The following is a 144,179-nucleotide window of genomic DNA, read 5'->3' as shown; positions in this document are numbered from 1 at the left end:
GACTGGGGAATTCTGGGGAATTAAGTCCACACATCTTAAAATTGCTGAGGTTGAGAAACACTAGGTTAAAGGCTGCAAAACAATAAAATGGAGAAATGTATCTTCTAGTGAGAGATTATGAATACTAATACTTTTTTTTAATATTTTGGAGTGAATATGCTTGATAATTCCCCTTCCAGGCATATTTTATTCTTCTTCTTTTTATTATTTAAGAGAAGATTGGAGGGAACATCTTGAAGTAACCTGCATGCTCCTCGGGTACTATTATCGGTATTTTACAGTCATGCGAAATTACTTCTGTCTTCTTTCATTTTAAAGAAAGAAAGAATACAAAAATGCTACCTCTTGGCATTTCTCACATATAAAGTGTGTTTTGCTTTTTGGGAGATGACAAGATTCTGCCAGGTCTTATTTTCAGTGTTATTTATCAACAGATGCTCTTAGAGTAACCAATCAAACAAACAAACAAACAATTCAGCAAAACCAGATCCTGAGCTAAACAATATTTCTTCGGTGTTTAGAATGATGCAGAATATAAATGTTAGATGTCAACACAACTCAGATACTGTGTGACAAATAGACCTATTTGAAATAATAGGTGCTTTAGTCATAATTTTAGCCACTTTCTTCTCCTTCCTGTAACCACCAATTTCTTGGAGTATTGTTATGCACTGTACAAGGTGGGCATATGTGTGCATGGTTTGTGTATTCCTTATCAACAATGCAGCAAGGCTTAAAGTCATTTTATACGGGTGTAATGTATTTCTAAGTCAAATTGACTTTTCTTCAATTTATTTTCAATTGTTTGTTTATTTAAAAGCCTATAAATTATCAGCAGTAATTTCTGTGCTATCAGGGCAACAAGAACAGTTCAATGGACAGACTGAATTCTTAATATCACTCTTGGAATTCTTAATAGCAGTTGCAGGTAATTAGGATTCCTAAACCAGCACAGCATGTAGATGAATTGCTGAAACCACCTACCCAAACTCTGGATGAGAAATGAGGGATTCCTGGTGCTATTCTTTGTCTGTGCTATTTGTTTTTATAACATTTGGAATTATTTAAAGCCAATAGGCGGTATCTATTATTGTGTAAAGCGACTGAGCCGTGAGAACAGTCCAAAAACCTTCTCCTTGGCAGAGGCACTGTGTCTTGAATGAGTGCCAGATGCCAGGAAATGTTCAAGCATCAGTTCAAGAAAAAGCTGGAAACTTTTTACTGTATGGGAAATGGGAAACCCTCAATCTAGTTTCCAAAGAATTATGCCACCAAGGTAGGAGCAGTCTATGTCATCGCTGGCAAAAGATTGTACAAAAAGGCAGAAGAGAAAAAGAAAGGGATGTCAAAAGAATGAAACAAGAAATAAGAAAGAATGGATACCCTACCCATTGCTTTCTTCAGACCCATTAAGCTATTGCTCCCAAAAATGCAGCTCATTCAAGGGAAAAGATTGGCCTAGCCTTGCAACAGAGAGAACATGACAGGTCAATAATGGACATGACATTTCAAGTGAAAGGTTCTAAGGAAGTTTTCCCAAGCTGAGATGGGAAAGCAATTGCTAGGTTTCATAAAATCTGGTCTAAAAGAAGAGCTGGGTTTTTGAAAACAGCAACAAGCACAACAATATTGCTGTCATCGCTTGATTAAAACTGCTCATGTGCTCTTTAGATACCATGCAATGCTTTGGCATCAGTAAGATTCATTTAGCCATCAGTTAAACCAATTTGCTGTGCTGTACTTATCAGGTTCACACTTGAATTTGTGTTTCTAAATACAGGTTCACACTTATCAGGTTCATACTTGAGTTGGTGTTTCTAAATACACACACACACACACACACACACGCACACGTATGTATGTATGTATTGTTTAAATCAGGGGTGTCAAATTTGATTTCATTGAGGGTGGCATCAGGGTTGTGTTTGACCTCGGGGTGTGTGGCCAAGGTGAGCATGGCCAGCTCAAGATCACTTGTATTAAAGGGGGTTGTGGTGGCCCAAGTGCTCGCAGCCCTCCTGAGCACCGTTTTCACTGGCAGAGGATTGCGGGAGGCCGTCGCAGCTGAAAACGGCGCTCAGGAGGACTGCACGTGGCCTTTCCGAGCTTCGTTTTTGCTGGCAGAGGCACTGTGGCCCGATCCTTCATTGTTTCCAGGGCAACCCTGTTGAGGTAATTCCCCGTTAGGAGAATGAGCGCATACAGGGAGATTTAGTGAGAGTGGTGAAGAATAACACACAAACAGCACACAGCTACACTGTATAGCAGAATGTTTAATGGCCGGATGCCCTTCCTGTCTCCAGTGCGAAGTTTTGTTCAGCAGATATATTCTCATTACTGTATAGTAAAATGTAGGTTTTACTTCCAGTAAACAGTTAAGCAAAGTCCAGACACAGTCCAAGTCATTCACGGTTAAAGCAGTCAGTTTTCAGTCCAGGGATAATCCAGTAACAAAGTCCAGTATCACAAACAGTTCAGTAACAGACTTACATCAAATCCAAGAATAACAATGATCAGTAACAGTCAATAGGGAAATACACTCTCAGCAACAAAAGAACAGGACAGAACAACCCAGGTTTCTGGCTCCATCTTATGGCCATATGAGGAACCACACCCAATTACAATTTTAGCATTCCCTTAAAGAGACAGTATTAAAATGTCTATCCTGGTTTATATATTTTCCAACCCAACTGTTAGGTGACTTACATTCCTAACAAACCCCGTGAGCCACATCTAAGCACCCCGTGGGCCAGATCCAGTCCCCAGGCCTTGAGGTTGACACCTTTGGTTTAAATCATTCTATGATTTTTAAGTGTTCTCTGGTTAGGATTGATTTTTCAGTATGAAAAATGGGGCAAATATTTCGCAAATAACTAAAATACATGAATCCATCCCGAAAAGATTGATGTTGATTTCTATTAACATCAATCTTATTAGATGGAAGATGATGTCTTCCATCTAATAAGGGCTTTATCCGCAAAGGATCTTGGGAATTGACATCCATAGTTTTGGCCCGATTTACATACTGGGTGAAACAATGTGGTTTTTGTTGGTAAGGAATGCTCTCTTCTCCTATTTTTTATGGCTTAATTCATCATAAAACCCAGTTCCTTGTCATTTGTCTAATAAATCACAGTTAAAGTTATGGCTTAGCATCATGAATTGCAACCCCCTTTTTTGCCAGACCTATATGGTACCCTAGAAACTGCTACAAAGGCACACCACAAATCTTTCAGAAACATTACTAACCATAGCTGAAATATTTGGAGCATTCTCAAAGTATCAATCCATTATTTAGCTCCAGATAGTTTTCACTATCAGAAAAATATGTTTGCTGAGGTATTATTCTGTTAGCTACCATGTTTGTAACTATTTCAGACAATGACTCATGATTTCCACAGGTTCCCTAGAAGCAGATGGAAAACAGAAAGTGAATTGGATATTATAATGATACAGGTGAGGGCACAGACCAAGTCTGGCAACTTTTCTGCAATGTATTGAATCGATTTTGATTACAGGTAAGGGAAGGACAGAACCCTCCAGAATGCAAAGGCCATAGGAATATACGGTTGACAGATGCTATTGAAGTCAATCAATTAACATTATGAAGATTAAGGCACAACTCAATGGCAAGTATTAATTGATGGCTCTTAATGGAATGCTCCCTTGGCTTAATGGTAGTGAAACAAAATCTAAATGAAATATCTCAAGCAGCTGGATCTCTTTGAATGGAAAGTTCTTGAACATGTAATCCCTGCACTGACTTAATCCTTTTGACATTTGCAATTTTGATCCATCTTTCTTTTATTCTAATCCTCAGCCCCAAATACAGACATGAATAACATTGATTTATAGCTATTGCAAAATAAAATTAACTATAAGAAAAATTTAAGGATTACAAACCTAAGTCTTTATTGATTCTGTCCCAACCTCCCAGCTTTTCAATCCTTTTTCCTGAGTACCTAATACTATTCATAAGTACAACTTAATTAGAAATTACATTCAACACTTGCACAAGATATTTTTTTCAAAAGGCTATGCATATTTAATTTGATTATAAAGATATTGATTTAATTTCAATATTGTTATAAATAGACTGATTTGCAAGAGTGCAAAGAAAAATATATGTTCTAATCCAGATACAAATGACTTTTTAATTAATCATTAACCCACAGATCAATTCATTCAACAAAGCATTTTTTGAAACCTTGGCTATTATTTCTTTATTCTCTTACATAGATGAATTCAAAAATGTTTTTGAGTTAGTTATTTTGGCAGATATAGTTCCAAATCCTCTTATTTCCCCCCCATGACATCTAGGGTGATTTTCTGTTAATCCTGCCTCCATTCAAATTCATTGGCTGCTGATTGTGAAAATAGAAAAATTCACATTCATTGTGACATCTAAACAAATCCTTAATATGGGATATTATGAGAACAATTTGCTTGCCTGCTTTTCTGATAGGAAAACCAGTTTCTATGTAAAGTAGAATTCCTACATATTTTGGAAGTCAAACTAATATATGAGCATCCTGATTTATTTAGATCCAAGAGATCCAGTTTCAAATCTTTACATAGCTATTTACTATTCTCTGGAGCAGTGGTTGCCAACCAGTGGGCTGGGACCACTGGTGGTCCACGAGAAAATGTTGGTGGTCCACAGAGAAATGTCACCCCCAAAGCACCCCTTAAAGTAATTAATCCAGGCTGCACAGGAACACAAGGCTGTTCTGCCCACATGGCCCATGGGAACACAAGGCTTGCATCCCTTGCATTGTGAACAACATGAGGTAGTGAGAGGATGGGCAAAGGGCACTTGCCCTACGTGCCTTGCCTGGCCACTGGGCTGCTTTTTTCTGCTTCTTTCTTCTTCTGCTTTTGGTTGCACACAAGGAAAACAGCAAAAGTCTTTCTTTCTCTCCCCCAAACTCCACCAGAAATGAATCTTTGGGACCCTGCAAGGCATCTGCTCCAAGAGGCTGTGCCGACATGACAAGTCTCACAAAGAGAGTTTGGCAGAGTTTGAGGGAGAGAAAGAAAGATTTCTGCTGCTTCTGCTGCTTTCCTTGCATGAAGCCAAAAGCCAGCCAGCCTCTCTCTCTCTCTCTCTCTCTCTCTCTCTCTCAGTGCTGGAGACAGTATCCTGCGATCTCAAATAAATAATGATTGATCGGTAAGAAAACGTGGTGGGGAATTTTCCTGCAGACTTTTTGGGGGATTTTCACAGGGTCTCTGGTCTGTGGGATTTAACATTTTGGGTTTGGTGGTCCCTGAGGTCCAAAAGGTTGGTGACCCCTGATCTGGAGCATCTATTCCTTTAAATCACTTGGTTTCTTGACTAACTATCTATAATCCTGTTGGTGCAGACCAGTAAAAGTTGCCCTTATTAAGCTGAATAGTTAAACTACAGAATGTAGAAGAGTCCTGGATTCTCCTTCTTTTAAGGTCTGGCTTGAGCTCCATCCCATCCTCTTAAATATATGGTAGTAGGTTGCAGGACAAAATATACATCAAAGAAGTTAGTTTTATGAATAGTACAGAATAAACTCTAAAACTGTTTTATCTCCAGATCTGAAGATTTCAAAGAAACAAAGGGAGAGAGGGAAAGGAGAAAGAATGAGCATTGAGATCCAATATGACAGAAGAGTCCCCTCTTGCTGTAAGACTACTCACAAGCAAGAGGTAGAGGGAAAAAGACCCAGAATGTAAAAATAAAATCTGGGGCAGCTTGGCTGGTATGAATCAAAAGGAACTGGAAGTTTCATCCACTGTGTTTGTGTGGGATGAATCATGTCGTAGAAGGCCAAGAGAAGAAGACACTGAAAAGATCAGCTTGGAAGTCTTGTTCAGAAGGAGGGAACCTTGAAGAGAGTACTACAGGAAGGGGTGTTCCAAATGAATTTCATGGAGATTCTCAATCACCCAGGTCATAGCTGTCCCAAAGGTGCTTTTTCAAGAGGCAACTGGACTGTCTTGTTTTTCTTTGAAGATGTTTCGCTTCTCATCCAAGAAGCTTCTTCAGCCCTTAAGAAGAAACTTCTTAGATGAGACGTGAAATGTCTTCAGAGAAAAAAACAAGAAAGTCCAGTTGCCTCTTGAAAAAGCACCTTTGGGACAAACAAATTCCAGTTTTGAAAATATAGTTTCCAAGAGATATGAGGGAGAATTGGATTGCCTAAGCATTTGTGTTTTAGCATGCTGTTCAGTTTGTTGTATCAGGGGGGGAAAAAGACTTCAGAGCAAACCCTTCTGGAAAGACCCCACAAATCTTCATATCCAATGAAATCAAGAGCTTCATTTCATTTAATGCTACCACTGTACCTGGATTAATGGTGTTTGATTTCGTTGTATGAGGTGCAATGACAATAAAGTAAACTAAACTAAATTTTTCTTTACTGGATGTCCCAGGAGGAATGGAAATTGCTCTTAGTGCTAGTGCTGGTAGAAGGTTTCATACCTGCACTAAGAATGAATTCTTTTATGAGCTAAGAAAAAGACCCTGTTGGGAGAATCTTTGGCAGAATATAAACTCTTGTATATTATTTAGAGCAATGTCTATCTATTCTGTTCTGGGCATCGAGGTATTTCTTCTTGATACTTCTTTGGACCTTTATTTAGGGTAGACTTACTTTCCCAAAGGTAAACATACTTTTTCATTTCTTTCTCAGACCATTTTTATGATGTCTTTCATCTTTTCTCAAGATCCTGTTGTTCTATGGTGTCCAGCATTCATCCTCAGAAGGAAAATACTCAGTCTCTAATCTATGTATTAATGGTATTAATGCTAGCCAAACTAATGATTTATTCTTCCCTTATCTAAAGAGCTTTGCCAGCCTCCCAACAATCTTGCTCCCCATCTGTGCTCAAATCTTCAATATCTGCCATCCCACCATACTGGGATGTCCTCTGTGGGGAAAAACTCCATGACTCTAGTTGGATCCAGCTGCTTCAGCCCCATAAATACAACACAGGCAAGAGTGATTTACTTGGGAGACAAAATAGAGATTGCCCTTCAAGAGCTGCACACTCAATATTATATTGATCCAATCTTCTGTCTTTCATCCTACATATAAAAAACATATTGAGAAGAGTTATTGAATTCCAATTCTGAGATGCTTCTGATATTTAGAATTGGGAACCTCACCATGATTAGGAATAACTCTGAAATGTGAAGAATTGGAATGAGAAAAAGAACTTGCTATTCCCAGGATAATTAAAGAGGAAGAGAAATATCTTGATCATACATGTATGTTTTTTCAGCTTCACTAAAGATTTCAAAATGATATATAACATGACTATATTCCCGGTAACACAATGTTGAAACACTGAAGGACAAAAATTGGAATAAAGAACTGTTCTTTTTCAAAACAGTTCTTTTGGGGGGAGGAATGAAACTAGACTGATAGATAAGCTATAAGGTGACATGATCTGAATCAGGCTTTTTCAAATAAAAACTAAAAGAATATCAAAGGTGCTTCATGATTGTTTCTGTTATCATTTAAGTAGTAAGAGTCAAAAAGATGTGAAATGTGTTATATCTTTGGAATTAAGCTGAATAGACCATATTCCAATGCAACATTAAACATGGTTTGTTGGATTTTATTGACCATAAGAACTGAGGTTAATCCTAAAATTACTTGTATAATGCCTGATTTGCTTCACAGATTGGCTTGGTAGTACCATAGCTTACCATACATTAGTTTGTGGGAAAGCCATACTTACTTTTTCCCAATTTGGGAGTGTGATTTGGAGAAAACAAAAGTCTGCTAATACTTTGGAAGATATATTCAAGGTTCAGAATGATCTTGACAGACTCAAGCAGTGAGTCCTATCCAACAAGATGCAATTTGGTGGCAAAAAAAGTTAGGCCCTGAATTTTGGCGGAAAAGCTCAATGCACAGGGACACAATAAGCAGTGCCTGGGCTCAACAGTAGTGCCTGTGAGAGGATCTAGGCATCCTGGTGGACCACTGCTTAAGTATGAGCCAGCAGTACGCTGCAGCTGCCAAAAAAGCAAATGTAGTCCGAGGCTCCATCAACGGTATATTACAATTATGTGAACTGGTGGTACTACACTATACTGCACTAGTAAGACCAAACTTGGAATGCTGCATTCAGTTCTGGTCACCATGATACCATGCTGAGGTCCTAGAAAGTGTAGAATAAGAGCAACAAAGAAGATAAGGGGTCTGGGGGCTAAACTGTATGAGGAATGGCTAAGAGAACTAGGTTAGTTTAGGCAGTGTCATGTGACGTATTGGAACTTTTTTCCCTTCACTAAATCGGGTGAGGCAAGGCCAGCACGTGATGCATCCAGCCCACAGGCCATGAGGTTGACAGCCCTGGTTTCGCTTAATAAAGAGAAGGCTTAGGAGTAACATGATAGCCATCTTCCAATACTTCAAAGGCTGTCACAGAGAAAAGTGGATTGATTCATTCTCCAAAGCACCTGAAACCAGGACCAAGAAGCAATGGGTGGAAGCTTGATAAAGAGAGACATTAATTAATTGTTCCTGACAGCAAGAACAATTAACTAATGGAACAGTTTCCCTCCTGGAACTGTTGGTGCTCCATTACTGGAGGCTTTCAAAAGAAGACTGGACAGTGATTTGCCTGAGATGGAACAAGGACTCCTTCCTTGGGCAAGGGTTTGGACTAGAAGAGATCCAAAATCCCTTCAAACGCTATGATTCTTTTTCTATTCTTTTTCTGATATTTATTGTCTTGTCTAAATATTTCCTCCTGGGTAGTATTTTCCCCCTTATTCTTTAATTAAGGCAGTGGTTGGGCTGCTGGTAACTGCCACATAACACTCACTCTAGGATAGCAAATAGTCCTGAATTTATCTGGGAAAATTTTGTGCAGACAGGCTCAGTCTGAGACTACAAATGTCATTCCCATCACTTTACCAGGTAGGTTTACAAGTCTAGATGATTCATGATTGTTGCACTGCATGGCTCACTTTGATTAGAGGGTAGGTCTACCTATATTCTGCCTCAGGTTGCAGACACGCAGGAGCAGTTGCTGAGGAGTTGATTTATTTACTACAACTAAGCAGATAACAATAGACAAGAACATAAATCAAGGTCTTTGCAAAGAGTGCTTGACCGAATAATTCCATTTAAAGTTCAAGCAGGAATAGAATGGTCCAAATTTATTCCAGGAGTCAAAGAGTCAAACTTGCTGGTCATCCAGTCCAATAGTCAAGGGTTGAAGGCATAAGCTGGGATTCTGAAGAGTTGATTCTAATAAAGGCTGAACTGCAAAGCATATACATAAATCTATCAGTGGTTAGCTTGCTGCAGTTTCTCAGGCCTTGCCTTATGGCATATCATTTTTCTCATTGCTGTTGCATGCATCAAGACCTGGGCTGTGCCTCACTACCAATTGCTCCATCTGATCAAGAGATGCCTATGGTTAATCAATCTCCTCAGATGAATCATGGCTTAAAGATTCTTGGGGATGAGAATCCACAGGCGCAGCTGGAGCAACACCATTGGAATCAGAGTCTAAACTGTGGCCCATGACAACCAATACCTGACAGATGGGTCTTTTAACAGAGGTGGACTGCTGCTGGTTCAGACTAGTTCACCTGTACCGGTAGTTCCAACCACCAGCTGGGCCTGCCTACCTGCCCCGGTGGTATCCCGTCCTACATATCTCACTCTTTGGCTTGCTTACCCCACCCATGCTGCCCAGCTGATTTCTGCACCTCGCCCATTCTACTCACCGTGGCTGCCCAAGAAGGTGTGCTAGAAGCCGTGTGCATGAAATCACTGTGTGTTTGAAGCCACCCTCAAGCATTCTTTCAAACATTTTCTGTTTGAAAGAAACAGGTTGTTAAATTATGTGAAGCCTACCTCTGGTTTATAAATACCTTAAACGAGGGGTGTCAAACTCGATTTCATTGTGGGCCACATCAGGGTTGTGTTTGATATTGGGGGGGGGGCATGGTGGGAGTCACCAGGGCAGGCGTATTGGGTCACTCATGTTGGGGGCACCTGTGGTGGCCCGAGCACTCTGCCAATAAAAATGGACTCCCGAGCATTTCCGGTTGCGATGCCCTCTTGCAACTCTCTGCTAGCAAAAACGGAGCTCAGGAAGGCCATATGCAGCCCTCCCAAGGTTGGTTTTCAGCTGAGTTGGCCTCCTGCAACCCTATGCCAGAGAAAACAGAGCTCAGGAGGGCTGCACACAGCCCTCACGAGCTCTCTTTTTGGCTGGGACGGCAATCTTCTGCCAGCGAAAACGGAGCTTGGGAGGGCCGTGTGCATTTTTGCTGGCAAAAGCAACACAGGCCAGTCCTTCACTGATTCCAAGGTGGCCCCATGGGACAGATCTAAGTACCCTCCAGGACAGATCTGGTCCATGGGCCTTGAGTTTGACACCCCTGTATTAAGACATCCCATCCCCAGTGAAAAATCACCTTCAATTTATATCAGTGGAGACTATTTGAAAATATCCTTGTTGTGAGAAGGAGGGTTTTCAAGGAACATTGTGGACAATATTGGTTGGTGATGAGGCATTTTTATCCCCTGCCATCAGTGGCTACTTATGAGTGTTGTATTCTACCATTTAAATCTGAGGCAATGGACTTTAAATGCCAGCTACCAAGGAGCAGCAATGGAACTGAGATATAACCATCTTGGCCTTCCAATTAATTTTCAAGATTCAGCTGATTGGCCCCTGGGATTTTGCACCTGATCCGTAGTCTAATCCAGTCAGGAGATCCTTATCTTCTTCTCTGTTAAAGGCAAAGCTCCCTTAGACTTAGAATGTCAAAAATAGAACTGGCTGAATCTGAGCTCTCAGAAACCTTTATCGGTGTCTTTTAAAGAGAACACTGTAAAGTTCACAATTTAGCAAGAAATTCAGCTCCAAATCATCCTGACCACATGGAAAGACTGAAATGATAGCTTCGCACATTTTGAGAAGCATTAGGATTCTTGCCACAACATTGATAGCTTTTCAAATTTGGCATCCTGGAGAGAGTTGGTACGCTTCCTTGTTCTGTACATCTTCCTCAGTTTGCCCAGTGATGTCCACAATTCATGTCACATATACCCGTTTTCCTGAAAATAAGAATATCCCCAAAATAAGACTTAGCATGCTTTACCCGTGCCCCTAATATAAGCCCTACCCTCCAAAATAAGCCCTACTTAAGCACGTGTATAGCCAGCCATAGGCCCATTCCATCTGGTTGCTTGTGGTGCCGCCAATGCAAGGCAAGGGCTGATGGAGCCGCCACATATGCCCCTCATCAGCGTACCTCAGGGATCCCACAGCCAGGCCATCCATGCCCTGACACCTGCCTCGCAGCAGCAGCACCAGTGGCCATGTGCAGCAGGAACCCATATGGCCACCAGCTCACTTCTTCTGCTTTCTCACGGCTGCAGGTGTTGCAGTGTGGATGGCCTGGCTGTGGGGGCCCTGAGGTAAGCCAGTGCAGGGTGCATGGGGCAGGTCCAGCATCCTCTGCCTTGCGCTGATGGTACTGGAGCACCGTGCTGTCTCCTGCCCACCACAACCAAGCAGAAGAAATGGGCCTCCCATATATGGAAAACAAATAAGACCACCCCCCCAAAAAAAATAAGCCCTACTGTTTATTTTGGGGCCCAAAAGAAAATAAGACCCAGTCTTATTTTCAGGGTAGATTCCACATGATCTTTCACACACAAAAAAAAAAACATATGGGACATTTGTCTAAATTTTATACTAGTTCTTTTTGTTTAATTTTTTTCCTAGGATTTAAGTCTTTGTTCCCATACCTGTCTGTAGAGGAAGAGTCTAACCAAACCGTAAACCCCAATATTGCTGTGGAGGTGCAGTGGTTAGAATGCCATATTGCAGGCTGACTCTGTTCGGTACCAGGAATTCGATCCTGACCGGCTCAAGATTGACTCAGCCTTCCATCCTTCCAAGGTCGGTAAAATGAGGACCCAGATTGTTTGGGGCAGTATGCTGACTCTGTAAACCACGGAGAGAAGGCGTAAAGCACTATGAAACTGTATATAAGTCTAAGTGCTATTGCTATATGGCCAGGCTCCTAGGATTTTGGCTAGCATTTTTCTTGTAGACTAGTAATTTATGTGGACTTCTTTTTAAAATTCAGTATTTAAATGCATTAATATATTGCATAGAGAAATTCTTTGTGGGCAATTTCTGGTGAGTAAGCTGCTAAACTGACAATAGAATAAAAAGACACTTGATAACAAAATCACAGATCAGAAAATTTCCTTGAAAGGTTAAAAGCAATAAATTTATGCGGCAGCGGGGTGGGGAGCATGTGAAGGAGCAACAAAGTGTAAAAGAGAAGGACTGAGTTTACCTGATTTGAAATTATACTTTTAATATACTTTTATACTTTAGTTGCAGTGGTGGGATTCAATTTTTTTTACCACCAGTTCTGTGGGTATGGCTTGGTGGGCGTGGCAGGGGAAGGATACTGTAAAATCTCCAGTCAGAGGTGGTATTTGCCGGTTCTCCAAACTACTCAAAATTTCTGCTACCGGTTCTTCAGAACTGGTCAGTACCTGCTGTACAACTTCTGCTTTGTTGGTTTGGATAACAGAATGGATATTGCTGAGAAATAGAAAGCTTTGGGGACTAGAAGATATGACTTGAGATTTGAGTAGCATGGATATTTTTGGTACGACAAAGCTAAGATTAATGTAGATTTTAAAAATCATTTTGTTAGACATGCCATATTGAGAATATGGAATAGATCTAAAGCCAGGTTGTGCTTGCAAAATACCTTTGTGGCTCTAAGCACAATAAGTATTTTATAGAAGAGATAATATAACAATAAGGTTATATTATAATATAATCTTACAATAAAGTTATAGCTAGCATTCAGGTTGTATTTCTTGTTTGGACTAGCTCAAGTGCTAACAGTTCAGCTATGAAATCTAGATTACAAAAATCCAGACAGCTATTAGATGAAGCAAAGAGGTTTGGAAACTTTTGGCTATTATCTAGTAGGATAGTTGCAATATAGAAATGATAGTCCTGCCTCTAGTTGCAATGGACATATTGCTGAAAACAAAACACCAGGCAATGATTCCTTCCCTCCCCAAATGATAAATAAAGATGCATATTTGCAGCTGAACTGCATATATTTCATAAATGAATGGATGCAAACTTAGAAATAATTGTAATTATAATAGTATAATTATTTATTGATTAAATGCATTAAGATACTGATTGAAGTGTGTGTTGACTCTTATCAACTCTGTTGATAGACCAGAAATAGCGCTCTACAACATGGCCTTTCAGTCCATCCATTACCTCTATAATCAAGTCCATCCATCTTGCCACCAGTTGTCCACCTTTCCCAACATTATAGACTTCTTAATAGAAATTGTTTATTATAGTTTAAGTAGAAGAGAGATGCCTTCTCATGGAATCATAAATTGGGCTCATGTTCGGCTTCCTGAGAGCTGAAAGTTGCCTAGCCCTTGTTTAATCACATCCAGTGAACAATAGTTAATCGCTTCTCTGAATAATTGCCTCTAATGTCAAACTGCTCTTACTGCTTTAAAATTTCTCCTAATGCTTAATTACATTCTGCTCTCCTATAATGTAAATGCTCTCACCATAATGGGAAAAGTGTATTAACACAATGCTGATTGTTCCAAAGCCTTAAATGGGCAATGCCTTCAGATAGCACCTCGCTCACCTTGGCTGATCTTGAAAAGCTGAACAAGGCCGAATGTGGTTAATGCTCGTAGAGGACACCACATTGCAGACAGGAGATAAATATCTCAAATAACCAAGGGCAATCTGCCTCTATATTATTGCCCAGAACTATAGTATATATCAGGGATGTCAAACTTGATTTCATTGAGGGCCGCATCAGGGTTGTGTTTGACCTCGGGGGACCAAAGTCAGTGTGGCTGGGGTAGGTGTGGCCAGTTCGACGTCACTCATGTTGGGGTGCCTGTGGTGGCCCGAGAGCTCTGCCAAAGAAAACAGATTCCTGAGCTCCATTTTCAGCAGCAACGGCCTCCTACAACCCTCTTCCAGTGAAAATGGAGTGCAGGAGCACTTCCCATGGTCTTCCCAAGGTCCATTTCTACTGGCAGAGGCACTGCGGCCCTTTGCTATTTCCAGGGCAGACCCGCAGGCCAGATCTAAGCACCCCGTGGGCCAGATCTGGCCCTCAGGCCTTGAGTTTGACATCCTTGGTATATATCAAATAATGGTCTTCAAGGAGAAATATTGGAATATTCTAATTGCTTGCTACCTGATTTTTTTTTTAAAGAAATGGAATGTGGTTGCAGTATGCGAAACTGTATATTGGAGCCAGTAGCAAGATTGTAGGTAATCCACTGGAAGTTTCAATGAATTTTACTGATTAAACAGAAGCTTCTAAAAATTAAGCAGTCATTTTTATACTCTGAGCTGAATAAAACAATATTTGGGGGAAGCCGTTGCTTGATTTGCAACACATCCAAGCAAGTTTGTATTCTAATGCAGTCAACTGCAGTGTTCAATAATGTTTCAGTTTATGCTTCAGTCTTGGTGGAAATAACAATAAATTATGTTTAATACTATTTTATTACCTCAGCCTTCAGATAATAGGCATTATAGCCCAAGAGAAGGAAGTCATTTTGTTTTCAGAGGCAAGGACAGCTCTGTGAGTTTATGATGAAATGTCTTCCATCTCTGCTAATGGATGTTATGGTTTGCTGTATATGAACCAATTGTATGCTTGACTCTTCCTGCTCAGTGAGTTTTGATGTATTATTAATGCTTCTCAGAGTTTTTGTAATGTGAGCATCTGAATAACCCTTTGTGGGAAAACTGCTGAAAGTTACCAATAAAATATGAAGACAATATGAAGGGTATATATGTATACACTCACTGGCTTTTAATTACAATTCATTTTGTTTTCAGATTCCAATCTCTGCCCTTTGGGGAGTAAGTCAACTTCCTCAGTTGAGCTTTCCCCCCCCCATTTTTCTTTTTCTTGGGGCTGGAAGATTCTAATATTCTTTTATTTTAGGCAAAACAACCATATCTTCACTGCATGTACATACTCAGTCAGAAGAGTTGGGCTTCACTGAATAGTGTTTCTCAGACTTGCAGACTGGGGAATTCTGGGAGTTGAAGTTCACATATCTTAAAGTTGCTAAAGTTGACAAACTGTGGTCTAGATCTAACTAAAAAAATTAAAAGGGGAAGGATGCTCAGTGTTATGGCTTAGCAATATCTGAATAGCTAAAGATCGCCCACTCCAGACAATGCATGCTCATTTCATTCCATGTACAATTGAAGCATGCTCAGATCACTTATGTGCCACTTTGACTACTCAAACCTGTTATGTACCATACAGATGGAAGCTTCAAATGCATGCATAGGATGCAAGCAATGGGAGCTACTTGTGAATAACGAAAGTCAGAAACTTGTCCATCATCTATGTTACAAAACTATCACCAGACTACTTCTATCACCACCAGATGGATTCATAACTGGCTGACCAACCATTCAATGTAGATCCATTCTACATATTCAGTTCAGTATATAATTTGAGGCCATACACCATACATGCCCTAATATGAGGAAACACCTGGCTTGGCTGATCACCTAAAAATTAAGGAGGATTGGGTATCTGGCTCATATTTTAATGAAATTGCCAAGAAATCCAATTTTTGTAAGCTAGATGGGGAAGTAAAATCTATTTCTCTGTCTGTCCTCCACATGTCTGTCCATCCCAGAAGACAGGAATGTGACAGGATTGTGTGAATTTCTATCCAATGCAACAATTGTCCAGTTCAGTAAACCTTGCTGTGAACATACTTGAAGGTTTGTTAAAGGTTTCCTCGATGACACATGAAACAACCAATTGGGCACTGCTGAATAGAATAGCCACTTTTCCTTCCTGTATAAATGTGGATTCACTTGTCCATTTTCAGCCCAGACGTGCTAAAAGGTAATTGAGCTCTGACTATGCTCTCCTCAGCTTCAATTATAGGTTATGAAAGCCCAGGGCAGCGATAAGCCACAATATATAATAGAAATAGTAGTACCCCAGAGTACTATCGTTTATCGTACATTTCTCTTAGCTGTCCAATTTCTATCTGCTTTGTATGCTACAAAACTTTATTTCAGCTGGGGGAGGATTTTTTTTCCTTCCCTCTTTTCTGCGAAATGAACATGTACTTTAATATGTTTGCTCTGGATATTATATATACAACAATAAAATAAAAACACTAGGTCCTTGGGATCATTCCCAAAGAAGCAAACCTTCAACATTTATTAGATCAAAGGATGAAAGTTGGCATACCAGACTCTTGCCTGGCTGGAATGACAACTAACCCAGACTCAAATTGTTCATAGAATTTACTATTTAAATTCTGATCTCTGCACAATCAGTTCATTGCTTATGACCTGTCTTCTGATGGAATTGACAATTAATTAAGACAAGTAACAGCAATCCCTAAAAGAATAATGGAAATATGGACCAAAGAGTTAACTCCACTACCCCAAGATACCAGTGTTATTCCCATGGTGATTATGGTACTCTTTTCATCTAAATACAAGAAATCAGCTAGCCTACTGAATAGCCATAGGATAGTACATGAAGGAGAACAGAAAATGGCAGACTATTGAAGATAGCAAAATAATAAAGCGTGCAATAGGTAAAGAAGATTCTCCAAGATGTGTGAAAGGGAAAAAGAGTTAGACTGGTTAGTGAAGGATTGAAACAGGGTATCTATAACCATTAATCAAAGACTAGTTTCAAATCCTGGAAGCTTGGTTAGAATTAATACAAGCAGAAGTGAAAACAATGAATTTGAAATTTCTAACTAGTGGGTTAATATTTAGCCATCAACCTGATCAATATATAGAACACTTGGACACATCTGCTAGGATGAACTACTACATGATATTTCCATGCAAATTACAACACTTCTACATTTGTTATAAATCTTCATTTATTAGTATATGCAAATTCAAGACCACTTATTGTAAAGTGTTAACTGTCCATCTAGGTTTTAACAGTGAAACTTAGTTTAAACATTGTGAATAAAACAATGTCACACTTCCTAAGAAATATGAGTTTGGAAAAGCAGAGCTATATTGCTGTAACCATTTTATATATGTGTATATGTGTGTATATATACACATATATACATACATACATACATACATACATACATACATAAAACAGAGGATGTTTTGTGCAATGAAGTAATATGCTACTACAGAGAACCAGTCACTCTTGCTAAAAGGATAAACATTTAGAAGAAATAAACTCCACAACTTGTCTTTTGTGAAAGAAATAAATTGTGCATACATTACAGTTTAATTTCTCTATTTGCAAATTCTAATGAAGTTAGGCAGATGTTTCTTGTTTTCTGTTATTCAGAAATTTGGAATCTTGGTGGAGTTCAAGGCCTTTTTCTCCCCCAGGCATCATCTTCACAGAATAACATCTTTATTTCTGGATGTTCCCTGGAAATTACTGCGGTTCTTTTTCCCAGTCTCTGCCTAAGAGACTGTCAGTCCAAGATCACATGTGAAAACACTTCCCCATATGTGTTTTTGTAACGAATGTATTTTGTTGGGTCCAAAAGAATTGAGAACTTTGGACATTCCATGGTGGAATGGGGTTTCTGAAGAAAATGCTTTTGAGGTCTCATTTCATTGTCCAGATGCAGTGATTGGGACCAGGCAGAAATACCTCAAGATTGTTCAATCATCCTCTCTGCATATTAACATTCCAGTGGCATCCATAGCTCAGTTCAAGATTTTATCTCTGGAATTCATATTGATCTAGCCATTCTCCCTAATCAATCGGTCCTCAGAAACTACTAAAGCTGAAGATTTAAAGAGTTGGCTATGATGTAAAGAGGGACGTGGTGGCTCAGTGGCTAAGCTGATGAGCTTGTCAATCAGAAAGGTTGACAGTTCGGTGGTTCAAACCCCTAGCACCATGAAATGGTGTGAGCTCCCATTACTTGTCACAGCTTCTGCCAACCTAGCAGTTCAAAAGCATGCAAAAATGCAAGTAGAAAAATAGGGACCACTTTGGTGGGAAGGTAACAGTGTCCTGTGCACCTTCGGTGTTTAGTCATGCTGGCCACATGACCACGGAGATGTCTTTGGACAGCGCTGGCTCTTCGGCTTTGTAATGGAGCACTGTCCCCTAGAGCCAGAAATGACTAGCACGTATGTGTGAGGGGAATCTTTACCTTTACCTTATGATGTAAAAAGGAACAGGATAAATTCAGGAATGATAGTGTCTTATGTAGGGTGAATCAAATGAGTAAATGAGGAAAAATTGTGGCAGGAGAAAAGGAAAGAGACAATGTGAACAGTTGAGTAGATTGATCATTCTGAACAGACCACTTACGTCTTGAGCCCATCATCTATAGCTAGGACAGTGACTTCCAGAGTCCAATTTTGGAATGAAAATAAATACAGTATTTTTATCTCTGTCTCTACTAGAGGAACAAGGAATGAAGATGTGATGATATGTTAGCATTATTTCTCTCCCTCTAGCCCCATTCAAATTAGAATTCTGGCATTAGAAATGTTCTTTATTGGATTTTAATCATAGATTTGTTTCTAATTATGATTTTTAAATTCAAAAATGTAACATAGTGGCTAGAATGTCTGGAGTTAGACTTGTTAAAGTTTCCATCTGATGATGGAATTCTTCCAGACTAATCTACCTTGAAAGATTGTTATTGTGGGGATAAAATAAAAAGTGAACCTCCATAGGCTGCCTTGAGAAAAGGTATGATGCAACTATAGGAAATATAAAATACAATTCATGATGCTCTTTGGACCAATTCAAAGATAATCCAATTAGGATTAAATCCAAAATGAAATTTGAAGACCTGAAATTAGCACAAATGAACTGAAACAATCCAAAACTATACAACATCTTCCAATAAAATGGGTACCCCATTTCACTTTATCAAAAAGTGTCTAATTGCCCAACCCATAGTAGCCTAACTCACATAAGCTATGACAAGGACAAGATTATCATACTTCTAAAGCATCTCAGAAGCTAAAATATTATGTTAATTTACCCTAGTAGCAATAAAAATCTTTCTACAAATTCAAATTATTCTTGTTTGGGTTTTTTATTTTGATAATCTTTATTGATTTGATTATTTTTATGAATTTATCAAGGCAGAAAACATGCAGTACAAAAACTCTGTCCACCTCCTATTTTCCCCACAACAACCTTGTACAGTGAATTGGACTGAGAGAAAGTTGACTGGCCCAATGCTACCCAGCTGGCTTTTATGCCTAAGGTGAGTCTAGAACTCGTGCAAACCTGGTTTCTAGGCCAACATCTTAACTACTATGGTTTTGTTGTTTCCTAAGTTGGTCAGCATGGTGGGGTTTGATCCTAAAGGAAATGGATTGCCCTTCTTAGTCAATATTTGGAGCTATTTGTGGGACAGATATGATATTAGTTGTTCTGGAAGATGATATGTGATGGGCCTTGGAACTCTCAGTCTCCTGATTTGTAGCATGGTGCAGAGGTGGTATTCAGCAGAACTGGTAGCAGAAATTTTGAGTAGTTCAGAGAATTGGCAAATACCACCTCCCCCATCTATTATCTGCTTCCCGAATCTCAGCTGATTGTCTGGGTCTTCTTTTGTTGCCCTGCAAAGGAGAACAGAGCTGGAAAGCAGGTTAGTGAGGTGGAGAGGGAATGTGATTTGCAGTAACCTTCCCACTAGAGTGTGGTGGGAATGGAGATTTTACAGTATCTTTCCCCTGCCATGCCCACCAAGCCACGCCCACCAAGCCACACCCACAGAGCCGGTAGTAAAAAAAAATTGAATCCCACCACTGGTAAGATGCCGTAAAATTAGACCAAATTGGTTATTGGTAGAAGTGGAGACAGTTAATGGAGTCACAGAAGGGAGAGAAGGAATTAAAGAACAGGTAGGTTGGGAGCACTGCACTGAACTGGGATAGCAGTGATAGCTACATAAGAAAAAATGAGGGAAGGGAAGACCCTAGAGCAGGGGTGTCCAACCTTGGCAACTTTAAGGCTTGTGGACTTCAGCTCCCAGAATTCCTCAGCCAGCTTTGCTGGCTGAGGAATTCTGGGAGCTGAAGTCCACAAGCCTTAAAGTTGCCAAGGTTGGACACCCCTGCCCTAGAGCAATGGAGCAGAAAATTTACAGGCCATGTAGGCAAAGCAAGGAAAAACAGGCCTTTACCCCATAAAATCATTCAAGGATCTCTCTGATCTCTTTATAGCAGAGGTGGTATTCAGCAGGTTCTGACCAGTTCTGGAGAACCGGTAGTGGAAATTTTGAGTAGTTCGGAGAACCGGTGGTAACCTTCTCCCAGAAGTGAGGAGGGAATGTAGATTTTACAGTATCGTTCCCCTGCCATGCCCATCAAGCCACACCCACCAAGCCATGCCATGCCCACCAAGCCACGCCCACGGAACCGATAGAAATTTTTTTTGAATCTCACCACTGCTTTATAGGATAGCAGAGTTGGAAGGGACCCTGGAGGTCTTCAACTCTCTGCTTCGGCAGGAAACCCTATACCATTTCAGACAAATGGTTATCTAATATCTTCTTTAAAACTTCCAGTGTTGGAGCATTTACAACTTCTGGAGGCAAGTCGTTCCACTGATTAATTGTTCTAACTGTAGGAAATTTCTCCTTAGTTCTAGGTTGCTTCTCTCCTTGATTAGTTTCCACCCATTGCTTCTTGTCCTGCCCTCAGGTGCTTTGGAGAATAGCGTGACTCCCTCTTATTTTGGTTCAAAGTAGAACAACCAACATTTCTGGGTTTTGTTTTTGCTAAGCTGCCATTGACCAGTTTAGCAAAATGTGGTAATTTGCTTGGGTTTTGAAACAAAGCATTCTTCTCATTTCATGCACAACCCCAGTAGATCTAAATGATGCCATACTTTCTTCTTCTTTTTTAAAAAAATAGATCTTGTGGGTGACCTTTGGCATCAATCCTGCAGCTGTATTCACTGAAGTGATTCAGATGAAAAGCACAGAGTCATATATTCCAGCAGGAATGGCTTCGGCATCTCAGGTTCTGGCACACAGGATTTGAACTAATCCAATTCATGCTATTTATACCATTCAGGGATAGGTTTAGCATTCTTGTTTTGGTGATCACGGGAAGGGAAGCTTTTATTTTGAAACTGGAATTACATATCTTAGTTTAACCAGTTAACATTTGCAAGGGAAACCAACCCTCTTCCCCCACTCTTTCTCATATTTTCCCATCATGTACTGATCCCACGCTCTCACATTCTATAATCTCCCATCCCACTTACTTGTCTCGCAGCCAAGAGACTGTCTGAAAGAGTTGGGCCCCTCTCCCTGGCTATTTTCCAGAGTAAACCAAATAGCACCTTCTGAAGATTGTGATGGATTCGTTCTTTCTCTAGAGACAACACATTATTTCAAAACCACTTCATTTTCTGTCAGTAATTCCCCCCTCAACACCCTCTACAAGAATCTCAAGGTCAACTAAGCACAGCTATCCCTGGTGTACAGCGGCTTCTTTGTACTAGCTGAATACATGGGAAATATTCTTGATTGGAAGCGCTGAGCCAAGCTATTCTCTCTAGATCTAAAACCTGCCTTTGATAGCTGCCAGATCCTGAATTATATAGGGCTACAGACCAGTGGTGGGATTCAAAAATGTTTACTACCGGTTCTCTGAGCGTGGCTTTGTGGGCATGGTGTGGCTTTGTGGGCATAGCTTTGTGGGCATGGCAGTGGAAGGATACTCTCCATTCCCTCCCCACTCCTGGAGGAAGGTTACTACAAAATCCCATTCCCTCCCCACCCCACTAACCTGCTTTCCATCTCTGTTCTCCTGTGCAGGGCAACCAAAGAAGACTCAGCCAATCAGCTGGGACTCAGGAGGCAGAGAATAGATGGGGGAAGGGCCAGTCAGAGGTGGTATTTGCCGGTTCTCCGAACAACTCAAAATTTTTGCTACTGGTTCTCCAGAACTGGTCAGAACCTGCTGAATACCACCTCTGCTACAGACCTATTATTTTATATTCCCTAATGATGCAAGGTAGTAGAATTTATAGTAAGCTGAGTGACTCGCCATATTACTTAGAATCTTCCACTCATATTGGCAAGAGATTATCCAAAGTTTACTCTTTCTAAGACTGATTCCAGGAACATAAGGTAGCTCTCAGGATAGAATTTCTCCTGCATTTTTCCTACCATTCTATTACAGTTTGATGAAATTACTTTGCAATTCTTTGGAAAGAAGAGAACTTAAGTTAAATTCTTATGGATATGTTTTCTTAGTTATGAGGTGGCCATGAAGGATTTGGGTATGGTTTATCAATGAATGATCTTCTATATGCAGTGGCCTCATGAAAATGAAAAACTCTATAGCACCTTGGACTCAACCATTCTTCCTTTCCCCACACCAAACTGGAACTGGCCATAAAGGTAGAAGGAGAACCACTGTACCACCATGCTCCAAAATGGAAATTCCACGTAGCAAGTCACACAAGGTTATTGGGATCAATGGTAATGAAATCTGCTGAGAATAGAGACACTTCCCTATTGTGGTTCCTCCAGGCAAGGGCAACCCAGTTCTCAATTAGTATTATTAGTACTCTGAAACCCGGCTAGAGAGGATCCAGACATATCTCTAGGGCAGGGGTGTCAAATACAAGGCCCACAGGCTGGATCTGGCCTGTGATGTAGTTGGATCCATCTCATGGGGCCGTCCTGGAAAATATAAGGTGCTGGCCCAAGTCACTTTGGCCTGGTCAACCCAATGCAATGAGGAAACATCAGGCCAGTGTGGCTTCTGCCTGGTCTACCCAATGCAAAGAGGAAACATCAGGCCAGCGTGGCTTCAGCCCAGTGCAAAGAAGAAACATGCCAGCAGTTTGGGGAGTGGCGTCAAGCTGGCCACGTCCACCCAGTCAGCCATGTCCAATGAGTGGCATCAAGCTTGCCATGCCCACCAGTTGGCCACACCCACCCAGTTGCCCCCCTTGATGTAAACCACAGCCCTGAGGTGGCCCTCAATGAAGTTGAGCTTTATACCCTTGCTCTAGGTTATTCTCCAGCTGAGGTCCAACCACCATATCCACAACACTCCTTGAAAAGGAGATGTGGGAGATGAAATCATTGTCCAGGATGATTGGGTCCAGCAATCACTTCTTAAGGAAGCAGCACACAGCACTGACTCTTTCAAAGGTTGTAGAAGTACTCCTTTCTCAAAGACACCATGACGGACCTGACCAGATATCATCTTCCAAGCAACCTGTACTGGCTACTGTAGGAAAGATAAGGATCTAACAAACAGGCAACTGGGTTAGCAGTCCACTTCAATGGGAGCTGCAGGATGAGCTAACCAAGCTGGTCTGTGCCACTTTCCTAAGTGGACAATATGAAAATATTGCTTAATTTCTGAGATGGAAGGCAAGCAATTATTGCCTTCTGGGAGGAAGGTATCCAAAGCAGAATATCTAGACATCAGTCACAGTTTTGTTCCATATAGCATCAACCTTGTGTACTCTCAAGTTTCCTCTTTCCGTTACATATTCAAAATGGATGGTGATTAATGAGTGTATGTGTGTATAGCATGTGTATATGTGTATTGTGTATGTGTTTGGGTAGATGCACACTTTCTCTTGAGAGCAGGCAACATAATTTCAGTTTTAACATGGGCCAGTGTGCTCACAGTAAAAAAAAAGACAATAAAAGTTATCTTATCTTAATTAACTACTCCCAAAGGGATCTATAACTTGATATGGGAGATCTGTATTTAGACAATCTGGTAATGCAATTAAATAAACCATATTTATCCTTTTTTGAGGATAAATATCTATGTGTGGACTCACGAGTTGGCTAGTAATTTAATCCTGACAATGTAATGCTATGATGCCTTCACAATGTATTGAAAGGGCCTCACTGTATATTTCATGTTAAATGCACATGGGTATGTACTTACTCTTAACACATACTCTCCTTCCAGAGCAGTTTTCAGCTAGTTTTCAACTAGGATAAGTTCATGCCATTTAGAATAATAAAAGTGAGCTTTCTAACCCTTTTGTCGCAACTCTTTTGTCTTTTTATAATCACCGACTTAACAGGGTTATTTTTCTACAATTTATTAAAGAGATTTATCTAGTGGCTTTTGTTAGTTTTGATAAAGCATGCACTTGTTTGCTGAGTTCATTCAAACAGTGACTGCATTAATTTCTTTTGCAAAACATCTGTTTAATGAAATTCATCTGGCTATTGGAGCTGTAGAGTGCTACAGTACAAGAGCTCTTCTGCCCCCATTAGTATCTAACATTACCTAATGAATTTGACAGGCAGAGTTGTTACAAATAATCTTCTAAGCCATTAAAAAAAAATGCATCACTATCCATTGCATCCCCAGCTGGTCAAAAAATGATTGAGGGGATGTTGACTACAGATAAGACAAGTAATCCTGCCAATATGCAAGCAATGCAGACAACGTTGCTAGCCATCCAAGAAACAATGCTTAAAAGGCAAGAGACAATGTTGAAGAATCACATCGAGTTGAAGACAGAGATGGGAGAGATGAAGGGCAAGTTGACGGTACCTTCTACCACATGTGGTGATTATGCCCCGAGACCAGGATTTATTGGACCCAAATTAAAGATTGGATACAGGAAATTATAGGATATAAAATTGAACTCAAACCAGAACTCTTCTTATTGGGAATAATTGGAGATCATTACCCAAAAAAGATAAAATACATTATTTTACATATACTGACTGCAGCCAGGATAGCATATGCACAAATGTGGAAAAGACCTACTATCCCAACAGAAGACCTAGTCCTACAAAAAATTATAGAATGTGCAGAAATGGACATGCTTACCCTAAAAATGACAGAAAAGGAGGATTCTGATTATTACTCGATTTGGCATAAGTGGTACGAATGGTTAGAAAATAGAGATAAAAAACAGGAAGCGAAGATTAACTAGAAAAGACCTTAAAAGAATGGTGCGTAGATATGTATGTAAATATACAAATAGATACATTAATATAGATAGAGATAACAGTTATTGGTTGATATGTGTAAAATACTGTAGAAACAATAAAATAAGAGTGTGTGTAGATGTCAAACTGCTGTGGAAACTGTGAATATGGTCTGTATTGGTGGAAAATGCAATAAAAATCAAATTTTAAAAAACTGCAATGGGCTTTGCTGCATGGAGCCAGAGTAGCTGTGAAACCCAATTCAGGAAATAACAAAAAAGAATATCCCTCTGAGTTTCGGAACAGAAAGGATCTGAACCAGTATCATCAGAGAAAGCAAAAGGATATACAAGAGAAATGATACTTTGAAGAGAAAATTGGCTTCAAAGCAGACTTTATATAGATTAGTCATGGTCCTTAAATACCCTTCGAGTTAAAATTAAAAACTGTCCTTCCAGACATGGCTTGAATTCCATCAAAGCTGGGTCAACCCTCCTGCTCACAAAGCAGTCTGTTCCATTGAGCAGCTATTATTGTTAATATTCTCTTAATGTTTCGTGAAACGCTCATCCCTGCCATTTCTAAGCAGCACTTCCATTCCTGCATTCCAGATGATAAACCTCCCCTATCTGTGCAACAGCACTTCAGATATTTGAAGACATATGTCTTCTCTCCTCCAGGCTAAGCGTATCCAGTCCTTTCAATGGTTCCTGGTAGGGTATGGTTTAATCTATTTTTATCCCTCCTTTTGGAATAACGATCTTCAAGGTGACCCACACAATATTAAACTATACACTTAATATTTTAACTTTAAAAACAGAAGTTTCAGGGCTTGTAGGTATCATCTGAAATGCTAGGAGCAAGCTGTGGGCAAATAGCTTTGTTCTCAGGAGATGTTAACCTACCTAAACATCATATAAATCCTGTTTTATGGGAGTCAAGCCTAAATTAAATACACAGGCTAGGTTTGTACAATGTGCAAAGCTATAGTGCGATTGGCTTTTTGGGTTGTGTGGACATAAGTTGGCTTCTGCGTATAATGTACACACAATCAGAATGGGGTTCAAGAGTATATATAGTATATTCCAGGAGGATAAGTTGTTCCCTGTTACCCACCAGCATACACCAGTATCAAGGGATGTTTTATGTTACCACCTTGGTGTATTTCCAAGTGCATATTATATAGCTCAAAAAAATGGGTACAATTCTCACCATGTTTATGTGCTAAGAATGTTCATGGTGATTAATTTCTTTTTGATTAATAAAGATGACACTAATGCATGTGGACCTTCCAGATAAATTCATTTAAATTTGCATCATTTATATCATGCCCACTTTAACACATAGACTTCCGTTTCAAAGACTCTTAAAACAATATGATCAAATTGTTAGAATCCTTGGTGTGTGTGTGTGTTCACTTAAGGTAGATCTGAGACTTTCTAGTTTCGATGATGATGATGATGATGATGATGATGATGATGATGATGTATGAGGATACAACATCATATAAAATCTTGCCATGGCTCACCAACTACCCTACTCCAAAACCTGAGAGAGTAGCTTTTCACTGTCTTCTGGAACATCATCACAGTGGGAATCAGAGATTCTGGATTCTCACTGGATTCTTTTATAAGCTTCTGATCTTATTATCTTTTTCTGAATTTGTTTTTTCCATCATGCAGAAGTCTCCCTGCCTTTTCTCACTTCCTAAAAATGAATGCCGAATCCAAAGATTTCTGTCCTAACGTCTTCTCCTGGTTGTAATGTAAACATGGGAAGTCAAGGAGACTACAAATTGTTGGGTAGGGTTGGATAAATGTAGAATGAAAGGGCAGTTTCACAGAGACCTTGGCTACTTCATCAACAAACAAGTTCAGAAACACCACAATCCATACCCAATCTTCCTACAAAAGAATTTCTAAAGTAAATTCTCTTTCCAGCAAGAACTAGTTTAAGAAAAAAAAATCAGAATGAATCCTCTGCCTGGCACTAATTTCCATTCACTTCATTCGCAGAAATCATATGCTGCAAAATTTATTTGAAAATGAAATACCCATGAAATCTAAATGAGCTGAATGCATTTTACAAAGCAGAATACATTTCAGGGAGCTTCCAGATGGAAAGCTCTAACAATCAAAAGACATGCTACAGCTATTCCATCTTTTCCTCCTTAACATATTTTTTCAGTAGCAAAAAATGACAGGAGAAATGGTGAGAAAAAGGGGATGTTGGGATGATCTATCTTTAGAAGCACCAAGAGATATAAGTTGCCTAGTCATTCTGGCAGCAAAAGGAAAGAAAGAAAGAAAGAAAGAAAGAAAGAAAGAAAGAAAGAAAGAAAGAAAGAAAGAAAGAAAGAAAGAAAGAAAGAAAGAAAGAAAGAAAGAAAGAAAGAAAGAAAGAAAGAAGGGAGGGAAGGAAGGAAGGAAGGAAGGAAAGGAGGAAGGAGGAAGGAGGAAGGAAGAAAGGAAGGAAGGAAGGAAGGAAGGAAGGAAGGAAGGAAGGAAGGAAGGAAGGAAGGAAGAAGACAAAGCAAGGCAATGCTTAATTTTTAAATTAATCTAGAAACTGTATCTACATGTACATCTACATCTACAGTACAGCTACATCTATCATTATCAGTTTAGTATACAAAGCCAATTTGATATAGTGGTTAAAGGTGCTGGACTAGAAGCTGAGTAAGCATCAATTCTGGTCCTTACTTCGTCATAGAAGCTGGCTAGATGGCATTGGGCCATTTACTTTCTCCCAGCCATAGATTGGGATGTCAATGATATCTCTCCATGAGCCAACACTAGACCAGAGTAGTAAATTACAACCTATAGTCTTTATTAAATAGCCTTCATAATGTAATGGATTGGTTTAGGTTACCAATATATGAAATTGCCTCCTGGAGACTTTAATTTGAGTGGTATTGGGAGATGGTAAGGAGAAAGGAGGTGCTTGACAAAAAGGCAAGATGGCAGTGCATGGTATTCATATAAAAGGAAGCTATAATACTTGCCTTTTCATTCCCCTACATGGATGCTATTGTTTAATATCTTTGTAAATTTTTCACTCCAGTTCCATCTCAGCTTCATTTAATTTTTTTCTTTTTCTCTGGTAATATTACACTACTACTAGAGCATACAAAACATTTGCTATACCAATACTCAAATACAGCTCATCAGTCTGGAACCCACATTACATATCTGATATTAACTCAGTTGAGAAAGTCCAGAAATATTTCACAAGAAGAGTTCTCCACTCCTCTACTCGTTGCAGAATACCTTATGCCACCAGACTTGAAATTCTAGACCTAGAAAACCTAGAACTACGCCGCCTTCGGTCCAATCTAAGTATAGTATATAAAATCATACCATTGCAATGTCCTACCTGTCAATGAATACTTCAGCTTCAACCATAACAATACAAGAGCAAACAATAGATACAAACTCAAGGTTAATCTCACCTTGATTGCAGGAAATATGACTTCAGCAACAGAGTGGTCAACGTCTGGAATACTCTACTTGACTCTGTGGTTTCTTCCCCAAGCCCCAAAAAATGTAACCTTAGACTGTCTACTATTGACCTCACCCCTTTCCTAAGAGGTCTGTAGGGGGCGTGCATAAGCGCACCAACATGCCTACCGTCCCTGTCCTATTGTTTCTTTTATTTTTCTTATATGTATCTATGTATTCACAACTATGTTTTTACTTATACCTATTACCTTGTAAGCAATTGACAAACCAAATAAAATAAATAAAATAAATTTAGGGGAATGAAAATGTATCATTAACATGATGTTCTCATTGAAAACTTCACCTGCGCTATATTCCAGCATAAGAATGGGTAAGAACAGCAAGACGTTTAATTCAAATGTTTTGTTTTATTAATGAAGCACTGCATGCTTTATAAACTAAATTATTGGAATTGAATTGGCTGCATTGGCTTGCAAACTTTTTATATCTCAGGTGAAACTACATATCATTATTGTATAGCAGGCTCTCTTCATACAGTATCTAAATTGTTGACTGTCACTGCATTTGATGGCACTGATTCCAAAGATTAAGTGTTGAGTAAAAATAAATAAATTTTAGTGTTGAGTAAAATAAATACATTCTTTTTTCAATCCTCCCTTTATTTAAATTTTACAGGTGCCATCAAGAAAACTCTCTTGTTCTACTTTTTCCCCCACATCAAATATGATTTTAGATAACTCCACCTTGACTTTTCTTCCCTGGTTTTGTTCCAGAATTAGAATGCTCTAAATGCCAATTTTACTCATAAAGGAGCTGCTAAGTGCTTTAGTTATTCCTTTTTGACCTTTTACCAGAGTGACACCCGGGCTATGAAGATAATCTAAGTTGTGTTGGCCTTACTTAAACAACCCATATAGATTTATTCGCTGAAAAGAATGAGACAAAATAAAATCTAAATGTTTTCTTTCTTTGATAACTAGGAATGTAGTCTCATGTATCTGACATTCTGTAGATTCAGAAACTGCAAAAGGGCAATTCCTTCCCAATATAATGAAATAGAGGATTTACACTTAATGAAGAGCAGTTTTCTTGTTTTAAAAAAGTTTTATTCTGCTCCAACTTGGCCTGAAACACTTATCCATTCGTCTTTTCCCAGAAATAGGAAAAATTGTTAGAGTAAGGCCAAGAGAATACAGGTAGTCCTCAACTTATGACTACAATTGAGCCCAAGATTTCTGTTGTTAAGTGAGACATTTGTTGAGTGACTTTTGCCCCATTTTATGACTTTTCTTGCCTCAGCTGTAAGTGAATCACTACAGTTGATAAGTTAGTAACCCAGTTGTTAAGTGAATCTGGCTTCCCCAATGATTTTGCTTGTCAGAAGGTCGCAAAAGGGGATCACATGACTTTTGGGACACAGCAACAGTCATAAGTATGAACCAATTGCCAAGCCTTCAGATTTTGACCATGGGGATGCTGGAAAGGTCCTAACTGTGGAAAAACGGTCATAAGTCATTTTTTTCATTGCCATTGTAACTTTGAACGGTCCCTAAATGAACTGTTGTAAGTTAAAGACTACCTGTACGAATATCAGCAAGAAAACCCACCATAGCTGAGCTATTGAGTAACTAACGGGGGGATAGGCAGAAGTGTTGTAATGACAAGGCAGTCGAGTTGTTTGATCATGGTCAACTGAATCATGATGAACTTTATTGGAATCTAGTCTTGCATTTATACACATTTTTAGTTATCCTCAATCATTGGTTAACTTTGGTTACTGCTTAACTTTCGTTACTGTTTAGCATAGTAATTAACACAATTAATTATCTCTAGTTAAAGTCTAACATATGTTTACTTCCTCTCTCTAATCCTCCTTTAGATTAGTGACTTTGTTTGCCTGAGTTGTATTTGCTTGGAAACATTCTTTATCTGAGGTTTGCCATCCAAGATTAGAACATTCCTGCAATTACAACTCTACACAGAAGGGCCCCTAGTGGGTAAGTAGTTTGCTGTACTTTCTGGGTCTCAAGTAAAAGAATGAAGATAAACCAGGTGCAAATAATTTAGCATAATTGAAATAACTTAGCGTATAATATATCAATATATGAGCCACAGGTGCACATAAGATGCTTGCACGATCTCACTAAGAACATACTCATGTAGAAAATGAGACACATATACACTTGTATTAATATAGTGTACACGGGTTTTTTCCTCATCTTATGACCTTCAAACATACCACTACATCTGGTTTTCCTTTCTTATCCCTACTTGGTCTATTTTTAAAATCTAGTTATTTTTTAATCTTTGCAATAATAATAATAACAACAACAATATAATTTAAGACTTGACCATTGTTTCTTACAAAACTGATGATACTAGAAATCCAGGAAGGGTTTTAACCTCACAGGTTTTTCCCCCCTCTATATTGGATTATGCAAATCCTGTTTACAAGTCAGCAAATTCAATTTGGCTGGGTAAATTAGGCATTACTTTTAATCACATTCTACAATTTGTTTTCAGCTGCCCTTTTCACACCCATCATTGCATTAACTTCCTTTTAGTATCCTGTTTGATTGGAAAGCAAACTTATCTCAAGACAATGTTGCTGACTGCCATCCATCTTTGTGAGATGATTAGTTAATATGGTTTCTCTAGGAAGGATAAATTGTCTGCTGCAAAACTGTGGATTACCATATTGAGAATGTAAATTCTGTTGCTTCTCTGGAGGGCCTCAAAAATGCTTGTCTGAATGAATGAATGGAAATCAGGTGGTACCAGTTGATGTCACATTATCTCATTGGAAGCCAGTTGAAATCACCTAGCAAGTTCTCTTTAAACTGGTGAATGATTTAACCAAATAGTAACCTTTATCAACCCTTTATCATCTTTGTTGCTCTTTTTGGCACACTTTCTTGGGCCCTGGCGTCTTTTTTGTATCTTGCTGACCCAGAACCATACACAGTATTCCAAGCATGGCATTACTAGCGCAATAATTATCACTTCTGTTGATAAAGAAAGTTAATCATAAAAAAAGTAAAGCATTCAATTTTGTGAAATTATTTACATTAAAAAAAATCAACTTGGAAATTGGCAGTAAAGTGAGGGGCAAAACCAGACATTATATTCTTCCCTGTAAGACTGTAAAACCTTGGGGTGGGGGAACCATACTATATTCTAATGCACTTAGGATTCTGATTGCAGGACTATAGGATTGATCTTGAAAAATGTAAGGATTTGATAACGAGAATTGCTTTCAGTGTTTTAGAGAAATACAGTTTAGGGTAGTTTGAAAAGCCCAGTACTTCACGGTAAAAGAAAATCCTTACAAGCCAAGTATTTCTTTTATAGCAAACCAATAATAAATTATTTGCCACATGTCATATATTAGACACCCACACTGAAGTTTCAGGCTAAAGTTTCATGAAGTAATAATCTCCATGACAACCTCTTATGGTCTTTTTCTCAAAAACAAATTGCCAACATTAACTGATTATTGCTGTATAGAAAAGCTTACCATGAAAATTGCTGTTTCCTCTTTTCTTCAAGGAACAGTGTGTTTTCAATCAACTGTGTTGTTTTTCTCTCTCCTTGAGAATAGTATACAATATACAATGTTCTATGGTCTCTGTTTTTTTTAATAAGATAACAAAATTATTTGCTCCATTGCTAAAGATAACAGATTGCTTTGTTCCGTTGCTAAAGTTCACCACCATCTATATCTATATCCACACGAACTAGACAGTTTTGCAGTCTAGTGGAAGAGCGGTTGGACACACAGTTCTCTCAAAATCTATTCATAAATGTTTGCATTGTCCTGGAATAAAGTATTGAATGAAAACTTTCAAGGGTATGTCCTTGATCTAGTACTATCAATAACTTTGAACCAGTGGAACGGCTTGCTTCCATTAGTTGTGGATGCTCCAACACTGGAGGTTTTTAAGAAGAGATTGGACAGCCATTTGTCTAAAATGGCATACAGTCTCCTGCTTGAGTAGTGGGGTAGATTAGAAGATCTTCAGAATCTCTGCCGACTCTGTTATTCTATATTCCATATCTTTATAAACTCAGTAGAGAATGGAGTGCTGGGAATGCTACCAAAATGATCCTGGTAGACTTGAAAATTGGGTCAAATCCAATGTGATGATGGCCAGTTGTGACAAATATAAGATCCTGCACTGAGTCCAGAGATAAAGGCAGCAGAGCTTTAGCTTGATAACTTATGTAAGACTTAGAGCCTAGGGACCATGATCTGAACACATCCAAGCAGTGTTTTGATTATATGCCATCAAGTCATTGTGATCTCTAGTGACCACATAGATGTTTTTTTCTATTTGTTCCTAATCTGGTCTTTCTTCCAATGTCACCACTGTCATTGAGTCCATCCATGTTGCTGCTTATCATCCTCTTTTTCTCTTTCTGACTCTCTTTCCTTCCACCTTTCCCAGCATGAAAGCCTTCCCTAGAGAGCTCGGTCTTCACATAATGTGCCCAAAGTATGTTAATTTGAGTTATTTGTTTCTTCAGTGATGACTCCAGGTTGATTGTTTGCATTTGTTTGTTTTCTTGGCTGTGTTATGCAGCATATGAAAAGGAGCATTTCCAGTTCATAGGATGCAAAAAAATCCACTGGATACACACTGTACGTTGTTTATCCTGCATTTAGAGTACTGTGTTCAGTTCCAGGCACCATGTGTTAAAAGGAACATAAAGAGATTGGAGTAGGTTCATTAGAAATCTACCAGATGATACTAGGTCTGAAAATTAAGCCTATAATGAAAGTTAAAGATGGTAGACATTTTAGCTTGTAAAGGGGAGATTTAAGGAGTGGAAGAATTATCCAGGAATACCTAAAAGGCTATGAGAAACACAAATTGAATCTGGGCACTATTGAAATGAGATTTGGATCAATGTCTAGGAATCTAAAAACCAGGAGATTCAGGCTGAATTAGGAAGCATTTCCTGACCATAGACTACCGTGTTTCTCCAAAATCACGACCCACCCCAATAATAAGCCCAACCGAAATTTTTTGGAGGGTGGGCCTAATATTACCCCTACCTCAAAAATAAGGCTGGGGGGGATGGGCCTGGCCAGCACGAGTGGGTGTGTGGGTGTGGAGGGAACTAGATGGTTATTTGCTAGATATAGCCTACACTTAACAGATTAGACAACTTGACCTATAAAATACCTTCTAATTAATACACTCTGTGATTGATCACACCCACCTGTAGCACTCACTGGCACATCTGCCTGCATTCATCCATATTGCCCGTCTACCTGCCCACACTTTCATCTCCATGTGCCACCACTTGCCCACCCTCTGTTCTTCTGCCCACCTGCAGCACCCACTTACACACCCAGCCATAACATCCAACTGCCTACCCACACTTCCACCCACTTGTAACATCCACCCATTAACACTTGCCTATAGGGCCTACTCCCCTTCCCACCTGAACTCACATCTGCCTGTAGCACAGCACGTTCACACACACACACACACACACACACACACACACACAAAATGTACCCTTGCTCGCTTTTGCCAAGAAATAAGAATTACCTCCAGGATAACAAAATAAAAAATTTCAAGACAGATAAACTTTACAGGCAATCTAAGATAACATGACCGAACATTATTGCATATCCTCTGCCTCCAAGACATTAGCAGGCATGCATGAAGCTAGAAAGGCATGCAAAGAGCCAGAAGTGATTTGAAAATGTTCAGGGCAGTCAATCAGTATTCAGTGGCTCTACTTGTTCACCATCTGATGTCTTCAAAACAAGCTTTTAACACAACTCCTATCTCCTTAGAATTGCAGTCATTACATTTCTCATAACTAGCTGGAACATACAACTATCATCACATACACCAAACATAAAACTCTTCGAACTACATAAAAGTAAAATTTTATGTAATATGACTCGATAACTGTTGCCTGAGTTAACCCTATAGAAATGATACTTGGTTGTGGCCAAGGATAGTTTGTACAGAAATGACAGTATATCTGTCAGCCAGTTAATCACGCATAAAAATAAACAGTTCATTTCAGGTAAAGAGAAATGGATTTTATTATCAGTATTCATTTAATAATCTTGAGAATTGTCTAAACAGAATCCATAATGTTTATTTCAGAGCTAATGGGAACAGGGGCATAGTACACTACAGGTTGAGAGGCAAATTTACACAAATATATTCAATTTCTCTGCACAGTTTGCTATCACATTGGTTTTTAACTGTATTTTCAGATGATTCATAATCTATGTCTCTGGTAGATACCCATTTTTATTTTGGGGGTGGGTGGGATATAAATGGGGTCAACTCTATATTTTCTGCAATGCATATATTTCTGCAATGCATACAATGCATTTCTCTGGAGAAAAAGATTCTTTGTAGAGAATTCACTTTATATTAAACCACACAGAAAAGTTTCAGAAAGTATTATCCAATTCACTGACTTGGTTTGCCAAACACACTAAAACATGCATTGTTTAAGCATGGTTTATTGAGTAGATTATACAGGTAGTTCATTTAGTGATGATTCAAAGCTACAATGGCAGTGAAAAAAGTGTCTTGCAACCATTTTTCACACTTACAACTGTTGCATCATCCCCATGGTTGTGTGATCAAAATTCAGAGGCTTGGCAACTGGTTCATATTTATGACGTTTGTGGTGTCCCAGGGTCATGTGTCCTTCTGACAAGCAAAGTCAGTGGGGAAGCCAGATTCACTTAACAACTTTGTTACTAAATTAACAACTGCAGTGATTCACTTAACAACTGTGGCAAGAAAGGTTGTAAAATGGGGCAAAATGCACTTAACAAATGTCTAGGTTAGCAACAGAAATTTTGGGCTCAGTTGTGGACATAAGTTGAGGACAACCTGTAATGAGAATGGAAATGGAAAGATTTCTGTTCCCATATCCACATTTAGTCTTTCAACCCCAAAAGCCCTCTAAAGTCCCCAAGCTCCCTTTTTGGGGAAAGGATCAGATCTGCCTTTTTATAAGGTTTGGGATGATTTAAGGATAGAAATGGGAATGAAAATGAGGGGATACCATCCAGAAACAAACCACTTCCATTCCCATCTTTTATACATTGAAATATTCACTCACTAAAAATTCAAAGACTAGCAAATTTCAACCTCATTTTAGGTGACAGGATGAAACTAGAAATCCTGGAAACTGAGTTAAGACCCTTGATCCTTTCAATATTGCCTATTCTGATCTCTGACCTACATCATGAGGTAGAACATTTGTCACTGTCACATGCCTCTATAACAAGACTTTTGTCCATATGTTCATTTACATATCTCTCCACAAGTAGCAAAAATTTGCTCCATTATGTAGAAGTTTCCCTCACCAATGGTTGCTAGTTGTCAGTGATATTAACTTTGCTTTGTTAACTTTGGGGTTAACTTTGCTTTGTTTCTTTTACGGAGTGTATTTTTATTGGTCAATGACCAAAATAGGGTTTCTGCCTGTCTACATATTGGTGTAATGAACCATTTAAGTCAGGGTAGATTGTATGCTGTCTTGATTTCTCATTCACAGACATTTGGGATCAATCGATTTATGTCATCGGTCATTCGTCTGCTTAACTCACAACCCAACGAGCCACAATTTTATATAAAGTTCTCTTAGGTTTGATTGGAACAAATAAGAAATAAATGAGGCAGAAGGATAAGTGGCCTTTGCAGGGAATTTTTTTAAAACCTCAGTAAAAGCAGCCACTCTTTTCTGCAGCCTGCTTATCTCAGAAAAAAAAGAGGCTTGCAAGGACCTAAGCTACCATCAGTTTTGTCTCCACAATCATCTGCCAGGAGTCCTAATTTACTTGAGCAAAACTGGTTCAATGGAAGAAAAAGCATATGTCCACCCATGCATGACCAAAGACACAAATCAATATAGGCACAAAGAGCATGACCATGTTAATATTTTTGTAATTATTGAAGATTAAATGGAAGCTGAGCTCTTTTTGAATTATGTTTCTTGATATGAACTTATTTAGAAATGGGACTTCTGCTCCAAGTCTTTGGTGTGCAGTTGTGCGTATGTGCATGTGTGAGAAAGGGGAGTTTTTAAGAGTGTAGGCAACAGAAATACATCTGGGATTCAAACTAAATCTTTTATGCTGTTCAATTAGAAAAAAAACATCAACATTGGTTTTTTTTAAAGGTAAGTTTATTCCAAGTGTTCATCTCTCATTCAGTGACAGTTTTAGTATTTTTACACATTTACATTGAGCGATCTAGAGTGCATGATTAACAATACTGGCAATTAGCAACCTAGTCTGAAAGGTAATTTTCTGAAAAACAAGATGACGAGGCTGAATTGTAAATCAAGACATTTCACAGCATAGTTAAGATCCACATCCAAAATCCAGACAAATTATTAAGAATCGTACCGTACACTGCAGGAAAAAAGGATTTAATATGATGTCAGTGTACCAGCACATGTTGTTTAGCATTGCGTTTCTGAGAAGATTTGCAACATCTTACACAGAAACCTTTTTGCTTCCTGCTGCCGCCAAATATGTTAATGGACATCAAGAAAAGATGTATATATGGCCAGAACTAGAGAAAAAGCATTAGGAAATTTAAGGCTCAGGATGTAATTTTAGCCCACAGAAGCAGTTTCCAAATGATGGGAAGCAAAGTGCAACTCTATTTTGCTTTGGTCATACTTCATCCTAAGTACTGTGTGCTATTCTGGGTACCCCACTTTAAGGATTCAAATATAATGGATAAGATAAAGACTAGAAACAAAGTTGTACGAATGATGCTTTTTCAAGAGGCAACTGGACTTTCTTTGTTTTTTCCTTGAAGACGCTTTGCTTCTTTTTGACTAAAGCCAAAACACAAGAAGCTACTTGAATGAGAAGCGAAATGTCTTCAAGGAAAAAAAAATCAAAGAAAGTCCAGTTGCCTCTTAGAAAAAAAAAACTTTTGGGACAACTATGAACTGGATGATTGAGAATTTCCATAGACATTTAAAAACAAAGTTATATGAAGAGAGATTGAAAGAGATGGGCAGAGAGGGAAGAGTTTGCATTTTCAGAAGCCCATGTAAAGAAAAGGTCAAGATTTCTTTCTTATCCCACAGGCCAGGTTACAGAATAATGGGTTTAGATTACAAGAAGGATGTTTCTAATTAAATGTGAGGAGAAAATCTCCTACATTAAGAGTAACAAAATAATTGGCTCAGGGGTGGTGGACTCCATTTTGCTAGAGATGTCTAAGTAGTACTTGGAGAAAGAACTCTTAGGAATACATACATTTAAAACCCTGCACTGGACAAGGGATTCAATTTAATGGCTTAAATGACTTTTCAACCCTAAAATTGTATCAGTGAGCCTTGGATTTATGTATTTAAAAAACCTGATTTATTGCAAACCAGTAAGTCCCCTGACAATCTGATTATAATCTGAAAACAGATATAAAACCAGTATGGAAATACACTTATCATTTTGTCTAATGCACCAAATTCACAGGTATAGAATAGGTGTATATGGCTCATGAGCAATAACTGTGAGAGGGATCTAGGAGTCCTAGTGAACAACCATTTTAATATGAGCCAACTGTGTGCCGCAGCTGCCAAAAAAGCCAATACAGTTCTAAGTTGCATCAACAGGGGGATAGTATAAAGGTCATGTCTCATTACACTGTATTAATCTGTATTCTCTAAGGAAGAAAATCCAAGAGTTACAATACACTAAAATACTAGCCAGTAAATAAAAAGATGGCAGAACCCGGTGAAAGATACAATAGTATCAGGATAAATACAATATCCTGCAGACATCCCACTCCTGATGGGTTACAATCTTTACTGGCACCCAATCCCTCCCCAACTCAATTTTTGCTAAACAATTGGAAATTTATGACATTTAGGCTTTTGAAGGTGATGGCATTTGATGGTAGAAAAGTTCAATTCCTATCTAGGGCCTGAGAATGTCATCTACTCTCCAGGATCTCTCCATGGTACTGAAGAACACTGAAACTTCCTTGCTGTCTTCTATTGGTCTATCTAGAGTCATATCTTTTTTTGGGTCTTTGAGTACATTTAGAATTTTGAGATTATGAAACCTTTAAAAATTTCATAGTGAGTGGAATGAATAACAAAATTTCCATTTAACAGAAGGCAAACTGGTGAGGCCATTCCCTCACCTCCAATTTAGGTTTTGCCTAAATGTTTCTGGTTTTACATAAGGCTGAGGGACATCTTTGAAAATAGAAATTATGGTTGAGAATGGTACTGTTCATCTATTTTGAACTAGAAGAACCTTTAAAAAATGATGGATTATTAAGTCTGATACAAACCTAAAGAAGTTTCATGGAATATAATGACGTTCAGAGATGTCACATTGTACGGCTTAAGATCTACACTCATAATGCCTACTCGGACTGACAATAGCTAATTCTCAATAACATATTTTTCATATCCCTTGTCCTTTGAATCTTTTTTGGAGACTGGACATGGAACCCAGGTACAGACACTCTATGTACTTAAGACTTGAAAGCAACTCAAGATTCTCTTCCTGGTTGAACTTCCACCCAATATTGGCATGTCTAGGGCTCCACTGCAATCCAAGGGACAGGGTCATTTCCTAGACTTGGAACATATACATGCAGTTTCAGTACTGAAAAAGAGATAGTCCAGGAATAGAAGGTGTAAAACTCAAGACAACTCAAGAGACATTAAGCTACATGTTATACAGGAGTTTGTTTTCATTACTTCTTGTCATTACCTGGAAATACATAACTCAAAAGCAGCTGCATTTATTTCCTTTCTCACATCCACATTTATTAGACATGCTAACCTTGGCAACATTTTAAGTTATACAGACAGGCCTGCATGAGGTCCAAGTGTTTCCCTTAATATTATAGGACACAATCATTAGCCCTTCTTTGTCATGATGGGTAACCAGAGATCACTTACCAATTATCCTGGAATGGAAATAGTTAACAGGGCCTTGCACTTTTCTTCTTCCAGCAGTTTCCATTATGTGATAGGGTAGTACATTTGAATATATAAGAATTACGGTAGAAAAAAATGAGATTATTGGGGAAACTGAAGTCCATCACATAATACCTTATCAGCATATTTCTTTTATGAAAAAGTAGACATGCAACCCTTGTCCTGTATATCTCCTGCAATTACACAGGCCATTCAACAACAAAAAATTAGTGCATGCCCTGATTCATGTGTAGGAGTCAATAGAAATATATCAATTCTTTCATTACAGAGAAAGAAGAAGGAGCCACTTATACGAGTTAAGCCAAAGAACAGTTAAATCAAATCTGAGAGATATGGGAAAATATTTACAAATGTGTACATAGTAAGAAAAACAATTTTAAAAAGTCCCCCCCTCAAATGCTCCCCCTCTCGCCCCATACATTTCCACACCAATTAGCTGTTGGTAAAATAACAATTTGCAGCCTCTGAAAGCTTTCAGTTTCTTTTTCAGTAAACCCAGCTTCTCTCATCTTGGAGTGCAACTCTGCCTTGTTGGCATTTCCTGTCTAGAACAAAAGCTTTCCCAGCAAGCAGGGTCTTCTGATGCAAGAGGAATAGCAGAGGTGACTAAATCATTGAAAGTCAGTATTGTAAATGCAGGCTTATTGCTGGGAATCATCTAAAAGAAGGGAGAAATGGATTAAGATTTTTCTGGTTGAGAAACAAGGCTGGGATTAATTCAACTTAAAAAAAAATATGTTTTTTTTTTACATACATGAAATGAAAGACAAAGAAAATAAATAGTTTTCAGGTATGTTCAAGTTTGACACAGATCCTAAAAAATCCTAGATGTAAATGCTCATCTCACTAGAAATGGTGATTATAGTGCTACCAAGTTTAATTTATAAGTAGATTGGAAATTGCTCAACAATTCCAAAGAAGTCGCATCTGACTTCAATGCTGTAAAAAAAAAACTGTTAAAAAAAGAAGATAAATGGAAAATCAAGAAGTCAAATGTCTCTACATTACTTGGGGATTAGTCATAAACACAATGATAGTAATTGAGTTAGAATGTGCATCATAGATCAAGAAAGGTACTATCCAAGTCCAAAAATTTATTATGATTAATGAGCACTGTCAAGAAAACAATTATAAAAATAGTGCTCCTTTAAGGAAATGGAAATATTCTCCAGATGAGACAAATGGATCACAAGCATTCAGAAAATAAATGCCAAGAGGCAAATAAATAGAGCTGGGAACTTTTTTTCCTTAAATCGGGGGCTGCGAATTATTTTATTGTGGTGGTTAGAAACTTGGAGATGATGTTATTTGAAGCTGACAGTAACAGCCAGTTGATTGTGTTCCATCAAGATGGTATTGATTCTTAAGGGATTTCTTCCAGGTGGATCTGTTCCCCCATCTGGTCCTTCAGGTTTTCCAATAACTGCTGTAATTGAGTCAATACACTCTGCTGCTGGTCATCTTCTCTTTCCTTTCACTTTTTTCAACTGTATGAAGTTCCACTGAGAACTAGATTTTCCCCTTATGTGTCTGAATTCTGATCATTTGAGCCTGGTAATGTGTACCTTGAGTGAGAACTCGGAGTTGATGAGTTCAACGATCCATTTGTTTGTTTGGCTATCCATGTTATTTTTAAAGTCTTTTCAGATCCCAAGGTTCAAAAGTGTCAATGCTCTTACTATCCTGGTTCTTCAACTTTTGCTTCTGTAAAGTGCCACGGGGAATAGCATGGTTTGCACAATTCTTATCTCTGATTAGCAATTTTCATGGCTGCTCTACTGCATAGTGTCCTGTGGCATATATAATACTCTTTTACCGTTGGTTGGTGATCCTAAAAGGTAGCAGCTACCTACCTCTTCAATATCTTCATTGTCAGTTCTAAAGCTGGTTATATCTGTTATTATATCTTCGTCATTTTAGTCCCAGTTGCTCATTATGGACCTTGAGCTTGCACATGCTTTGCATTTGGACTGTTATTATACCATATCATTGATATTTCTTCTTGCTGCTTTTAAATTACATCAATCTTCTTCCAGTTCAGTTCCATCAATGTATATGCTGCATATAATTTGAATAAATAATAGTTAGGAGTATACGATCCTGTCTCTTTCTTTTGCCAACCTAGAGACAGTCTTCTCCAATAGTCCATCATGTGGGGTCCATAATGTAAATTGCTGCCTGCAATATAGGTTTTGTATAAGAATAAAGAAATGTTCTGAGCTTCTCATTTTCTAAGTGCATTCTAAGTGCTCATAATCCACACAATCAAAGTACTGTATTTTCTATAGTCAAGAAAGCACATACTGTTTTTGTTATTTTTGGCTTTCCCAATCATCCAAAGAAAATGCCTTGTGTTCTTTGGCCTTTTCTAAAGGGTTATTTTGCTAGCATGTAAAATCAAGGATACTGTATGATAGTTTGCCTATCCTGTTATCTTTTCTTTAGTACTGGAACGTAGACTGACCACTTCTAATCAACTGGCCACTGTGTCATTATCCAAGTTTGCAGTTAAAACCTTTACTGATTTCTCTACTATTGCTTGCCATAGTTCTGTAGATATTGTATCAATTTTTGTAGCTTCCAATTTGGTAATGACTGGAGGACTTATCTAACTTAATCATCTAGTTTTTGTAAGAAGGGAGTATCTTCTATGGTATCGTGGATGTTGATTCTGTATATTTACTGTATGGAATTTCAACACATTCCTTTCATTTTTCTTTGAATCAGTTATTATCTATCGATTGGCATCCTTCAGCACACCAATTTGAGACTGGAACCTCCTTCCTAGCTTAAAGACCTTTTGAAAAACTGCCCTTGTTTTTCTGTGTTACCAACTTTGATGTCTTTGCAGATTTGTTGTAATACTGCTTCTTTTCAGCTCTCTGAAATAAATTGTCAAGTTTGTTCCTGAGACCTTTCCTCTTTCTGGCTTATATTCTTGGCAATTCCCACTGTCTATTCTGTCATTTGACATTTGATTCCCTTTTATTTCTTGGTTTGGCTGTTTCTTTGTATATTCATCTTTAATAATTTCTTTAATTTCCCTCCATAATTCTCTGGTTCCCTGTCAGGAACTCAAAACCGAGAAAGACATATTGAGACTCTTCTAGGCAGTTTCCTTTATTGCACCTTTCCTATAGACATAAATCTTGCCATTAAAATAGACCAATTTGCACCATTAAACATATATTCTCTAGCATGCATCCCTCCTTTCTGGGAATCTGGACAACATTCTTTCATAATATCAAAGCAATTCAGGACTTAAAAGTAAGTTAGTTAGTTAGTTAGTTAGTTAGTTAGTTATTATTTATTTATTTATTTATTTATTTATTTATTTAAAGATTTATATAGTCATCCAGAGTGGTGCAGTGGCCTAGAGAAGGAGCTCTCACCTCACAAACAGGAGACTATGAGTTCAATCCTAGGTAGAGGCAGATATTTCTCTCTCTGGGCACAAGGAGAATATATCTGCTGAACAAAACTCTGCACTGGCAACAGGAAGGGCTTCCAGCCAGTAGACACTCTGCTCCATTCAGTTGCCCAAGACTCCACCCTGATTTATATAGCCATCCACCTTAAGCTACTCTGGGTAGTTGACCCCAACCAAATCCCAATGTACTGTTCAAATTGTTGTGCTTAAGTGCAGGATCGTATTTTGGAAATTGGTTGGCTTTCTTTTTCTCCTTAGCTTAACTTGGAACTTGCACATAAGTAGACCATGATCTGGTCCACAGTTCCCTTCTGGGAGTTCTTCCACCTCTTTCTAACCAATAATGTATTTGTTTTGATTTCTGTATAACTCTACCTGGTGATGCCCATGTGCATAATGTCACTATGGTTGTTTAAAGCAATGTCATAGCAACAGAATGGGATAACAATTCAGCTTTTCTTCCCCTTGTTTTTTCTCTTTTTGTAAAGGAAAATAATGGTAGTGGGAGCCCTTTATAAGTTCCCATTTCCCTCAAAGCCTCCAAATCAGCTGAAAGTTGTGCCATCAAACTGGCAGATTTTCCATCTGGTTTGGGGAGTTTGGGGGTTTTAAAGGATGTAATGGAATTGGTTTTCCTCAAAGAGGCTGTTTCCATTTCCACTTTCATGTGAAAAACAAGAAAAAATCTGCAGTGCTGAAAGTAATTTGTTTCTGAGCTTCAACTGAAGAAACTCCATGTACTGGAGGGGGTTGCAAATAAGGAGCTGTAGGAAGCAGAAGGCCTATAGTTGTCTGCTTCTGTATTAAAAAATGCAAGTTTTTAAAATAACAAGAGCATAAATCCGTACACACACACATGTACTCATCATGTTATTCCCTTTCAAGATAAGCACTGTTACTCAGCGCACAGAAAAGATGTTTAAAAAAAAGAAATTCATGAGATTAATAATAGAAAAGGAAACATAGCCAGAACTAATTTATTCTTGGTTTTAAAAATCCAACATATGAAATTGCTGACAAAATACTTAATTTGTATGTTAAATCTAAAGGTTGGATTCTTTCCAGAGTCACTTTTTGTGAAATGGGCAGCCATAAATAAATTTGAGAAATGGATAGAGAAATAAATAAATAAAATTCAGCTCTGTATCAGTTGATAAAAGCTGCCAATGTAACACTTTTTTAAACTAAGGCTTTAGCAAAGATTCAGGGAAATATAAATGATGGACATGAGCTCAAAGAATATTTGTGGGAAAACATTATTCAAGATAGAATCCTCAAGTTAATATTTGTATGGACAAATATTGCTGAAGAATTTGGCATGACTTTTAAATAGTAATATATTTATATATTATAGATATTTTTGAGACAAATAAACTGGCTGGAATTAGTCGGTGTCTCTTTAGGGGCTTGTTTAGGCTCTGTCACCTCCAACACCAGTTGACACAAATCCTTTAGAGAATATATTTAGCTCAACTCACCTTATTAAATAGCTTTGGGTTTTCCCAAGAAGAAAATATCTATTTCAATCAGATTGAATTGTTGGGAATTGCCATTTGTTACAAATCTTAATTGCATCTCTGAGCAGGTTATTTTTCTCCAAGTGATCAAATTTCATTTTTCCCCAGTAAGGTTGATGAATTGCTAATGATCGCCATGCCTTACAGAATTATCTGGTACCTTCCTTATGCTATTGTTTTAGGCATTTCTGTATATTTTTTTAAATATTTGATATATTTTAGAACTCTTTTTGTTCAAATATTGGTCTGTGTATGTATGTATGTATGTATGTATGTATGTATGCAGAAAGAAAGAAAGAAAGAAAGAAAGAAAGAAAGAAAGAAAGAAAGAAAGAAAGAAAGAAAGAAAGAAAGAAAGAAAGAAAGAAAGAAAGAAAGAAAGAAAGAAAGAAAGAAAGAAAGAAAAATATTTGTTAGTTGTTTTGTAATCTGGAAACTTCTTTGTGGGATAAAGCATCCTCAAGCACAACACGATCAACAGATATTTAACTGGAGCAAAATTTTAAAATTTTAACTGATAATGAAAATCGAAACCCCACCAACACAGACACACATATTCCCACATATAGCAGAAAATATCAAATATCAGCCAGTATTAATTTCAAATATATGATGAAAAATTAAGGATAATTTGCAGAATAATTTACCCCAGAATGGTATTTTCCAAATTCTCCTGATTTTCCGAGAGCAACTGCAATATGGTGGCAATCATCTAACCGGGTCTCCTGAGTAACAAATAAAGCAGAAGTAAGATTTGGCATCACTTGCATGCTTCAGGAAGGGGTCTAAGGACAGCTCACTATGGTCAACTCACCATGGCCAACTCACCAGGGCCAACTCACCCCGGGATAACTTGTCATGGCCAACTCACCGCAGGATAACTCAATGCTGTGTTAATTGTTTCATTAAGTTACTTTTATTACTGGGGACCAGGTTTTCATTAAAATTATTCTAACTCTTATATTTCTGGATTAGCTCTCTTTATTTTATTACTATTGACCATGGTTCCAACAAAATTGAACTTTTGTATTTGTTGAATTGCCCCACAGTGAATTGTCTTGCGAGGTGTTGACCATAGTGTGTTGTGCCGTTCCACTAGGAAGGTTGGTGACAATACAGCCAAAGCTAGCCTCTCAACTAAAAGCTTGTTTGCACTTTCCCTCTTTTTTCATTTAACAAGTAAAACAACAAAACTTTGTGATTCTGATGACATGGTCCACCAGCCAAAGGACAGTATGGATGGTAAAGATGCAGCCCAATTTCTTTCTTGATCATTATTTAAAATACAAAACAACATTTGTTTCATCTTTAAATTTCATGTTTCAAAACAGGAACTGAATCCCTTAACCTAGGAGTTAAAAGGGCATTTTTCAATGATTTCCACATTACTTCATTTTTAAAAATCTAATGAATCTGAAGGTATTGTCTTAACCTCATGTAAATTACAGATGTTAGAAGTTTAAAAGACACTTCAATTGGAGATGAGGAATAGGAATTGCGGCAGTTATTTTTATTTGTCTTGCGAAAATGCTACATTTCATTTGGAAAGCCTGTTCTTCAACCCAATCATTACATCAGCATGACAAAAGTTATTGGACAAAAGTCAGATGGTAACTTCATACTCAGTCATTTATAGCTGATGCTAAAAACATGTTGCTGTTAAAGTTATAGCAGAAAGTGAGAGAGGAGGAAAGATTTTAGCTTATGAGAAAGTAGATGCTACTAATGATAGAGACAGTATCATTTATATCAATGCAAACCTATTATGTTTCAGTTCAATATGTATAATGGATCTAGGGAATAGCTTGTAAATTAAAATCATACCTCAAATGTCCACTCCTTTTCTTCTTCACCATCCAAGAGTACAATAGTTTCATTGTATGTTTTTCCTACTTCCAGCTCCACTGGGGACACATTAAACTCTATCCTTTGAAGGTCAAATCCTATTCCAACACCAATGGCTTTTACAAAGCTCTCTTTTAATGCCTAAAGTTTGACATTCAAACACAAGAGGTTATTGGATGTATACTATAGGTTTTTAATTCATTCTGAATCATTTCTAGGCATTAATTACCCCTCTAAACCAGTCATGCAAGACATGATTCCTTCTCTTTACATGTTTATTTAGTAATTATATGTACACAATTTTGAAATTAGTTGAAGGACAGCTTTAATTATTAAATCGGAACTACTACTACTATTACTCCTGACACTTTCCACTTGTGAATCCATCAAGGCTGTCTTAAACTTGACAGTCTTTGAATGTGTTGGACTAAAATTTCATGTTTTTTTTTTCAAGTCTTGAACTAGATTTCATTTTTTAGCATTCATGTTCTTTATTGCTACCCACCCCCTTTCATGTTTTTTCTATTCCTTCTCTTCCTCCATTCTTTCTATTCTTTCGGTATGCTGTTAGTCTCTGTTATAAATTAGGCCAATGGAAGCTTTGAAAGAGCTTAATTCGTGCGAGCATACGCAACGTTCTAAGGATGGGCAGCGGTAGGAATGAAAGGGCTGTGCCACTGCTCAACTGTCCTTCCCAGTCACAATATAACTTTTAAAAAACTTCAATAGCATCAAAGTAATGATTTTTTAAAAAAATTGCAGGCAGAAATGCCTAATATGTTCTAAGCATTGTGCAGGTACTGAAAGGTAAGGTAATTCCTGTGAAGAGATTCAGTGTCTAATAGAAAGAAGATAAAAGAAAAAAAAATTAGGATGGAAAAGGAAAGGAAGATCTGAACAGCTATTAATTTTTTCAATGGAGGGATTCATTTACGCTTTTGCAAATATATTTTTCTTAAGAGGTAGAGGATAGTCTGATTTATCTTCATTTGAGCTGGCCAAATTAGTTCTCAAATAGTTGCCAAAGGATTACCAAGACATCCTGGAAATTCAGGTCCATTAGCATAATGAAGCAACTAATAACAAAATATAATATACTACATATTCCTAGGTAGAGGGTGTTAAAATATTGTTGGGTTTCATGGGTCAAACATTTGGAAATTAAATTTGTAAGACCTGGATTAAATCTGAGGTCATTGGGTTAATCACTCTTCCACAACCTAAACTGTCAAACAAGATTGTTACAATAATCAAATAGAAAACAAACTTTTAGTATACCTATCCTTAAACCTTTAGTATACCTATCTTTGAAGAAAGGCCAAGATACAACGAGGACAGCCAGAATTACCTTTTCTGAAAAAATGATTAATTCCAGTTTTCTGGATTGTTGTAGAATTGTTCCAGGAAGTTTTCAAAATAGACGTTCCACATTCAAAAAAGTGTTCTCAAAATAATGAATGCTTACGTGTTTGAACAGGACCTATATTCATTGACTATAAACAATAAATTTTATTACCCAGTGCCTATGAAACATATCCAACTGAAGCCATTCGTTCTTCCTGGACTTGATAACTCGCCATTCTTCTTCTGTGAACTGCCGTTTCATAAGCTGAAAAAAATCAGGAATTGAACCACTTCCTGAAATTTAAAAAACAACAACAGTAAAACGGAACTGATAACAGACCATTGAAATTTAACACTAGCTGGAATAATTCATTGCATTGTCAGGCCTTTATGAAGCCTATTAGTATAATGTATGAACTTTTGATGTTGAGATTTTTAATTCTTATTTAATGGCATAACTTGCTGTGTTAACCGAGATAGTTGTAGTTTATTCAATAATAAAGGCAAAAAAACAATAAGTTGAAATGTTTTGTGATCCAAGCTGTTTACCTTCAACAATACAAATAGAGAGTGAGTCTTTAGGGTTTCAGACAATTTCAGTCATGGGCTTGTGTACTTTCTCAGGTACACAAGCCTGTGACAATTATATTGATGGAAACTGGGATATTTAACATTTAGAATACACATTCACCTACTGATAAGTCTTTTTTGTACTTCAAGTCAATAGTTAAGCTTACAATGGGATAATTGTATGTTCTAATAAAAAGGAATGGAAAATAACACCATGCGAGTTTTGTATTAATGGCTTAACAATTATTTTCTTCTCACTCTCATTAATTTGCCAACTTAAACAGGATCACCTTCAATGAAAACCTTTCTTTTTGAGGGTTGGTTTTGAATAATTTCTGGTTAGTGCTAGGATCAATGAATTCTTAATTATATTCACCAGGGAGACAATGCATAATTGCACAATACATAATTCCTGAAAATAATTTATATAAGATCTCACCAAAGCTAGTACTGGATTTAAATGAGAATTAGAAAAATTCTAGTAAAATAAACTATACACACTTTTGAGTCAGACTTGACAACTGACAATATATATGTGCCTATGACAGAAATATACTGTATGTTTTGTTTTGTCACAGATGAGTTTCTTGAAGACACTGGAGCTGCTCAATAGATAAGTGGAGTGCAAAACTAGATGGATTGATGTTCTGATCCAAGAAGATCAAAAGAACTTCTTTCTTTTTATAATTAAGGGACAGAAAACAGAGCAAGGAAAATGTGGAATTTTCTTTAGGGAACAGAGGCAGCTTACATTTTTAAGGAGTCAGTGTTTATCAGAATTAGCCCTGGCTAGAAGTCTGAAATCTTTATTAGGAATGATAATCTACAGCCCATAGGTCCTGTGAGCCATATAATAAGGCCGGCCTTTTTTTTTGAGCCAAAATGGCTAGTGTCCCCCCCTCGGGTGATCAATTTCCCCTTGCATTCGTGCGGGTGGGCAGCGACAGCTTGAATGTTGACCTCGGCATTGGTGGGGCACTTCAGACAGGTCACCCAGGCAGCACCATATCTGAATGTGCAAATAAAGTACTTCCTAATGGCAGCCCTCCCCCACCATTCCCCCCATTGCATGTTTTAACATAGGCCTTAATTTGGGGAGGGGCTTAATTTCATATTCATGCCTATAAAACATGCTGGGACTTCCTATTGGGGAGGCCGTATTGTTGGAGAAACAGGGTAGCTTTCCCAAAACTTTTTTATGGGTACCATTCACATCTGTTGCCAAAATCAGAGTTTCAATAGATATTCTATTTTGTTTGTGTTTTTTACAAGATTGAAAGATATTTTTTTTTTACAAATCATTACATTTAAGATACATTTAGGAATTTTTGGAGGGTGAAGGGTTGTTGTTTTTTGGAGAAAAAAGTGTTCCAGACTCATCAATATTTTGGAATTTTCTCATCAACGTGCCACATAATGGGGAAATGAAGATCTTCAGAAGTAAGGAATGTCTAAAGGAGAGATCATCATTGCTTAGAAAAATAAAGAAAATGAAGGTTTATTTTTTTAAAAAGAACTAAACAAATCACGAAATGGGCCCATATAAATTGTTTTTATGAATTAAAAATAAAGGTATATTTTTATGAATTAAAAATAAAGGTATATAACTGATTGTTATAACTGGTGACAATACCCATAGAAAACAGAATTAGTTTATATATATATATATTTCCAGCTTTAGATTGCTTGTGGCCAGGCAGGGAGAAAGGATTTTGAAGACAAAGGTTTAAAATAAAGTTAATAGAAAAGCCAATAGTAATACAACTCCATAGAAATACATCAGAGAATTCTCAGTATAATAGCAGAATCAATTTAAAGAAACATAAAGTTTATCACAGTTGAGGTAAATGGCAAAAGGTGACGGTTGTTAGGGCAGCAAAGAATTAAATGAAACAGATAATCAGTTCACTGGATAAATCACCAAATTGCATCAGATTAATCCTGATGGATTACAAGCTGGAATTTATAAGGATGAAAATATAGTGAAATTAACAGCAGACTTGTCTAAATAACTATCTGGAAACCTCCTGGTTATATTTTTTTTTGTTATTCTGATACCATATAATTATAGTTAAAATGACGGAGAACATGGCAATTTCTAACGAAACATTTTTATTTTTTTGCTTTCAGAAAGTCAATGTTTCAGTCATTTGGTGAGTTGAAACTACTATTATTACTATGTTGTCTACCACTTCTCTATTTTCTCTTTTTTTGTTGGCAAATAATTAACATCTTAAGAATTTCCTGGCATGGTTTCCCCTAATTCTGCATGTCCAAGATTTCTTAGAATTATTAGTGTCAATCCAACTGCAGAGAACCAAATTAGCATTTGTGGATTAACGGGACAAAAACTTGCATTCATTCTTCTCAGGGAATTATGTACCGGTGATACTTTCCCAAAATTATTTCTTTCTTCTATCGCTAGCTAGCCTTTCTGCCCACAGGACAATCAAGGCAGGTATTTTTTTAATATATTTAAACTATTTTAAACTGTATTTATATTAAAATACTTAAAAAAGAGATTTAAAAGGAGAAAATTACCTCTTTGACTCTAGATTAATTGGAGAAGTAAATGTAGAGAAAGACAAAGTTGCTGATTACTGCAATTAATTGCTGGGTAGAGTTTAGAGAATGTCATGATTCTTTCTCTATTTATACCACTTCTATCTGCCCCCTGCCCTGAGCTTGCTATAAACAGAGTGGCAAAATCAGTGATTTCCAGAAATAAGATTTAGAATGAAGGATATTCAGTCCTGAAACATCTGGAGAACTGAATGTTAGTGAGGACTGCACAAAGTTAAGTCAAGAACAAATAACATATTACTAAAGGGAACATAACATTCATTTTAATTCTTAAGTTTTAAAACCTAAGAAATATCTTTGGATTAAGAAAATAGAGTTGGATGCTCCTATTAATACAACAGCATTTGGAAATATGATCTTTTATTTTTTTCAGTGTTCATGTTGTGAAACTTATTAGCAACTTAAAACTCATTAATCATATTTCCCCATTAGAAATAGATTTTTAATTATTATTTTTTTAAACTAAACTTGTTCTTGAACATGACAATTTGTAATTCTTCAAGGAAAACTGGAAATCTTGAGATAACTATCTAGAAATAAATCTAAGAAACCAAACTTTTGATATTGTTTCTTTTTTTTAAGCGCCTAGAAAGCATTTAAGTTTGCATCTGCTTACCTTTTAAAATACCAATATAAAGCCATGCCTCCCTACAGCACAGGATTTCCAATTAATACATATTCTGATGGTGCTTTCGTGATTTATTATCACTGGAGTTCAGGATTAGCTGTTTTCTCCTCTGCAATATTATTGTTTGCAAATCAAGTCACAACTCAAGACTTCCTTTCTTGAACTTCATTTCCATCCTAAATAAAACTATCTCGGTTAATCTTTGATCCATGCTTCTGAAAATGTATTATTCCATGGACAAGAAAGCTCATAACTACTTCACATGTGGAAACATTGCCCAACAATCTTGTTTATGACTAATAAGGTTCTTATTCATCCAATGAAATAATGGTTAGAGGGCTACAGATTTACAAATTAGAGCTCTAATCCCACAGCAATAATTTAAGTAAAAACAATCAACATCACATCCAGTATGATTTTCTCTGCATTCTCCAAGAGCCAAAAGCACAGTATCTCAAAACCATTACTTTGACTTTGTTGTGATAAGAGTTCATCACTTTTAAGTTACAATGCCAGACTTAAAATATGGAGCACAATCCAATGCTATCAGAAAATTGAGCACCAGTTCAAAGCCTTCAATCATGTTATACTTCATAGTTCCAAAAATATAATTTTGTACACACTCCCACTCATGTAAAATAATTCAAATGCAATAATTTCCATAAACCAATATAAAGAAGCCTCCCACCCACCCCCCTTCACCAGACACAAGGGTACACCATTCTGGACTGTATTTCTGTGAAACGTGTGGCTACGCAAATATTGCAAAATGACATTTTAGAAAAGGATGGAAAAAAAACCTTGAAATAGAACTATTTACTTTTAGTAATGTATTTTAATTCTACCAATGTGGGACAAAGCAAAGTCATCAGGCAATAAGTTGAGAGACCAGTATGAAAATAATAAAGCTATACCTATTCATCCTCTTTGATACAGAAAGATTTTCCATGTTATCAGTTTTTCACAGACATCACTTTATAGCTTATTAATCAGGGCAGCAATATACATTATGTAGATTCTGATGCAAATTAGTCTTTTTGAATAATTATTATTTCAGCATGGGAAGTTTTGGAAAACATAAAGCTTTAGGTCAGGGGTGTCCAACCTTGGCAACTTTAAGACTTGTGGACTTCAACTCCCAGAATTCCTCAGCCAGCCTTGCTGGCTGAGGAATTCTGGGAGTTGAAGTCCACAAGTCTTAAAGTTGCCAAGGTTGGACACCCCTGCTTTAGGTGATACTGAATATCAGATATCCACCCTCATCCCCACCACACCCCATACTTTAAATTCTGAAAGTGCAAAACAGTTTACCCTCTTCCAGGTATTTGATTCCATTCCAAGATCACATCACTTCCAAAATGGGCCCATTCTGAGTTCCGACCATTTCTGGATCACTCAGAATGGTCCAAATTCAAAAGACGCCATTTTTCACATTCCTATTTTAAATCTCACGGATATCTTCAGACACAAAGGGGAAAGGCATGAACGTAATTTTCATGAAATTATGGAGACTTTAAACAGTGCTTAATGATTGCTCAGACAGCTTAGGCAAACAGGGTCCAATGGCATGCATGGTATTGAAGGAACCATAGCCAAGATCTGGGGGACATTGGATTATCTGCTTCCACTTGGGACTGGTTGACACATGATTCTGAGAAATGGATTATTTAACTGTAACTGGAAAGGACACTTTTGGTGTGCTTTCCAGAGTCGTCTTATGGACCACAGTAGAAAAAAACTGAAAAGGAGTCTGCTGTTATTGAACATGACTGTTCCACCATAAGAACAGTCTCAGATCAGTTAGTCCAAGTCTTCCCATACAAAACTGTTTGTTTAGATGAGAAAGGGCCATTGCACCATTGCACCTTAAATTAAGAAGACATTTTCCCCTTTCTTTTTTAATAATTTCTTTGTATGCTGCATCTTTTAAATTTTAAGCCTTAGGACAAGATCTTTCTCACTATGGAAAGCCATTGATTTCTCTTGGATTCTTATTGGGATAAAATAGAAAGATGTTTAAGCACTAAAACTGATCTGTTTCCAGATATAATCATTATGAAAAGAAGCATATGCATTGCAGCATCCAGATCAGAGGTGGTATTCAGCAGGTTCTGATCAGTTCTGGAGAACCGCTAGTGGAAATTTTGAGTAGTTCAGAGAACCGGCAAATACCACTTCTGACTGGCCCCGCCCCCATCTATTCTCTGCCTCCCAAGTCCCAGCTGATTGGCTGGGTCTTCTTTTGTTGCCCTGCACAGGAGAAAGGAGCTGGAAAGCAGGTTAGTGGGGTTGGGAGGGAATGAGATTTTGCACTAACCTTCCCCTAGGAGTGGGGAGGGAATGGGGATTTACAGTATCCTTTCCCTGCAACTCCAAGCCACGCCCACCAAGCCACGCCCACCAAGCCATGCCCACAGAACCAGTAGTAAAAAAAATTGAATCCCACCATTGATCCAGATTCTAAAACCAGGTAGAATTGGGACTCCATTGGTTAATGAAAATATTCCATTTAGAAAGGAGCTAATGTGGACTTAAGCAATGCTTCTTCCTGCATTAATCTGCAGCCACAAACAGCTGACTGAATAATGTTTTGTTTGTCTTTAAAATTAATGCTATTTGGGTTTACATTGCTACTGATTTCTTATACATAAAATAGCTTTTAATTAATGGAAGCTTTGCAATATGGAAAACATTTTGGCAGAATTCATAACTCATTTTGAAGATTTCACCATACTTATGCAGCCCTTCTGTTCTACCCAACAGAGTGCATTTAGTGGGAATCTACAATATATTATACTAAATATTGTTGACAATAAGCAGGATTTTGCAAAAAAAAAAAAAGTAGGTAAATAGAAACTGTTGATACCAGGATTAGATAGAATTACTAAAAAAACTAATTTAAAAAGACAAGTAATCAAGTGGCTTAATTTCTAAAGAAAAACCTTCACAATGGACATATCAAACCATATTATTCCAGAACAGACTATATTCTATAGAGAGAGACAGAGTCTCTTAAGAATCTGGGAACTCCAGTTTTCTCATCTGAATCTCTGAAGCTTTAAAGATTGCTACTCATTCCTCCCAACAAAAGAAAAATGAAACTGAACACATTTTCTTGAGTCTACACCGTAAGTAATAAGGAGTCTAGTACTAAAATCACGATCCATGCATATATGCACTACTACATTTTGAAATCTTCTTCTCTTCACCACATCAGGAATGTCTGGTAGAACAACTACACCACCACGTGGTTTTCTTTGTGATGACACCTGCTACCCCAGATACTATTATTATAAGTCAGGCTTTCATTCTCTAGATGTGTCAGCTATGATTTTCAACACCTGACATGATGACTGAAACAACGGAAGCTATAGTCCCAAGTTATTTGGAAACAATGTTGTAAAACTTCTGTCTTGCCACATGCAAATTCATCTCTTATTTTTCTTCAAAAAGTAGCCAGAGCAATTCTTCCTTTCAGCATAACAACAATCCGGCAAGCAACTCAGTAGGTTTCAAGGCTGTGGAAGAATTTTAATGCAGGTAACCTTGTACTTTTGAATTATATACTGGGTTTGGTTTATATATTTTCAGAAACCATTTGCCTGCCCTAACCCTAAGATTTAACAGTTCTAATAATGCGCAATCAAGTGAAAAGAAAATCAATAACTAAGATCATTTTAAAAATTGGAATGTTGTAATTTAAGTCATATTGAGCAGGCAAAAGACCCATCCTAGATTAGGACATAGAGGTATCATGTCCCATTACCTGGCATCGTGGTCTTCATAATATCAATGCCAACCTGACAATCAGGTTCAGCTGCCAGTACAGTGTAATTTCCTTGATGAGAAACATTAAAGCTGAAATTGGACTGGCTGCTGCTTAATGCATTTACAAGGACAGGTTTGCCTTGTGAAGTCCTTTGTAACTGTATTTTGTTCCAAGGAATCTTCAACCTTTCAGCAATCAGTTTTCTTATCATCAGGCGGCCAGCCTGCGGAATAAAATCAACAAAACAACTCAAAACATGTAAATTGTTCCATGTGAGTAAAAAAAAACGTATTACAATATTATTTGTTTGAAGAACATTTGGACACCTTATGGAGTAACTGACAATTCAATTACCTTTAAAAAAAAGCAAAATGAACGGATTCGGTATTGCAATTGCAATATTTTATTAAAACTTCTGTGCTTGATTCTAATGATTAGAAAATTAGAAACTGATTCTAATTTTGCCTGATTCCTGATTCCGAAAATGTCATTTTCCCCAATAACGCAATACTTCATGACCTTACATATAAACAATCTAAATTTTCCAGCCAAATTTTCAAAAACATGACTATAGTTTGACAAGTTGTATTCATAAAATCATCTGCCAATAGTTTTTGTTTTAATGTCTCATTTGATGAAACAAAAATATTTTGTGGTGCTAACCACTGAGTTCTAATTTCAGAACAGTAAATTGACTTATTTCTTTGTTTTATGATGTAAGTGAAAATGAATCCGAATTCCCTCCAATAATCTAAAGCAGGTCTTCAAACTTGACAGCTTTAAGACTTGTGGACTTCAACTCCCAGAATTCCTCCTCCAGTCATGTTAGCTCAGGAATTCTGGGAGTTGAAGTCCACAAGTCTTAAACTTGCCAAGTTTGAAGACCCTTGCTCTAAAGAGACTGTTTTACTAATATGGGACAATTTGATTAGAATACTATAGTATTTAGAATGATTTCCCTTTATACTTCTTTGATTTGTGATGAAGTGAATTTATAAAGAATTTGTAACCATAGTTTGCATCCTGTTCCATTCTTAAATATATTCCTAAATCTGTTTTTTTTTTTTTCATATTTCTTGTTGGTATTCAAGCTCATTTCAATACTGAGTAATATTTTATAAATTATTGAAACTAAACCCATTTTGGATTCTTATATGTAGCAATAGTCTATCTATTTCAATATTTAATTTCTTTTGTAAGAAGGGTTCAGGGATGAGTGAGATACATATAATCTTCTTTTAGAAACTGACTTATTTAATAATTATTCACAGTTGTGACAGCGATGAAAAAATAACTTTATAATCAATCCTTATATTTATGATTTTTGCAGGCTTGTAAAGGACAGGAAAGCTGAAGTAAGATCATAAGCATAGCTGTGGTTTCACTTAGTGAGCACTTCACTTAATGATTGAGTTGCCAGTCTAAGAGAACAACCTAAAATTATAAATAACAAACAGATGAGTACTATATTTAAAAAAAATAAGTCTTTTAAAGGAAATTAATAATGTGTATACAGATACTGTAATTTAGTTATAAGATGCAATGTACAATGTAAAATTCTATTTTTCTTTCTGTATTTTGAATTCAATGTGAAGATAGATTGTGAGTCATAGAAAGCAGGTTTAATTCTCTTGAAGATTGTTTTCAGAGATAAAAACCCTAACAGAGTTTAAAAAAAATACCCACAGAGAAAAAAAATCAATGTTTTTAGGAATCATATACTATCAGAACACTTCTTTTAAAAAATAAAATAGTAGAAGCAGGAACTAAGACATCAATGGAATTTGAATCATTTGGCTTTTCTTCAGTTTAACCTACTGAAATCAACTTATGATCATAATGATTAAATTTATGTAAGCAAGTGAAATATGAAATGCTTATTTTGTCATGAAATGAGTGACTTTCCTTATGCTGAAAAAAGTTTAATTACGGTATGTGCCCAGACACATAATTCTCTATAACATCAAAGTGAATTTTAAAATCAGATTTATTTATGTGTTGAATGATTGGCTTCTACATTTCCTACTATTATGGAATGAAATATATTGATACATAATGCAGTTGTGTGTTATTTCTAGAACTTTAGCGCCATCTGTAGAGCATAATTTCAGCCTTTTATAAAGACTCATCTTGTTACTAAACTATTAGCTGTTGTTAAAAACATAGAATACTATGCTATTTTAAATAATACCACCAAAGCCTCTCCTATCCTGTGCCTCAGCCTACTTAAAAATATGAAGTGCAGTTTTCAACCAAAATGTCGGTGTTATAGAAAATCTGGGGAAAATTACTGTACCTGATGACCAGAAGAAATCTGGGGAAAGATACCTGATGATCTCATACGAGAGGTGAGGGAAAATTTCTAGTTGTCCCTCTCATGCAGCAAGAGCAACACTACTGATATTTGGCTTGATATCCATTGAAGCCCTGAATGATGGGCATTAAATCATACAGGTTTAATGCACTTGTCCCTTCTAAAATTTCCAAAGCCAACAGAATGTTCCAAAGAGTGAATTAGGCTTACCATAGCAGCTTTCGCATCCCGACCAAAGACGAACTGTTCAATGCGCTTTTTCTCTTCAGGCTGCACAAGGCGCATGGCTAACAACCATTCCTCACAGCAAGGGGCCCAGGCGCGGTATGAAAATGCCCAGCGTATACTTTCCATGTCGAGGCACACCAAGGACACCCTAAAAAGTGATGGTGTCAAACATACATATTCCAATCATCTGAAAAAAAAAAGAAACAAAGTTGACCAAACTTTTGAAGTTGCTGACTTTGGTTTGAAAGACTTAAATTTGGAGGACACAGCTATCACTGATTTATTCAACTCTCCCTCACATGGTTATCACAAATGCAAACCTGTGGCTACAACAATAAATTTACCTAATTATTCACTAGATCTCAAAGTATTTTAAAAGCTTTTTAAAAGTTTAAGGGCAAATAAATTATTACTCTACGGACTAATTTTAAAGTTCTAGAACAGTACAACTGCAATAAAAGAGTATATGAGTAGAAAAAATAAAGGAGAAATCTGAAAAATGAGCAAATCTGAAAGAGGTTCATAAAATGTTTTTAAAAAAATCATTTTATGTTTATAACTTTGCTCTAAAAGGGAAAATTCAAGAACAGAACTAAGAAAATAAATTTAAAGATTTTTGATATAAAGGACTGTGCTTTATAATAAAGGACCTACAGTCACTGATGAAAGCCAAATTTGGCCCTAGGTTCTGCCTGAGTTTATTTATTTATTGGAATTTGTCAAACAAAAACGAGAATAAGAATCAGAGAATAAAAACACAATGACAGGGACAATAGGCACACCCCCTCTACTGGCCCCTTTACCTTAAACAAGCAACTGAATCTTGGAAGATCATTTAAAAGTAGTTTATTAGGGTATCCTGATGAAATGGGATCTCTCAATGAAAAAGGAAGAAAGAGCCTTGAGCCTCATGTTTCCCTCCTTTTTATAGTTAACGCAACAAAAATGCAAGAGAAAAGTTGATTGGACAGGGTAAGAGTAAACTCCCCTTTGCACATGTAATCAAACATGTTACATATTTCCAACCCATAATATCACACGTTCATTAAAAATGAGGTCTGATGTCAGCAGGGACGTAACTGTAAGAAAAAACATTGTTTGAAGTTCACAAAAGAGATAAACCAGACCCTAATTTGTACTAACAAACTTTTTCTTTTCTGGAGCTAGTCTCCAGCTTGTTTTATCAGTTTAGGAATGTTAAAAGCTAATAAACCTGAACATCATTTTCAAAGAGAGAAAATAAATCAAATTAAAATATAAAATAACTATGTTTGTTAACAAATTACAAAAACTCATGTCATTTGCCCCTCACCGTACATGGGGAAAAGAAACACACGTTCGTATAAAGCAGAGGTCTCCAAAACTTGGCAATTTTAAGACTTGTAGACTTCAACTCCCAGAATTCCCCAGCGTAGCCAGCTAAGAAATTCTAGGATTTGAAGTCTGCAAGTCGCCAAGTATGGATGAAGAAACAGCCAAGTGGATAACACTAAGCGGGAAATGTGCCTAACATAGTTGGCCCTTCAAGGACAAGATGTCAGTGCTGGTCCAAGTCTTGAAGGGATTCTTCTAATTTGTTCCTAACATACTTTCAGGGATCATTTCTATAGTATCCAACAAGAGAAATGCACTCAAAACACTGGAGGCTTTCAAGAAGAGATTGGGCTGCCACCTGTTGAAAATGGTGTAGAATCTCCTGGGCAGGGGGTTGGACTCTGTTAATCTAAAAGTGATTATTTAGAAAAGTGACTTGACCACGTGCTTAATGTGGTGGGCACAAGGTTGATTGATTCTGGAAGTGGGAAGTGGGTAACAGGTCTTCCTCAGTGGGTAATCCCAAAGGTGCTTTTTTTTTTCCCAAGAGGCAACTGAACTTTCTGGTTTTTCTTTGAAGACGTTTCACTTCTCATCCAAGAAGCTTCTTCAGCTCTGACTGGATGGTGGGGAATTACAGTTCTTGGTGCAGAGTTCAGACTGAATTCTTCAATTAGAGCAGAAGAAGCTTCTTGGATGAGAAGGGAAACACCTTCAAAGAAAGACCAGAAAGTCCAGTTACCCCTTGAAGAGAGGGGGGGGGGAAACACCTTTGGGACAACCGTGACTGGATGACTGAGAATCTCCATAGCCATTAGCCACTCAGCGAATAATGGAGTTTTCTTCCCAGCCAATCATTGGACTGCTCAGAGTGAGTCAGAGGATATTCCCCCCAATCACAACCAGGCTTACTTGCAAGGCGACGTAACGGGAGGGGGAGGGGGGCTCAAAGGACAGAGTAGAAGTATCATGCATTAGCGCTGCTTACCACCACCCCTTGCTTCTCTATAAACGACGTTGAACCTGAAGCCGGAAAGGGCGGAAACGCAAAATACGCCGACCAATCGAGGCATAGCCGCCCAGGAGAAATCTGTCCAATCACCACTGGCCGCAAGCACCTGCAGTGTGCATAGAGCTAGAAATTTAAAGATAACTATTCTCGTAGCGGATTTCTGTTCAGCATTTTACCACCGTTCAATAAGACAACTTTTATCAATAAGACATCGCAGGGTTAATGGGGTTCCTAAAAGTAAACTCGCGCCCAACGGCATTGCACTCATTGCGGATGAGGCGGGGGTTAAATGGATGACTGACATCCGCTCGTACGAATCAAAACGCAGCAGTTGCTTTGACTGACAGGAGGGAAGCCAATGGACGAACTGCGGTGGGTTTTATGCGGCCGATGTAGCAGATGTTTCCTACAGCTCCTAGGGAGGGTGCAGGTAGGTAAAAGTGACGCGATACAGCCAGAATTAAAAAAAAAATGGGAGATGGGCTTCTCTGAATTATAGTGAATTGATTCTCGCAAAGGACGTTACACTTGCGGAACTGGTACGAAGCCCCTTCTCTTCCTAAATGGGGTCGATTGAAGAAAAGAACGGTCCTTTTTGCTAAAGCATCAGAGGCCAAAACGAGCATGCGCGGTTACTTGGGCATGCGCATAAACTAAGGTACGTCTGGTGGGCGGGTCGTGGAAAGTGGAAGCCGTTAAAAAAAAAAAAAAACGCAGCGCGCGTGGGAAAGGAGATGCAGGGATGGATTTTTGGGGGATTCCATTGCAATATGAAAGAGTTCTTGATCCGTTTAAAATTAACAGAAGAATTACAGTGCACCCCGTGTTGTGATAAACGGACGTAATTAGCCACACGTGCTAAGCTGGAAACTCGGAGATTGAGTTCGATCCCCCTCTTATGCGCGAAGCCGACTGGGTCGTTTCATGCCAGCCACTCTCTTTGGCTCTAGGGAAGTGGCAATGGCAATCACTTCTGAAAACCATGCCAAAACTGCATAGACACACACACACGCGTAAACAAGCGCGCCAATGAAATAGCACTTTATTTGTAATTTGTGTAAAAGCTGGCCTTATTTCCAGCGGACTGACGCCAGAAATCAATTAAAAATTAAAAGCAGCACCTCCTTCCCTCACCAAAATCTCTTGCTTTCCAGAACTGTTGGAATTACAATTTTCAGAATCTCGAGATCGCGGAGGAGCCTTATTTTTTTTTTTTAGTTTTTTTTTTTCATCCAGAGGATTCTGAAAGTAGCAGATTTAGGGGAAAAAATCGGTCCAGAAGTCGAGATACCTAACGCATGAGCTTTGGTGAGAGCTGTGCTTTTAAGATACAAGGAATATTATTCAGACTTTTATTTTTCTTATATGTACCCATTTCATGTATTCACAACTATGTATACACTTATACTTATTATCTTGTAAACAATTGGCAAATCAAATCAAATAAATAAATAAATAAATTATCCATTTTGGTTATAGAAGGGGACTGAAGGGGGCATATTTGAGTCAGAAAAGGACTGCAAACTCAAAAGGTATAACCGGGAACAATTACAATTTCAGTGCAGTAATTGTTACTGAATAATGTGGTTAGAGCTCATTGCAAGGAAAATGCCTGGATAGTATTTAATAATATTTTGTATTATTGCTAAAACTGGTACATTTTTATTAGGCTTATTGTGATGATTATTTATGGCAGCTAAGAATCAGGGGGAAACTTCCCATCCCTTCAAAAGTGTTGATAGCCTGAGTCATGAAATGGTGACTAGACAAAGATTTGGAAGTTGCTTATTCTAGCCAAGTTCTGAAGTGAGACTACTAAATTAAATTTTCACTGTATTTCTTTGGTTGTGAAAATGGATAACAGAAAATCTTTATTTAATTGGGTGTGTTTACGTGGTACCCAAGTAATTCTGAAATGCAAAGTGTACATTTCATATGCTTAATGTATTCAACCTGATATGTATTTAAAAATGTCAGCTTTTGTGAATTTATAGCTTAGGATATTAACAGAAATTTGTGACTGGAAATAAGTGATCAATAGGGCTGTTTATGAAAGAAGTTTTTAGCCCTATGCTATTTTGTTTTAGCACATAAGAAAATTCTTTACTGCAATAGCTACACTATGCATCATCAACAAAGAAGGTATAGCTTTTATTAATTTAGCTGCATGTTCCATTAAGAAGCCTAGGAAATATGTCCTGCTAGATTTTGGCACATTTCTGTGGCTTCCATACCTCACTAATGGCAAGATTTTGCTTGATAAATGAGATTTAGAAACATTTTGCTTTTGTTAAATATGTTATTTATATATATTTACTGTGCAAACTGATAAAACCGTAGACCTAGTACAAAGAGAAAAGGTGCAGTGAACAACTGAAATATTTACAGATTATATCTATTACTATTACTTCTATTACTATTACTTGAGTAGGGCTAAATTTTTGTCTTCATTTAGTTTTTCCTATGAATTGGTACAGCTTAGCTAACAAGAATGTAAAGTTTAATATTTGTGTTTGAACATAGTGTCTTATTTTTTTTGCTTAATGATCCAGAATCTGATTAAAGTTACTGAATTATAATTGCTGCCTTATTTAAGAGTGACCAGTTTTATACTGTAGTTTAAATGAGAAGCCATTTTTACTGACATGAGGAGTCCAATGGGAAATCATTTATAACATAAACACCAGATCATAATTCTCCAGATTTCTAACAGATCATTTTGTGACCATGTGGCCATTATTTTATTTATGAGCTTACTGGTTTTTTTAAGTGTCTATATCAGGGATATCAAACTGGGGGCCGGATGCATCACATGGCGACCACAACCACCCCAGCTCTGTGAAGGAAAAAAATGTTGTGATACATCACGTGATGGCAATGGGACACAGCCAGTTTGACACCCGTGGTCTATGTCCTATTTTTTTCTTTTCAGCTTACTGCAAAAGTACAGGAACCAGTGCAATTTCATTTTTCTATTTCTTGTTTTTTTCATCTAGTGGTTTCTACTCATTTTCTATTCTAGCTAAAATCAGATCATAGAGATGATTTTCGGAATGTTCAGCTATTTGCAGAGAAACAATAAAATTGTATCACAGGAGCCCTATTGAACTCAGTGGAGTTTACTTCTTAATAGTAGTAAATATAATTATGTTGCTAGTTAATTGTCCTTCCAGCAACATGCTTCTGGGCTGGAAGGTGTAAATCATAAAGCAATGCAGATATTTCAGTATCAGTGAGAATTCAATTTCTATATTTTAATTTAGATTATTTAAAATATGAATACACTACTGTAATTCATATAGAGGACAGTCCTCAATACATCAGGACCATGAAGTAGTTTTCTCAATAATTTGTTATGAAAATAATGTTTGTAACGTGTATATTATGTCTCTCAATAGTAAAAGATCAAAGAAGCCATGGACAACCAGTATAATTCAAATCACACCCCAACTTGCAATGGAATTTCAACTCATGACAAAAAAATCAGTTCTTTGGTGGCTGAAGATCATGGTCAGAGAATCCTAACCATTCTGCAAAGCTTCAGAGCTCAAAATATATTTTTTGACTTTAAAATACTTGTAAAAGATGAAGCAATTCCCTGCCATCGTTGTGTACTAGCAGCATGTAGTGATTTTTTCAGGTAAATGTATTTCTAACTGGGCTCCTTTGCTACGTATGTTGTTAAAGTTGATAATGTTTACAGAGTCGGCCCATGCAATTCAAATTGTAGAATTGTTTAATATTGACTTATATAAATTACATAAAATTGCATAATTATATAAAAATAATTCAGTTACTTGAAAAATTGCAAGGGTTTTAAAAGTATCTGTTCATTTTCTGCAATCATATTCCAGGCTTTTTGGAAGCCCCTTTGAATTCAAAGGTTCTTCCCATATATACCTGTAGAGAATTGTGCTTTTGTTGTTAAGAAAACAGGATGCTTATGCTACATAAAATCAGCAAGTATATATACTGAGAATGGTACTGATTACCTCATTTGAGGTCTGAGATTTTTTTCTGATTGAATTGGATATTGATAATGATGACAAAACATGTTAATCTTCTATATTTTAATTACAGGGCCATGTTTGAAGTTAACATGAAAGAAAGAGATGGTGGGAGTGTTACGATAAGTAATTTAACATCCAAGGCAGTGAAGGCTTTTCTAGATTATGCTTATACTGGAAAAGCAGAGATAACAAATGATAATGTGGAAATGTTCTTTCAGCTGTCCTCCTTTCTTCAAGTTTCACTTCTTTCAAAAGCTTGCAGTGACTTTCTAATTAAGAATATTGATCTTGTTAACTGTTTACAACTCTTATCCATTTCTGAAAGTTATGGCTCCACCAAGCTGTTTGAGCATACACTTGAATATGCCCAACTCCATTTTTCCTTGCTTCTCCAATCAAATGATTTCTTGGAAATGCATTTTGAGATACTGCAAAAATGCATAGAAGCTGATGAGTTGAACGTACTAGATGAAGAATCTGTGTTGAAAGCTGTCTTTTGGTGGATAAAACATGACTTAGAAACAAGACATAAATATCTTCCTCCTTTGATGAAAAAGATCAGGTTACATCAGTTACCTGAAAAGACATTGCAGGATATTTTGCACTCTGAGGAACAATTACTTAAAACCACAAATTGCTTAGCAGTAATCAAGGAAGCAATTCAAAATGTACAGCGTTTCAGTGGGCTTTTCCCAGATCCTCGCCCATCAACTACAGAAAAATACATACTGGTTCATAAAACTGAAGAAAATAAAGTTAATCAACATACATTTTGCTATAATATTAAAACTGATCAATGGAAAGAACTGATACACATAAATATATTTGATCTACCTGGATCAAGTTTATCTAGTTATGGTGAAAAAATATTTATAACTGGTGGATGTAAAGGTAACTGTTTCCGGACTATTAGACTTCATATTGCTGGAACATTTCATGATGCCACAGATCAAACCTGGTGTTATTGCCCAGCAAATGATAGTTTCTCATTAGTATCTGCCATGAAGAAGCCAAGGACAATGCATACATCTGTTGTGACTTTAAATTGTTTGTATGTAATAGGAGGGAAGACCAGGGCATCTCAGGATATCAAAAGCCTTTTGGATGTTGAGGCATATAATCCCCTGACTAGAGAGTGGAAATCTATGAGTCCATTACCAAGAGGCATCTACTATCCAGAAGCAAGTGCCTGTCACAGTGTAATATATGTGCTTGGTTCTGAAATTGAAATTACAGATGCCTTTAATCCATCTCTTGATTGCTTCTTTAAATATAATGCTATAACAGATCAGTGGTCTGAGTTAGTAGCAGAATTTGGGCAATTCTTTCATGCAACCTTAATCAAAGCTATTCCAGTGAACTGCACTTTATACATTTGTGATCTTTCCACTTACAAAGTTTATAGCTTTTGTCCGGAAACCTGTGTCTGGAAAGGAGAAGGCTCTTTTGAATGTGCTGGTTTTAATGCAGGGGCAGTTGGAATAGAAGATAAAATATACATTCTGGGTGGAGATTATGCTCCTGATGAAATAACTGACGAAGTACAGGTCTACCATAGCAGTAGATCTGAATGGGAAGAAGTTGCGCCTATGCCAAAGGCCCTTACTGAGTTTCATTGTCAGGTTATTCAGTTTAATAAATTCAGGGATCCGTGGTTGTAAAAGCAATGTGATACAAACGATTATACATAAGTAATTTTTCTTATGTATTTGTTTCTTATTTCTTATTTATTTCATTTGCTGCCCATCTTAGCCACTATATGATTTTAAGGTAACCAAATATAAGGGTGTCAATCTACCAACCAGATTTCCTCTTCATTTTCTTAGAATGAGGATTGGTAATTACTCCATAGTTAATGTGTTAAGACACATGTTTTGAGTTTGGATGGCCTGTGTTTAATAATTTATTAATTATTAAATAAATTATTGAATTTGTATTCCAACTGACTTCCAATGATTGGGTACCTTCCTTCCTTCTCTAGATAAGCTCTGCCTAAAAGCTGGCTACTTTTAATATTGAGAGCAGTTTCTAAAACAATTTTGTGGGACCAAGAACTGATTTAAAAATTACACCAGACAACTTGTAATTATCCCTCAACTTCTACAAATTTATTTAAAATGGCATCCATAAGCTGAATACATTTCAGATTACTAATTTCAGGAATAAAAAATTATTATGGTATAAATGTGCACATGTATGTGTTTGTGTATGAATGATTCATAGTTTTAATAGTGGGAGAAAAACATTACAATCTAAAACATACAAATTCAAGAGTTGTGTTCTATGCATCACATAATTGGCTGTTTGCTGTTATGCTTGCTTTTCTTTGTGGGTATAAAACTACATTTTTTTCCAATTATGGTCACAATTATTAATATATTTCATGACCCTTTTTTCTATTTTCTGTTTACATTAATAACTTCTGCAGCAATTTCCTATTGAGTCAACAGTTATAATTTGAAAACCCATCCCAGTTTCTAAAATCCCAGAGTTTATTCCTAAATAAATATGCACTTGATTTGAAGGATTTTTCATCTTAAATCTAAAGAAGAAAATTCAGCTGTATTGGTGCAATAGAAATACTGATTTATTACAAGTTCTTTCCTATTACCACCAAGTTGTTTTTTCAATATAATCATTTCATAATTGTAATTACTGAATTTCAACATATTTTCTTTCATTACTATCAAATACTATTAAAGTTCCACTAAATCATTGCCATTTATTTCAAATGTTAAATTATGCTTCAATTTATTTTGGGGGGAAATGATTGAATTATTGAAATCTATTTTTATCCTAAAAGCTAGGCCATTGTTCCTCAAATTATATAGTCATTATAACATGGACCATGGATTGTCAATTCTCCATGCTGCTTATGTACCGTTCATTCCATGTGCTGAAAATAAGTAGGATTATACCATATGTTGTATAAAAGAGAAATATAATTTGTTCTTGGAGTCTTTATTCTCAAATATGGTCTTGAATAAGTACTGCTGTCCCCAGATGTTCCTGAGAAAACATCTTTCAAGGAATTATGCACAACAAAATAATTTAGGAATTAAGATAGAAACTAAGAATGTGATAATGAGTGTTATATTAGATATAGCTCCCAAGAATTTGGACTTGTTACATAGGTTGTTTATTCTTTTTTCATGACATCAAAAAAGACTGAAATTTTTTTTACCAGCTTTTAAGCAGTAGTCAAATGGTAGTTAAATTATAGCTCAAAAAAGAAAAACAAGATCACAATATATTGTGCACAAACAATTGGTCTTGATGGCTATGGTATATGTCAATGAATTGCATGAAAATAAATCTTATTTGCACTTATAACCATATTTCAATTATACAATTATTGTACAGTCAATAAAGGTATGGTATGATGCAATGAACATTAGTGTAATGTATATAGCTTCTTATCATCTTGAGCTTTTTTGAGTTATCTACTATAATCAATTCAAATGTAACATTCAAATGTACTGGTAATTATTTTATATATTACTTTATACAAATAATGGCTCCCAACCTTTTGGGCACCAGGGACCGGTTCTGTGGAGAAGAGTTCCTGTGCAGACCAGAGGGGTGTATAATTTTGTGTGCTGCCTGCATCCCACAGATGGGGCTTCATTTGTTTGCGTAGTCTGATTTTTGGCATGCCATAGACTACAGACTGCGGGTTGGGAACCCCTGCTTTATACTGCTATAGCAAATTTAACCAGAAAATGAAACAAATGTTGAACCAAAGCCTGTTTTGTAACTAGTATCTGAGCAAATAATATCCTACAAAGCAACATGACAACATGGATTTTATTATTTTAAAAATCTTGACTAACTGATATTTAAAAAGCAAATATCTATTGTTGGATGTGACATAGCAATTTTTTTGAACAGAAAAATGGTTAATAGTTATAATCTCCATTGAAGTATACTTACAAATGCACTAATGATTTACAGAAAGATAAATATAGTTTATTGTTAAATTATAAATCAGATTCCACTGATGGGATCTTGATTTAAAGTTAATAAGTTAATTTACTTTGTGGTGAGTACTAAATACGAGATTGACAGTGGAAAAACCAAATTTTGAGGTGTTAATGATTTTTTTGAAGTTGCCAAGGAAGGCAAAAATGAATACATTGGAAAGATACATTTCAAAACTCCTGTGTAAATTGTGTGGGGAAAAAATTATCAGTATAATTTTGAAAAATAAGATAGGTTTGTCACAAATTTTTGATATGTTGCATTGTGTACCTTTCTTAAAACAACATAATTGATATTTTAGCTCAATATTTGGGGTTTTGTGAGATTTAACATTTATCTGGATATTAGTGGAAGAGTACTGGAATGTTCATTCATTTCCATAATAAAAGCACTAATTATTTGATCCAATATGTCGTACTGAGTTTATGAGAAATTGCATCCACATACCTTGCATTATTATTGTAAAGTACATTGTACCAGTGGTCCTCACTTAGCAACCACAGCTGGGACCATCAACTCCATCACTAAGCAACACAAACATATAGTAGGCAAGGACTACTGTAATGGAGAACATGGAAATGAAATCACAAGTCAACAAATCAGGTGGGTTAACTTGAAGCATGTTGCACCAAATCCTAAAGGTGTTTTTTCAAGAGGCAACTGGACTTTCTTCTTTTTTGAAGACATTTTGCTTCTCATCCAATAAGCTTCTACAGCTCCATTCAATTCAATTCTATTTATTTATTTTTATTTTATTTATTTGATTTGCCAATTGTTTACAAGATAATAAGTATAAATGTATACATAGTTGTGAATACATGAAATGGTTACATATAAGAAAAATAAAAGAATAAGAGAAACAATAGGACAGGGACGGTAGGCACGTTGGTGCGCTTATGCACGCCCCCTACAGACCTCTTAGGAAAGGGGTGAGGTCAATAGTAGACAGTCTTAAGGTTAAAGTTTTTGGGGTTTGGGGAAGAAACTACAGAGTTGGGTAGAGTATTCCAGACATTGACCACTCTATTGCTGAAGTCGTATTTCCTGCAATCAAGTTTGGTGCGGTTTACTTTGAGTTTGTATCTATTGTGTGCTCTTGTGTTGTTATGGTTGAAGCTGAAGTATTCATTGACAGGTAGGACATTGCAATGTATGATTTTGTATACCATGCTTAAGTCAGACCGAAGACGGCGTAATTCAAGGTTTTCTAGTTCTAGAATTTCAAGTCTGGTGGCATAAGGTATTCTACAGCGAGTAGAGGAGTGGAGAACTCTTCTTGTGAAATATTTCTGGACTTTCTCAATTGTGCTAATATCAGATACGTAGTGTGGGTTCCAGACTGATGAACTGTATTCGAGTATTGGTCTAGCAAATGTTTTGTATGCTCTGGTTAGTAGTGTGATATTACCAGAGAAAAAGCTACGTAGGATTAGGTTAACAACTCTTAATGCCTTTTTGGCTATGTAGTTGCAGTGTGCTCTAGCACTTAGATCATTAGAGGTGAGTATTCCAAGGTCCTTTACAGAGCTTGGGTCATCAACAAGATCTTGACTATTCAGCTTGTATTTTATTTTCTGATTTTTTTTGCCAATATGTAAGACAGAGCATTTATTTGTTGAGATTTGAAGTTGCCATTTGTTTGACCATTCGGATACATAGTCAAGATCTTTTTGTAGGGTAGCAGTATTGTCTGTGGTGTTGAACAGCTTTACATCATCAGCGAAGAGAACGCAATTGCTCTTAATATGATCACAGAGGTCATTTATGTAGAGTATGAAGAGAGTTGGTCCTAGAACACTGCCTTGGGGAACACCACTATTGACAGGTACTGGATTTGATAGGACGCTCCCGATTTTGACCATTTGTTGTCTGTTTGACAGGAATGCTTCTATCCAGTTATTCAGTTGTCCAGAGATACCATAGGATTTTATTTTTAGGAGTAGTTTGTCGTGTACCACTGAATCAAAGGCTTTACAGAAGTCTATGTAGATTGCGTCTATTGTTTTGCCCTGGTCGAGTTGTGTCGTCCATATGTTTTTGCAGTGTAAGAGTTGCAGATTACAGGATAGTTTTTTCTGAAACCAAATTGTTTATTGGAGAGTAGGTTATTTGTCTCTAAGTGAAGGATGATGGATTGGTTAATAATTGATTCCATGACTTTACAGGTGACGCAGCATAAGGAGATTGGCCTGTAATTTTCAACTAGGCTTGGGTCTCCCTTTTTGAAGATGGGGATGACTGTGGCTTGTGACCATAGGTTAGGCAAGGAGCTGGTTCTGAAAGATTTTTCAAAGATTATGCTTAGAGGTTTGGCTATGGCAGTGGATAGCTTTCTTAAGAAGTAGGCACATATTCCATCCGGTCCAATAGATAGAGATGGTTTTAGGTTGCGTATTGCTTTTTCAACATTGTCTTCTGTGAAATCGATATTAGATCATTGTTGTTATCTGTGGTACGGCTAGGAAATATTGGGCATGATCCATTGCTGTTTACAAATACTGAGCCGAATTCAATCCTTTATCGTCAATGAACAATATGTGTACAATGAGATTGGATTCCCCACTATCTAGTCAGAGCTGAAGAAGCTTCTTGGATGAGAAGTGAAACCTCTTCAAAGAAAAAGTCCTGTTGCCTCTTGAAAAAACACCTCCGGGACAACCATGACTGAAAATCTCCATAGACATTTAGTGCAACAAGTATGTGGTATTTTGGCTCATAAAAGGCTCTAAACCATATTGTTTGTTTGGCCTTAGGGTTTGTGAACCACAGTTTAGAGGTACCTTGTATGAATACGCGAACAACCGGTTTCCTCAGGGAACATCTCAAACTTCTTCCAAAAGAGAAAGGCGGGTCGGCGCCGGCGACAAAACGCAAACGACGCCCGGCTTCTGCCTTTCTCTCTCTCTCTCTCTCTCTCTCTCCAGCCAATGAGAGCGTCCCCTCTGGATGACACGCAGCTCTCGCGCCCAATAAGCCAGTCGCCTGGATGGAGAGGCGTTAAGGGGGACAGTTGGAAAGGAGGCGGGGGGGAAGCGCTGATCAAAGTTGCGTGAGTTGAGGGAAAAGAGGCGGGGCCGGAGGGAGGCGGTTGGGGCTTGTAAAAGGGAGCGCGCGAGCTGACGAGCCGGGCGGCTTGGCCCAATCGGCGCGCCGCTTGGACCGGTGAGTGACGGGCGAGCTCGTCAGCGGCAAGGGGGGTGGGTCAAAAGGCCGGCGTTCGAAGGGGGAGCGTTTGCGCGCAGGTGAGGAGCTTTTGCGCTACTGAGGGAGGGTGGAAAGGAAAGGAAGGGGAGGAGCCGCGTCGGCCTGTGGGGAGCCGGGGTAGCTGTTGGCTTGGTGTCGAAGTGGCGCCTTCCTCCCCCCCCCGCCGCTTCCTCGCCTGTCTTTGCTCGCCGCTGTTTTTCTCCCAGTGGGCTCCCCTTCCCTTCCGACCCCCGACATTCCTGCTAGGGGAGTCGCTTGTTCGTCCGCCGGATGGAGGGAGGCCGGTGCGTGCCCCTTTCCCCGGTCACCGCCGTGCAGGATAATGCTCCCTTCCCTCCCATTCTGAAGCGCTTCCACCCGCTCTACTTCAAGAGGGAGGGTAGACGCCTTCGCCCCCCTCCCCTCGCTCTGCCATTCCCTCAGACTTATGCTTAAAGGTGGGAAGAACGGGCACAAATTCTGAGGCGGTAGGCTGGACCGTGCCATGTAAGGTGGGGGATGCTGGACAAATGTATTTCTGACCAGATTTATTCTGGTATATTAAGCATTTATATAAAAAAAGAAAAAAAAAGAGTGGCCAAGGGTTATTAAGGCAGAACTAATGTGTGCCTTTTGAGAAAAAAAAAACTAAGGTATTTGCTTGTTATTCGTGGTAGCAAAACGGGCCGAACCAGAAGCTACTCTACCTTTTTGATCTTCCTAAGCCATGGCTTCTCAAATAAGGTGCCCTCATTGCCTTCATAAATGTTGGCTTGCGAGTTTTGATGGCTTCTTTCACCAAGCCAAAATTAAATAGCAGACCAAACCTACTGCTGTATGCAACCAATCTTTGGGTTTGGTGGCTTCACTTCTTAATCTCTGTGTTCCGGATTCGTAAGCCTAAAGGATCTTGCTGGATCCAGTTGTTTGGAATGTGTTGAACATGACTTAGCATTTTATGATTTCATTGGTAGTCTAAATGGCCAGTTAAGTATATATGAGTCATTTGAAAAAGACAATTTCTCTTAAACATCATTTACTGTTCTCTTCATTTCCTAACATAAAATAGTTGTGCTGTTCATTAGTAGAGGGGTGTTTTTTTTTGCACAGCAGTGTGATGCTATGGTCTTTGCTTATCTTTGCATTTATAAGGATTAACATCTGCAAAAAGGTAAAACTACACTACCACTCTCCATTCCAAAAAATAAATCTACTTAAGATTTTAATGTAGGTTTTGATTTCCTGAGCATTCGCAAATAGCCTAAAACCTTTACAATCTAGATTTGTCTTCTAGGCATCTAGATCAAGGCAATCTGAGATTGAATACAAGATGGATCTAGAAACTACTTTCCCCAAACCATAAGTTCCTCAAGAGATTTATAGTTTTTATTTAGCTTTGTTTTCATAGCTTTATTGAAGACAGAAGAAAAACTGTTAGCATTTTAGTAGTGCTCAAGAGCATTAATAGGTTTAAATTATCTGGAGGTTATGATTGGACTTTGCAGTAGGAGAAAAATAGCAAATGACAATGGTAGATAACATAAAAATGTGTTCAGGAAAAGGAACTTTGAATATATTTACAGAATATTAAATTCAAAATTAGCTGTTGCTGTGCAAGAAATTATGTAGATAGCGAAGTTGTGGCTAGCTAGCTATTAATCACTGATGCCCATATCAAAGGGGGAGATAAGTTTTTAAAGATTAGTTGTAGCAACAGTTTTTCTTCATTTTGATAATGGGGAATGCATTGTCAAAAATAGCAATCCACAATGTTTTGCAATAATAGGGTGAAGCCAAAGTCAGTAGAGTTCATTTTCATTGTGATTGGATACCTAAAATTGGATAACTAAAAAGTTGATGAACTAAAGCAAAGTGTAAAGTATACATTTACAATTAAAAGATGATGAATGTAGGAATTTTTATATAGACCAAAACTAAGCATCTATTATTTTTCTAAATTACAATCTGTTCTTCAGTTCTAATGTTTTTCATGTTGAGTTAGATATTTTTGGCTAAAGAAGAAAATTGGTGACATTGCTTTTAAGTAACTGATCTGTATTTGCCAATCCACAGACCATCCTGAGTTCTAGAAGAAAAACCAGTTCTACCTTTTATCTACTCTTAAGTGAAAAACAATACAAGTATTAAAAAAGGCTATTGAAGTTAATATTTGTTTTATCTCACTTTTATTGTTTTTACAAAAAACTCAAATGTGGCAAACATATCCAACATACATTCCTCCTATTTGCCCACAACAAGCCTGTTGATGAGTTGTGTTGAGAGTGACTGGCCCAAAGTCACCCAACTAGCTTTCATGGCTAAGGTGGAACTAGAACTCACAGTTTGCCACATTGTAGCTTGATGCATTAACCAGCAGATAAACAAGTAGATTAAACAACTAATACTTCAAAGAACATCTAATGAAATTTAGGTATTGTATCACATGTCCATAGGAAATCTTTACACATATTCATAAGTCTTGAAGTTTTTGTGTCATGCTACACTGATCTTTTTTTCAGTACTCTGAGGTGATAGTCAATGACAGGACATACTGGTGAAGCGGGAGCAACATCTATGCAAAAGAGGCTGAATTTTTCCTTTGGTCTCTGATTTGTTTTTTCTTTTTAAAACTGGGCTGATTTGATTTAATACCATTATTGGATTGGAAGAAAGGCTTGCCCATATCATCCCAGATACAGTTGTGGGATGAAAAATAAAATTGATTAAAAGTGAACTGCCTAGAGCCGTGATGGCGAACCTATGACACAGGTGCCACAGGTGGCATGCAGAGCCATTTGTGCTGGCATACAAGCAAACTTACCTCATTGCGCATGGTGCACCTCACAGCTGGTTTGAGGTCTTTTTCGGCCTCCCAGAGGCTTGATAAAAGCCTCTGCAGGCTTTGCAGGATGAATAATAGGCCCATTTCATCACTTCCTGTAATACCGGAAGTGACGAAATGGGCCTATCATTCAGCCTGCAGAGGCTTTTTTCAAGCTTGGAGGCCGAAAAAGGCCTCAAACCAGCCAAGAAATCAGCTGTGAGGTGCAGTGCAGGTAAGGGGCAGGGTGGATTGAGCATGCATATGCAGGGGGTAGGGGGGATGGGCATTGCCTTCTGAGTGCTGGCACACGAGCACGCACATAATTTTTGGCACAGGAGCCCAAAACGTTTAGCCACCGCTGGCCTAGAGCAAGTTTTTTTGTTTTTTTCAGAATAATTTTGGGACAATAGAAAAGTGAAGGCTTCATTTTCATTGGCTGTGAATCAGGTATTGTGTTATAGAATAGAACTTTATTTAGTTAACATTTTCTATTAATAAACCAAGTATATTTTTTCCATAAGGAAATAACTATTTATTCTATAAAATATAGTACAGAATGTCCATTGTTACCTTGCTGTAGTTTATAGATTCTTGGCTTAGAAAAAGATATAAGTTCAGTCTCATGTAGAAAGAATGGAAATTTAATTTTTCAGACTTTAATCATAAGCCCATAATATAAGTAATATAATAATGCTGCCAGAGTAATGTTTCCATAAGTCCTGTTGGCATAATTTCTTGGTTTCTTTGATTCTTGCAGTCAGTATTTTATGATGAAAAGCAAAACAAAAAAATTAAGTTTTATGGTGGGTTTTTCAAACATTTCAATAGATGTGAAAATGTTTTATTTTCATATTTAAAAATAGTATATTTTACTAACATCTTTTATAAGTAAAATGAGAAAATGGGTGTATGTCTCATTCTCTTTTTTTCCTTCAAGCGCTTCCAGAATGGGTACGCACTTAGGCCAGGAGTGTCAAATTCAAGGTCCGGGGGCCAGTTTTGGCCCACAGGGTGCTTAGATCTGGCCTACAGGGCCACCCTGGAAACAGCAGTCCAGTACACTGTGCCTCTTCCAGTGAAAACAGAGCTTGGGAGAGCTGTGGGCGGCCATCCCGACCTCCGTTTTCACTGGCAGAGGGTTGCAGGAGGCCATCACAGCTGAAAACAGCTCGGGAGCCCATTTTCGATGGCAGAGTGCTTGGGGCACCACAAGTGCCCTCGACATGAGTTACGTAGAGCTGACCATGCCCACCGTGGTCACGCCCACCCACCCCCGAGGTCAAACATAACCCTAATGCAGCCCTCAATGAAATCGAGTTTGACACCGTTGACTTAGGCAGTCGAATATGGTGCCACACAAATGGGATTTTAACCAATCTATTTTAGATATATATTTTAGACCAGTCTATTGTCCGATATGCTATTTCAAAGTGGAATGAAAGAACTTTAAAAACTTCAGAATCAGGCCAACAAACTATCTGGTCTGGTGTACATTGCTTTAGGTCTAACAATTGCAAGTGGTTCCTTTTTTCTTTTAGTTTCCTGTTTCACTGATCAGACTGGCAGAAGCTAAAAAAAATTTTTTTAATAAAAGTTTTTATTTAAATTTTCACAAAACATACAAATACAAATATCTTTTTTTGAGAACAGCGTGGCCCTGGGTTATCACTTCTCCATACAGACATAAACTCAATACATATTTATCTTACACATTCTAATCCATATCTTATAACTATTTTCTCAATTTTTTCAATAGCTTTTCCCTTTCTTTACTTCCTATAGCCTTATTTTACATTATCTCATTCCTTTCTTAATTCAATTACATATCTTTTTCTAGTTTTTAAAATCTTTCTAATCAATGTTTTTATACTTTCGTCTCTCCTGTTTACAATGTCATATTATCTTTTCTCATAAAACAAATTTTCCCCTGTAATTACTAGACTGGAGTGTAACACCTTTGTATCTTTTTTCAAAACTTGCTTAAAAATTTAAGTTGCACCTTTACAGTTATAACATTCATTTTTTTTAACCTCTATTTTATAACACATACCTATTTTCAATCAAATTCTGCTTGGTACACTCCCTTAAAAATACACACTAAATTCTTAAAAGAAAAAAAGTATATATATCTGTGTATATATGTATAACAATAGTAAATGGAATAATTATTCTATTCAGTACAGCTCTGTCATTAATATTAATAACAATCTTTTATGTTTCTATTTCTTTTAACAAACATTACCTAGTAATATCAGTTGTCTTTCACTTTAATCTATATTTCATATTTTACTTATTACTGTCTTTAAATAAAAAACAAAACAATAGTTATTAACAGTAGTCAATAAAATTATTATTCTTATTCAAATTCATCTTGTCAACTGATAAAAATCTTCCATGTTTCTTTTCAGTTGTTTTAAACTTTCATTGAGAGCCTTATTCTCTTTACAAACAAATATTCCATTACACATCAATACAAATTTTTCTTATCACTTTGATCATCTAAACATATTTTCTAACCCTTTTCTATTTCTATTATAACAATGCTATCCCATGTACCCTTGGAGAATCCTCTCCTTAAGTTAAATTTTAACCATTGTCTCTGTGTCTTTTAAATAGGTTTATACCTTTAAGTCTTGTACGCTTTTCCTGTACCTTTATATCTTGTTTCTGTCCTTTGTAGCTTCTTTTCCTTTCCCTCTTCCCTCTCTTCTTCTCCCTCCCCTTTTAATTCCCTTTTTTATCTGATTCTCCCTTCTGTGATCCTCCCTTCTGCTTCTTGATATTATGATTGCTTTTCAAATTACTCTTTTTTGGGGTTGTTGCTTCAGTGCTTAAGTTTTTAACTCCCTTTCCCCCCTTTCCCTTTTTTACCCCACTTAAAGCTGCTTGGTCATTAAAGATGGCTTCTTCTTTATCCCGCCCTTCTTGTTCTGCCAGCGTTTCTTGTTTTTCATAGTTCAAAATCTCCATGTCTAAAAATTGAAATACAAAGCCAAAAGATCCTCTTCCTTCTTGTGCTTCTTCTTTTTGTTCTTTAAGTCTCATTTTTAACTCTTCAAGGTGATGCCATTTTAAAAAAAAATTTAAACAACCCCCAATTGATTTTATTTTGTTTCATTAGGATCCACCATCCAAAATTCCAGGAATCATCCAATAATCCAAAACTGTTTCTTGCTTCTTTTCTCGCTTTCTCTTTCCAGAGGCTTTATTGTCTTGTAACAAAGTTTCAGCTACAATGTATCTTTTGCAAGCCTTGTTAAAATTCCACTATCGATTTTTTTAAGTTCCAGGTGGTCTCCTCCATTTTCCAGATTCCACCCTCTTGTTTCCTTTTCCCCTCCTCTGCTTTCTTTCTTTTTACTTAAGAAAAAATTTAAATTATCCAAGAATCTTTATCCCTTTGACACTTTATTTTCAGCTAGAAATACCCTATTAATGTCAAAGTGGATTAATTTCAATTTCTTATTCAAATCTCTTCTTAACGTTCCAAGTCAATTAAAACTGTCAATGTGAGAGGAAGAAAAGCCAATTCCGTTTCCTTTCTCTTTCGCTGCTTAAGATCTTTTTTAGGAATAGTATTAGTCTTTAAAGTTCAGGTTCCAGATACCTGAAATAGATGTTCTCCACCGGTTAGTCAAGCCTTTAAACTTCCTCCTGCACAATCTTGTCCGGTCGGGTTCTTCTTTGAGGAGGCCATTTCTGACCACCACTGCAAGTGCCTTTGGATTTTTTTTTTTTTTTTTTTTTTTTATTATCCCCCCTTCTTTGAAGTACCCCCCCCCCCCCCTTCTATGCGTATTTACCACCGTGCTCCTGGTGGCATAAGGTATTCTAAAAGCAAAAGAGGAGACCTTGTGAAAATCTGTTTCTAGCGGTGCGCATGAACTGTATTCAAGTTTTGGCCTCCCACTTTTGTACCTGGTTAAGGTGATCCGAGAAAAAGCCACGAGGAGGAGGTTACAACTCTTATGCCTCCCTGGCTATGTAGTTGGAGGGGGCCCCCAGAAATAAAATAAGGAAAAGAAATTATATTTTTTTTATAAAAATTTTTTTTATCTTCACTATCACCTTCTGTATTTTTTTTACGTTGGTGGCTTCATTGCCTTACCTCATACTGTCGAGATCTTTTTTGGCAGGCGGCCAGCACCCGAATGCTCTTAAATGATCCAGTTGGGAGGTGGTCCTAGAACACTGCCTTGGGGGACACCACTATTACAGTACGAATTTGTGGGGCGCTTCAATTTTGACCTTTGTTGTCTGTTCCGGAAAACTGCTACAGTTATTCATGTCCAGAGACCATTTTATTTTTTAGAGTAGTTGCGTGTACCACTGAATCAAACTTTACGAAGTCTATTTCGCTTCTTCCCTGGCCCGGTTTGTAGTCCATATTTTGCTAAGTTCCGATTTTTGCGTCCTAAGTGGAGTCATGGTTGGTTAAATTCACTCGGGACGCTACCCCCCACCCCCCCCCCCCCCAAAATTGACAAGATGGTTTTCTTCCATTTTAGACAAAAGTACTTTAGCAAATTTAGAAGAAAAGAGAAATCCCATGTGTATAATATGGCTTGCTCCCTTTGTGCTAATTCATCCTCTACCCAATGTAACATTTGGAGAATCAAAAAGTTTCCAATGATGACCTTTTCCTGAGTAATGTTCATTATAATGCTTCTCAGAAGCCCAGAATGAAAACAATTGTTTTCTTTCCATTATCCATATTAAACTTACATATTAAAAATGTTCATAATCCCTTTTTTCAAACAATCTAAATCAAAGGACATAGCAGCATTGTTATATGTAAGAAAACTGCAGGTTTTAAACTCTGATTTACATGTTTTCTTTAAAAAAAAACTGTTCTAGTTTGCATAGTTAGAAGTAGTGCCCATTTGTGCTTTTTTTTTCTGCTTTGCTTACGCATTTGTGTTCAATCCTGAAACGTGTAACTTGTTCTTATACCACCCAATCTATTACTATATTTTTGTTCTTTTGCTAAGAAAATTTAAATTTTCAAACATTATGTTATATTTAAAACGTGCAGTCTTAGTTTTTAAAAAAGAAGCTGCTAACAGAAGAACTCACAGTGTCAAGACGAGGGATAATATGCTAACATAAAACAAGTGCTTGTCAAAACTATTGAAATAATAGCTAAATATCTACTATCTTGGAATGATAAGGCAAAAGTGTAGTGTTTAAACCCCAGAGCACAGTTCTATAAATAGGTTATGTTTTCTGCATGCTGAGAGCATATGGCTTCATTCTGGTTTACAATAAAGAGACGGTGCTACCCAAGCTGTGTCTGAGACTCTTCCACCAAGTAAACTGATTTCTAAATAAGGTGGTTAAATGGCAAGAGAGTTGAAGTGTATTGCCAAGCGTGGTGTAAAACCTGAAAAGTGATCTTTCAGGTCCATTTATTGTAGTCTTAAGGTTATGATGCTAAAATTTATCAGAACTAAATAATGAAACCCAATGAAGCTTTTTGTAAGATGTTTTGTAAGAAAAAAAAAATCAAGATAGTTTATTCCGCCTTGGTATTCTTATATATTGGAAAACAGTCTCAAATCCAAAGCAGGGCCCAACAGCATTTTTAGTGGCCCAGAAAATTAAATAAATTTGTCTATGGATTGAAAAGGTTGATTGCCCCTGATTTAAAAAAGTTGTTTCTTTTCAGAACAGAAAAATACTATTGTTACTTCAAAAGTATAATTGGACTTATTTGCTGATTGAAGTTCTTCCTAACATGGATTTGATATCTTATGGTTATAGTATTCTATGTTTGCTTAAGAGATTCTGAAAAGCTACATTATTGAAGTCATATTAACATATACAATAAGCAATAAATTATTTTTTCCAATAAATTTGCCTTCATAAATTAATGAACAAATTATGTTTAAAATCAGGTAGTCAGATCATTTCCAGAATTTTGTGAATTCAGTTTTATTGAAGCTGTTCTGGAAATAGTAATATGTTGTTTGGTTATTAAAAATTATCAATATTAAACTACAAAATTAGAACTTTCAATTCTTATGTTTGCCAGTAAAGTTTTAAGGAAGCATCTGATGTTGCAGAAAATATTTTTGTTCTGAAGTTTGCTAATGAATGCTTCATACTTCTAAAAATGTTTTTGTTTTGGTCTTTCAGGGAAAGTATGCCATATAAAATTAATTATTGGCATTATATACTCTTTTTAAAATACATTTTTCCAATAAATTAAGATCTCTCTTAATTCCTAACAATTATTTAATGATTTTGATTTTTGAATCAAAGTTATTTTGATTAAATGTATTACCTGTGTAGTTCAACATTTAAATTGATTCCTGCTACTCAAATTTAAAGGGAGAAATCTAAAAGTTGAACGAAAAAATTGTTTTTATAGTATGCTTATAGAATTCCAGGATGATTAAGTATTAATCCCTTTACTACAGAAAGAAATACGTTGAAAGCTGGAAAAGATGAAACAACTGAAAAGGAAAAGGAAAAGCAATTTCAGTGTTCAGGAGACCCAAACTTTACTTAAAGAAATCCGAAAAAGAAGAGAGGTGCTTTTTTCCAAACAGCTAAATACAACTATTAACGAGATGAAGCGGAAGGCTTGGGAAGAAATTGCAGAATGTGTGAATGCTGTAGGTGAAGGAGAACAAAGGACTGGGACAGAAGTCAAAAGGCGATACCTTGACTGGAGGGCCCTTATGAAACGAAAGCGACTAAATACTAACATAAAGTTGGTTGGAGCTGGCTTTCATCTTCCTTCATCTGATCTGGATGATTCTCTCAATGAAGATATTGATGAGAAAATAGGTTTTCCAAATGAATCTAATTTTGAATGGCAAAATATCACAGACTTCAGAGAAGCAGGGGGATCATTAACTGAAGTAAAAGTAGAAGAAGAGGAGGAAGATCCACAAAGTTTTGAAGTAAGTAATTCTTCTATAGTACATCTTAAAAACCTGGCATTTTAACTAGTATGTAGACTTTTTATATCCCCTATAAGTACAATTTATCTGGTTTGTTTAAAGCAAAACTATATTAATTATTTTGTTTGTGTAAAGTTTGACAGGATGTATAAAAAGATATTAATATTTATTATACGATTATGGACCTTTTATGTTCACAAATTCATCAAATCCTTAGCTCATGAATATTTGACTAAAAGCAAAATAAAACATCTGGAGTGCATTTTTTAACTAAAAGAAGCTACTGTAAGTCCAATTACTTATCTTATTTGACCATAAGCCTCACTAATTCTTTTTTTTTTTTAATGCAAACAGCCACCCCTCCCAGTGAGTCAATATGCTGTTGTCCGAACAAGAGCCATTTTGATCTAGTGACAAGACCCCAGGCTAAAAACCAGGAGACTGAGTTCTAGTTCTGCTTTAGGCTTGAAAGCTGGCTGGGTGATTGGATCAATCATACACTCTCAGCCAAGATGTCTGGCTTGGGTGACAAATCAGTCGATTAATTCCTATCAGAACCAATGGATCACTCAGTTGATATAGGAAAGAAAGGAAGAAGATCCTGTCCTAGTGTGAAAAGCATTTAGGAGGAAAAATGCTACTATACAAGCAAACAATATGTCTTCCACATATGTTTTTAAGTTTTAAAATTGCTTGTTTTACATAATAGATTGTTAATACTATTGCAAACAGAATTGAAAAATGGAGGATGTGCTCTAATTATACATGCATAAACATGTGAACTATCTTAAACTTTTAATAGTACTGCTAAATCTTTGTATTTATTATAATAAAATTTTCGAGGAAGAAGCCAAATTAACCTGAATTTATCTTAATCCTCTCTGCCCCTAAACTCATTAGAGTATTTTCATCATAAGATGCTGAGCTGACAATTTTTTGGATATTTCTTTTGTGAATCAATCAGCTGCTTTATTTGCAGGAGATCTATCATGATCTAGAACAGGGGTGTCAAACCTGCATTGTCATGTGATGTATCACGACTTTTTCCCCCTTCGCTAAACTGGGGTGGGGGTGGCCAGCATATGACACATCCAGCCAGTGGGCTGCCAGTTTGACACCCCTCATCTAGAATGTGTGTTCATTGGATGACCATGTTTTCTGAAAACTTAGCACGTTTTTTTCTTTGTTTATTACAATGTTTTCTAGTGTGATTTTTCAACATTCTTTCAGTGTGTGATCCAGCTTTTCATAACGTTAATGGTGAGTTTGTCGGTGGTACAAATTGCCAATTTCACAGATACTTTGACTCTGTTGCCTTATAAGCTGTTTGAATTTTATCCCTTTGATTTGTTTGGTCTGTATCAAAACTTTTGGTATTAATTGGAAAGTGATTAGGTCCTCAGTATGTACCTGTTTCAGCATGTGTTTTCCTTATGTGAGCAACAACAAATCTGTATAAACAACTATGAAATCTCTTAAGTAGAGGGATTCCTTATTACAGCAGCTATTACTTTTCTGCATTCCAAGTGAATAATTGATATTTGCTGAATAAATGTATAATTCACTTGACTCTCTTTATAAAAAGTCCTCTTTTGAAAATGTCTTAAAGCTGCCTAATTGAGGTAGACATATCTAGGATTGAACTGTCAGAATGTATTTACCTTATTTTTAATAGGACATTTCATTCATCAAATTTTATTGCTTGGTGTGTTCTGACCGGGATAGGCTTGGCCTATGGCTTGGCCTCTGCTAAACAAATGACTACAGAGTGTATACAGTGATGTAGTGATGTTAACAGAGGAGGCAGAGCTGCACAGGTTATGTATTTTTGTTTACAAGGTGTTATGTGGCACAGGTGATTAATACTTTTAGAGCAACATCTTTTGATGCCTACTTTCTGCTCTTGATTATATCAATACTTCTTCCATGTTAACATAGAAAATATTTGTGGCTGTAAGTGGGGAATTGTAGATCTACTTTATTTAGAGTGAGAGAGATATATCTGTTTAGCTTCATACACTAATATTTCTAATTAATTTCCTTAGTTTCCTATTGAGGAAGAAGAGGAGATTTTGTCTTCAGTTTTACCAGATTCCAAAAAGGAGAGTGATCTTCCTGATTTCACCCATATTGAAGAATTTGGAAATCTAAGTTCTGCTCAAGCTAGGCTGGCTTATGAAGATTCCCACTTGCTGATTAGCTTAGAGAAGCAGAAGCTAGAGCTGGAAAAACAACGCCTGGATATTGAAGCGGAACGATTACAAGTTGAGAAGGAGCGTCTGCAGATTGAAAAAGAGCGGTTGAGGCACATTGACCTGGAACATGAGAGGCTTCAGCTGGAAAAAGAGCGGTTACAAATTGAGCGGGAGAAACTGAGGCTTGAAGCTCAGCATGGTGAAAAACCTATCTTGGAGAATGATCCAAACCAGGCAGAAAAGCCTGTCTTACAACCTTTGGATTTAGAAACAGAAAAACTGAAAATTGAGAAAGAGCGTTTGCAGCTTGAGAAGGAGAGGCTGCAATTCCTGAAGTTTGAATCAGAAAAGCTGCAAATTGAAAAAGAACGCTTGCAAGTAGAGAAAGAGCGGCTTCGAATTCAGAGAGAAGGACATTTGCAGTGAACTTGGAAGAAATCATTACCAATGTGGTGTTTTGTTGTTTGTACTTTTTAAAAAAATCAGAATTGTACTTTTGTTTCATTAAAAGTGTTGGGTGGTCTGGTCTTCAAAGCATTTCACTACTAATGTTATCACTTTGCTACTGTGGTAATTACACTTTGAGAATACTTTTGTTTTGGCCATAATTGAGCATTAATGTATTCATTAAAAAAAGCTGGGAATTGGTGCTCAGTAAGTTGTTGTGCCTGTATAAATAGAATCTATTTGTGAAATTACATTTTGGTGAAACAGAAGAAGTGTCAATATCCTCTTGTATTCTCTGTTGTGAAACTTGACATCCACATTAAGAATCAAGGCTTGGCTGTGTCTTGTCATTTTGAGAGGGTTATTCTGAATCCCTAGGAACCTTTAATGTAAATTTGTGTCTGAGCTGAAGAAGTAACTGTGAAATAGGCCTTGCACAATAAAGTTAACCTCAAAAGTTATGCCTTTAATGTAAGGCATGTTCTTAAGAGAAATTAAGGCCAGAGATTAAAGCTCTTACTGTTTTTGTTCTCAGTATATTTGTAAAAAAAAAAGAGAGAGAGAAAAGTTTCAAGTGTATTATAAGAGATTTCACTTTTATGTCTAAGCTTGACCAAATTTCCAGCTTCGGTATATAATTTTGGAAGCCAGTTTGATATTCAAGTATTTGAGTTGGAATATATTTCTTGGGATTTACATAGATTATTTGGATTTATCAGTTTATTTACATCCCTATGTAATTATTTTTATTTTGCAAATAAAATGTTATTTTATTATTGAAAGAAGTGTGGTTTCATGGTGTGAAATAAAATTGTCTGATGTTGATTCATTTATTCCCTGTAAACTATTTTTTTTTTAAATAAAGAATGAACACTCTGAATCTTACTCAATTGTACAAAAAATAATCTGCCTGATCTTAGTAATATGGAGAATGTGGATAGCCTACTTCACTCTAAATTCAAAATTCAAGTGAGACTCACGTGGTCCTAGAATTTTGTTGGGAGAAAAATTGGAATTGAGTTAGCATAACACAGATTCATCAGCCAAACATATCACATGGATTGATTTCACTCTATATAAATAGTGTGCACTTTGAGAACAACGAAATGTAGATAATATTCCTTTCTGCAAGATTTTTAGTTATTTTTTTTGTTGATTCTTTTCAGGAGCTGAATTTCTCACAATAAAAATATGGAAAACAACTTCTATATAAACAGATGCAAGTTACTTTTGTTTCAGCAACTGAATTATAATACAGGTGAATGAGGGGGATTAGGCATGAGAGAATTTGTAGCTTTGAAAGTACCATCAACTTGACCTTACCTAATTCACACAGTATTTATTACAAATACTTCTAACCTTGCCACAAAGAAAATAACTCTGTCTTACAGTACATATAAAAAGTATGACTGCAATTGGAACACCATCCAAAGTTGGACAAAGGCTCTCATCTAGCTTAGCTTCTTCCAGCTTGTCAAGCAGGAAACATGAGTTCAGAGGCTCCAGTCCTTGAGCAGATGTGGGTTAAAACTAGAGGGAAAAAATAGGCAATGGGGAGTGAGGATTCTGCAGTTCATTGACATATGAAGATATTTTTCAGAGGCTGCATCAAAGGAAATTTTTGAGTTAATTTATATAATGTAGTAAATATCTTGTAAACTAGTCATCCTTAAAGTCTAAACTCCCTCAAATTATGCTTTGATTTCTAAAAGTGTAACACAATTCTTTATTGTTAATCATGCAAAACTACATTAAACTCTTTGTTATTTTCACCCTCTGATATAATAAGGTGGTTTGATAATTTTCACCGTATCCTTGGACATTTGAAGCTTTTACGACAAATTCCATAATGACTGGTAGTTTATGACCACAAGTCCAAATTTCTGTTACTAAGAGGGACAGTTGTTCAGTGACTTTTGCCCCATTTTACGACCTTTTTCCCCCCAAAATGTGTTAAGTGAATCACTACTCTTAGCAACATGGTTTGAAGTGACTCTGGCTTCCTCATTGGCTTTGCTTGTCAGAAGGTTTCAAAACATGATCATGTAAACCATGGGACATGAAAATCTTCATAAATATGAGCCAGTTGCCAAGCATCCAAATTTTGATCACATGACCAGGGGGAATGCTGCAACAGTCATAAGTTTGAAAATTGGTCATAGGTCAGGTCACCTTTTTTCAGCACTGTTGTAACTTTGAGAAGGCTTTTCCTAACGAAATACTTCCTCCTGAAATAGCATTTCCAGTTTTCCCTTTTAACGTTTGAATGTTGACGTTTGATGCATAAGATGTACTTTGTACAGTCTAAATTAAATGATTAATTCAAAAAAGACATTGACAGCCACACAGTATCTTAATTCAACAAGCCTCTCTACTTAAAGCACAACATGCAGAACTCCAGAATTAAGAAAGAGGCATGTCAGTCTGTCCCTAGGGTTTAAATTCTATAACTTTTCCTCTGGGTCAATAATTTGTCCCTGATACAAAAGATAGTCAAAAGATAGTGGTTTTATTTATTTATACAATTTATTTGCCACCCATCCAGGGGTGGGATTCTACCAGTTCCCACCTATTCACTAGAACCAGTTAACATTCTAAGCAGTTCAAAGAACTGGTTGTTAGAAATTACTGGCCTAATCCTGTAAGGAAGGCAGGAAGGAAACATTCTGGTGTTGCTTACAGAAACTGCCTCTCCATTAACCCTTATTATATTCTTGGCAGGACTAGACTTCCTGTCTCAGGAACTTCTCTGGAGTTTTTTCCCCCTCCTTTGCTGGTACTTTGCTTGTGTGGAGTGACCATTCAAAGTTACAATGGCACTGAAAAAAGCGACTTATGACTGTTTTTCACACTTACGACTGTTGAAGCATCCCCACAGTCACGAGAGGCCAGGCGAGGAGATGGGTGCCTCAATGTGAGTGATATTGAGTTGGTCATGCCCACCAACTAAGCCATGCTCACAGAACCGGTTGTTAAAAAATTTGAATCTCACCCCTGCACCCATCTCATGGCAAATGATTCTGGGTTGCTTACACCATAGAAATATTGAAAAACATTAAAATCATCTGTTGTAAAAAAAAAACAACCCACAAAAGATAAAAAACATGAAACAAATAAAATCATGGAAACAAGATGGCAAAGAAGGAAGCCAAACACACAGGGATGGCAGGGAGAATTGAATTGAATTAACCAACCACCTCCAGTAGGAAACTTTCCCATTGGGTCCCCAAGCCATCTGCTACAGCCATGTCTTAAAGGTCTTATGAAAAGTCAGTAGGGTAAGATGTTCCAGAGAACAGGAACCCCAGGAGAAAAAGGCTCTTCTGGAACAGACGCCGGCCCAAATTTCTTGATTGATGGGATCTGCAGTGTGCCTCCCTTCCAGTGTCTGTGGGGTGGACCAGTCCCATTGAGGTGAGACAGTTCCTCAAGTAGACTGGACCCATGCCAAGAGGGCTTTAAAGGTAATGACCAACACGTTGACCCGGAAGCAGATTGGCAACCATTTATCTTAGGTCCCTTTGTTGAAAAGAAGCCATATTTTATTTTCCAATGGAGGGGGGGGGGAAACCTTGCTGCTTACCTGTGGAATAAGAAAATGTTAACAAATAGCATGGGTATCCTAGTCCTATTAAATCTGGACTTCAAAAATCCAGATGACAACAAAAGTACTGGTGAGAATCCTTACAGAAAATATTATGGAATTTACAGAAAACATTGCTGTGGACAAGGAAAGACATGTTAGCAATAGACTTTATTTTACGTTTATATTATTCATCAACATTTCATTGATTTTTTTTTAAATCCTACCTTTATTAATTTTATTAATAATTTACGGGAGTGAACACTCCTTCCTGTTTTCCCCACAACAATCCTGTGAGGTTGGTTGGGCTGAGAAAGAGTGACCGGCCCCAAGTCACACAGCTGGCTTTCATGCCTAAGGCATGAAAAGGAGGAACTCACAGATTCCTGGTTTCTAACATGGTACCTTAACCATAGACCACAGTGACTATAATAATAGATGAATTTTTATCATTTATCATGCAATTTTCCATTGCTTGAGTGGCATTCTGTTCCAATGCTCCTGGAACTTGTATGCTTGCATTTGCAGTTGCAAATTTGTGCAGATTGCACATGTATTGGTTTGCTTACTTATCATTATACGCCATCCACTGGCCAGAGTCATGTATGTAGGGGGCGTGCATAAGCGCACCAACGTGCCTACCGTCCCTGTCCTATTGTTTCTCTTATTCTTTTATTTTTCTTATATGTACCCATTTCATGTATTCACAACTATGTATACGCTTATACTTATTATCTTGTAAACAATTGGCAAATCAAATAATAATAAATAAATAGAGTCAAAGAATAGAGATAACATTTCTACTAATTTTGCCAGTAGAAAACAGTTTGTGCAGCATGTATACCAAAATATGTGTTTGGAAAATTGGCACAGCCGGTCCATTTTGAAAGAAAACTGAATGTATTGAAAACGTCCCTACAATTATGATTATTCTAGAATCTATTGGCATGCTCTAGGAATTAGTACAAACATATACTTCTTAAAAAGCTGGAAAATACATAATTCCAATACAACAGTTGGTACTGAGAGATCAGCTGTGATATTGATGCCAGTATAAAAGGTGAAAACAGATAACAATTATTGTTCCTTATAGTTCTCATTCACTGAACATGCTAGTCAATGATTATGCATCAACTTCCAAAGTAATCAGTTAATGTTTTAATGTAACTCAAAGCAACTCTCTGTTTTTCTCTGCATTGACTCATCCAGCGATGGCAAATTTTGAAGTATCCTCTCTGATTTTGAAATTACAACATGGCACACAATAGGAATGTCAGGTGGAGAAGATAAACCTAGCAAACACAAATTACGAAGGCAACTGATGCTACAGTTGTCGTGATAAAAGCAAATGTTTTGATGGGAACTTTTCCCAGAATAGCTAGTGGCTGAGAGAAATGAAATCACTAGGAATACTGTTAACTTCAAATTTTTGTTTGGCTTAATGGTCTTGCATGATGTGCAGTTTAAAATAAATAAGAGACTCATTACTTTGTCCTTGGTATATCTGGAGGAGTGGAACAAATGGACAAATTTGCTAACCTAGAATTATAAAGAAGCATGATACAAGAATACTACAGGTGGCTGTATTCTGTGTGAGCCTGCTTAGAATTGATTGTGAGAACAATGAATCAGGTCTAATATTAATTCATATGAAAAAATGTACCACACTCTATCATATATATAGTTTCTATCAGGTGAGAGCAAAATTTAACTGTTATATAGTGATGAAGCAGGATAGTAAGCCACCGGAGTTACCTTGAGGTAACTTGGATGGCCTATAAATGTTAGAAATAAATACTTTCTCAATACAGTAGATCTATATTACAGACCCTGATTCTTTGTCACAGATAACAGTCCAAGACATTTTGATAGAATGAAAAATATGCTTTTCTTTAAATGTTCAAAAAGATTTACCTGGATTGTTCATGAACAACAGATAGAGTAGATGGTGTATTTTAATTGTATGTGGGTGATTTTTATTATTATTAGCATCTACTAGGTGCGTTCAGAATTCCCAAAGGAAGATTGCAAGAATTATGTCATTTTTCTGTATTTCCATCTGTTTCATTGCTCTGTACTGCATTGTATTGCATTCCATTTGTACTTAAATCTTTTTGTTGCTAAATCCCAAGCTTACATTTTATTTGGTGCATACCTAGGGCTCCATATTAGCCATTCAAGTAAATATCTTGGGGAAAAAATGTTTCAGGGCCATTGTGTCATAATATAAAACTGGTTTATTACAGGCAGAGACATGGGCATGGATCCATGTCTTCAATTTATGGCTGAAGGAAGGTGACTTTCTGTACAAATCATCTTGATGAGAGTTTTATATCCATTTTGAAATGAGATATCAAAGAGAAAATATATTAATATGAATTATCTCCACTGTTGTTCAATTAACTAGTGTAAGCAAAGATTATACTCAAGGAGAGATAGCTAGAAGTTCACCAATTTGCTTTTTGTCCCCCAAGTATTTTACTAGGTAACAATTACTCTAATTCTAAGGTAGCAACATACCTTAAGCTACTTCCTAAATACTAAAGAATGCTTACCCTCACTTGCTTTAAATAATCTTTGTAAAGTGAGTTTGGAAGGCAGGTTCAGGAACAGAATTAATTTATCTCTGTAGTTTGAATGCCATTAAAATACTGGCATGAATCCTGCTTTATGGGATTTTTTTTACCTCTTTGTTAGGGTAGTCATAAAAATGTGATACTGCTTCTATAAGAGATTTCTGAGTTTCTAAATTTTACTACTCTCTTTCATACTGAATAGCAAAACATAAAAACTTGGAAATCACCAGGGCCTCCAGAGTATCTCTAATCAGAAGCAATATTATATTATAGTGTTATAATTATCCTAATACAATCATACCTTGGTATTCAACTGCTCTGAAACTTATCACATTTTGGTATCCAACACATTTTGATGTGAAAATTTTGTCCTGGTACCCACTGTTTGTTTGGTACTCAATGCACAAGCTAGAACTTGTCGGTGTTGGGAGCCTTGTGACTCACTACATTATTCCTTATGGGAAAGATTCTTTTTGAAACAAATAACAATGAGTACCAAAGTATCACTGTAAGCCCAAATTTATCCTCAAACAGAACTATGGTTGTGCTTATGCCAGATGCTCATAATCTTGTTTTAGTGTATTTGTTTTATAAATTGGGGCCAGTTATCCCCTTGTATTTTAGCCTGTGACTGTAATTAAGTTTTTATCTGTTTGACCTAAAATGTTTCATCTCTCCAGAAATGTTGTAAAAAGACATCTGTTCAAGCTACCAACTTCCATGGTTAACACTTATGTTGAATCACTGTCTGTTATTCTGCATTTTCATTGATTAGAAATTCACAGATTAATATTCTCTACAAACTGCCTCTATAATACAGAAGGTGTGGTTGGGGGCTGCATTTTTTATTTCACTTCAAATGGAAGGACCCAATTTTTTTTGCTTTTTGGGAGGGTATTTATTTTTGATTTTGAAACATGACTTTTAAACTCAGTGAGAGGTTTGGAAGGGCTAAGAAGCAGCATTTAGGCATTAACCTCCACGATACTTTAACTCCAAAATCTGGCCCAACAATTTTATTTGTATCTACCATATGTTAAATGATTCTTAATGGCAGATAATTTGCATTTCATGGGTTGCCTATTTATGTGCTAGAGGGAAGCTGGTGAAAAATGCTACTCCTGGATCAAATCCATTATGAATACATGCAGAAGGTTAAAGCATATCTGAAAAATGTGTGGAGAAGAGACTGGAAAACTCAGAACGTAAAATACAGGGATAAAAGCTACTAAATGTTGTAGCAAGTAGGCAGTAAAGGAAATTTATCACAGCAGAACAAGCAATCTTTCAATGGCTGATATATAAATATATTAGTTGGCAGTTCCAATTCTGTAGCTCTTTCTCATTGTCTATAATTGATTGCATTGCTTAATTACTGAATTAATGTTTTTTTAAGTTGACTTTATGGACAAATTAATATCTTTAAGCAAAGACAGGCTTGTGCTACAGAGAATCTCATAACACCACTAATATTGCATCAAAGTTAACTTTGTAATTGCTAACTACAGGTGTTAGTTGCACTATAGAGAATATAGGAAAGCTTCTGAGGATCTGCACACTGTAAAGAAGACAAAAGACAGGAAAGATGATAATGTATATATATATATTTTTACAAGGCAGAAATATAAAATCATGGGGCTAGTGCTTGCTTCTGTTTCAAGCTTTCTTGGTGCTTGCTAATCTGCAACTAATGATAAGATTTGCAGTGCAAGCAGCCTCAGACATTGTAACAATTCATTGCATTGCATATGCAGTGAAATATTGGAGGAAGAGCTGCCTAATTTATTTATTCTGCTTGCAGCTTTCCCCCTTCTTTAAATAGCTGGGAAGATTTTTTTTTAATTTCTGCTCTAAATATTTTTCCCACTGTAAATGCATATCTAGACAATGTATCTCTTCAGTTGGGTAGAAAAAAACTTATTTAAAAGGATGTTGTAGCAGCCAAATTCTACAAAGAGGAATCAATCTATCAACATTAGCATTTGCTCTTGTGAGGATATGATCTTCACAAATTTATTACTACCTTTTAAAGTTTACATTTCTGCTTCCAAGAATCTTTGTTGTTCACTCAGCACTGATTTCACCTAAAGAAAATAGTATTAGTAAAATTCCCACAATTATTGGGAATATGGGTGTTTTCAGGAGAAACACCACACACCATGAGAAAAATGAAGCTATCACTGAAAACAGCTTGGTATAGTTTGCTGAATGAATCATCCTGCTTATAATTGACAATCCATTGCAGAAACGGACATGCACTTGATTGGGATCCATTTTAAGAACAAGTGAGATACTCCCCCTTCTTCCCAATTTGACTAAGGAGCAGGGATGAGTTTCTACCAGTGGGATTCTACCAGTTCACACCTATTCACTAGAACCGGTTGTTAACATTCTAAGCAGTTCAGAGAACCGGTTGTTAGAAGAAATTACTGGCCTAATCCTGTAAGGAAGGCAGGAAGGAAACATTCTGGTGTTGTTTACAGAAACTGCCTCTCCGTTAACCCTTATTACATTCATGGCAGGACTAGACTTCCTGTCTCAGGAACATCTCTGGAGTTTTTTTCCCTTCCTTTGCTGGTAATTTACTTGTGTGGAGTGACCATTCAAAGTTACTGAAAAAAGTGACTTATGACCATTTTTCACACTTACGACTGTTGCAACATCCCCAGTCTTGAGAGGCCAGGTGAGGAGATGCATGCCTTGATGTGAGTGATATTGAGTTGGCCACACCCAGCCAATAACATGACCACCAAGCCTTATCCACCCAGTCACATGACCACCACCACCTAAGCCATGCCCACAGAACCGGTCATTAAAAATTTTGAATCCCACTCCTGCTAAGGAGCATGAGGTAGATCTTGTGGAAATTTTGGTTCATGATTCTCAGTGAAAGATTTTAAGCTAGGTGCCAGAATTTAATGTCAACTTCCATTAGTTTGGCAGGTCATTTTCTAGTTTGTTGCCATGTTTAGTAAAAGCACTAAACACATTTTACCTTTCCTTTCAAAGGAAGTTGAATTTGGAACCCCTTAACCTTCACAGTCCTTTATTTGAGACACAGAGTCCTTTTAATCCAGGGGTGTCAAACTTGATTTCATTGAGGGCCACATCAGGGTTGTGTTTGACCTTGGGGGGCTGGGGTGGGTGTGGCCAGAGTGGACGTGGCCAGCTCGACCTCACTCATGTGATCAAATGCCACTTTTGCTAGTAGTTTGTTTTGCTAGCACTCCGCCAGTGAAAATGGAACTTGTGAGGACTGCATGCAGCCCTCCAGAGTTCCACTTTCAGCTGCAACAGCCTTCTGCAGTGTTCTGCCGGCAAAAATGGAGCCTGGGAGGGCTGCGTGTGGCCCTCACGAGCTCCATTTTCACTGACAAGAGGCACCATGGGCCGATCCTTCACTGTTTCCAGGGTGGCCCCACAGGCCAGATTTAAGCACCTCAATCAGTCTTCTTTCTAGTGCAAGAACCTCCCATCCCATATCCCATGTTGGCTGAACAACCATAATGCATTCCATGTGAGACTCTTTGGAAATGCCTGGGAAGTTGCAGGGGATACAGAATGTGGTAGCCAGATTATTGTCAGGACAACTTCACCAAAACCCTAATTTTACTGTTACTGTACTCTTTGCCTTCCAGGCCCAATGCAAGACCTGATTATTATCTTTCAAGCCCTACAGGGCACAGCTTTGGGAGGCGTTCAGTATTGCCTTGTCAAAAATTCAATCTATCTAGTTTAAACATATACTTTGGCCAATATGGTTTCTTCATATTCTCTTTAATATGCTATTAGCTGTACATCTGTGAAATGGGTAGCCATATTAATGAGTTTAATACTATTAGTAGTAGTAGTTCATTATTAGGAGAGTGAATATTTCCTTTGTTCTTACAGAGTACATGATGTCTGAATTAGTCAAAAGGGTTTTTTGGTTGAAGACTGATATTATAGAACACCTTGCCTTGGGATTTAATTTGGTTGTATTTCTTCTTGCGTTTTGCAAGGCTCTAGCAATTGCTGTTCCAATATGCTTTTTGCCTGAATTGAGTGTAGGCATCATCATAGGTATCACTGTTATCTTAGTCTGATTCATAAACCTTTGTTTTTATATTCTTTCAATGTGTTTACTTCTACTTTGTTGTAAACTATCTGTTAGAACTGAGACAGTTTACAAAAATTGTAAATAAATAAAATAAAAATCCTTAACTTGAAGAAGAAAAAAGAGAGAGAAGCAAGATATAGATTTTTTCTAAATTTTGTTTTGGAAAGCTTTATCTAGGCCTCTGTTGAGAAGGAGAAAATTACCATCAATGTAAAACAAAAATTGTATGCATACAAACATACATAAATGTGCAGTTGAATCGAGCGAGAATAAGGAAAACTAGGTCAGTGGTTTCAGAATATGATTGTGAATAGGATATTGGTTGGCTAGCAATGAATGATATCACTAACCTTTGTCTCTTTTTTCAAACTCAGATTCCACACTTTAATTTAACAGTTGTTCAAGTGATAATGATTTTTTTCTGGAGTTTTGGTGAGAAAGCAATAAAGGAATTGAATTATGAATATGTCACATTAGTCCAGACCCAGATTCACAACAGCTCCCTACTGCTAACAATAAGTATTTATGCATTTCTTACTTTCTGACTGATAACTCTCCATTCACATACTGCAAAAGTGCCAAAAAACACTGGACAATGGTTTCAAAACATAAACTGATTACAAAACTATGGTCCATTGAAAGCTCAGTAGTCAAAGAAATAGTTGAATACACCTTTTTTCTGATCATAGTGGAATTTTAAAATGAAATAAAGCTCCTTGTAGTTCTCTCAATAAACACTGGGATGCAATGGGTAAAATAAAATGCAGAATGTCTGTTTAATTTTTATAATGAATGTAAGGTATAAAATTATATATATTTTTCTTGTCACAGCTTAGTTTCTCTTGAGCAGTCTACATGTATACATGCCTTAAAGCTCACATTTGGTATCAGTATGTTTACTTGTGTTGGACTGAATCAATGGCAAAGTTCAAAGCAGTTGTTGTTTTTCCATCCTTAAAAAAATACTCGTACTTTATGTCATTAATACACAACTTGGTGTGAATATAACTTGTCTTAACTCTGTGAAATGCGTTCCTCGTATCAGAAAAATCACTCCAGGTATTAAAAGAACAGTTGTTATTTTATTCCTTTTTGGTGGGTACAAAAACCACAGTTTTATTTTTTTTTACACAGAACAAGATTATAAATAATATTGGTAACATGACCCGTAGTCTCTTTGATTCTACACGGCAGACTGATGGTGTTCTCTAAACGTATTTGTTGGTTTCCTGTAGTTAGACAGATGCAAATCCGTCGAACACTGAATGATGGAACAGAATGACGGTAACAGCAAATGAGAGGAGGGCCAACAATGTAAAAAAAAGTCTTTGAAATTTATTACAGTGATGCCATTTTATATCAGTTATTGCAATGAATTGTTCCCTAAGATGGTTAGAAAAAAGAATTGTGTTCTCCACTACTGAATTTACATCCATTAAAAAGCAAGCATGTTTCAATATTCCTCTTTTGTTCCCAAAGGAAAAAGAACGTATTTTTAATCTTTTTTTTTTCACAGGATTTACATAGTTTTTTTTTTCCTTCTCACAGTTTAGTAAAACTTTGTTTCCACAGCTGGATATTCTTCCCATTGTATAATGTTGTTCATCTGGAGACACAGGTTACATGTTCATTGATTTCTACAGCCACTGGCTCCCCATTTTTCTGACAGAAAGACTCGCACAGCCTTTCCTCAAGTCTGCTCCTCATAGTTTTAATGCGCTAAATTGGCAAGTCCTTGTGAGAGAAATCTCTTGCTGTTCGTATGTCTTTCCCAACCCCTCCCCCCCACAAAACTAAATTATGAATTTTATATATATATCTATCTATATAGGTGTATGTATGTATGTATGTGTATGTATATATATGCATATAAATTTATTATACACATATACATATATATGCACATATATGCACATAGATATATATGCATATATATCACATATTTATACAGACAGACAGACATACATATACACAAACTTTTTTCCTGATATAAAATCTGAGTTTGGGTTTCCGAACTGAGACCATGCACGCATTGGCTGCTGACGACACGTTTTGATGCCCTTCCCATACTCAGCCTGTTTCTAAGTTCATCAAGGACATTTCCCGTGTCATGTTACAGTCCGTGCTGTATTCCCGTCAGTCACTGACACGGGTTAATTAAGGCACTCGATTATTTTTTTGGTTTTTATGGTAGATCTGATTCAATTACCGCCAATCCTGAACTTTGTCTAATTGCAGTTCCAGCGTGTACGGCTTTTGGGCAATCCGGCGTGAGAACGCGTCCGTTTTCTCCCATGCTTCCTGTGATTGATAATCTGGCTTTGTTTCGTATGGCTTCAGAAAAGGTCAGCTGGGAAGCAAGAAAAAGAAGAAGGAAAGAGGGAAGAAAAGGAAGTGTTACAATGAATCTATTCCTCAGGAAGATACTACACAGCAAACACCAAAAATGTCTGTAGGTAGACATCTGCATTATTGTGCTACGTGGTGATAATAATAATAAAAATAATAATGCAATTTGTCTTTTTTAAAACAACAAAAATAATAATAATAAAGCTCTCAAATATCAACTTGGGAATTTGATTTATACTAAAATTTAACAAAAGACTCTGTAATAAATGCAAAATGTGTCTCTGTTGCCCAGTTTCCTAAGCAATCGGTCCTTATACTTTTGTTTTCTATCTTTCTAAAAATGTAAAATCGGTCATATGAGCTAGACGCTTGCTTACAAATGAGCTAGTGAATGTGAGTACAGTATCAAACTGATACTGTCTACAGAGGCACAGGGTTTTTTTTAAAAAAAATATTCACATTTTCTATATTTTTCAGTGGCAAAGTTTCAGTCAAAGCTCTTTTCAGCTCCATCTGTTTAAGAGAAGAATTAAATATAGCCCTATCTCTCTCAATGAAGCCATTGGGAGTTAATCTTTCATTTGCTCTCTTATTCTACTTTTCGTTCAGTTAAGACACACAAAAGTACAGAAAATGGAACTTTCTAAAAATAGGAGCTACTATAAATTATGAATGGATATTCTACAATAATACATCTATTAAATCTTTTGAGTTTAGAGTTACTCATCAACAACTTGTCCCACGAATTCCCAAAAATCTGTTTTAAATCTAAGCCTGATTTCAATCCATTGCAGATAACTAATTTAAAGCCCATCTCCAATAATGTTGCTTTTCCCTAACTTTGGCATCCTAGGATTCTGTTTAATTGGGTGTAAGGTTCATCAAATTCAATAGTGGTTATTTCTAATCAAATGCAGAAGGTTTTTTTTTGTAAGATTGGAGTGATCCTTGCTTTTATTTGGTCAAAACTTCTATTATGTTTGATGATCCTTTCTACTAAGAAAGTAGTTAGTATCGGTATATTTTAAAAGTTGTGGCTGCAACTGAAGTGTAAAGGAATATTAACAATAGACTTGAACCAAGCATGCTATTAAAACACACTGACTTGGTAATCTTGGTCAAGGATGCTTATTACATGAAAAAGAGCAAGTGCATAGCATACAGCAGGGAAAAATATTTATGTATACCCACACACACAAAAGAGGGTCATTTATGGTAGAGTCAGGCAGTCTACCCCTACCTGTTTTAAACCAATTTACAGTATTGTTCAGTTCTTCAAAACTAGAATGTTTAAGGTTGTTCAATGGCAATATAGACAATTAAATCATGTCTATATTATCCACATATGAACCAACTTTCTTTTTTCTTTTCTTTTAACGACCCTGTACTCTCTTGCATTGATGTGGAGTTGGGATGACTGAATGAAGCTGAGCATTTACTGACCGGATGCCCTTCCTGACACCTATGTGGAGTTTGCTGCAGATAATTTATTCATTGCGCCCAGGGAGAGAAATATCTGCTACTACCCAAGATTGAACTCACAGCCTCCTGATGGTGAGGTGAGAGTTCCAGTGCTAGCCACCATGCCGCTCTAATTGACCTAATAATTCTGTGGGATATCTGGCCAAATTTTAAATTGTTATTTAAACTTGAATATCATCCCTTAATTGTACAAGTTGGTCCTCATGTCTTAATTGCCTCTGGCATTCCTATATCATTTATGTGATTAGAAAAATATTATGACATTCTTAAATCTATACAATAGTTAATTTTTTTTTACAGAAAGTTGTATTCAGCAGATTAAGGTAGGATAAATTAGTTCTGTATGACCTCAGGTAAGAATAATTCAACAGTTATTGAACAACAAATATTTGCAGTAGGATGAGTGGCATAATAAATAAATAATAATAAATAAAGGAATAAATAATTATTAACTTTTTACTTCTTTGTTTTTGATTTGGTTATTTTCTGGCCTGTTTCATTTTGCTTTGTTTACTATCATTTATTATTGAACTTATTGCTTACGTTTTTCTCTCTGCGATATATTTAAAAGCAGTTAGTTGTTGTCTGTTTAAAGCAAACCTTTAAAAATCCCCACATAGCTAATTGCAATGTAGCAAGTGGGACCAAGTGATCAAGTTGCTGTGTGCTATGATTTTAGTGTAAAACCAAGCAAGAACTTAAAAATTGCTTTGTTGGTTGCTCTTAATTAATTGAACTCCAGCCTTACTATTTTGAAATCAATCAAATTTGAAAGAGCTACCATGTATTACCTATTTTGTTTATCATTACATTTTTTTTTACTACTGAGAGGGTCTTGTGAGCATCTTCAACTCATGGGCCAAAAATAATTTAGCTGCCTTTAGTTACTCCGCGGTTTGACTTCAATGAATTCTATATGCTGCCACTTCTAGAACTATAATTGAACGAGGTTCTGTGGGAATTGAGTCTAAAACTCTCCTCAATGTTGGAATCCCAATTAAGGCATCTTTTTCAAAAAATGTCTAAAGAAGCTTGCATGAATAAAACCAGTGATGCTAAGTTCACCAATTTTCTTGACTACTGTCAAATTACTCTTGCTCTATAGCAGTGATCCCCGACCTTTTTTACGCCGCGGCCCGGTACCGGCATCAGCTGGGCGCCGCGGCCCGGTACCGGCATCAGCTGGGCACCGCCATCTTTTTTTGATGAAAACGTGCTTCCGGTGAGCTTTCTACCCAGAAAAGCTCACGGAGCGCTGCGCCGCCATCTTTTTTGATGAAACGTGCTTCCGGTGAGCTTTCTACCGGAAAAGCTCACCGGAAGCACGTTTTCATCAAAAAAAGATGGCGGCGCCCAGCAAGCCAGCAGCCCGGTAGGACTTGTTCCGTGGACCGGTACCGGTCCGCGGACCGGTGGTTGGGGACCCCTGCTCTATAGCTTTTCTTTCCTAACATTCAAATAAAATCTTCATTAAGAGCACTAGATTGTGACTTTCTTCCTATGACATGCTTTCAGGAAAAGTGCCGATACACTCCACTTCCTCTTTTATTTTTAGGGTTAAACATTACTGTTTTTCCTTCTAGTGTTTAGTCCCCAGGCCCCTAATCATCCTTATTTTCATTCTTTGTATGTGTTTTTTCTGAATGATTCCTTCTTGTGGCGCCCAGAACTGAATGTACATTTGATGTAAAGTCTGACTAAGGAATAACAAATGAGAAATTTCCTGCCTGTAACTTAGAAATTATATTTCTATTGATGCAACCTAAACTTATGTTTGTATTTTTTTGTGTCAACTCTTAAGATCTTTTCCATGCATACAGTTACCAAGCCAAGTGCCTCCATTTGATATATTTTTTTCTAACCTCTCAACCTTGATAACTTTTAAGATGTGTGGATTTCAATTCCCAGAATTCCCCAATCAGCATGGAAACTGAGGAGTTCTGGGTATTGAAGTCCACACATGTGAAAGTTGCCAAAGTTGAAGAATGGTGTTCTAAGTGAAGTGAGGCACTTTGCATTTGTCCCTTCTCCGTTTCTTGTTATTTTAATTTTGTTTCTTTTTTGTATCATACTAGCTATTCCATTTACTGCTCTGCATCAGGCACCATAATAACATGGGCCATGCCTGAACCTATTTATGTTGTGAATCCACAGCTACCAATAATACAGGTAATTCTCAACTTATGACCGGTTGCTTAGCAATCATTCAAAGTTCTGATGGACCTAATTGGGGATGTGTGTGCTTACAACCCAGATTCAAAGTTCCTATGGTCAGCTTCCACCCCATGGTCACGTGACCACATTTTGGTCCCCTGAGTAACTAGGCTGCATTCCCAGCTGTTTGCAGTATCCCACAGTCATACAGCCACATTTTACAATGATTTTGCTGAACACTCTTATTTGCAGTTTTCAGCAAAATCTCACCCATAGCATATTAATCGTGGCATTAACCTAATGGCCACAGATTCGCTTAATGACCAGGGTAATTAGCTTAACATCTGCTGTGGAAAAAAAGGCCATAAAAACTGAGTTGGTCACATAACCGACCTATTTATGATCATCATTAGTTAAGACTGTGACTATTACAGTCGTAACTCAAGGACTACCTGTATAGGTTTTGTCTCCATCATTCTTAATTTGAAATCAGAGCGTCAGCTAACTGATAAATTAGGAAAATGGTTTAGCTGAGTCTGCAGCAGTGGTTTAGAATGAAGCTGTACAGTATAGGAATCATAGGGCTACCAGCAAACCAGCAGCCGTATGCTTAGTTACTGTTCTAACTTGACAATGGACAGTTAATGGATAATTAGGACAACTCACTTTTTATCCTAATGCCGTCATTTTTTTCTGACTATTTTCCCCCTCATGACTGGCTGCTACTGACAGCTGGCTAACATCATAGCCTGGAATCATTTCATTTAGAGATTGATGGATACTGCTAGGGTTTTCATGCCTGGTGGCAACACCACGCTTCTAAAAAGGCCCGTAAACTAAAGCTGATTATTTTGTATTTAAAAAAAATCTCTCAATTTCAAAAGGAAACAAAAGCAAAAACAAAGGAGCTTTGATTTCCCACCCCACCCCTCTTCTCTTTCTTTCTAAAGTCAGGAAAATATTGGATACATTTTCATGAATGGGGAATTCTATTCCTTTTCTTGGTTCCAAGATGACTAAAGGTGCTTTTTCTAAAGACGACTAGAATTTCTTGGCTTTTTTTTCTTCTTGAAAATGTTTCACTTCTCTTCCAAGAAGCAAAATGTTTTCAAGAAAAAAAACAACCCAAGAAAGTCCACTTGCTTTTTGGAAAAAGCACCTTTGGGGCAACCATGACCTGGAGGATTGAGAATCTCCATAAACAAAAGATAACTAAAGGGTATGTGGCTTTCTTGCAGACCCAACTGTAGTGTTCCTGGTTTTCCATATTACATTATAATCATATTACTTTATCTATTATTTTTTTTATTTAGACCACTTCTATAACTGCCCATCTTGCTAGTGCAACTCCTGAGTGGCTATTTATTCCCAAAGAAACAACAGGAGGGAATTTCTGCTTTTTTCAGATCAGTGTGGGCAGCTAGAGAGGCTGCAGACTGGGAAAGGAAAACAAGCAACAGTATATCAGTACTATGAACATAGAATTCAATGTCTTCTCCAACATGGCATTCTCCAAAGGCTGCCTGCAAATTCTGGGCATCGTGGTGCAAAACCTCTAGAGCAGGGGTGTCCAACCTTGGCAACTTTAAGACTTGTGGACTTCAACTCCCAGAGCAAAGCTGGCTGAGGAACTCTGGGAGTTGAAGTCCACAAGTCTTAAAGTTGCCAAGGTTGGACACCCCTGCTCTAGAGGATGCCAGTTTGAAGAAGGCATTGGAAGCGACTCTTTAAACCCCAGCCAAAATCTACAATGATTAGCCAATAGAAAGATTTAAAATATTATGGAAACAATGAAGCGCTAGAGGAACAAAATACCCAAATCCTTCATGAGATAATAATTAAGAGAGGAATCACATCTGAATTCAAATGGGGGAGACATCCCATGCTTAGCCTGGCATGCAAATGTTGTGGCTGCTGTGATTGCAGGAAATGCTTGCTTTCTTGAAGAGATAGCATGATGGCGTGATGATCCAATTTAAAACAAGGCATCGTTTCCCCCACTTTGGAATCCAAAATGTCAGGATAGCACAGAGATTGCAAAATGGATGAGAACGTGTGTGGATGGAATTATGAAAATCGGAATAAATGTATGCTTTTTCCATACTACTAGTTATGTGACAATTACAGGACTATGTAAGTCCTACGTATGTGTGGGTATCACTATGTGTGCAACGCCTAACCCAGAGAAGACAAGGAGCAAGTCAAATGTGGTGGGAGAAGGTACGATGATTAGTTGAGGGAAATTAAAGTCATGAGATCAACTTGAAAAAAAGTAAGAGAGATGATTCCAATACATTTCAGTCCCATTTCAGATTTGCTACTGTGTTTCCCTGAAAATATGACCTACCCTGAAAAAAGCCCTAGCCTGATTTTCATGCCTGTGCCTAAAATAAGCCCTACCCAAAAAATAAGCCCTATTTAAGCCACGCCCACCATCTGGTTGTATGAGGTGGAGTGACGCGCAGGCATAAAAATCAAGCTAGGGCAGGGATGGGGGGGGGGGTTGGAGCTGCCCCATGCGCCCTGTACCCGCCTATCTTAGAACCACCGCAGCCAGGCCTCCTGTGCCCCGACACCTGTTGTGCCACTGACTGACTTCTTCTACAGCCACTTGTGGCCATTCGTGGCCAGATGCCATGTGGTGCATTGCACTGGCGCTGTCTCTCAGGGAAGGATGCCACGTGGCTCATCACGCCGGTGCCTCCGCTCGTGGTAGAATGGTGCAAGGACATCTGGCCTCATGACGTTCTGCCACGAGGGACAGCACCGGCACATCGAGCCACATGGCATCTCTCCATGAGCGGCCACAGAAGAAGTCAGGCAGCAGCGCAACAGGTGTCAGGGCATGGGAAGCATGGCTGCAGTGGTTCTAAGTTAAGAGGGTAAGACATCCTTGAAAATAAGACCTGGTGCTTATTTTAGGTCCAAAAAGAAAATAAGGCCGGGTCTTATTTTCAGGGAAACACAGTAGTAATTTGTGAAAAATCTCCATGCCTTCAAGAATAACTTTAACCATAAAATTCGACGTTTAGTCCAGATATATCTTCATGTTATAGATGAGTGACTGGATCTTCCTCATCTCTCCCACACATTATTTCACAAGGAGAAAGGCATAAATAGAATACATGAGAAGCGGGGGAAAGATATAGCCACATGGGGTTGTACCCCATGTATTAACTTGCCAATATCATAACTGAAGCTGATTAAAATTCCAGTGGTTTGGAAAGTTTTAATCGGCATCTAACATTAGTTGCTTTTGATACATCTGCTTGAAGGCTCAGCTCTCTGGAGAAGCTGCTTCTCTTGGAAATAATCCGTGAAAAGTTAGAGAATGCAAATCACGATGCAACTCAATGGGCATAGTTTCCCAAGCCATGTAAAATACTTTCCTATGAAGCTGTATCTGAATAGAAAATATTTTCCTTCTGATTAATATTCAAACTTCCAATTGTTAGAGTAAAATGACACTAAGGTGGGCATGTTCTTATCTGAAGGACTGCACTAAAATACCTGTAGAAATAATGGTGCTAGAGATACTCTAACAGCTGCAGCATGAAACTGAGTTTTTGTACCTGAATGTCCTTTGCAATGCTATTATGGAACAATCCTGAAGCACATCTACTGATTGTGTGATGCCTCATTGCTACCTTACAATCAATCCTAGACTCTTCAGGGTGATTGATTGCGCATTTCTATACAAAGAAGTTGTGCAAGTATTTTTTTTAGCACTAATGAAAGCCTGCAAGTTCTGTCTCCAATCTGCAAAACATTGCTTCTAAAATCAAGAATCTTACTTTATTAAACCATCTAGAATAGCCTGTTGTTTCTATCCACCTCTAGATCCATATGCATCCTTTCTGAACCGCAACAAAACCAAAATGACAAAACACACATCACAATGTCACAATGCAAACTCTGTCTTTCTGTACGTACACATGCAAACACACATATAAAGGCTGGTGCTTGCACGGCCATGTCACAATGATGCATGTTTTGTCACTTGCCCCCTTCCTGCAGATGCCCATGGCTACCATTGTCCAACCTTAAGAGGGCGAATTGGTGCACATACAGTCATGTTCATGTCTACTGAGATGTGAGTTCTATTCATTTCAGGTGAAACAGATAGATAATGTTGTGGTTAGCCGGCAGCAAGTGCGGACAGCTGAGGAGAGTGAGGACTCATTAGGGAGTGGACTGCTGCCTTCAGAGATTGTGGGGGCTGGCAGCAGCGATGAGAAAGTTCTCGAGGAGCCAGTGCCATGTGGGCGTGCGCGCAGGATTGCTTGCAGGAAAGAGCAGCTACAACAGCACAGGCGACTCGGGAGTAAGGCTACAAGGTAATGGCCCCTCCTTCAAGAAGATAAAAGGCAGCTGTGCAGTGAACGTTCTTTGTAGGAAGCAAAGACATTTTGAAACTCAGCCTCGTGGACATTACAGTTGGTATTTGAAGACTCTTTGTGTTGTAAACTATTTCTTATCTGTTGTTTTTTGGCAGCCTTGCAAAAACTTGGCAAAGCTCTTTCTTGTCAGAGCTAATTAGTTGGAAGCAGCCTTTTATCTGTGAAGAAACAGGATTCTTAGCTGAAATATTAAAAGGTTGTGCTGCCTTTGTCTTGTGTTTGCTCTCTTGGAACCAGGTTTGGGTCAGAACAGATAAGTACGCGAAGGATCTGGGCCATAGTTTTATGTTGCAATTCTCACAGGTTTCCCAGAATGAATCGATGACAATGGAGGTGGGTATGGGTGGGGAGGGACAGCAAGTGAGAAGAGATAAATTGATGCTTCTTTGCCATGAGTGAAGTCTGCAGCTTCGCTTGTCGTCTACACCTAACCTGTACTGAGGAGATTTGCAGTGGCATTCAGAACTGCAGGTGATGCTCCTGGTCAACGAAGCACAGCCAACTTGAGCTCTACGGAGCAAAGGCAGGGTATAAATGCAATAGACTTAACTAACAGTCCAATCCTATGCAAATTTACTCAGAAGCAAGTCACCTTAAATAAGAACGTATCAGAATATAAAGCTCTTCTAGTTCAGAGCAATGGTCCATCTAGTCCAGCATCCTATTCCTACTATAGCTAGGCTTGGCCTCTAGAAATGATATTCAGAGGGATCCTGCTTCTCATCAGAAGGTTGTATAGACCATCCTGGGTAATAAACCTATGGGTTGGATTCAAACATCACACCCATCCAGAATAGGGTTCATTTTGGGTCTTAGCATAAGAGAACTCCTCCATGATGACTTAATGTTAGTTGTAAGTGAGGTAATTAAGGTTTGTTCAAACAACCATGGCTAGAAATCCATGGCTTACTTTTATGTGTGATCCTATATTATATGTAATCCTCTTTTAAAGCCATCTGAGATAAAGGCTATCAGCATCAAAAGGGAAGGGGTGTAACTTGCAAAAAAAAAAAATCCTAAATTTAGCCCTTGTATCTCCAAGGAGGTAGAAAACATGCCTGTCTGGGATTTATTGATAGTACTGGGCTAGATGGACTAATTCCAAAGTAAGTATGCATAGGATTTCAACCTAATTATCTACATCAACTCTTGGAATAAGCTTTCTTCACTCTAGCTTCCTCCAGATGATATTACAATTCTAGAATTGCTGGCCAGCAATCTTTAATGGATGAAAATTTGGGGATTTCTTAGGTCAGTATATTTAGGGACTGGCAAATGGGGAAGAACTGATCTATGCTACAGATCCCACAGGGAGCTGCGGAAAAGCAGAAGAAACCAACATTCTCAAGTCAAATCCTTTCATAGACAAAACCAACAGCAATTAGAACAAAAGTTGCAAGCCCACCCCTTTGCCCAAGGAAATATTTCTAGTACCTCTGTTCAACTTTTTTCCTTTCTCTGCAAAGCTCTAAATCCTCACCAAAAAATCCAATCTATCCGAGAGCAGAAAATGTTCCTTGTTTTTATAAAAAGAAAATAAATCAGTGTATCATCTCTATCTATCTATATGTATATACACACACAAAAGATACATATACATATATACATATATAGATGCATTTAACAGATCCTCGCAATGCAGATGTCTATTAGCAACATATAAGTATAGACTAAACATCTGCAGCCAAAATTAACCGAACCAGTATTTCCCCCCCCCCCACCTCCCCAAAAAGAGGAAGCTCTGTTGAAAAGCAAGCAGGTATCAACACTGAACAGACAGGTCACAACATTGCATGACAAAAATGATGCATCACCCACTCACTGTAGTAGGGCCCTAAGTCCTACCCCTAAATTTTAATACTCTCGGTTCCATATACGTTGTAACCTTCTCTATAAGTTGCTAAATTCTGGGTATTCTGCGAGGAAGTTGGATTAAAAGTCTGTGCACTCTTTGCCACCTTCATTCTCTTCGCCTCGGCCCTGGATTTGTAACAGAACTCTATCAAAGCCACCAGCATTGCCAACCCCAGGCCGCCAACCAGAATGTAGAAGACGCCAGCAACGTTGCTGAGACTCAGTGCGCTTGTCTTGTCCTGGGGAAACAGAAGGGAAAGCGTTACAATCCAGGAACAAATAGCTGGAAGCACAAACAAACAGCAGTCTACAAAAACAGGAGGTTGGGGGAGGGGGATTGTCTGAGGAATAGCTTCATTTACATAAATAGGAAATTTTAACAAAGTACGCGCCAAACTGACAAAAGAGACCTTTCAAATTATTGGTACATCCTAAAACACACAGACATGTAAACCCATTTTGAAAAAAAAAATGCAAAAGTTGACCTACGCTGAACCAACCCTTTGCAAATGGACTCCCTTAGCTACTGTATCAGTAATAGTGAAATAGTTTTATGCAATTAAAGGCAGTAGCCCTCAAACATAGCTAGCTTAATGTCTAATTGTGGCTTAGACATGAGCTTATTTTAAAAAAAAAATACTAATGAGCTTATTGATCTATACACTGTTTTTTTTTTTTTTGTTAGATGCCCAAAGTCAGAGTAAACAAAACATCTGAGAAGTTTTCCAAACACTTGTCAAGTATCAGTTTAAATGAATATTACTTACAGTGTGTTTTCTAAACTCAGCAAAATGCATTCTCTATCAAAAGCTATTATTTTGGGCACAAGGAATCTTTTTCTTCAACTGCTACTCTCTAATGTCCTACAGTACTGTTACCGCTCTCATTAAAATCCTACTTAACCAGTTAGTTGCAATCTGATAAAAAGTGAAAGTCAGGAAAGCCACAAAAACATTAGTAACATTCCTTGGATCACTAGGTAGAGAGTGGAAAACTTCAGAATTTGGGGTTTTTGTTTCATGATTGTGCTTTTTTTTTTTTTTAAGTGTAGAATGTTCTTTGTTCGGTGCTTCACAATTTTACCAGTTTTGAGTCTAAACAAGGGTGTATTAGTTTTAGTGTAGTGGTAATGTAGTGTATTTTTAGCCACTGTTATTGTTTTCATATTGTGAAATGATATTGTTAGAATTCATTGTTCATTTTGGTATGGCTGGTATAGATATCAGGTATAGCAAGCTATAGCATTTTCAGTGAGTGATTGTCTACCTTAATTCTTTGTATAACAAGTTGTTTTGGATTTGACACTATAGTGTGCATTGTTAATTAACCAACTTAGTAGATCTCGCTTTAAGCAACAAATAATCTTAAAAAGAGTGAATGGATCGATCTTGATGACCTTTAAAGTCAATTATTATAACAATACAAAGTAAAGGTACATTATTAAATACAGTAAGTCTCATCTGAATTATAGAATGCGAAATTGGATGACAGTGCCTACATTGTAGCATTCATGTTGGATACATAAACTTTAAAATCTTAGATTTTCAAGTGTTACCAAAAAAAAAAAAAAAAAATAAAAATAAGGGCAGGCTTTATTATTATTATTTTTTTTTAAAAAAGTGGGGAATTAATTTCTGAGCTATCAGTTGCTCTAGAGCTGGGGTGTCAAACTCGGCCCGAGGGCTGGTCGCATCAGGCCACGCCCACCCGTGATCTGTGATGGGAAAACCGTCACGATACATCACGTGACGACAACGTGATGCGGCGAGCTTGACACCCGTGTTCTAGAGGAACAGTCGGCTCCATAACAGAGTTAGAATGGAACTCCAGTACTGTGTAGTGAGAAAATGGCTTAAAATTAGACTATATTCAGATCTCATAGAAATATTCTAAATCATTCAACATTCTTTTGAATCTAGGCATTCTATGTCTACAAATCCAGAATATGGAAGGGGATAAAAAACACTTTGGGCAGATTAAAATTGAAAGGATTTATTGATGGAAAAAGCTTTTGGCTATGTGTTCTCTCTCTCTGTTTGTTTGTGTGTGTGTGTGTTTGTGTGTGTATATGAATGTGTGCAGTCTTGATGAATGTGGCTTTTGCAGATATGTATAAGTGGAGTTGAAACGTTGATTAGTGGTTTTACAGCAGTATTAATGGAATATAATTTTGTTCCATAGGAGCTGAGACAAAATTAACATCTTCAACAAGATGGTTCTTCAATAACTGACTTATTTCGATTCCTAAGTGACCAATAACTCCCTCGTGAACAGAACAATAGGCCCCGAACTTCAGCAACTGACCTTACTTCCAGAATCCTTCGGTCCACATTCACCTTTATCGTACCACCATTTGTTTTTCAGCTTGTCTAAGACGCCTGCCTCACTGAGTTTCAAAACGGCAAGGTTTACAGGAGTTCTTCACGTGGGAAATAACATAAATAACATTATATATGTTATTTTATGTTATTCAAGCAAAACTACATAGAATCGCATGGCAAAGTGATGGAGCACAGGCCACAGTGGTGGTTACACCATGTACAGAGAAGGCCTAGGATCAGAGACAGCTATACCAATGGGACCTGCTCCATCGCTTCAAGTAATGGGCGCGTCCTGCTGGGTGAAGTTTTAAATAATTTGTCTGCAATTACTGTAAACCCAAAACTATTGGCTTCAATAATCCTTAATACGTGTTAATGGATTGTCAGATAGTTTGAGAACTTTTCTGCTTTTGTTTATTTTTTTAAACATATAAATGGATGCCTAGCTATTATCCTCAAAAGAAGTCTACCACTAAATTGTCAGCTGAGCAGTTTAGGCTAGCAAGCCAAAACAGATTTTATGAAAAATACATTCTATTGAATTCAATGGGATCTACAGCTGAGTAAAAGTACTTAGACTTAGACAATATGTATCTATTGCAATAGTCTTTTTCAATTGTTATATTTTTCAGAAAGTAGGATATATGGGATGGTTTGTACAAGGCTTGGTTACTATCTACCTTAATTTCTTATGCTAGTAGCTTGTTTGGAATTTCAGTAATTAAACAGCTTATATATAGCCTTAAACTATTACACTATTTTAAAATGAGACTATGATTTGTTTCTGAATTCAATGATTACTAATATCAGTACTTGTAATAATATAATGTAAAGATCTATTATTCAGCAAAGTAAGAAAAAATTGAATTATAAATGTACAAGGCTGTTGAAATGATACCAAGGAGAAGTATGTTCATATGACATTCATGTTGGGAATCATAACTTTTTAATTTTAGATGTTCAAAGTGTTTTAGGGATAGAGCTTAATTTTTAAAATAAACTTTGGAAATCAGATGTCATTAATTCCTTTTTCTGAGTTTGCATAATACATTCAACCTTCTATGAACCGAATTGTGTTTAAAAATACTAACACAACATAAGACACCCACAAGATCTAACCAAACTTAAGAGCTAAGATTAGCATTTCATAGATTGTGTATCTGTTTTCACCTGACCTGGGTCAACATAGTATGCATAGCCTCAGAACAAAGATAACAGGTGATATGTGTGATATAAAATTGATCCCTTCCATACTTGCATTGCGCAAGCATGTTAAGAGTGGAGCATGCATTGTGATGTCACAGCATACAGTTTGACATTTTGGCATCATTGTGCAAATCTGTCCTAACGAAGAATTATGTTAGAGCAAGAAAAATACTTGATAAAAGATACATGATGAAAGGGATTTATTTTCTTTAAAAGAATTAGGGGTGAGATTAAGCCTATAGCCCTTTATTGTTAAACTAATTATTTGTAACTATGCCACATGTTAACTTATCAGCATTTCTCTATCTTCAGGTTCAGGAAACTTACTTTGGAGATAGATATTATTCCTGAATGGTTCACTTTTTTTTTTTTAAAGTGAATTTCTTGAGCAATTGCCAAAATGACAAGAAAAACTCCAATTTGGACTTCAAGACGAACCAGCTGGCCTTGGTGAAAAAGAAATTTGTTAGGATGCAAATATTTTTGCTTTGACAGTAATTGCATACATCTGGATGTTGGCTGGCAATGTATTCGCAGTGCCACAGGACATCGTTGGGTCTGGCGAGTAGGAAGGAAGAACCACAGCAGACGCACCAATTACTCAACAGTTCTGTTTACCCGCTTTGGTGACATTGAAGCTAACCTTGGAGTCACCTCCCCCGCTGCCACACTCTCCTTTGTCGTACCACCATTTGTTTTTCAATTTGTCCAAGAGGCCTTGTTCATTCAGTTTTAAAACTGCCAGGTTAACAGCATTTCTTGAAACGATAAAACATATCTTGTAAGAAACTGCATAGCTGTTAAGATGTTAGAAGAAATGAGGATTTAAAAAAGCGTTTTATCTATGCACTAAATAAACCTCTCATTCATATGTTGCAAGATTCCTGTAAAAAAAAGAGAAAGCAAATTTGTGGAGGGAATATGCATTTCGGGCATTTTAAAAGAAATAAACTTGATGGTTTAGCACTCTAACAAAGCTATTTGATCATGTTTTTCCAATATGGTAATTAACTCAAGAACAAATATTCAATTTTAAAATACACACACACAGAGAGACACACACATTCAATATTTAATCTGAATATGTATGTGTGTGTGTATGTGTGTGTGCATTTTGTAAGAAAAGGTATAATGAACTTCTCTGATGCGATCTGAGCTTATTTTCAACTTCTTAGGGAGCAGTTAAGAGACTTAATTGTTACCAGCAACATTGTTAAATTCCATCAATGGGAATTGCCTGCTTTCGTACTAGAAGCTGAGTTTATTTTATTTTATTGTAGCCAGACATATGCTTCCTATCTATTGCTAAAATTACATAGGAGGCAAATCTCCAGAGAGTTTTATATCATAGCTTCTAGTGTGAAGTTAAGTTAAGCATTCACATTGCTCAATGTAACTTAAAATAGGTTTAATTTTGTATGAATTAATGAACAGAGAATTAAAGTACTTATTATTACATTCTGTCAGGGAACATTTGTCCCTGGTCTGGTGTTTTCTATCAGGAATTCCATTCCAGAATTCTCAGCCAGCATGGCTGTTTTCAACCCAGCTTCATCTTTAAGGGCAGAATGACAAACCAGGACAAGATACTGAGGTAGGCTGAAGGTGGTCAGAACTATTGAGAGTCTGGTAAATCTAGCCCTAAGTTTCCAGCTTTGTGCCTCTTCAGAGGTTGCACTCTGCTGCCAAGGGAATTCTGAGATTTTATAACCCATGTTATAATCCATTTAGGCAGGGGTCTCCAACCTTGGCAACTTTAAGCCTGGAGGACTTCAACTCCCAGAATTCCCCAGCCAGCTTTGCTGGCTGGGGAATTCTGGGAGTTGAAGTCCTCCAGGCTTAAAGTTGCCAAGGTTGGAGACCCCTGCATTTAGGGATATCAGAGCGGAGAAACCTGAGGTAAATAAAATACAAATCGACAGCATTGATTTGGAGTAGGTATTATTATTGCAGCAATAATCTATAGAAGTCCTAGGGAAAGATGGCTATCTAAAACTTTATTTCCCAAGAGAAGAATTGGGCACATGATTCAAAGTTGTATGGCTTTGGAAGTGTGAGGAAATACTGACAACATACAATGTATCGAATTATCCACCCTTTGAACTCAACAGGCCAGTTCGTAGAATGTTGTATTAATGATGTGTTATTTAAGAAGAAAACCGTTAGGTGAGTTTAGTTTCATCCAATGGGTCAGATTAAGGTATGTGATCCAAAGAGAAAGGAGAAAGGGAAAGACTGGGCTGAAATTGTTTTCATCCCAGAATTCATTGCTTCTAAATGAAGGATGTTATGGATTCCAATTAAATGTTTGGATGACAGTACTTTTAATTCTAGCAACCTTCACTCAATCCTTCCAGTATTCTCACTGAAGTGCTGCTTTGTAGTGGAAGTGTCAAATTTCAACCTTTTTCTTTCTATTATGCTTAAAATAAACCCCAACATCCTATTCTATATGCTATATTTTTTTCTTTTAAAAATCAAATCTAACGCGAATGGCAAACAATCCAGTCAGAACATTCATAGTTCAGTGATCATAGACAATAATGAAAATTCGGCAAAAGAGAAATCTTTTTTTTAAAATGTAGTTATTTCCTTGTGTTAGGAATCTGAATTTTGCTTCTATTAATCCAAAACGGTGTTTGTCAACCTTGGCAATATTCATATATGTGGACCAGAGATGGTATTCAGCAGGTTCTGACCAGTTCTGGAGAACCAGTAGCAGAAATTTTGAGTAGTTGGGAGAACCGGCAAATACCACTTCTGACTAGAGATTTTACAGTATCCTTCCCCTGCCACGCCCCACCAATCCACGCCCACAGAACTGGTAGTAAAAAAAATTGAATCCCACCACTGATGTGGACTGCAGCTCCCAGAATTTCCCAGCAACATGCAGCCTTAAAGTTGCAAAAGCTGAAAAACACTATTTTAAGGGATGTTTTGAATGTAATGCAGTAGAATGTTGAATAAGGTTGGAAAACTAGGTATAAATGCCAAGAAATTCATTTGACGTCCTCTTACAGGCTCCCACCTTAAGAGGAGTAATATAGAATCAAGGACATCCATGCTATGTAGCATCAAATGTGTAGAGTGAAAAGTAGGAATGAATGCATAATATTGAGTTCATTCAAAATGCTAAACCTGGGTTGACACAACCCACGTGTAGTATTCACAAAACACATAATGACCAGAATAGCTACAGTATATCAAAGCTTAACATGTTGGTGTTGAATGACAAACAAACTCTATTTTTGACAGTCCCTAAAAAAAAGGAGAAGTAGCAGGTGTATTAATAGAAATGAATGCTTCTTAACTGGATCCATGTATTAGGGTCTAAGGACGTGCTAGATTTTTAAATAAACCTATCGTTTTTCTTTTAATGATCCTGTAATCCCTTGAATTAAGGTGGAGTCAGGGCGACCGAATGGAGCTGAGCATTTACTGGCCAGATGCCCTTCCTGTTGCCTACATGGAGTTCACAGCAGATATTTTCTCTTTGTGCCCAGAGAGAGAAGTATCTGCTGCTACCTAGGATAGAGCTGCTACCTAGGATTGAACTCGCAGCCTCCTAATGGTGAGGTGAGAGCTCCACCCCTAGGCCAACATGCCTCTCTCGTCAATGAACATAGAATACTAATTTATAATTGCCATTGGCATCCATTAAATTACATCTTCAAAAGTACAGAGGGCCATAGAATAAGAGAGTGAATTCCCAAGACCATTTTGCATCTATGTTAGCATTTCTATGGATTTTAAAATTGTTACTAATTTAGTTTTAAATCTATAGAAAGAAGACACATACATGCAAAATGATTTTGACTCCATCTTATTGTTTTGAATTATTGGACACATGATTTTTTTCAAAGAAATCTGATAGGGTCAGCTAGTTATGGTATTTATGGAACAAGGTTGTTTCACATGACATAGAAGTTATTTCATATGTTATTTTTGTTCTGGAATACTGATTAGTTTGGTAAGATACTCATATCCTTTTTCTAATTGGTATATTAACCATTGGAAATTAAAAGGAGGATAAGAAACATGGTTACCGCAAAATACTCTTAAGTCTTATTGGGATATTAGTCTGAAATATACTCTAAATTATCATTTATTAATAAACAGACAGTGCCTTGATTGGGGACTCCTACTGAAAAGACTTTCACACTGAATTTAATAACCTGTTTAGATATTTAAAAAGATCACTGATTGAAAAATCAGCATACAGTATAGTTTATTAGATATAAACCACCCACAAGTTACTGGATGCTCCTCTCTTATGGATATACTTATTAACTCTGTTACTGCAGGTACTATACTGTACTTGGTGAGAGGATATAAATTTGTTCTCCACACCCTTCTGAAAAAAATGATTAGTGTTGTCACATTAAGGTCTCTTCCTGTTAGAATTCCGGATGGAAAATTATTCTCTGGATGCTGAATAAAAGGTGTGGCAAAAAGGAATAAAAAACGGGTAGAATCTTCAATTAAATCAGTTCCCTGAGTATTTAGTGATGTACTGTATCAACTGATAATTAGAAACATTTGTTGGACATAGCAATTTCCCTTTGAATAAAACATGCATATTAAAAAAGCCATATTCATCTTGGGCAAATTTTATCTTTATTGGAAGAAAAAAGTTTTAATTTTTAAGAAAGAATTTGCAACTGGCTTCTGACACTGGTAGTTATTATTATTATTATTTTTTAAAAAAGGCTATTTATGAGAGGGTTATTTAGTAGGTGATTAGCCATATCCATAAACAATTTCACAGCAAATAAGGGAAATAATGGAAATAAAAGGTAATGGAAAAATAAATGAGAATTTTAAGCATGTCTATTCTGCAATTAAGCTTAAACTGGTTAAACAATCTAACTACATTGCATTCCTTATTACATATAGCAGGCCATGTAAAAAACACATTCATTTCACACTGCTTTTTAATAGCTATGAAGATGCAATTGAAGAGATAAAATAAATAAGTTCTGGCCACTTTTTTTTCTCAGCCAACATTTAACATGGTCTTTATAGAAAGCTTTTAAAAAACATTTCCAAAAAATAATAATCAAGTATCTGCAATTTTCTTCAGATATCTCTTTAAGTTTTCCCCCCAGAAAGATACAATCCTGCTTAATTGTATTTTGTAATCTAGAACATTGTTGCTCAACCTTAACATCTTTAACATATATGAACTTCAACTCCTAGTATTTCCTGTCCAGTCAGCTGGCTGGGGAATTCTGGGACTTGTAATCCACATCTTATAGTTACTGAGATTAAGAAACACTGATCTAGAATCCATATTCATTTGTCCTCCTTGCATAGAACCAATCAGAAAATACGGCCCTGTTTCCTTGAATTGAAATGTTGGGGAAACTTCATGCATTTTTTCTCACTGAACATAGTAGTAAAATAAATGTGCTATCTTCATAATACACCAATGCTTTATTGCATTGCACTAGCAACAGTTCACCGAGCTTCGTTTGACCAAGTCTTTAGTAAGTAATCTGGAATTTCTTTTACTGTCAGCAATGGGCAATTGGGTTCCAGGCAACGTATGTCAAATCAGTTAGCGCTGCATTTTCACAATCATGCTTTAACCAGATTTAGGTAGAAATGTACAGATAGTCCTTGACTTATGAATAGTCAGTTATCAACTGTTCAAACTTATGCTGGATCTCCCCAAAGCTACTTATGACCCTGTTTCAAAGTTATGGCAGCTGTAGCACCCCAACAGTCATTCGCCCCAGGACTGAATGTAAGGATGTTGTAATGTCCCCCTACTTATCTCCCCGCCACATCTGGCCAACGGGTTCTCTAAGTCTTTGGGTCTGCTTCTTTCTAACTAGGTCCCCAGGCCCATGGACCTGCTTTCAACCCAGACAATTCAGCCACCTGGGAGAAACTCAGTACATGTAAAGATGTTGCAACTTTCAGGATTTCACCTGCTCCTCAGCCACTTCCAGGGCCTAGAAGCACCCCACTTACCTTTCTGTTTTTCTGCAGCTTCTGACAGAGGTGCCCAGTTGATGGGAGGCTTAGCTTTTCCTACAAAGGCAGCTTCATGCCGTTCTGCAAGCAGGTGATTTTCCTCACGATCTTTTGGAATGCTTCTTTAAGGAGGCTCCTCCCCAAGGCACCCCATGTCCACTTCATGACCTGCACAGTTGCTTCATGACTGCATGAGTAAGACTGGGATGGGAATCATTAAGCGAGGTGATCACTTGCTTAGTGACCAGGCTCCGTGACAGCCATAACTCGAGGATTACCTGTACAGCCACTCTAATCTTATGGAACTTTGTCACAGAAGACGGAAATATTCACACAAATTATATACTCCCGCAGGCAAAAGTCAAGATCATGCCGTCTGTCCCTATTACAAATCAGATATTATTAGTTGAATCAATGGCCGAACTATTCCCCTGGGTCTGGACAGATGAAAGTGGATCCTTTTTGTCTTGCTTCTTCAGTTATAGCTATAGCACTTAGACTTATATATCGCTTCAGTCTTCTCTAAGTGATTTATAGAGTCAGCATATTCTCTCCAACAATCTGGGTCCTCATTTTACCAACCTCAAAAGGATGAAAGGCTGAGTCAACCTTGAGCCTGGTGAGATTTGAACTGCTATCAGTTGGTAGAATTAGCCTGCAATACTGTTTTCTAACCGCTGCATCACCACGGCTCTTCCAATGCAAGTAGAACACTGCACGAGTTACACGATCACTACTCAGGTACTATGATAAGCACTATCAGGGAACCAGCCTAAGCAGATAAGCCAGGGGTCTTCAAACTTGACAGCTTTAAGACTTGTGGACTTCAACTCCCAGAATTCCTCCTCCAGTCATGTTAGCTCAGGAATTCTGGGAGTTGAAGTCCACAGATCTGAAACTTGCCAAGTTTGAAGACCCTTGAGATAAGCCATATACACAAACAGAAATGTTCTCAGGATAGAGCAAGGGTGTCAAACTCAAGGCTGGTTGGATCTGGCCTGTGAGGTACTTAGATATGGCCTGTGGGCTGCCCTGGAAATAGCAAAGGACCAGCCTGCGGTGCCTCTGTCAGAAAAACTGGAGCTCGGGAAGGCTGCAGGCAGCCCTCCCGAACTCCATTTTTGCTGGCAGACGGTTGTAGGAGGCCGTCACAGCCAAAAACAGAGCTCAGGAGCCTGTTTTCACTGGCAGAGCGCTGGGGCCACCACAGGCACCCCTGACACAAGTGATGTTGAGCCCACCCTGGCCCCCGAGGTCAAACACAACCCTGATGCGGCTCTCAATGAAATCAAGTTTGACACCCCTGAGATAGAGGAACTAAAAAGTGGCAGAAGCATTGATGGGAAAAAGAGTTGACTTAGCTTGAAGAAGGCGATGAATTCAGCAGCTTTGTACTCTAGAATCAGAGAAGACAACCTCCTACAAGCTTGAGAGACACTAGTCAAAGATAATAATGCTCTTACTTAACTCTAAGAGGAGAGATTATTGTAGAAATAACATTATACACATAATGATTCAGAATCTGTCAAACATAGAGGCTTTTGCTTACAGGTGGAGAAATAAGTTAGAAATACTGAAAGTAGGCTGTAAATTATGTATAGCCTTATTGCCATCCAACCTTGTTATAGGAAAAGCTGTATAAAGAGATAAAAGATGAAGGGGAAATGTAAAGAGCAGATGGTTTATCTAAACTGTCTTAAAGCTGCATAATAAGACCTCCAAGTTTGAAAAGGTAGGAAGAAACTTTCATTTAGAAATATGTGTTATGATTAAAGGGAAAATCATAAGAAGTTATGCCTGTTGACTAGAACCCATAGCCTATGAGAGTAATTCTATTTTTCTCTAATTCATGTTAAGCGTGTTCTACATACCTAGGCTTAGTGGGACCTTTCAGACAGCTCATCTTGTGTTGACTCTGCTGTGGCAAGCATCCTGGCTCAATAATATTCACGAGGATCTTGGAGTCCTAGTGGACAATCCCTTAAATATGAGCCAGTGGTGTGTGCTACAGCTACCAAAACAGCCAACACAGTCCTAGGTTGCATTAACAGAGAGATAGAATCAAGATCAAATGAAGTGTTAATATCACTTTATAATGCCTTGGTAAGACCACACTTGGAATATTGCATTCAGTGTTGGCTGCCACAATATAAAAAAAGATGTTGAGATTCTGTAAAGAGCGTAGAGAAAAGCAACAAAGGTGATTAGGGTACTGAAGGCTAAAACATATGAAGAATAGTTGCAGGAATTGGGTATGTCTAGTTTAATGAAAAGGGTTAGAGTGACATGATAGGAGTGTTCCAATATCTGAGGGGCTACCACAAAGAACAGCACCTATTCTCCAAAGTTTTTCCGAAAATACCAGAAGTGACGAAACGGGGCTAGATTTCGGCCTACAAAGCTTGTTGTAGAAGCCTGCAGAAGCCTTCCTCAAGCCGTTGGGAGGCCGGAAAAGGCCCCAAACCTACTGAAAATCAGCTGCAAGGCATGCACATGCGCAGTGAAGTAAGTTTGCCTGCAGCCTGTGTGCCAGCACAAATGGCTTTGCGTGCCACAGGTTCGGCATCATGGGTATAGAGTTTCCTGCTTGAGCAGAGGGTGAGACTAGAAGACCTCCAAGATCCCTTCCAACTCTGTTATTCTGTTATTAGTGTTGCCGCTACTATTTTGACAGCCTATTTCAAAGTTGTATGTCCACAACACTTTTGATCTAATAATCTTCCAAGATACCATGTTGCTTATCGCTATATGGAAATATATACCCAATTAAATAAAACATCACATTGGCACCTAATAGGCTAGCATTATTGAATATTCCCCCAAACACCTGCATTTTGCAATTTCTGCTAACATCCTATAATGGATAAATAATATACTTGAAACAACACAATAGAATGAAAAGATTTTGAAACACTTATCTCTGCACATTTTCACCCTTAGGACTGAATGATATTCTACAATATGTGCAAATATAGTAATTGCCATAGATATAATTGCATTTTATACCTTCTGCCAAGAGGCAAACAAGTTTTGTGCCATGTGGAATGAACACAGAAATTGCACCTGCTTTTACTTCTCTATGCATGAAAAATGCTATTTTCTTTTTATATTTTGAGCATACAGGTAATTCTTGTTTAGTGACTCATACAGCAACTGTATGATGATGTTATGATGAATCCTAGGCTGCATTAACAGAGCGATCTTATCAAGATCACAAGAAGTGCTACTACCACTTTATAATGCCTTGATAACACCACACTTGGAATACTACAGCCAATTTTAGTCACTACAATATAAAAAAGATATTCAGACTCTGGAAAGAGTGTAGAAAAGAGCAAACAGATGATTGTGGGGACTGAAGGCTAAAATATATGAAGAAGGTTGCAGGAATTTCTGTAGGTCTAGTCTAGAGAAAAGAAGAACTAGAGGTATATGTTAGCAGTGTTCCCATGTTTGAGGGGCTGCCACAAAAAAGACCTATTTTCCAAAGCACTAGAAGGCAAGACAAGAAGCAATGGATGGAAACTGAACAAAGAGAGAAGCAATCTAGAACTAAAGAGAAATTTCCTGACAGTAAGAACAATCAATCAGTGGAACAGCTTGCCTTCAGAAGTAATGAGTACTCAGACACTAGAGGCTATAAAGAAGAAATTGGGCAGCCATTTGTCTAAAATAGTACAGAGTCCCGGAGTAGAAGACCTCCAATGTCCCTTACAACAGTGCTATTCTGTATTCTGATGAAAAAATAATTTTGCAATCAATCCTCACATTTATGACCTTTGTAAGTCTGTAAAGCAAAGCAAAGTTGAAGTAAGATCATAAGCACAGTCTTAGTTTCACTTAGCAATCACTTTGCTCGACAACTGAGTTGTTAGTCTCAATTGTGATTGCTAAATGAGGACTTCCTGTAAATTTAAATAATATTTTGTATTGGCGATTATAAAAATGTAATATGCCTGACTGCTCTAATTCTGTCTAATAGTTGCCTAACAGATACGTGTACCATTACATCTACTGATTTCATGGGTTTGTGTTATGTATGTGCATAATTAACATACACGGTACCTATAGTAACAGGTCCTCAATATCAAATAATTACCTTTATTATGATACTGGTCAGCAGCCATATACAATTTTGTGAAACAGTTGCAGAGTCTAGGTTAAAGTACATAAACATTTTCTACATAAGTTCATAGAAATAAAACTGTTCAAACTGAAATGGATTAAAACACTTCATGTGAGCATGATATTATCCTCCTGTTGATGCTTCTAGGTAGCCTCAGCTTTATGATTCTCACTTAAATGAAAAATAATATCAAAAGGCTTAAAACAAGACTACCTGCTCAATCTTTGCAAGAGGGGCATTGTTTGTTTGCTTTGCAGTGTAACTGTATCCAGAATGGGACAATTTGCTGCAGCCAACTTCCTGCTGGAAAACTCACCATGGCCAACTCACCACAGGACAACTTGCTATGGGACAATTCAATTTAATTATTTAAAATAATCCTTAAAAATATTTTAATTTTTGTCATTCACATTTCATTTTGTCCCGCCTTTGGCATCCTTTTGTTTAATAATTCTGTTCCACTATTTCTTCAATATTAGTATAACTCTTGTCCCTTGACCATGGCAAGTTGGCCGCAGTGAATTGTCGTAGATCAACTGCTATCTGGTGCCCCTTGCAAACATAGATAAACTCAGGGGTGGGATTCAAATTTTTTAACAATCGGTTCTGTGGGATCCTTCCTTACACCAAGCCAAACTGTTTTTTTAATCATGAGAAATTTTCTTTGTAATAATAAAATAGTTCATAACAGCAAAAATCCTGAGCCTACACATTAACTACCAATTATTATCCCCCAAGTATTCGCATTTGCTTGGCACTTTTCCAATTCTAGCAATGTTTTCAATGGTTTTGTGCTGGAAATCTAGCTTTACTGAATTTAGGAACTTCTCATACATCTTTATAATTTAAATCACTGCTTCCAGTTACCAAAATTTCAAGAGATTCACACTTTTCTCTACTTCCTCTAAATAATTTGTCTTCATTTTATCAGAATTATTGATGATGATGAATGTCTGTGAAGCTTAGCAGTGAAACTACAGAGAAATAGAGAAACTGAATGGCTGTGCCCTGAAGCAATGAAGAAAATTATCAAAATCTGATTAAATTGTTACACTCTCTGGTAAATATATAAACAATTTAGTCTTGAATTCAGAAAATGATGCATGTCCTACACCGCAAATGATACCTGAGTTGCAGTTACAGAACATAAGTAACTTCGTTACTGCATTAACCCATTTTTCTGGGTTTTCTGAATACTGTTTTTTTTGCATTGACATATATTGAATAATGAATGTGCAAAGAGGCAAATCTGCATAACCGAAAAAATCGTGATCAAATGTAAATCTAACCAAATTCAACATGCTTTCGTCAAAGAATCTGCTAGATCTTCAACTGAGCTGGGGAAACAAACACTGTGCTGTCATTGTTTGTACTAAGTTGTTCCAGGTGAGAGTAACAGATTGACAGAGTAACATTGCAGTCACAATGTGTGATAATTTTCAGTTCTCCCCATTAAAAGATGGACTGTGGGAGCTGCGAAGACTCGGGATGGTGGAAAACTTATTTGTTCAGAGACTTGGCAGAAGGGGCAGACAACACAATCAGTTGTTCTCTCCTTTTCTTTGTCCACTGCTAGTCCCTTGTTACATCACTTATTTTAGGCAGCAACTTAGACATGTCTATGGAGTCATCCAGGTCATGGTTGCCCCAAAGGTACTTTTTCAAGAGGCAACTGGACTTTCTGTTTTTTCTTTGAAGACATTTTGCTTCTCATCCAAGAAGCTTCTTCATCTTCAAAGAATAACCAGAAAGTCCAGTTGCCTCTTGAAAAAGCACCTTTGGGACAGCACGTTAGACAGTGTCAGCCCAAAGGTGCTTTTTCAGGAGCAAGTGGAATTCCTTGTTTTTTCTTTTGAAGATGTTTCACTTCTCACCCAAGAAGCTTCTTCAGCTGTGGCAGGATAGTGGGGAATGGTTGACCTTTGGGACAACCATGACCTGGAGGACTGAGAATCTCTACAGGACAGTGTTGGGTTGCTCATTGAGGTCATAGATGGCAATGTCTGCTTTTATGAGATCTGTCCTCATTTGATAGCAGCAGATCTTGATGGCTCCTAGGAAGCCATGTTCCTGTCTTATCAGCCTTACTCACTTGCATTCTTCTTCTATTTGTTAATTGCCCATATCCCAAATGTGTTGTACCACAGCTGGCTCCAGAATGCTCAGAAGGGACATTCCAGTAGAAAGCAGTTTTGGATAGCTTGGTACACATGCCTTGTCCCTGGAAAACAAGGGCATTGAAGCTGCCATCATGCATACTGCCCAGCTCCTAGAGCTATTTTTCGGTTTCTATGATGGTATACCAGGAGCCCATAGTGGTACGCTTCACTCTGAATGGATCAAACGTTACAGATGGTATGGATAGCCCAATCCAAGAGTAAATGAGCTCCCTTAAATCCCATTGCTCCATGAATCAAAATAAACTTGATATCAGAGCAGAGATGTTAAAATTGAAAACGGACATTCTGGGAATCAGTGAACTAAAATGATGGAAAATAATCATAGCAGAATAGGGGAACACCAAACCTTCTAGTGTGGCGGAGAAATCTTAGAAAAAAATAGAAAATCGATTGCCATTAGAAAAGAAATGTACCAAAGTCAGTGTTCCAATTGCAACCCTCCAAATGACAGAAACATCACAATTAAAGTCAAAAGCAAGCTAATCAATCAGCTTGTCAACTCCTTGACATAACAAGCACAAGCACGCACACACCAAGATAATGTACTAGTTTTAGGAAATTGCCATTAAAAAATTGGAGGGGAAACAAAAGAGCCTAGCCTTTGTTTTAATAAGAATTCTGCCCTCCCCCCTCCAATCAATGTTTTAGCAAATACCTTTTTCGAACAACCCAAAAGCTTGACAAATAAGAGTGGCTGAATTCTGCAGCAATTCATGATTTCATTACCACAGAAACAAAAAATTTTTTTTTTTAAAAAAAGCCTGTCTTTGTGCTGAAAGAATTGAAAAAAAGGTAAAATGATATTATGATCAGGGCCAGTATAAAGCTTCTGTTTTGAAAATTCAGTTTGAGACAGGCAAAAAGGGTAACCTAGAAGTCAGGTGCCTTCGGGGGTCTCCATCTAAAATGGATATTAGCACTTCCTAAGCAACATCCACAAATCTTTGCCATAGTTTGGGCTATTAAGATAGCCCAGCCTTCCCTGACTGGCACCTCCAGTTATGTTTGACTACATCATCCAGCATCTCACTCAGGTAAGCCATAGTTTTCATCTAAAATATCATCCACGGTGAAGAATGGTTGGAACTGGTTATTGCCTAGTTTAGACAGCGTTCTCTTGAACAAGGCAATCCATACATTCAAAGACACAAAAAGGAATTTGGTACACGTATCTTGCATGCAGTGGTGGGCTGCTGTCGGGCTCGCCCGTACCCGTAGTTCCGACCACTGGCTGAGCCTGCCCAGCCACCCCAGTGCTATCTCTTCCTATATATCCGATTCGCTTGCCCCACCCACGCAGCCCAGCTGCTTTCCATGCCTTGTCTGCTCTACTCACGGCAGCTGCCGCGCACAGGAAATCCCCATGTTTTTGCAGCCACGCGCAAGTGAAGGGGGCATGTGCACATTTTTCGGTTCTGCACCAGGCGAACCGATTGTTTACAGTATGTGCAGCCCACCTCTGCTTGAATGGACCATGAGAGATAAATAAGTTCAGTAAGGATCAGCGAGCTTTACAGTTTGAGTCAAAATAGCTTGGAAATAAAACAAAGCTATTTCTGAGGGGTGGGGGATGCGGAGAACAGCAGTTTAAGCATATTTCCAAGCCAACCCAGATTTGAGAATAGTCCATTACCATCCAGTAAGTTCTCAAGGATCTCTCTCTCTCTCTCTGTCTATATACCGTGTTTCTCCAACAATACGCCCCCCCAAATAGGAAGACCCAGCATGTTTTCTAGGCATAAAATGAAATTAAGCCCCTCCCCCCAAATTTAGGCCTAGTTTAAAACATGCGAAATTGGGGGGGGGGGGGAAGGCGGAGGGAATTTGCCATTAGGAGTGCCCCGCGGGCAGCTACGCCTCACCATCAGCCGCTCCTAACACCATGGTGGAGCACGGAGGGCTCCCTTACCCCTCCCTTACCCGGGTCAGCAGGCAGGCGGCGTCGGCATGGATGTCCGGCAGCATTTCAGCCGCTTCTCAGGCCTCTGTAGCTTCCATGGTTCACACCGGTGCTGGCGCCTCTCTCGCCAGCGCCATCTCCAACAACAGCATCTGAGTCGCTCCCGCTTTTCCCTCGTCCCCGTAACAACAGGAAAAAAAAACATTTTGAGGTACCTCGGAGCACCACGCGCTGCGTTTTGGTTTAATCCCAAGTGGTGGGTGGGCGTGAGAAGAGCCGAGTGAGCATCTCTGCTGCTGCTACCCTTGGTGCTCCAGCCTCGGGCTCTGCAAGTTTGCAAAAGTCCCGGTGCGCAGCCCATTCCTGCATTCCAAGCGCCCAGGCCGAGCTGCGGCTGTCCCTCTCACCAGCGCTGTCTCCAATAACAGCGGCAGCAGCGGCGAGAACCGTGGAAGCATTCTCGGGTGGGGGAGCCGCCTCCGTAACTTCTACAGTTCCTGCCGCTGCTGCCGTTGTTATTGGAGATGGCATTGGCGAGAGAGGGACAGCTGCAGCTCGGCCTGGGCGCTTGAATGCAGGAACGGGCTGCGCACCAGGACTTTTGCAAACTTGCAGAGCCCGAGGCTGGAGCACCAAGGGTAACAGCAGCAGAGATGCTTGCTCGGCTCTTCTCACGCCCACCCAGACGCTCAGGATTAAACCAAAACGCAGCGCGCGGCGCTCCCAGGTACCTCAAAATCTTTTTTTCCTGTTGTTACAGGGACGGGGGAAAAGCGGAAGTGACTCAGATGCTGATGTTGAGACTGCGCTGGTGCGCGGGGGAAATTAATTCACCCCTGAAAAGACGTCCTAGCCGTTTTTTCGGGGCTCAATAAATAAATAAATAAATAAATAAGGCCCGGACTTATTTTGTGAGAAACATGGTAGCTGTATCTATCTTCTCTCTGTCCTTCTTATTTCTTGAACCAACTCACAGCTTCCTTTCATTCTACCGAATGCCAACGTATCACTAACAGTTCTATGCAAGGAGGAGGGGGAAAAAAAGAGCAGGATATCCCCCCCTCTACTTTTGAATGTCCACAGTTGTAATTTTGCAGAAAACAGGGATAGGAGCTTTTCCCTTCTCCACTGTCACCACTCTGCCAGGCCCAATGTTATACAGCACAACAGCAATCACATAGGCTTGAGAAATATGGCCTCCAAAGGCTATTAATTTTGCAGAAGCGGGGGCTATTCCAGGATCCAGCTGCAATCTGATTTGTTTCCCAGAAGCAGGGCCAAGTCTGAGACAAGGAAGAAAACCCAGGGCTGAAAAGGAAAGAGAAGAATGCTTCAATTGCCACTACAGCCTCCAAGTTATGGTTTCTAGATCCACTGGGGAACTTGTAGTCTCTGGCTGGGCCTTTGGTTGGGTTGGAAGCCTCACTTCATGAAGCTTCTATTTTTAAATATTTCTTTTTGTACTTTTTAATTTCTATTTGAATTTATCTGATACTTTTCATAAACAATAAGTAATGCAGTGGGACTATATCGCATATCTGCTTTAAACAGGTATCCCTGAATCCTGCAGGAATGGAAATGGCATCGTGGGAACAATTTTATTGTGCCTTGTTTTTCTTGCTTTGCCTTCATTAAACTGAGGGATTGGGGATTTTTTGCAGCTGAATTATAGGAGTTATATTGAACTAATACTACATTTTTTTTATATCCTGAAATTGTCCACAACTTTTGCTATTGCCATTATTCAGAACTCTTGGTAGATTATTTCCTTTTTTTATACACAAATCAAAGAAAAAAAAGGATTGTTTTTATTTGCAAATCAAATCAGCCTGCATATAAAAACAAATAAGTCCAGTATTATCTTAAACCTATTCTGCTCTAACTAAGCCTCCTTTTCTTTCCAGTGGGACTTATTCTCAACCCCCACTATGTGGTCATTCTTCTGAGAATAAATTACTCTGATGAGATTGGGACTTACTTCAGAATAAACTGAAATGGGGATTGCACTGCAATATATGTAATATTCTCATTTGGAAAAGTTTTTTTTGTTTGTTTGAATGAATCTATAAGCTATATTGGTAGTCCTTGACATACAACCATTTGCTTAGTGACTGTTCAAAGTTACAACAGCACTGAAAAAGTGGCTTATGACTGTTACAGCATCTCCATGATCCTATGTTGAAAATTATGGCTTTTGGCAATTGGCATGTATTTATAGATAGATATCACATGACTCCAGGACATTACAATAGTTATAGTGTCCTGGAGTCATGTGATATCTATCTATCTATCTATCTATCTATCTATCTATCTATCTATCTATCTATCTATCTATCTATCTATCTATCTATCTATCTATCTATCTATCTATCTATCTATCTATCTCTATCCATTCATCCACCCACCCATCCAATTGCCCATCTTACTTCAAGGTAACTCTGGATAGTTGGTTGAAAATATTAAAAAGATTAAATTTTACAAAACTTATACACAATATCAACTAGGTACAGTGGTATTTTTAGTACTCAACTGCTTTGAAACTCATCAAATTTGGTACCCAATGTATTTTGACATGAAATTTTTTTCCGGTACTCATTTATTTGGTAGTTAACGCACAAGCTAGAACTTTTTGGTGTCAGCTGCCTTGTGACTCACTACATTATTCCTCATGGGAAAAATTGTTTGGCATTCATCGTTCTTCCCAGAACCAATTAACGATGAGTACCAAGGTAACAAAAGGTAATAAAACAAAAGGTAATAAAAAGATAAAGTCTACCTTCTGACAAGCAAAGTCAATGGGGAAGCCAGATTCACTGAACAACTGTGTTACTAACTTAACAACTGCTGTGATTCATTTAGCCACTGTGGCAAGAAAGTTTATAAAATGGGGCAAAACTCACTTAACAACCGTCATGTTAAATTTTTGGATTCAATTGTGGTCGTAAGTCAAGGACTACCGTATTTCAGTACTACCTATCCTGCATTATGTACTCAATATTAAGAGCTTCAAATAGTTTAAAGGCCCTTTTCAAAGCCCATAATTCCACAAGCAGTTCTCATGGGATAAGTTTCCTCTTTTTTAATGGAATTTTGCAGTTTTTGTTTTAAAAAGCCATTGTGCATAGACATCAGGTCTTGGGCATTTGTTAAAAAAAAAAAAAAAGACTTGGAAGCAGTGTTCAGAGAGCATGGTTTTTATATGGCCTTGGCTGATAAACACTGATTGTCACTATTTAATGGATTTTGATATGAGCAACTGTTACCTCCTGGACGATCGAAAATATGAAATGGAAAAAAGAAAACAGAACATACCATGTCTACAGAACAACACAAAAAGAACTAGATCAGGGACATCAGGGAAGGTGGAATACTATAACAACACATTTTATATTGTTATATTATTCCACCCACCTTAATGAAGAACCCTTTGGTGTGGCTACTCCGTAGCCTTTCGAATCCAGATTTCCGCCCACTTTCATGGTGTCACATGGCTTTCGTTGCTCAATGTATTCATTCATGGTGGATTCCAGGAGGAAGGCAAACTTGCCCTTGGACTTGCGGACACGGGCAACGCCCTCAGCTGTGGTCCTAGCGAAGACGGATGGGTCTGTTGTGCTCATGTATGCCCACATCTTTTCATATACTGCTATTTTAGATCTCTGAAGGAAATTAAAAGGAGGTTAGATGCAACAAAGGAACAAGAGCCTTGCAAAAACCTGTCAAATACACCAAGAGTCATTTGGTTGCTCCATAATAGGAAATAGGTCTCTTTTGATAGAATGAGATGCTTTCATAGAAAGGGGACTGCAGTTTTGACAGGCATACAGCTAACAGATTTTAACTACTTTATGCCCGGTTCTTGAAGTCCTTTAAAGATATAATCCAGAACAAACAGAAAAAAATTATATAAGTGCATACAACAGTAACTAGCTGTCCGAATTAATGGCAGTAAATCTATTGAGTACTGGATGTACTTTCTAGAGCTAATGATTCAAGACAAAGTAAAACATTTTATTCTAACTTTGGCTAGGGATAGAGCAAATTACTATTTTTGAAGATGAGATTTTTTTTTTTTTTTAAAAAAAGTTGAATAGGCATATGAATCTCTGCATAGCCTAAAAAAAACCTTCCAAGTGCAAGATTGTTTCTTTTTCTTGATTATTTGCACACATATAAGAAGTCCTTGGATTGATTGCTTGGGACCAGTAAATCCAAAGCCTGTAATTATTATATTGTTTTCAATGTGATCAGACATGCTTTTGTACATAAAGCAAATAAAAGAATAACAAAAATTTGATATTCATGTCTGAACTCTACAGGTGTATGCTTATAATATTTGTTGGAGTAGCTTCAGAGTAGTTTGTTAATAGTCTACTTATGACATTTCTAGATCTAGCTCTGATTTCCACAGTGAATGGAACAAAAAGTAATGTTGGGATCCCCATCAATAAAAATATTTTTAATATAAACAATTGAATGTATTAAATATAATTGTATTTAAGCTTACTTTGTTTCTGCTTAAAAAGACCAAATTGCAGAAATATATGACGGCATCCACAATAGTGAAATAACTGTTACAAAATAACCATATATCTGTATCATAATCTATCTGCTATTACTATGGATATAATAATACCACATTGTGCTATCTATTACTACAATGTTAAATTAAAAAAAACAACTTATGAAATTATTTATCTATCAAATGTATATAGGAGCCCATCTCACAAAATGCAGATGGCTACACTGAAATTGTTCAAGTAAGAGATAAAAGAAAGAGATACACTTTAGAAAAATGAGTCAAATTGGCACAATCTACCTACAAGCTTTTTTTTAAATGACCCATTTAATTTTATTGTTAAGGGATTTTAATACCCTGGTATTCCTTATAGTTCCGTCCTTCAATGGCAAACACTTTAAATCTTCAACAGACATTTGTCTGGATCTTTTATATATAGGGCCTGTCTAAACATATGGTCTTGTATGCAAGCATTAGATAGATGCAAGTCCAGTATGCAATGGGAAACATCCCACTTTCTTTATTCTCACCTGAAATATTTATTTTTAATGGTTCTAATTTACATATGAATAATTCTGGATCCAACATTGCTTAGCACATCTCGAACAGTTTCAGTGAACCATATCCAGTTCATATTTTGGACAGACATCCAAGAATACAAGTGACAATAGATATCAGTGTTTATAAAGTTCTATGTCTCCTTGATAACAGTGAGATTTACAGCTTAGCATTATAGATTTCTATTGAGAAATACTTCACTTTTGTTTAAAGACTGCAGCAATTGATGAATCTCTCTCCTTTGTCTGAGTCCAGCATTTCTAGAGACCCCATTTAATGTCAATGAGTGAATACAGATAAAGTAAAATATGTTTAGATCATATTTGAAAGATGTTAATGCATGCTTATATCAGTGGGACCTAGAAGTACTTAACATTTCTTGTTTCTAAGCTGCTAGAAGACATTTTTTTATATTTTATAACAGAGGTCTCCAAACTTGGCAACTTTGGGAGTTGAAGTCCACAAATCTTAAAGTTGCCACGTTTGGGGACTCCTGTCTTATAACATAGCAAACAAAATAAAAGCAATACAAATGAAACCTTTACAAAATTGATGTGATCAATCAAACTGCTGGAAGCATATCCTATGTATTTTCAGTGTAGTTACTTTCTCTCATCCAGTATCTGCACATAGCAAAACTGCATAGCTTTTCATCGAAGTTGCAACAAGAATAAAAAAAAAAACAATCTGAAATACACTTTATAACCACAAAAAGCCCATCAAAGTTCCTTGTGTTTCAGTACTCTGCTTTGCCATTAAATAGGAAAGAATTCTATTTGAATTTTAGCTCTCTCTGAATCCTCAGATGGTTAAAGCGTTTACCCCAAATGCCAAACAATAGAACCGTTCTTGTTTTTGATTTTTAAACAAACAACAACACTGGAATAACTTCAATATTGCATTTGACACAGAAGAAAAACAGATTAGGTGTAATGGAACAGTACCAGCAGCACACTGGATGGAGAAATTGAATTTCAGGAAGCATACCAACTTACTCTGAAGAATTCTTTTGTTGAACCAGAGTCCAGAGTCCCATATGCAATTTCTGTTTGTTTTGCGAGGTCTTCTGCACTTTCTATGGGTGAGACCATTCGCTCAACAGTCAAGAAAGCAGCAAGGTTAGCAGTATACGATGAAATTATGATTAGCGTGAAGAACCACCAGACACCTCCAACTATGCGACCTGAGAGGGACCTAAATATGAATAAGATATGTATATTTTCCTAGAAGGTGTAGCAAAACAAATTATTACAGGAAATGTATTCATCAAACAACAATCATGGTGAGTGTCACATAATAAGGTCGTTGTTCTGTTTAATAAAATTTCTCTTTATTATCTGATTCACACTCCAGCATGCAGCAACAACAGCATGGGGAATGAAGAAAAATATAATATACTCTGAATAAATATTTAATTTATCTCTTACAAGGAGAAGCTGCTTTATACAGTGGCTAGTGGAATGATTTCCAAGCTAAGCAGTCAGAAATAATCTTGGATATTTATCAATTAAAACATTAATAACAGCACAATAATACTATACTATACTATTACTATGCTATTGCTATACTATACTATACTATAACTATAGTATTACTATACTATTTCTATACTACACTATGCTATTACTATACTATAACTATAGTATTACTATACTATAGAATTACTATACCATAGAATTACTGTACTATACTATAACTATACTATTACTATAACTATACTATAACTATACTATTTTACTAAGCGAGTTTCTCACTATTATTTCTCACATTAGTACCAAGATTTGCTTTTTGACAGAAAAAATGGATATATGGCAAAAATGAGATCTCAAGTGTTTAGGTCTAAGTGTTGACTTGATTATGTTTAATGTTCTTCCTAAGACTCACTAATGGTAATATTTCAGGGAAGGGACCTGGAGCACGTCCACCCTATCTGATCTAGAGAGATGGACAGATAACCCCAGGGAGAGGTGAATATCCTGTTCCTGTGCCATGTAGGGCTTTAATGGTAATAACCAGGACCTTACATCCAGAGGTTTAACTCATGCAACAGGAGTGAAATGTGTACAAATCTAGGGGTGCTAACACTGCATGCAGTGGTGGTCTCTTCTAGGTGGTCTTCAAGGACAACCCCATGTAGAGTGTTTTTCAGTAACCCAAAACACAGTCACTCATGCCTTGGAAGTGACCAAGGCATGAGTGACTGAACAAGGTCTCTTGAAATGCTGGCTATAACTGATGGGAATTGTCAAGACTTTTTAATGGAATGGGGTTGTCTATCACTTATCTGTGAACAGACTGCTAATTAATGAACAGACTGCTAATGAAACGATTCCTTATGTCTCCTTATAAAAAAATAATTTCAACTAGCATAAAATCTTAAACTTTGCATCCAATCTTCTCTCCCCAGCAAAGCACTGTTCTGGATTGATTTTGTAATTTAAAACTATATTATTATTTAACAATATAGACCAGCTACTGAATGACATTTGGTCAGACACTTCATATATTCCTGCCATGCTAGTTGGAAGATGGGCAACATGGAAAACTTCAAGAGTATTTCAAATATATGAGGGAAATCAGCTAAGGGAGAAGAAAATATGAATAAGATAGAGGAAGATAAATAAAAAAGATTAGGAATTATTAAAATAGTGTCTATAAGATATAAACCATCCTTTTACTTTGAAGTTTTTCATATCTCTTTCCCTTGATGAGAAGTTTATTAAAGAATGGCTGAAAATTATAAAAATGTCTTTCAGGAGAAATAAATTAACCCGTTGTCAAGATAACCAGGTTGATACTTGGCTGAGCATGCTGATGATGAAAATGTCCATGATAGGGAATATTAATCTGACTGTCACAATAAAATGTTCTGTCCCATTTTTCCTGTTGTATTCTATTCTTTCCTGCCTTACTTCCCTTCAAAATGGTGCCTTCAATGATTATGACTTGTTACGGGGCACTATATTGTCAGGCCATTGACTTTGTGTCTACAGTTGATCTCATTTTGTAAGAGTAATTGAACAGGAAATGCATAAGTTGCTAGTTTTTGGTGGGAGAATTCATTAAAACTTTCAGCTCCCCTTCCATTTATTTTCATATCATAGTACTGGCTTCCAAAATTATTTTTTTTTAATATTTTACAGAGATACAAACAGAGGAGGTAAAACAAAGCAAAATATCTATTTGGTCCTGTTGACAATTTTCTAAACTAAGATTAATTAAAACAAAACAACTCATTCACTGAAAATTAATTGTGATTGCCCATTGACTTACCTACTCTGTATGAGCAAGGATCTTGCCCAAAAACATCAAAACCATTTGGGTTCTGACCTCTTTTGCATTATGTAGCATAATCCTATACTACAGAATGCAGTTATTTGAACAAAAGTATGCTGTGTAAATAAGGAAAATAAGTTCTGCAAACCAATGTTCCACTAATTTTAGAAGGACTTCAATTAAATTAACATTAATCTAAGGACTTAACTTAGTTTCTGATGGGACCTAAATCTGCTTCCATCTTTTATTAAACCACACAATCCCCCCCCCCCCAAGGGACTACAGTTTATATGTATACAACCAGGGGTGTTCTGGGGAAAATAGGAGAAGAGGGGTGTATTAGGTATGTTCACCACCTTGAGTTATTTGTAAAAGTAACAAAGAGGGGATACAAGTACTTAAACAAATACAACATTTTAATTCAGCAATTTATGTTCTACCAAGTGTGTTGCTTACATGAGTACTTTAATTCAAAATGCAGAAAGAGAAATTATACAAAGAAAATAAAACACAATTTGACTATATTGTAAATGTATTTTCAAATTGCCTTCAAATAATATAGAAACTTCTATCTTTATCATCGACACTAAGGGGTCTTATATCAGTGATTTTAGGGATACTCCTTTTCTCCAGAATACACAAATTACTATATGCTTATGAGAAATCATTAAATATGTGATCTAGTGAAAAAGGGTTGTTTGTTGTGAGGCACCTAAACTGAGACAAAGCATCAGATTACATAATATATAGCAGTATTTTTTTTTAAAAAAAAACCTAAAATATAAACATTACTGGACTATTCCAGTAATGTGGACTATTACTTTTTTTCTTCTTCTTCTTCATTTTCTTACGATTATAACTTGGGCATTTTTTTCCCCAAACATCTTTTGTAACTGTTCTAGCCCAAAAATTGAGAACTCCTCATTCCATTCCTAAGAGGTCTGTAAGGGGGCGTGCATAAGCGCACCAGCATGCCTACAGTCCCTGTCCTACTGTTCCCATTTATTCGTACTAATTTATGATGTATATACTTATACCAGTTTATATGAATATGTTTATATGTTATATTCATACTTATACTTGTTTTCTCACACATGCTTGACAAACTAAACTAAATAAATGAATTAAATAAATAAATAAGAAGATCAAAAAATTAGTAATCTATGGAAAGGCAATAATAGCTTGATACATCGAACTGGAAAATAAGACAATTACAACTTTATAAACAAAAGAGATAAGAAACTAGGGATGTTAACATAAAAAATGCCTGTGATTATACATATGGGGTATAGATTATGATTATCCTTATCCTTAGGGATAAAATGCAAACTTAGAAGCCATTTTAGCATTATACCAACCTGGGTGAAATATCACATCCTTGCTGCATAAAGGCACCCAAAGAAAACCAAAGACTGTTGAAGATGCCAAATTCATTAGGAGGTTGATCACTGGGTCCTTCTCTACCGTCCTCTGGCTCTTCTGTATGCCATTCATATGGACTAAACCTGCTCACCAGGAATAGGACCACACTGACTCCAATGTAGGCAAAGACTATGCACATCCAAATTTCATAGGCCAAGGGGTCCAGGAAGGAAAAAACTCCCGGTTTAGATTTCTGGGGCTTTTTGATCATAATGGATATGCCAAGGCTCATAAAGGGCTTAGAAAAATCGATAACCTCCTCACGCACCAAAGTGATGGTCAGAGGTGCAACAGCAATCTCTGCTTTCTGTAAAAGAAAGAAGTAAACAATCGGTAAACAATAAGACATTGTACTTTGCAACGAGTGGATGATACAGGTTTTCATCTGTCCAAAATGAATGGCTAACATAGAGGCTAATGGCAAAAATATAGCGCTAGAGACACTGTAATGGAATCAAGGAATGGACATTTGGAAGGAGAAAGCGATGTTACATCAGGAAGAAATCGAAGGAAAGATAACCACTAATTTTCAGTTAATTGAGAGGTGTTTATAATTGTACTCTACCTAAAGATAGGGACATGGGTAATGTAAATCCAGACAGCCTTGTATCCTAAAACAGGGGTCTCCAACTTGGCAACCTTGGCCTAAGACTGGTGGATTTCAACTCCCAGAGTTCCTTTGCTGGGTGAGGAACTCTGGGAGTTGAAGTCCACCATCTTAAAGTTGCCAAGGTTGGAGACCCACATCCTAAACTATACATTATGCTATATTATATTAAATAAAACCATCCTTCTTCAATGTAGGAAACCCTCTAGGGAGATTTATATAGTCAGATCAACAAGAAGACAGTGGAAAGCCAAGTCAGATACTTGATTTACATAGATCATTAAAACCAATTTACAGTGGATCTCCAAGATTGTTGGCAAAGGATTTCTTTTGCTCAATCTAGATATCCAAACACATTATTAAAGACAAGTATCAAGCAACCTACCAGACTTTTCTGAAGGCACATGCTCTTCAAATATCTATAGTTTTTCTCCTATGTAATAGGTGAATTTATGAGGCTTCTTGTTGGACATAGTAGTTTAATATTACGAAAAGAGTGTAAGAAATATGGTAAATAGTTCCAAATTGAACGCTTTGTATTTCTAGTTGAGCCATGCTACCTGAATCCCATGTTTGATCCCACGTTTGGTGCCCCTTTTGAGAAGTAGTAATCTTCTGTAGCCTTTTCTCCTTGTCTTCCATTGGGCATTTGAAATGCCAAAGAGTAAACTTAGGAATTTCTGCATGTGTACAGATTAAAGAAGGATCACCGCTCCATCCCAACTCAAAAAAATCAATTCAGTTTTACCAGCATGGCTTTTTAAAAAAAGTCTTGGCAAATTTGAAGTGATTTTGTCGAGTTCTCAAAAGTGCTGATAAAACCCAGTTCTCTCCTTTCTAGTCATAGGTAGGGAAACCTATTTATTTGATCACTTAACTTCAAAACTGGAAACCATTCTTGCATGCAATAAAAATATCATTTCTGCCAAGTAAAAGTGGTTCTTAGTGACATTAATTTTTAGAGCTAGTTTGGCAGATGAGATGTTCAGTCCACTTCCAAGCTTAGCCAGCTTCAAGGGCCAGCATCCAAAACCACATTAAAAAAAAAACATTTAGGATTTTATTTTTGACCTTTCTTTCACCTATCCCTAATGCAGACCTTTGCTCTACCATTGTGTTTATTTTGAACAAAAACAAAGGTGACTCAGGCATGAACTTAATATATTCCCTACCTCTGTGGATATTGTGCATATTATCACTGCTTATTCTAACATTAATAAAACATTCTTGGCTATGCTCAGTTTTTAGCTCAATGCAATATAGCAATCTACCCTGAAAGGCTTTACTATAGTCTACATCAGCGGTGTCAAACTCAATTTCATTGAGGGCTGCATCAGAGTTGTGTTTGACCTCAGGGCACCAGGGTGGGCATGGCCGGGGTGGGCATTGTTGGGGTGGGCGTGGCCAGGATGGGCATGACCAGCTGAACGTCACTTATAAAGGCTCCATTTTTGCCCACAAAGGCCTCCTGCAGCTCTCTGCCAGTGAAAACGGAGTACAGGGGGGGATGCAAAGGTACCGCGGGACGGTCCTTCATTGTTTCCAGAGCAGCCTTGCTGGCCACTTCTAAGCAACCCTGCAGGCCTTGAGTTTGACATCCTTGGTCTACATTAAGCAACTACAAGTTAAACTTTCATGTGTACATGAATCTTTGAATTATAATAAGTAATAGTATGCATCTATTATTATATGTTTATATCTAAAAAGAAGTCTAATGTGAAACAGAGCAGATGATAAGTATAATCATGTAATCCACTGTTCTTCTGACATATTACTCTAAAAAAGGTTGGCCCAATGCAGCAGAAATTATTTGAACTTTACATCGGAATCTGTTTTAAGATGAAAGAAATGGGCAGTGGCCGTTTATTCATCATCTGATGAACGGAGAACATTCCTCTGCAGAAAGATGAATATTTAACTGCATTTGACTGCTAAAGCTTTTCAGAACATCTGCAGGATATAAGCTAATGTCTTTCATTACTAGAAAGGGTTTTACTAAATCATCTCCAAAAACTGTATCATTGTGTAGCTAATATTTTGGTCATTAAAATGTAAGAAAGAAAGAGCAGATATACCCTATCTCTGCAGGCTGTGCTTCATTTTAAAACTATCTTGACAATGAAATGCAACTTGCCCTGGAATTATTGAAATCTTAGAAGTACAATAGATAAAGATGATTAAAACTGCCTTAAAATACAGCTAATCTTGCAAATTAAATTAGTTCTAATAAGGACTTTTTATCGGAGCAACCTATTAAAAAGACAGCTACAAAGCTCTTGATGTCTTCTCTTCTTCTCTAAATTTACTTATCATACCCCCTTCAGCATAAATAGTTGCAAGAAGTTTTTTTTTTTTTATTCCACAAGCTTCACTGTTTCAACTAAGCCTCATTGTCTTCAATAGAACTTCCTTTTTCCAAGGACATTTACTTAATCCACTTGAATCAGATTAAAAATCTCAATCTTGCCTAGGAGCAAACTATCTTTGATCCAGCTCACACACTTCTGAGATGCGTTAGCTTGTGCTACGTGCAGAACTAAACTGAAAACTTATTTTGATGAAATTAAAATATAATACTCTTCTGATGCTTTAGAAATGATGATTTTTTTAAAATTCATTGGTCAATTCAAAAATGTAAAAACAACCAGTTGACTAAGTCAACCGGTTAACCTGAAATATTTCCATTCCTATCTTCAGTTAGGCTGATGGATAGAAAATTTTGTCATCTGCTTGGGAAAGAGATAATAAATAAAATGAATAATAAAATTAATATCTGGAACAATCCAGAGCTTGCTACAAAAAGGGCAGTCTTGGCATTCTGCACAAACTGTTGAAATCAAAAAGAAGACCTAAAATATGCCATATAAATATGTCTATTGTTCAGGTATATATGTTTTAAGGTGAGTTTTTCCTTGCAGTTTCTCAAGAAACATTCAGAATAATCTTAACTGATGAAGATGCCTTCCCAAAATGAACAGCCAAAGAAGTTCCCTATCAATAACCTCAATGATTACAGACCAGTGGCACTCACTCCTATCATCATGAAGTGCTTTGAGAAATTGGTCTGCTGGCACATCATTTCTGGTCTTCTGCATACGTTTGATAAACACCAGTTTGCATACAGAAAAAATAGATCTACAGAGGACGCTATAGCCATCACTCTTCACACTGCTCTGACTCATCTAGAATAGTGGGAGGGCTATGTGAGGATGCTTTTTGTGGATTTTAGTTCTGTGTTTAACACAACTCTTCCATGTAGACTAGTGTCTAGACTTCTGGACCTTGGGCTTTCTAATTCAATCTGCCTTTGGATTATGGATTTCCTGTCTGGCTGCTCACAGAGGGTCAGATTAGGTAATCATACATCTTCAGCCCTTATTCATAACACTGGTACACCACAGGATTGCGTGTTGAGTCCCTTACTCTATACTCTTTATGTGCATGACTGCATTCCCACTCATGTTAGTAATACTATTGCTAAATTTGCAGGTGATACAACAGTGGTGGGACTTATCTCCGGGGGGGGGGGATGAGTCTGCCTACCAAGACGAGATGGACCAGTTGCTTTCGTGGTGTGGAGACAAAACTTGGTCCTCAACACCAATAAGTCCAAGGAGCTTATAGTGGATTATAGAAGGAACAGATCAGACATCCAGCCCTTGCTTATCAACGGAGACCGAGTGGAGCAAGTGGCCAGTTTTAAGTTTCTGGGTGTTGCCCTAAAAGAGAACCTCACCTGGAGTTATTCTGGGGTACAGAATAATAAAAACAAGGACAAATAGGCTGAAAAACAGTTTCTATCCCAGGGCAGTAGCTCTTTTGAATTCTGCTGTATAGTGCAATGTTGGTGTGGTGTCGGGGGTTTCCGGTTCAATGTGTGAAGGATGAAGGATGTGTGGTTGTGTTTATTTTCATGGTCATGGTCATGATGTGCACTGAAGATGGTGTTTGATTTCATTGTACGAGGTGCAATGACAATAAAGTAAAGTAAACTAAGTGGAAATAAAATCAACCTTCTCTTTCACCGTTCGTTTTTTCTGCTTCTGTTTTGACCTCCGGGGTGTCCTTCCCAGTTCTAACTTGGAAATACTGGGGATAGAAATAGCTTTTACATGAAACTGCTCTACCAATGAACAGCAATGCAGAAGTGCTGGGGACAGGGTGGGCCTAGCAGTGATAGTAAACTCATCAATCTCCTTCTGTTACATTAAGGGCCAATGCACATTTTTGATGAATACTTTCATACTCCAGTAATTCCCTTGTATAGTCAAAATACATTTCCATCTTTTTTAACTGACAAAAAAGGGGGAACTGTCTGGGAATTTTTACATTTACTAGTTCAAATGTTCTGACAAATGACCCTTCAAAGGGAAATTGTTTTAATGTCTCTTCCAGCACAAAAATGCAATTTTCTCTCCAACTCAAGCGTTCCATGAACATACATGAACAGTTTACAAAAGAAGCTGTGGGATTGCAATCTGCCTTCCTTTCATGTCCTTTCCTCTCACATTTGAAGAATTTATCAAAAATTGTGAAGATTCACAATGTAATGTTAATTTTTAATAAATGTTAGAATGTTGTGTACCATCCTTTGCTGGGTTAGATTTGTAAACCATTTTACCAGGCAACCAGAAGCTTGCAATAGTTTGCCAATATGTGACAATATCACTGGAAGGGAGGACAAACATATTTTAATCTTTTTCAGACTCAATTTTAGGGTTTTAATTGCTACTTCTATTCTTACTAACCCCTCTCCCCCTTTAAAACCCTTTTTCTTATTTACAGACTATAGAAAGTCACTCGTTTTGTTGTCAAAATACAGGAGCATGACCTCAGGGTTCATGATTGGCCATAAATGGGCTGCAACATGTGTATAATCCCACATTTTAGTTGCACTGTTGATAATTTTAAGCTAAAACCTGCATGAAAAAATATGCTTACCCCATATACAAGCTCTCCCACCATCCCATTCCAGATTTTTGTCTGTGGATCCCTTGCTCCGTATTTTCCATCAGGGACAATAGCAATTTTATACTTGATGCCAATATGCTTTGCAATTTCTGATGCCAGGTCTACACAGTAACCTTCATACTTCTCATTTCCTTCAAACAATTCTCTGTTTTTTTTCCACATAACATATGGGGCTTCCTACAAGGAAAGAACACAAACTGTGAAAGAGAAACAGGTACCATACAAAACGAACATGTTCACCATTCAGATTCAAACAAAGTTTCATTGTTCACCATCAGTTACAGAATATGTTGTTTTGTCAGGTTTTCACCCTGAAAGATTATAACAAATATTACTGAACAGATATTTATCACAAAACAGAACAAGAAATCCACAGCATATCTGTGGATTCAATGAATTTCTACTGTAATATTAAAGCAATCGTAACTGTTGCGCATGCATGCATGAATCATACTGTACATATCCAATTAAAATCAAATTCCACTGCTTAAAAGTCTACACTGGTGTACCCCAAATATGAGGAGACAATTAATCTTCATTATTGTATTTACAAATCCAAATAATTTAGCTAATAGTTTAAGTAATTCTTCATGCTGCAAAAACTTGCATGTAAAATATCTTTTGTGAGATATCAGCACACATGCCAATGTTCTTGCAAAATAATTAATACACTTAAATATTTTTTTTAATATTTTTAAGATTCGTTCCTTAGGATATAGAAGAAAATTAAAACAAATAAACAATATCCCTGATTAAAATGATTCTGCCTTAACTCATCAACTACTCATTAGTTAATCAGAGCAAGTTAAAACTTATAAATTAGATATGATCTAGAAATTGAAATACTATTTTGAGACCTGTGATGTGTCTCTGCCTTGTCAATCTGTCATAGTAACTTCAAAATTAATCAGATCAATCAACAGAGGACTTTTTTTTCCTAAGCATTTAATTTGTTCTCTTTGATCTCTTTTCCCATGTTTAATTTCACTGCTAATTTTCGTATAGTTGCAAGAAACTATATACCCATTTTACTGCAAATAGTAAGAGGAAACACAGAAATAATTGGTAGCGCTCAAGCATTTTGTATTCTATTTTTTAGTTTATCCAAAAACTTCATGCAGTAGCAGGCCCATATTATTTAGCTTTTCAAGAGAGATATTTAATATTTAGGGGTTTCTATGTTGTGCCAGTGTTCTCTTCCTCCCTCCCAATAATTAAGGCACTGTTTGCCAATAGTTACTTTAAGTCACATCTCAGTTTTTTCTCATCTACTTTCATTTGAGTTAAATTGTGGCAATAGAAGGCAAATGCATTTTCTGAGAATGGTGATTGCTCCACATTTTAAAGCTTTGACATTATGATCAAATAGCTCACGTAATAATATACAGACAAAGGGGCAATCAATCAGATATTTACTGTGCTGGTACCTAGGAGCCACTAGGAAAGCAGGGAAATATTATTTCTGTAATAAATAATGAAAGTAAGAGTGCTGAGTTAAGTAACTCAGTAATATTCATTATTTTGATGAAAAAGTTTTTCTGGGTGTTCCCTGGAAGTAAAGGAGAACTACTAATGAGGAAATTAATATTATCACTGAAAGACATTAGCTATCTCTTGACAATTTTCTTCTCCAACCTACTGAAGTAGGATGTAATTTCCTATAGTGACAGAAGCTTGGCCCCAAGAATTAAGTATGTTTCCCTAGAACATTTTTTTCAGAATTTTTCTGCAATTTGCAATTATTCCTTGATAGTCAAGACAACAGTGAATGTGTTTCTATTCAGATTCAGGTTCCCTTGAAGAGAGAGGGGACAGAACATCAACAATCCTTTGGAAATGATCTTAACAGTTTGTTATTCAGTAATTATTTCAGTTTTTGTTTTTTAAAAATACAATTTATATTGTTTGTAAGACATTTGGAATATTGTCATCTTGAAGGGCAGGATATGTATAGTACTAAATGAATATGGGACTACTAGCTTATTACAGCATGTACACAAATTTACAATCTGGGAAACTGAGGCTCATACAAAAAAGGGAGTTATTTGTGAATTATAAATTAAATTTATAATTAAATTAAAGTGGTCTGACATTTACTCAGCATTTACTACTGTAAAAAGTAAAAGTAAAGTAATATCTTTCATCTGCTGAAATGATTAAGCCTCAGCTTTGTTATCGAAGTTGTCTGGAAATATTTATTTATACCCAAATTTATTTAGGAGGCTTGATATCGCTTTTGATGATGATCACATGTTAAAACACACATTGTACGATCATATATTAAAACACACATGTATAGGCATGCATACAAAATGATTCTTAGGAAATTTTCCACTTAGAAATGGCATGACCATTACTTCATCTCTTGGCCAAATTATTGCAACTTCTGAAACGCTTCTAGAAAGCCATATAATAGTAGCTTACAACATGTAGTAGGCTGCATAACTAAGGTGCTTAGAAACAGGTTTGCCAAGGTTTAGTTCCCCGTAACACACACACACACACACACACACACACCTTTTTCTGCTAAATACTGAAAAAAAAAAGATTAATGAAAGGCATAGTAGTGTAAGCCAAGTAGTAGCAGTGTATAATGTGAGGAGATCCATTCAGAATTTGCTAAAAAAGCTAACAACTTTGTTGATAAATGTACTGTATAATACAAGGTTGTGGCTCTCACAAGCTCCATTTTCACTGGCAGGGGCACCACAGGCCAGTCCTTCACTGTTTCTAGGGCAGCCTTGCGGGCCAGATCTAAGTACCCAGGGGCCGGATCTGGCTCCCAGGCCTTGAGTTTGACATCCCTGTCCTAGACAATAATTAGCGGAGGCTGATATAGATTTAAAAGATGTTCTTGCAACTCAATCCAGAATATCCTAACCTGATTGTTGAGTCTTACAGAACGTAAACACAAATTACAGGCAGTCCTTGACTTATAATCATTTGTTTGCTGACCATTCGAATGGTGCTGAAAAAGAAAAGACTTACAACTGGTCCTTGCACTTAAAACCATTGCAGAATCCCCTGGCCACATGATAAAAATTCAGGTGCTTGGCAACTGGCATGTTTATCATGGTGGCAGCACCCCAGGGTCATGTGATTGCTGTTTGCAACCTTCCCAGCCAGTTTCCAACAAGCAAAGCCAATGAGAGAAGTGGGGTTTGCTTAATGACCATGCAATTCATTTCACAACCACAATGATTTGGTTAACAACCATGGCAAAAAAGGTCATATCCTGAGCCTCAACTCACTTAACAGCTACCTTGTTTAAACAATGGATATCTGGTCCCAATTGCCGCATAAATCAAGGATTACCTGTAATACAACTAACATACACCGATGAAAATTTAAACATGAAGTTACCACCTGTTTGGGAAGATTATATTTAAATTACCCATACCTAATGGGTTTTCTCCAGAGCACATTTTAAAGCACTCTCTTCTGCAATTATGGATGGCAGTACCATAGAACTTAGGCAATACACCTGTATCTTCCATTTTCTAAAGTATAAAATTGTATGCAGAATTGTACTCTCAATTTATTTGCCTTCTTAATTTCCTAAGGGGCCACAATCAGTGTTACCTAGAAATTTTCCTAGATGACAGGTCTCCTAAAATCAGCTTTTTAATTGCATTTAATTGTGCATTTTCTATAAGACTATATCATATGCAGATCTGACAACAGATGTTCGCTGTTTATCAAACTGTTGAAATGTTATTACAGTTTTGGATTGTATTTGATTTATTTTAATTTTGGTTATACTGATCTTGGACTCTAGTAAAGAAAGTTGAGACAAGATTTGAAAGATACATAGAACATAACCACTCACACATTTTGGTTTTTTTATTATTTAAAACACTGCAAATGATCTAAACACTAGTCTAAACTAAGAATTCTTATATTACACCAATATTATATAAACAATGCACTCCATGCTTATTTTAGTTAAATAAAGCAGACAGTAATCTTGTTTTCCATATGAGTTTAAGACAGAAATGTAAACATATATACATACAACACAAGAACATATCATTTGGTAAAAGAAGACAGTCTTCAATTTCCTAATATGAGTACATAAATAAGTTGCTCTTATATCTTTATGAGTGAAACAGTATAGAATCACAATAAGCATAGGAACATATCAAATGTGAGGGTAAAAAGCAAATTGCTGAATTTCTTTTAAAAGCGTGGCATGCAGTAGAAGCTTACAAATCAATACATATCTGATTTTCACAGAATGAAAAAAATGGGCATTAATGATTCCACTTAAATGCAGAAATTGGCTCAAGTATCTGATTTATTTTTTTCCCTCTAGTGGCACTAAATAAGTTTTCTTTAATATGAAAGGCCAATGAACAGAGCACATATTTCTTTATATAACTTTCTTTTTTTGGAGAAAAAAAAGCAAATTCACCAGATTCTGCAGTGCACTGTATGTTTGGTATACATAAATGAGTGAAAGAGATTGTTGTTGAATGATCCTGGTCATAATTTGTTTCTAAATTAAACATGGGATTCATAGCTAAATACTGAAAAGTTACAAGGCAAAAGAAATGCATGGGATTAACTGAGTTTTGAACAGTGCTACATTTAACTGTGGACATAGTTACACTAAGTTTATTTGATTTAAATGCAAAGTGACCCTATTAGTACATTACACCAACAACTCACAAGGAGTCTGTTAGTATTTTTCCAAACCAAAAAGTTTTACTAAAAGCATAAACTCTTAGATTACGCCACTCAGCTACACAAGAGATACCACATCATCATGAAGGCTACAGTCCATTGGCAACACCCTAAGCACATCTTGCCACTAGATTGTATTACTTTGTACTCATTAATAGCTACTTCATCTTTGGCAATAATATATATATCTACAAATCACTGGAACAACCATAGGCACATACATAGCTCCACAGTATGCCAATACCTTCACAGCTGACTTGGAATATCGTTTGTCAACTCTTACTTTACAAAACTCTTACTTAAAACTTTACAAAATTTTATTTACTTGAGATTAAGAGCCTCAGTGGCACTAAAAACTGTGGTGGCACAGTGGTTAGAATGCAGGCTACATCTGCTGACTGCCACTGACTGCAATTTGGCAGTTCAAATCTCACC

At 37.3% G+C, this 144,179-nt stretch overlaps 4 protein-coding genes across 19 annotated transcripts in view; 2 read left to right on the top strand and 2 right to left on the bottom strand.

Moving 5' to 3' along the window:
- Positions 1 to 34,688: 34,688 nt before the first annotated feature.
- On the bottom strand, positions 34,689 to 60,002 carry AASDHPPT (aminoadipate-semialdehyde dehydrogenase-phosphopantetheinyl transferase). 5 transcript variants are annotated; one of them, XR_015749728.1, is made up of 8 exons: positions 59,843 to 59,973; positions 57,599 to 57,803; positions 55,072 to 55,297; positions 47,697 to 47,818; positions 46,160 to 46,321; positions 44,983 to 45,060; positions 39,350 to 40,046; positions 34,689 to 39,050 (listed from the first exon to the last, which is right to left on the bottom strand). XR_015749728.1 is itself a non-coding variant. In XM_026675639.2 (7 exons), exons 2-7 carry the CDS (start codon positions 57,740 to 57,742, stop codon positions 39,894 to 39,896), a joined length of 885 nt encoding a protein of 294 aa, XP_026531424.1. In that variant the 5' UTR covers positions 57,743 to 57,803; positions 59,919 to 60,002; the 3' UTR covers positions 34,689 to 39,893. The 5 variants fall into 5 exon arrangements, 3 of the variants coding, with proteins under 3 accessions (XP_026531424.1, XP_026531426.1, XP_087822340.1); XR_015749729.1 differs by having other exon boundaries at positions 34,689 to 39,022; XM_026675639.2 differs by having other exon boundaries at positions 34,689 to 40,046; positions 59,919 to 60,002.
- On the top strand, positions 59,975 to 68,128 carry KBTBD3 (kelch repeat and BTB domain containing 3). 2 transcript variants are annotated; one of them, XM_026675637.2, is made up of 3 exons: positions 59,975 to 60,372; positions 63,341 to 63,582; positions 64,023 to 68,128. In XM_026675637.2, the coding sequence occupies exons 2-3, from the start codon at positions 63,359 to 63,361 to the stop codon at positions 65,611 to 65,613; spliced, it is 1,815 nt and encodes a 604-aa protein (XP_026531422.1). In that variant the 5' UTR covers positions 59,975 to 60,372; positions 63,341 to 63,358; the 3' UTR covers positions 65,614 to 68,128. The 2 variants fall into 2 exon arrangements, with proteins under 2 accessions (XP_026531422.1, XP_026531420.1); XM_026675635.2 differs by having other exon boundaries at positions 59,975 to 60,600.
- Positions 68,129 to 70,984: 2,856 nt separating this feature from the next.
- MSANTD4 (Myb/SANT DNA binding domain containing 4 with coiled-coils) lies at positions 70,985 to 84,275 on the top strand. Of its 7 annotated transcripts, none has more exons than XM_087966210.1 (4): positions 71,054 to 71,095; positions 74,332 to 74,387; positions 80,363 to 80,851; positions 82,897 to 84,275. In XM_087966210.1, the coding sequence occupies exons 3-4, from the start codon at positions 80,390 to 80,392 to the stop codon at positions 83,470 to 83,472; spliced, it is 1,038 nt and encodes a 345-aa protein (XP_087822336.1). In that variant the 5' UTR covers positions 71,054 to 71,095; positions 74,332 to 74,387; positions 80,363 to 80,389; the 3' UTR covers positions 83,473 to 84,275. The 7 variants fall into 7 exon arrangements, with proteins under 7 accessions (XP_026531418.1, XP_087822336.1, XP_026531415.1 ...); XM_087966211.1 differs by lacking the exon at positions 71,054 to 71,095 and adding an exon at positions 71,120 to 71,175; XM_026675633.2 differs by lacking the exon at positions 74,332 to 74,387 and having other exon boundaries at positions 70,985 to 71,095.
- A 10,538-nt stretch (positions 84,276 to 94,813) lies between these two features.
- Positions 94,814 to 144,179, bottom strand: part of GRIA4 (glutamate ionotropic receptor AMPA type subunit 4) — a 273,775-nt gene continuing 224,409 nt past the window's right edge. The window contains exons 10-17 of one of the 5 annotated variants that reach the window (XM_087966209.1): positions 139,029 to 139,235; positions 133,417 to 133,787; positions 129,778 to 129,976; positions 127,117 to 127,364; positions 110,161 to 110,275; positions 106,095 to 106,229; positions 95,961 to 96,101; positions 94,814 to 95,012 (exon numbers count right to left, since the gene is read on the bottom strand). In XM_087966209.1, coding sequence (XP_087822335.1) covers positions 94,935 to 95,012; positions 95,961 to 96,101; positions 106,095 to 106,229; positions 110,161 to 110,275; positions 127,117 to 127,364; positions 129,778 to 129,976; positions 133,417 to 133,787; positions 139,029 to 139,235 — 1,494 coding nt within the window. In that variant the 3' untranslated portion in view covers positions 94,814 to 94,934. Of the gene's footprint in view, positions 95,013 to 95,944; positions 96,102 to 105,981; positions 106,230 to 108,294; positions 108,410 to 110,160; positions 110,276 to 127,116; positions 127,365 to 129,777; positions 129,977 to 133,416; positions 133,788 to 139,028; positions 139,236 to 144,179 lie in introns of those variants that run through there. The other 4 variants (XM_026675626.2, XM_087966208.1, XM_026675625.2 and 1 more) reach the window with 4 other exon arrangements.

Source organism: Notechis scutatus, chromosome 5 (assembly GCF_049901735.1).
Source record: "Notechis scutatus isolate UNSWTSFEM ecotype Mainland chromosome 5, rNotScu1.2, whole genome shotgun sequence".
Lineage (NCBI taxonomy): Eukaryota > Metazoa > Chordata > Lepidosauria > Squamata > Elapidae > Notechis > Notechis scutatus.
Note: the sequence above shows the minus strand (reverse complement) of the source record. Positions and strands in the feature narration are given on the sequence as shown.

Coding starts and splice junctions, on each gene's coding strand:
- AASDHPPT (XM_026675639.2), bottom strand. CDS start 57,742: ATGGAAAGTATACGCTGGGCATTTTCATACCGCGCCTGGGCCCCTTGC. Junction 55,298..57,598: donor GGGATGCGAAAGCTGCTATG/GTAAGCCTAATT, acceptor TTTATTCCGCAG/GCTGGCCGCCTGATGATAAG. Junction 45,061..46,159: donor AAAAGGAGTGGACATTTGAG/GTATGATTTTAA, acceptor TTTGTTACTCAG/GAGACCCGGTTAGATGATTG.
- MSANTD4 (XM_026675633.2), top strand. CDS start 80,390: ATGAAACAACTGAAAAGGAAAAGGAAAAGCAATTTCAGTGTTCAGGAG. Junction 80,852..82,896: donor AAGATCCACAAAGTTTTGAA/GTAAGTAATTCT, acceptor TAATTTCCTTAG/TTTCCTATTGAGGAAGAAGA.
- KBTBD3 (XM_026675637.2), top strand. CDS start 63,359: ATGGACAACCAGTATAATTCAAATCACACCCCAACTTGCAATGGAATT. Junction 63,583..64,022: donor GCATGTAGTGATTTTTTCAG/GTAAATGTATTT, acceptor TTTTAATTACAG/GGCCATGTTTGAAGTTAACA.